The sequence below is a fragment of the Gossypium hirsutum genome, chromosome A06, assembly GCF_007990345.1.
Source record: "Gossypium hirsutum isolate 1008001.06 chromosome A06, Gossypium_hirsutum_v2.1, whole genome shotgun sequence".
Lineage (NCBI taxonomy): Eukaryota > Viridiplantae > Streptophyta > Magnoliopsida > Malvales > Malvaceae > Gossypium > Gossypium hirsutum.
The window spans coordinates 4,773,496-4,917,674 of record NC_053429.1 but is presented as its reverse complement, the minus strand read 5'-3'; the positions used below and the strand labels follow the sequence as shown (position 1 = coordinate 4,917,674).

The window sequence follows — 144,179 nt, the reverse complement described above, 5'->3', positions numbered from 1 at the left end:
TATGTTATGTGATTTTTTTCATGCGAAGTTGAAAATTTTGAGGAGCATCGACTGACAGATGTAAAGGCAAGGAGAAGGTCATATAGTCGACATTATGGTGAAAAAGGTGAGTATAATATATACTGCACTTGAAAACGAGATTGCACTCTATTGGAAGGAAGTAAGACGTGTGAACCCTATCATCATGTTGTGAATTGAACATGTGCATGTGCAAACCTCATCTATGCACTATGCGAAATCATTTATATGCGAACTGTTATATATGATTTGTTTGTACGTGGATTATTGATGTGTTTTCTAGTGTTGTATACATGTGTATACATTCAGCTTTCCCAAGCTCATCTCTTTATTTTTCTTTTCCAGATAAACAGCTTGCAGGATAGCGAGGAGGCTGGCAATTTAGTGATCCATCACACAAACTTTCTTTCTACAGTATGTGCGTTGAGCTTATAGAACCTTAAGAAGGCAATGTGGGACATTTCCAAGCTAGAGACTTAGAATGGGACTTAGATAATTTTAGACAATTTAAAAATATTTTTTAAAGGGTTGTAATTGGACTTTTTAGTTTGTTTAATTTTTGGGACCTTTTTATACTCCGTGCTTGCTTGTTTGGTTGAATTTGTTATTTGAATTTTATGATACTGCCTATATAAACTAACGAGACATTTTGCAACCAGTAGAGCCCACCGAAATTCAGGTACGTCTTATTTCACTTATTATACGACTTATTGTTTGATTTAGAAAAGCATGCTCTTAGGACTAAATGCTTGTATAAAATATTCTGCATATGTATAGTGAGTATGGATGGTCGGTGTGATTGGTGGTAGTTTTTTGGAGAGTCACCTCGATGACTAATATGTCGCTCGAAATTCGGGTTGAACTATCTTGGCCGGGTTTGGGGTGTCAAAATATATAGAAAATTTGAAATTGAAAAATGTGTCATAATTTACTTATATGTAAATGACATGCTCATATTTTGCACAAATTTGGAACAAATAGAAAACATAAAAAAAAAATCTTGTCAAACAATTTTGCTATAAAGGATATGGGTGTAGCAGATGTTATTCTTGGTGTTGAAACCATTTTTAAGTTTAGAAATGGGGATCGACTTTAAAAACAAATTATGGAGTTGCCACCAATCTTTTTGGTCTAGGTGTGATCGGATCACCTAAAAAATCATTTTATTAAAATATGGATTTTGGCCTACGAAAAATCAAGAAACGGGTTCGGGAGTCGGTTACGTACGGGGAAGGATTAGGACCCTCGTAACGCCCAAAATTGGTACCTAATTGATTAATTTATGTCCTAATGTTGAAAATTTTAAAAAAAACATTGAAATATGATCCCTTTAAAAGTGTGTGAACAACTCGAGTTGGATTTTAAGATTCACTCGTTCCAAAGGAATAAAATACCACATCCAGCACGTTAGGACACGATATTTTAAGCCTCCAAAAAAACTGAGATCACCTCATGATTTCCAAAACACACGAAGCAACTCCAGTTGGATTTTGAGATTCACTTGTTCCAAAGGAATAAAATACCACATCCAGCACGTTAGGACACGATATTTTAAGCCTCCAAAAACTGAGATCACCTCATGATTTCCAAAACACGCGACGAAAATTTTTAAAAGGGTATTCGGTTATTTGGTCCAACGATAAATCGAAGCTCAGTACGTTAGGGCACGATTCCTCGAATTTCCAAACACAAAACATTGCCTTGATTTGTGAAGTTTCAAATACAATTACAAAAACCGAGTCAAAATATACTTGTTTGATTTGTTTGGAAATAAAGGACAATCGATATTGAATGAATATGGGAAGTATAATCATGATGCAACAACAAGAAATAAAAATATAATTACATGTATAAAACAATAAAATATGAAAAAAAAACGATTCATAATACACAAGACTATGAAAACTAGGAACCATCACAAAATAATTCAAAAAACCCATATGAAAAAATATACAAAGGAATAACGCATATGAAAATTCGACATAACTTATATGTATATAAAAAACTGATAATATATAAACAATTATTAAAACATATAATATACAAGAAAAAATTCGAAATAAATAGTATATAACATAATTTCAAGTAAAACAAATTGATGTGATTAATGATGCATGTAAGAAAATGAAAAAAAATATTAATAATGCATATACAAAGATACTAAAGTATTCAAAATGAATAAAATATACAATTTAAAATAAGATCCTTAAAAGAAAGCCAAATTATACATAAATAAATTTTAAAGAAAATATATATACATAATAAATTTAAAAGAAAATATTTACATAAAATAATATGAAAACAATAATGTATATAGAATGGAGCTAATTTTATTAAAAAATATATATATATGCATAATAATAATATATAAAGGTATTTTAACTATATATTATACAAGAATTTAAAATGATAATACATAAAATAGAATTTTAAAATAACACTTTACAATTTAAACGAATAAAAAACAAGGTAAAATTATTAAAGTAGCATAAAATGTATGTTTAAATAATATTTTTTTTAAAAAAGTTGAATGCTAAATAAATTAAAGAAGTAATGAATTATACATATTGAAATGGAAACAAACTATTGAAATGGAAACAAACTTAACAGAAATAAAATTAAACTAAATGGGACAATTAATAAATAAAATAAACCGTTGAAACAAAAATCAGGACCCAAATGTAGCGCGCGTAAATTTGCAAGGACGGAAAAAGCAAATAAACCCTTCCCCAAAACAATTCATTTCAGCGCGGACTGAAATGAATAGACGCGTAAATTCCTGGGACAATTTAAAAAAACAAGGAAAATATAAACAAGCTTTAATTACAAGCCAGCGCAAGAGGGGAGGGACCAAACGTGAAAATTAACCATTTAAAGAGATTATGCGCATAGACCAAGTCAAAACGCGTTCTGCTCCTTCCCCCAATGTTCCTTCATTTTATTACTTTAATTTAAAACTTGTTTCAATAATTTTGCTTTAAAAAATATTTTTAGTCTTGTTTGTTTTCTTAAAACCTAAAGCTTTTGAGATATCCTCTCAACTCACACCTCCTCTTCTCCCTTTCGTCGAACGCCCCCTCCGTTAAAGATCCCACATGCTACAGCCGCCGTCGACACGAGCACAACTCCAGCAAGACCTTTCCTCTCTCTCTTATACTTTGTGCTTGTATTAGATCCGAATAAAGAAGGAAAAAAAGAAACAAAATAAAGCTGTAAATAATCACCTTTGAAAATATTCTTTGGTTGCTTTCTACTGATTTTTGTGTATTGTATACAATCTGTCTTTTGTTTCTCTTGAAAAGAAAGGGAAAAAAAAATCCCTTTGACAATCAAAAATTGAAGGCTTTATAGCCAAGTACAAACAGTTTCTGCTGTTTTCTTGCTTCAATATCACAGATTGTAGAGCTGTGGAGGAATGCATGATCATGGGGAGTGGACGCGCGAGCCAGGGATCGTGTGTGGGCGTGCTGACGTGTGTGGGGTGCTGATCATGGGAGGCTACGGCGTCAATTGTTTTCAGAACCCTTAGGGTTGCTGGAATTTTGTGTTATTGGCTTAGGCCATTTGGGCCAGTTAAGGAGTTGGGCCACTACAATTTGGTTTATTTGGGGTTTGTATTTTGGACCAATATTTTGGGCTGTTTTATGCTTTATTTTTGTATATATATGGGTCCAGGCTAAAAATTGGGTCTACACTTGGGATTAAAATAACTTGAGAGGAAAGCACTATAGCTTTATCATAAACACATTACATTGAAAAGGTGCTTGAAATGTTTGATCTTTGCAATTATATACCAGCATTTACATCCATGGATCCTCAAATAAAATAAGTATATAATGCTAGTAGGAAAATTGACCGATTGAAATATTCAAGTCTAACTGGTTGTGTTATGTACATAATGACTTGTACAATACCAGATATTACATATGATGTTGGGAAATTTAGTAGGTACATAAGTGAACCAAGTAGTTTGTATTGGAAAGCTTTGAATAGAGTACTTAGGTACTTAAAGATAACTATTAACTTGGGTTGTGCTATAATAGATATCATTTAATTTTAGAAGGGTATTCGAATGCTAGTTGGATGACAAGTTTAGAAGATCATGCTTTTACTAGTGGAAGGATCTTCATTCCCCTATCCAGTATCTGTCGCTGGAACAAGGTTACAGAGCATTACCGGAATAAACAGATCAAATACAGACATTTCATATTATTTAATATTCATGTCAGATATTATTCATAAAGTGTCTTATATGAGCCCTCGAAGCCTAAAACATACATTAGAAACAAGTTGGGACTAAATCGGGTACTTAGAAAATTTTTTGCGAAATTTTAAAAATTTTCCTATGTGTAGGTACACACGCCCGTGTGGTCAGGCAGTGTGGCTCACACAGCCAAGTGACACACCCATGTCCCAGGCCACGTGAGCACTTGAAATAGGGCACACAGTTGTGTCCCAGCCTGTGTTCATACCCGTGTAACTCTCTGACTTAGGTCACACGGCCAAGTCACACGCCCGTGTGCTAGGTCGTGTGTAGGTGCAGGGGTTACACAACCAAGCCATACGCTCGTGTGCCAAGTCGTGTGAAAAATATGAGTATTCTATTTTTAATTTTTAAGATACAGGGGACACACGACCAAGAAACACGCCCATGTGCTAGGCCGTGTGTCACACACGACTGAGACACACGCCCGTATGGATAAAAATAGGTCATTTTCAAGGCCACTTTTCTCACTCAATTTGTCTTCCACCTACATAAACATTTTAACATATTAGCAAAGTCAGTCCAAGACATTTAAACCAAGCCAAAAATCAAGTCTTATGCATAACATATAACTTCATAAATCTATATATCCAACTTACCGATTTGACCAAAAATGCATATAGACATATTTATGAAGTTTACTATCAATTTACCTTACTAAACACTCATATCATACATTAAAACACATTCATCACAAGCTATTCCAATGGCTATTTACAACCAAAACATGTGTTTGCCAACATTGGTCTAGTTATCCAATACATGCCATTATACCAAAATTAATTTACTAAATATACCGAGATAAGCCGATGGATAGTGTGATGATATCTCAGCCAAGCTTCCAATCCAATGAGCCTCCGAATTATTATAAAACAGGGAAAATAAACAAAGTAAGCTTTAAAGCTTAGTAAGTTTGTATAAAGGAAAATTAACTTACTAATCATTTACATTTAAAGTAAGCATGCAAAACTCATCCAAAGAAATTTGGCAATTTGCCTAAACACATATAATCTCAAGAAACATGTTAGTCATGTACTTCATGTGAATATCAAGAATCAAATCTAAGATCGTCATGTAAAATTTTCATAATTATATGCTTTCCACATCATATATCCATGTAACGTGTACATTTCCATAATAATTCATCTCAATTTCAAATTATTCCATGTCGAAATTTTGCCTGTTGAATTTATTAGAAATATCGATGGATACACAAGTAGTACACTTGAAATGTACAAACTGTAATCCTTCAATTCATATTCGGAAGTGCTCCTTGGAGCACATAATTGGGAAACTCTCTCTCGAGCCATATAACGGGAAGCTCATCCGGACTATACAACGGGAAGCTCATAAGAACACATAAACGAAAAGCTCATGTGAGCCAATAACGGGTAGCTCCGAAGAGCCATTAATCAAGAAGCTCAGGATAACCTTATATCGGGAAGTTCAAGTGAGCCATATCGAGAAGCTCCAAAGAATCATTAATCAGGAAGCTCACAAAAGCCTTTAATCGGGAAGCTCACGAAGAGCCATATATCGGGACGCTCATAAGAGCTACGGTGTGCCTACAACACATGCAGGATCACAACCGATTGGGATGCTCCAAAAAGCTATTAACGGGAAGCTCGCAAGAACCATATAACGGGAAGCTCGAGAGGGCCAAATATTGGGATGCTCATGAGAGCTAATAACGGGACGCTCTTTCGAGCTATGGTGTGTCTGCAATATATGCAGGACCACAACCAATTCAAGAACCCAGTATCCATCGAATCTCATTTATCCAAACAGGACTTATTATTTATTGGATATGTGACCAGTTTCTTACATATGGCATTTATACAATTCACATATACAACATTAATTTCAAACATATAAAATACACAATTTAGTTACACGAACTTACCTTGACAAGTGTTCGTGAATTGTAATCTACTAATCTAATACATTTTTTCCTCGATCCAATTCCATATTTGATCTATCCAGATCCAATTAAGCCAAATGCTTGAGTTCTCTTCTCCTAGCTAGGGTTTCCATAAAAAAAATTGGGAAAGATGATGAAAAAGGTGATATTTTCATCATTTAATTTCTTATCATATTTTATTATTTTTACCTTCCAATTTAGTCCTTTTATTTAATTAATTTTCCATGGATGAATCATCATATTTATTTACTAACTTCTCTTAATGGTCTATCTACCATATAAGGACCTCCAATTTTGAATTCCATAGCTATTTGATACTTATAGCTACTAGAACTCAACTTTTGCATTTTATGCAATTTAGTCATTTTATCAATTAAAGATGTAATCGGTAAAATTTTCTTAACGGAATTTTTATACAATATTCCTATCATAATGCAGACCATGCAATATTATTAAAATAATTTTCTTTTCGGACTCGAATATGTGGTCCCGAAACCACTATTTTGATTTCACTAAAAACAAGCTGTTACATTCATTCTTGGTAGATGAGTCATTTCTTGGGGTTCCAAGAAATAAACATGTATTATTGCTTCCACCATGGCAGCCAAATTTACTACATTAGCAGCTGTATCTAAAGAGCATAATTGTTAAGAAATTTGCTTTATGATGTACCTCTATGGTCTAAACCAATTTCACTTATTTCCATCCATTGTGATAGTGAAACTACTCTAACAAAGGCATATGGCCAAGTGTATAATGAAAGGTCTAGACACATTGGATTAAGACATAGCTATGTCCAACATTAACCTCTGATAGAGTGATCACTATTAATTATGTGAGGTCAAGTCAAAATTTGGAGGATCCTTTGACAATAAGTCTTGCTAGAGATGTAGTCAACAATACCTCAAAAGGGATGGGGTTCAAGCCTATTAATTAGAGTCACCCATGATGGAAACTCGACTCAGCGCTTGGTATAACATCAATTCTTGAGTTCAATGAGACAAAGTACATCATTAGTATATGCTTGTTAACACTATAAATAAATTCATCCTAAGATTAACGTGCTAGGTACCCGTAATGATAAAGGAATGATGATTAATATACTCTTAATAGACCCATAACATAAATATGTTAGAGTGTTATAATTATGGGAATACTCTTGATGGGATCTACCTATGTGATTAGAAGTGTGGCTGCTTCTAGTAGCTCAAGAGCCTAGCTCTGACATCACTCATGAAAAGAAGACACAGACACATGGCCATAATATTGTCCCTGGATACTATGCATTGAGCAATGTTGAAATCATTGTGTGAGATATGTTCAGTTAATCAAATGGAATAGTTGGTTCATAGCTTAGTCTACCATACAGTTTCGATTAACTTTAACATGTTTTCACTAAGTGAAGGTTCAATCGCAAGACGCCTTCATTTATGCAAATTGATATCCAAGAATATCAAAATCTAAAATATTTTGAAAATATGGGAAGATTGTTGAAACATTTTCAACAATAATTATAGTGTTCCAATAACTATAAATGAAATGGTGTAATTAACCAAAACTTATATCCTTTTGATTATTGACAAAGAAGTATAACTATTCAAAGTTTGAATCGTTATATTTAATTAAGATATATTAGATGAATAATTACGTCTCTTTTAAAGAATTTCATAGAAATTGATTTTCTTGTTGTACATTGCTCAGTGCTTAGTAGACTATTTTCGTCAATGCAAAATGCAAATAGTCATCGAGCTTTTCTCAAGGTTCATTTGCTGAAAACTCATTTGCACATCGAGTATAGGTGGGGACGAATAGAACCTTAAAGATAGTGGCTTGATACACGTATTGGAACCTTATCCTAATTCTTCATTTTTTGTTCAAGTTATTGTTCATGTCCCGTTCGTATCTTCAAAATTTTCCCCACCCAAATTTTGTACTAACATGTTCTTATATCCACGATCACATCATTAACAACATCAACATTCTCCAAAGTTTGTCACAAAAAGAAACTCCTTGTTGACTTGTGCCATTCAAATGTTGAGTATCAAGGTTTGCCACTATAATCTCTTTGTTTCTTTTACCTTCTTTGTAGTCATTTCCTCTTCAGACGGAAATGGTGAACGAAATTGTTCAAAGCGAGGCAAAGAGACAATTGTTGTTGCTTCATTTCTCCTTAATTCAGTCGATGATTACTCGTTATGGTACACTTGGACTTTAGTCCCTCTCAAATATTAATAGTTTAGTTTAATCACTTTTAACCTCTTTATTAAATAGAAAAAAGTAACATGTTTGGCCCCTCTCAAAAGTTAAAAATTCAATTAACCGGTTTAATACAATTCGGCTCCTTTCAAACAATTCTCGATGTCGCCCCTGCTCCTATCGTAGCATGAAAAATACAAGAAAAGGTTCCCCATTTTTGAAGGCTTTGAAGTCAGCCCGCTTTTGTTATTATTGAATGTGAGCCCAATCATTATGCCATTCCGTTGCTTTCCATCAACAAAACTACTGTTTTTGCCTACTTTTGTTTCATTACATTTTCTAACATTTTTTCCTTTCATGTTTGAATGAAATTATAACTTTCTTATTTTTTTATTTAATTACACCATACATTGTCCTATGATGTAAAATTTAATTTAATTTTAAATTTTTAAAATATTCTAATTGAGTTTCTAAAATTTCAATATTATATCAATAAAATCTTTCAATCAGTTTAATTGACATATTAAGTATTAAATATTAACTTAAATTTAACATCAATCATATTTAAATCACATGAAATAAATTTTAAACACGTCCAAGGGTATAGCTGAGGGAGTAGGCAGGGCTCGACCCCCTCAATTTCTCAAGTCTTTTCAAGAATATTTGTTTGAACAAAATGGAAAATTTTCATTATACCATTACATACAAATAATGTAAAATTATATTTAATATATTCTTAATTATACATTTATTATTACTTTTAGCTTAATTTTTCTCTATTTTTAATCAATAAAATAGACATTTTTACATTAATTAATTTGTTTGTAATATTTTTCATTCTATGCTTACAATAAAAATTAAATAAAATTACAATATTTAGTACAAAACTACAAATTGAATATTAGTTATTTTACTTCTAAGTCAATAGATTCTTATTTTTTTATTCTTAAAAAATCTAATAAAAATTTCAATAATCTAATTATATTATAATTTCTTAAAAATTAAAACCTTAATAATAATAGAATTTTTTAAATAATTAACCAAAAAAATAATTTTTTATATTTGAAATTTAAGAAAATATTATAAGTTTTTTTTTATATTTTTCTTAGTTAAAATTTTATATAATATTTAAATAAGATGTTTTGTTAATAGATTTGTCTACAAAATAAGTTAAAACATTTTCAAGTAGCAATTTTTTTTCTTGCTTAGCTCAATCTTAACTATTTGACATCTAAAGATATTTTTTAATTAAAATCAAATAAAATATTTTTAAATTAAAAATTATCCAAATTAAAAAAAAAAGAAAAAAAAAAGCCTTCTCCTCGAACCATCAAATTAGACAAATAACCTATATATCTTAATAAATTATTTTTTATTTAAATCATTATATATAATTGACATAAATATATATTTCAGTGTTACCATAATTTTAACTTAGCTCCTATTATACATATACATTCCTAGCTTTTTTCCTTGGAACATGTCTGCACAACTTAAATTTAACATTTTAGAAAAAGAAACATCCTTGTAAAATTTAATTACTATCTTTTATTAAAAAAATTTAATTAAAAATTATCCATGCAATAAATATACATGTATTTCAAAATCGATCAACGTGCTTTTAATTTGCTCCACATTAAATCCAAATTAACATGTGACGCCCATGCTGATGTTAGGTTGATGGGCAGACCTGGCTTATATGATATTATATTTAATACTTTGAGGATTCAATTGAACTTTTTTTTAAATTTGGAGATCAATTTAGAATTTGAACTATAGTTGGGGGACATATAGTGAAATTGACTTTTTTTCTAAATATTTATTTCTTAATAACGAATTGACCTTATTAAACAAATTATTATTTTTGTAATTTGGAGATAAATTTAGAATTTAACGTTTTTATATCATTTTTAAGAATTTTATATAAATTTTTTAATTTTATGAATTTTTTTAGATTATTTTGATTTTTTTTGTTTTTTTAAAGTGTTCAATTTGCTCAATGTTTTAAATTGAAAGGAATCCAAGAAGTATTTAGATCAATTTGTTCTTTAATTATTTTAATTATTTAAGATATTCAAAATGTAAAATTTGTTAACTCGATTTAGACTCAAAAAGTTAAATAACTTATTAACCTAAATTTAATTATTATTATTATTATTATTATTATTATTATTATTATTATTATTTCAAATGAATTGAATTTCACTCCCCCTAATTATCTTAGCTACCAAAGCCTCAATTGAAGTATGCCTTTCTTGTGTAGAGGAAATATATTTTAAAAGATGTTCTGATAATTTCTTTATCAAAATTATTTTAAATTTTAATTTAAAAAAGAAAATATTTTGATGAAATTAATATAGACCATCGGTTAAAGAAACAAGAATAAATCTGGGCAATTGATTTAATAAATAATAAAATAAAATAAAATAAAAAGATAATATATGTACATTAAAGAAAAATCTAGAGAAATTAAGGAAATCCTCTTTCTCTTTTATAGATAGAAGAAACGTGGGAGAGAAGGAGATGCTTTTACATATTTTCTCATCAATTTTACTAAATAAAATGGAGAAACTTCATGAAAATAATGTTAGATACATAAAAATAATTCAAGAACATTTTTCTACGTGATTTCTATGGATGTATGGAGATGAAAGATGAAGTGGAAGGAAAATTTAATTCCTTCTATACTTTTATTTTTTTCTTTTAACTCATCTCTCTTTTCTTTTTATAAAAAAATTTAATTTTTTCAAACTAATTTTTTATTTCGTAGTTGGTGGTGTCAACCTTCGAACTAGTTCTTGATTGTGGTTTCTTTAATATTTTCTTTTCTTCATAATTCTATTTTGTTTTAATTTCAATTAATATTATCGTGATTTTTTTCACAATTTCATGATTGTCCATGTTTTTCATGATTTTTGTTTTGTTCAATCTGTTTTCTTTGAAAGCAAATGTAAATTTGTTTTATTTTTAAATTTTAATCATGTTCTACTGTATATGTGAGATTTGACAATATAAAGGTGTCGCCATATCTATTAGGAATTGTTCTCGAAAGGCTTTATTATGATAGATCATAGTGGTGGTGATAGATTCGAGATAATGAGGAGGATAGACCATTTGAGACTTGACCTTTTGTGCATCACTGATGCGGTGGGTCTCTTAGGGCTTTCAGGAGTTTTTCTTGGTTGATGAGCATTCATCGTCAGGTTGACTTAATGATGGCAAGGTAAGGATGCAAATTTTAGAAATTTGATCAAATTGATGCATCTCTAGTTTGTTTCTGAATTATTTTAGTATTTTAGTTACTGTCAATTTGTCCTCTCTTTTTTCTGAGATTATTTTGCAGACATGACATTTGTGCATTAGTTTGTACTGTATGTCATGTCTTTATATTATTTTTGTTCATAGTTCCTATTAATAATAGTGTCTTGTTCAAAATAATAATAATTCATTCATTGTAGACCATACAATTGGGGGAAAAGAAAGAAACAAAAAACACTCATCATCAGTGGTGAATGACAAGTTCCACCAACATGACAAAGGCTTCGGCCTCAGTAATAATAGAACATTGTACATTGGCAACTGGATTTGTCACAACTCAAGTACAACATATCTAGGCTGATTGCAAGGACTTATCACGATAAGGGAACCAACCTCGAATGGTCCAAAGTAACGAGCAAAATCAACAAAAGAATTGAGCATCTACTAAATTAGAGATATGGCGATCAAGCATCTATAAGAACACTTGCAAAAGCAAAACTACATGAATAAGCAAGAAAAAAATTGTACAAGACAAGACAAAAAAATTTTAAAGAGAAGGGGAAGACTTATTCAATCATAGGAAGAAACAAAAAAAAAAACTTAAAACAACACGGTCCAAAACTCCAAATTGATTGGACTCTTGAAATAATTTATTATTTCGAAATATTCTTAAAAAATAAATTAAAAAGTTAAAGAAGAGTCATCATTTGATTATTTATCGACAATCAATTTTTTAAGAAAAATTATTAGTGGTCAGTAGAGAGCTAGCGACAACAAGTATTGTAATCTATCACAACCCGCAAAAATAGTAAAAATATCCATAAAATAAATTTGTAAACTAAATGGGGAGAAACTATGAAGAAAAAGAAAAAAAAAAGAATAAAAGATTAGTGGGAGAGGACGAGGAAAGTAGCTACCCCAAACGTCAGCACAGCTGCTGAGCAAAGCAATAGCGAAAAAGCAAATTATTCTGGACAAGGAAAAGAGAAACATTTTTATGGATAAGAGAAAGTTAATGGCAAAGGATGAATTAGGTAATAAATTTAATTATTATTGAATTATTTTATACATAGAAGTTTTTATTCATGTAAAAGTAATATTGAGTTATATATATTTGTTAAGAAGGTTCGTATATTATGTATATAGAAATACTAAATTATTGTTGAATAAATGATGATTGAATAATAGAGATAAAGTAAGTTGAAAAATAGAAAGGAAATATAAGAGAATTTGGTTAAAGAAGATTAAAGGTTATGAAATCAATGTCATTGAATCTTATTTTGATTGGTATCGATATTTTTGTCAATGCAAGAAAAGTAAGTTTGAGTGCACTGAATCTCATTATCTTCCTAATTGGGAAGGGATTATTGGTAATTTTAGATAATTTATCAAAAAGAACAGATATAATAATAACTTAAAATGATATTAATGTTAAAAAAATAAAGGTTATGAAATCAAGAATGATGACAAGGGAGTTATTATGTTATGTTAAAGAATAGATTGATATTATAAAATGATAATTGATAAATGGTGAAAATTAGGTGAAATTGAATTATAAGCTTCAATTTAAGAAATTATAGGTGAAATATTGTTAAATTGAATTTATGATGATTTGATTTGTGAAATTGAGTTAGTAATTATTTGTTAATGAAATATATATAGAATAGAAATAAAGAGAATTGTGAAGAGTGGTTTGATTTATAAAACATATAATTTTAGAAGTTATCTATAAGGTAAGGAGAGAATATTACTTTTTAAGCAGAACCTCGACATGTATATATAATTAATTTACTAGAGAGCACTGAAATTATATTTGTATTGATGATCATAGCAATAAGGCAGTACGTTAATTGGATTTGCTCCCGAGGATAAATGAATAGCATGATCAGTCGACCTTAACGGTGGCAACCCAGGTGGCTTGGTGAACACTTCTCGAAACTGTTAAAGCAGAGAAACTAAAGAGTAGCTGGACTTGAGTGGACTATGGCTGATTCAAGTTTAATTCTAAGCTGAAAAATTCAGCCACTACGTTAACTTCACATAACCTTCGGAAAGCATGCAATTGAAAAGTCGATTCGGCATAGTTGGTGATTATTGGCCCCGACATGGCCAACCATGCCACACCCAAAACTACATCAGATCCATGCAAGGGCAACACGTAGAAATCAGTTGTGTTAAGAGTACTAAGACTGTAAGTATAGAGTTGTTAATCTGTTAGTAGTCAGTTGCTTAAGTCTGGTATACAGTTAGTTAGGAGCAGTTACTCTCATTCTTGTATATAAGCATCAGCAGTGTATTGGTTCAGATAAGCAAAGATTAATAAGCAATTTCTCAGTAAAATTCATTCTGTTCTCTTAAAATACTACAGTGCCTAATAAGTTGAAATGTTAGTACCCTGAATTGCTAACGGAAAATCAGCTGTCTTACCCTCACTTGGAATAATGTCACCGCTCCCCACTAAAACTGGAAAAGTAGGCAATCGATCAATAGCCAAACCCAAATGAGAAGCTACACGACTCTGAATAAAATTATTGTGTTACCCCCGTCTAAAAGCCCTTGAATTGAGTGACCCTTAATTTGACCCACAAATCGAAGAGTAGTAAGTGAAGGATAAGTGGAGAGGGTGTGGTAAGAAATCACTGTTGGCGCAGTCGAATTAGTACAAGTATCAACTGCAGGAACTGATTCTCTATGTAAGAAAAAGACACAAACACAACTACCGTCATGTGAAAACACCTCCAGCGGTTATTTAAAGCTTAATGTGGATGGATCTTTTTCGATTAGCAATAATAGAGTGGGAATTGGTGGATTGCCAAGAAAAGAGAAGGGAAGGTGGTGTTGGTCTTTTCTACACACATTGACTGTGGCTGGGTTGCTGGCAGTGAAGGAAGCCGTCATCATTTTTACTGCCTCAAAATGGTATGATTCTTACAATCTAATTATTGCCACGGATAGAGTAATGTGGGGAGCTGGATTGAATCTATCAAAAATTGTAGCATTTGCAAATCCATTGTGAAGTTGATACATGTTAACCCTTAAATTTATTTTTTTAATAGAAGTTCAAAAAGAAACAACTACGTAGGAGAATTGATTAGAATATTTAAGAAGATTAAGACTACAAATGTTATAAAAAATGTAAAAATCCTTGTCTCCCAGCAAAGGCACAAGGGTGACTAAGAAAGAATGATGGATGTGTGTGTGTACCAATAAAATGGTGAAGACCAAAAATTTAATATTTGCGTGTACCAATGAAACTAGAAGACGTGAGACAGTCGGGATCCCTTTAGGTTTAGGGTTAGCATGGGATTTAATTGGGTAGGGCATGCCAATACCTATTTATTGTTTTTAAAAATTTGTCGATAATTTGTAGTGCAATACTAATTGACAAGACCTTGATGTCTCAATCCTTTTTCCTTTTCTTTTTCATAGGGAATTTCACAATTTTATTCTGTATTTAAGAAATTATCTTAGTTCAACATTTATATTCCTAAACTATTTAATATTTTTAATTAAGTTTGCTTCTCATGCAACTCAGCAAAAGTAAATAATAATAATAATAAGCTAGAAAACACTAAAACAAGGAAAGCATTGTCTGTTTTTAGGTCATTATTTATACACTTCTTTCCACTAATAACGTATAGAATAAATATCTGTGTTTTTATTTAAAAAATTTATTTACTTCTCAAAAGATTTATCTACTACTCTGAAAACTACCACGTAAAATTCTTTAATTAAATTTTTCATGCATACCTTTTGGAGATGAGCTTCACCTAAGATAGTATCATACTAGTAAATATATCATTTTTATTATGATATTTGGTGTATTTTAGTGTATCATTACGAGTTTAAAATATTTTTAAGTATTTTCATATATATCATTTATATATATATATATATCTCAATTACATACATATATATTTATATAAAAATATTTAAAGTTATTAATTACTATCAATAACTGAATTAAATTATTATTTTTAAAATTAATTATAAAAATAAAAATATTTAAAATAAAATATGTAAAATCAATTTAAAATATTAAAATCTTGTATAACTGGTACAAGTCAAAATACACTAGTAACGACCAAAACAAATCGAAATGCATTGGTACAACTGGTATCGATCGAAATTCACACCTAAATGGAAATTAAAATTGGTTTTTCTGGTTCATTGTTCTAGTTGGTACATACATAATTGACTTCCTTGGTTTCATCACCTTCACCTCGCCAATAAATCTATTCAAGGGCTAGTTACTCACCCAATCTCAAAGGCTCACCCAAAATTTGAGAAGGTTTGGACAAAAGTATTAGGCTCAAAAAATGGGTTTGGGTAAAAAAATTAAGCATATTTAAAATATGGGTTGGACTTGAGCTTGAACATAAAAAGTCAGCTTTGCCAGTTTTTTTAAATTTATAATATTTTATATTATGTTATTTTTTATATTATGTAATTTATAACACATAAAAATTAAATCTATATTAATATATAATAATACTATAATGTAACCATTAAAAAAGGTTAAGATGACTATAAATAAAATTTTAATAAAGAAAATATATAATTATTAATATTAAATTAAAAATAATATAAATATATATTTTTAAAATTTAGAAAAAGAATGGTAGGCTTAATATGGGCTTGGGTTAGCAATTTACAAATATGGGCAAGCTTAGACAAAATTTTAAACCGATATTTCAAGCCGAATTTGAACAAATATAAAATGTTTTAATATCATACTTAAGCCGGATTTGACCCATGAGCACTTCTACTCCTCAATTGCAACATCACCTATGAGTGGCACCTCACCAATTATGATTCTCTTTGGTACATGCATGTTCAACACATAGAATGCTTTCAACCTACTTTACTAAAACTCCTGCCTCACATGGAGTGCGGAAAGAGGGGTGCAAGAAGCATGGCCACTCTTCCCCCCCCCCCAATGGAAAATTCTATATATATTTTCTTTAATTTAGGAAATCACAAATTAGTATAATAATAAAATTACACTTTAACTCCCCAAAATTTTTATTCATTTTTGGTCCCTTAAAATGATTTTCTAATTTCACCCTTCTCACAAGAAGCACATGTAAAGCCTCATCAAGCTCACATCAATCTAATCATAATTAAATTGCTTATAAATACTCATAACCATGTTCTTTAAGAGGTTGACCACAACAAAATAAATGCGAACACTTGTCAAAACCTAATGACGAAGAGAATAATCAACCTTGTTTATAAAGAGCCCTTATTGACCTTAAGGGGATCTTTTTCAACCTCTTCACTTTATCCCCTTGTCTTGTTCAAGCTCTCTATCCAGTGGCTCCTAGCATTTCACCATCGAATGAATCGTCATCTTCTTTTTTCTCAACAAAATTGCTTATGCAAATAACTTCTCACTAAAAGAATTATCCATTTTATTACTTTTTAAAATATAAAAGCTTATTGGTAAAATAAGATCTTAAAATTTTTCAAAGAAACATCAATTAAGCCCCTCCAAACTCTTTGCATCCAATTGGCCCCCTAAATTAATAGAACTAGCCAAATCGGCCCTTTGACTAACGTTTTTCATTACTATTTAATGATAAAGCTGATGTGGGCGTTAATAGACACCACATCAGCAATTCGTGTTGTGGCAATGTCAGGTAAGAAAAAAAATAAATGAATAAAATTTAAATAAATGCATAATGAACATGGATACCAATTTGTCTAGATTCATTCTAGAATTATAAAAAACTAAAAAATTAGAAAAATCATTAAATTTTATTAAAATTAATAAAAATATTAGAATTAATTAAAAAACATAAAATTTATAAAAATAACAATTTATTAAAAACCATACAAATAATATATATTTTTTACTAATATAACTTGCACAAATTGAAAAATGATGGAAAAATATAACAAAAAAAAATTGTTAATCTTGATTTTATGATATAGGTTGTTGATTTTTTTTTTCTAATTTAAAATATAGTAAATCATTTTATCACTTTTAATTAATTTATAATAATTTTTTAATATTTTTATAATTTTAATGATTTTTAAATTTTTATAATTTTTTATAATTCCATAATGTACCTAGACAAAATGAGCTAGGACAATCATTTATTCATATTCATTGTGTATTTATTTTTAAAATATTTTTTATTTTTTTTTATTTTTTACTGATCACCACATCAGCGATGCCATTAAATACTAATGACTAACATCAATGAAAGGACTTATTTGACCAATGGGTTCAATTAGGTGCAAAAAATTTTAAAGGGACTAAATTGATTTTATATTTTTTTTAAAAAATTCAAGGGTTTATAATACTATTAAGCTAAATGTAAAAAATATATATTTTTTTCAAATATATAAAATTTATATATAAATTATTTTCACAAAAAATTTCTAGTCAAGTAATTATGTGGCAAACCTTTTGATTAAAGAATACAAACGACAATGGAAGCAAAAAGGTTTTTTATACAAAAGATATAAAAAAAGAGTTGATATTAGATCCTACTTGGTAAAATAATTGCATTAATTTAGAATCAAATAGTTGAGTTGCCAAAAGTAGTCCTTAGCAAACGTTGTATGTAGTTGGCCTAATTAAAGTGTTCACCAAATATTAGGCTCCCATTGTTAATGCTAATTGAAAGTAGAAGGAATTATAATAATGGGTTTTAATGTTTCTTTTGACATTGTAAAATTTCAATTAAATCACATTTAACATTTTGTTGGAGTCAGATTTTGGTAACATTTTGTTTCATCCTGTCTATTGATTTTTATTTTTTTATGTGTAGGTTTTTTCTCGTTATATAAAAGTTTTGTATTGGTTTAAGGCTGATAGAATTTTTTTTTTAAGTTTAATGGTATTATATGTCCTTGAATTCTTTTTAAAAAAAACAATTGAGTACCTCTAAACTTTTTTCATCCAATTGAGAGCAAAAAATTCGAAAGGGTTTAATTGAATTTTTAAAAAATATTTGAGGACTTATTTTACTAATAAGCCTAAATTTAACTAATGGATCTGAGGCAGGAGAACTTTAAAAACATAGTAAATTATAAGCATGGTTAAATATATTCTGAAATATTTAAACTTAATGGGTAATATATGTGATGATAACTCTTAATAATTATAAAGGTAAATTATACTCAACGTTACTGAAATTAATAAATATATATTTTGATCACTCAATTTTAAAAATTTATAAAATAGTTACTGAATTATTTTAATATTTTATTTAAATCGTTAGAGTTTTTAATCTCTAATGGACAACTAATGTGATTGTTAAATCACTGTTTATCATATATAATATAATATATATGTAGTTCCAATAGGGTCGGAAGCGTGTAAATTATTGTACTAAAAAATCACACAAAGTTCAATTCCCAGGGAAGAGAGGTGGATCACAAGGATCTCTTAAATACCAAGTCTTTCCTTAGTCAGAATATCCCTTTTTATAGTAATTTAATAGCACAATTAAATACTACTATTATACCCTCAAATATTGAAAGAAAAATAGGACAAGAAAGAACACAAGAATTTTAACGAGGTTCGGTAAATTATACCTACGTCTTCGAGCACTAACACCAGATGATAACTTTACTATCTCCAAAATATTACAAACAAATAGAATTCCTTAAGAATTCTCAAATGGGAGAAGAGAGAAAACTAAGAGAGAAAGATTGGTTGGGATGGTTGAAATGAGAAATGGTTAGGCCTATTTATAGTTGAGGTTCAGGGACTAACTTGCAAATGGCCTAAAAAATTAGGGACCAAAATTGCAATTATCCCATTCAATTTTAAACAACTTGCCTACCATTTTTCCTTTCGGTGCCACTTGCACCTCCTATTTTTGACTTTTCAACTCACCCTTTAATTGACTTTTCAACAATCTCCACATTGAAGATTTGATTAGGATAATCACATCTTCACATACTTCCTTCAACTCCCCAAATTCGATAAAGCTATCTTTTGTAGTGCCTCCAAATGCGCTCTCGAGCGCTATACACCTGAAGGTGCTCAAATTCTCAGGATGTTAATCAAGTTCAAACAATGATTAAACTTGATTGTTGTTACCACCTTGGTCATCATATCTGCGGGATTATCTGCGGTCGGAATCTTCTGAAGTAGAATTTTTCCTTTTTCAAAGACTTCCCGCACAAAGTGATATCTTATGTCGATATGCTTGGTTCTTGAATGATAGACTTGATTTTTCACTAAATGAATAGCGCTCTGACTGTTACAATATAGATTAATGTGACTTTGAACAACTCCCAAGTCTTTCAACAATCCATTAAGCCAAATAACTTCCTTAACAGCTTTTGTAACTGCCATATATTCCGCTTCTGTAGTAGACACAGCTACTGTAGACTGTAAGGTAGACTTCCAACTCACTGGGGCTTTCGCAAGAGTAAACAGATACCCCGTAGTTGAACAATGTTTATCTAAATCACCAGCAAAGTCGGAATCGACATATCCAACTACAAACTGACCAAGTGCTTCATCCTGCTCAAAAATTAAACCAACGTCTACGGTTTTTCGAAGATACCGTAGAATCCATTTCACAGCTTGCCAATGTCCTTTTCCAGGATCATGCATATACCTGCTCACAACTCCAACAGCTTGTGAAATGTCAGGCCTCGTACACACCATCGCATACATCAAACTCCCAACTGCATTAGCATATGGGACTTTCGTCATATATTCTCTTTCATCTTCAGTTTTCAGAGATAATTGAGCACTGAGTTTCAAATAAGAAGCAAGTGAGGTACTTACATGTTTTGTGTTTTCATTTACACCAAAACATTGTAATACCTTTTTCAAATATTGCTTCTGATTTAAACAAAGCTTGCCTCTCTGTCTATCTCTACTTATCTCCATACCGAGAATCTTCTTAGCCTCACGTAGATCTTTCATCTCGAACTCTTGATTCAATTGAGCCTTCAGCTTATCTATCTCTTTTTGGCTCTTCGAAGCGATTAACATATCATCAACATACAAGAGTAGATAAATGAAAGATTCGTCATGCAGCTTCTGCAAATACACACAATTGTCATATTTGCTTTTTGTGTACTTTTGCCTTCTCATAAAGCTATCAAATCGCTTGTACCGCTGCCTCGGGGATTGCTTCAATCCATATAGCGATTTGTTCAGCTTACAAACCCAATTTCTACCACCAGCATCTATGTATCCTTCGGGCTGAGTCATATAGATCTCCTATTCTAACTCACCATGCAAGAAAGTCGTCTTAACATCAAGTTGAGCTAGCTCCAAATTCAACTGTGCTACCAAGGCCAACAAAAATCTAATGGAGGAATGTTTCACAACAGGGGAAAATACATCATTGTAGTCAATTCCCTCCTTCTGAGCGTAGCCTTTAGCTACCAATCTTGCCTTGTAGCGAACATCTTTCTTGCTAGGAGATCCATCTTTCTTTGCGAATACCCACTTGCATCCGATTACCCTTTTACCTTACGGTAATTGCGCCAACTCCCAAGTATTGTTCTTCTGGAGAGACCATTTCTTCATTCATGGCGCTTTTCCATTTGTCACTTTCTAAGCTTTGCATTACTTCTTGATAAGTGATAGGAATATCATCATCAACAACGGGAAGGGCGTAGGCCACCATATCAGTAAATCGAGCAGGTCTACGAATTTCTCTCTGTGGCCTTGTAACTGCAACTGGTTCTGGTGTACTTAACGGTTCTTGGGTCAGAACCTCTTCAACCTCTAATTCCTCCATTGTGGCTGGAGAATTAGACTTATTAATTGGGCAAATCCCCATCTGCTCAAACTCCACCTGTTTTGGAGTACACTCCACCTGCTGTGGAGTATCGCTCGTCTAAATATCTTTATCTGCTACCTTTTTCAATGTGGCAGATTCATCAAAGGTAACATCTCTGCTACAGATCATTTTCTTTGTGTCTAAGCACCAAAGACGAAATCCAGAAGTGATTCCCATAAAGAGAGCTTTCTTTGCCCTTGGATCTAACTTTGACTCCTTCACATGGTAATATGCAGTGGATCCAAACACATGTAAGGAATCATAATCTATAGTCGGTTTTCCAGACCATACCTCCATAGGAGTTTTTCTTTCTAATGCAGATGATGGCAAACGATTAACAAGATGGCCAGCGTATGTCACAACCTCAGCCCAAAATTGCTTGCCCAACCCAGCATTGGACAACATACATCGAACTTTCTCTAGCAATGTTCGATTCATACGCTTTGCCACTCCATTCTGCTGTGGTGTATCCCTAACTGTGAAGTGTCGAACAATACCATACTCTTGGCACACATCGAAGAACGGATCACTTCTATATTCCCCTCCATTGTCCGTCCTAAGCCGGTTGATTTTCTTGCCAGTCTGGTTTTCGATCATAGTTTTCCATTTAAGAAAAACTCCAAGCACTTCATCCTTAGTTTTCATGGTATACACCCAAACTCTTCTGGAAAAGTCATCAACAAAAGTAACAAAGTAGTGTTTTCCTCCCAACGAATGTGTTTTAGAAGGCCCCCAGACATCTGAGTGAACATATTCCAAAATACCTTTTGTATTATGGATAGCAGTGCCGAATTTCACTCTCTTTTGCTTTCCCAGAACACAATGCTCGCAAAATTTTAATTTGCAAGCCTTTGCACCTTTCAACAATCCTTACTTTGCCAGAATTTGCAAGGATTTTTCGCTGGCATGTCACAACTTCATATGCCACAACTGCATTGAGTCCAATTCTTTGTTACCGGAAGCTGCAGCGACTGCTCCAATAACTGTACTACCTTGGTAGTAATACAAGTTATTTTTCCTGATGCCCTTCAATATCACAAGTGCGCCAGATGTCACTTTCAAAATCCCATCTCTCATAGTAACAACTGAACCATTGGATTCCAAGGCTCCCAATGAGATGAGATTTTTCTTCAAACTGGGTACGTACCGAACATCAGTCAGAACTCTGGTTGATCTATCTTGATTCTTTAATTGGATTGAACCTATCCCAACAGTTTTACAGGCTTTGTCATTGCCCATATAAACAACTCCTCCATTTAGTTCTACTAAATCAGAGAACCACTCCCGGTTAGGGGACATATGATAGGTACAACCCGAATCCAATATCCACTCATCTGAATGGAATGACGATGATGATGCAACCAGTGATAGTTCAGAGTCACTGGTATCATGCTTTGCAACACAAGCATCTACAGTAGCTTTTCCCTTATTCTTCAGCTTTGGACAATTTTTCTTCCAGTGGCCTTTCTCATGACAAAAGGCACATTCATCTTTCTCGAGTCTGGACTTTGACTTTGATCTCCCTTTCTGAGTTTTCTTCCGAGTGTACGAACGACCTCGGACTACTAAAGCTTCTGTATCTCTGATTAAGTTTTTCTATTTGTCCTTCTTTCTCTGTTCATAACTGTATAAGGCCGCACAGACTTCGCTCAGAGATATATCACTCCTGCCATGAAGTAGAGTAGTTTCTAGGAACTCAAACTCCTCAGGAAGTGACCCCAACAGCATCAAAACCAAATCTTCATCTTTGAATGTCTCATCCATATTTAGCAAATCAGTGACTAACTGATTAAATTTGGTGATGTGATCATTCATTGTGGTACTTGGGACGTAAGTGAAGCGAAACGGTCTTTTCTTCAAGTGGAGCTTATTTTGACTGTTTTTCTTCAAAAAATTTTCTTCAAGTGCCACCCACAACTTATTTGCAGAAGTTTCATTTGAAAAAGCATACCTCTGCTCTCGAGAAAGGCATGATCGAATTGTGTCACATGCCAACCGATTGATCGCCTTCCAATCTTTCTCCTGTACATCATCTGGTTTCTCTTCATCAATGGCAATGTCTAGACCCTGCTGAAAAAGGGCATCTAGAACCTCACTTTGCCACATACCAAAATGGCCCGTGCCATCAAAGATCTCCACGGCCAATCTTGCATTTGCAATTGTCGGTCTTGTCCACATGGACGATGTTGAAGCTCCTACACTGACCGTTTTCTCCATAATCTTTCAATATACCTAAGGAAATCTTTTCTGATATGGAAGATCAGTTTAAACTGCAACCACAGAGCATACTACGATTAACCTTCGGCTCTGATACCACTTGTAGTTTTAATAGGGTCGGAAGCGTGTAAATTATTGTACTAAAAAATCACACAAAGTTCAATTCTCAGGGAAGAGAGGTGGATCACAAGGATCTCTTAAATACCAAGTCTTTCCTTAGTCAGAATATCCCTTTTTATAGTAATTTAATAGCACAATTAAATACTACTATTATACCCTCAAATATTGAAAGAAAAATAGGACAAGAAAGAACACAAGAATTTTAACGAGGTTCGGTAAATTATACCTACGTCCTTGGGCACTAACACCAGATGATAACTTTACTATCTCCAAAATATTACAAACAAATAGAATTCCTTAAGAATTCTCAAATGGGAGAAGAGAGAAAACTAAGAGAGAAAGATTGGTTAGGATGGTTGAAATGAGAAATGGTTAGGCCTATTTATATTTGAGGTTCAGGGACTAACTTGCAAATGGCCTAAAAAATTAGGGACCAAAATTGCAATTATCCCATTCAATTTTAAACAACTTGCCTACCATTTTTCCTTTCGGTGCCACTTGCACCTCCCATTTTTGACTTTTTAACTCACCCTTTAATTGACTTTTCAACAATATATTAATCGCGTAATTTTCATTTTCCCTAAAAACCATTTTAGGTGCAGTTTTTAATCCTTTGATAAATTAATCTAACCTAAATTACTACGTTTTAGGTATTTTTTAGGAATGTCCTTGAGTTCAATTTAGTAATTTATTTTGGATTTGGGAGGAATTTTATCCTTTGATTATGAATGCAATCAACTTAGGGATTGTGGAAATTTTCTTCATTAAGGCAAAAATCGACTTAGGTTTTGCTATTGTTACAGATTGAGAGAAATTTCGTCGAAACAAACATTACTAGTTTTTTTTTTAAATAAAGGTAAACTCCAGCATGAAGTGTTGACCATAGACAAAGGTGGGCTTTTGAAGAACAAGGTAGCCAAACCCTTTGCTTCTCTGGTTCAGTGTGTGAGAAAGGGAGAAGAAATAAACTGAGAAACAAATTTAGGTTTCAATATTTTGAGTTTAATAAGTAGAAAAAAGGAGAGGAGAGAAATATTAATTAAAGATACAAAATAGTTTTTATATAATATGTATATATTACATGGAATTGAAAGTTTCAGTTCGGCCAACCGTTAAAAATTGGTGACTTAAATGAAAACTTTCAAATAGTTTAGTAATTATTTTGTAATTTTTTGAAATTGTATGATTAAAATATAAATTTACTAATAATCTACTAACCTTGGATATAGTTTACCCTAAATATGTAAGGATGAAGAAGAATTTTTTTGAAGGGAATAAGTCGTGAATGATAATATTGAGATTTTGAGAATTTTAAAATTTTAAATTCGAGACTTATCCTATGTGGGTTCTCAATTTAAATTTTTTTTAATTTTTTTTTGTGAGAAGAAATCTAATACAAACTAATTACATAGTGAGCTTTTGAGTTAGGCTAACACTAGCCTTATTAATAGAGGAGATTGCTAGCGCCTCCCTTAGGATTTATTCAAAATCTGTCAAGTTTTAACTTGTACCAAAAGTTAATTTACCCATGTAATTTGCAATTTCATTTAACTCCCTGGGAATGTGTTCCATGCTCCAATGTTCAATCTTCGCTAGAATTTGATGAATTCTTTTAATTTAGGTAGAGTTTGAATCAGTCGATGAAGATTCCTGAATAGCCTTAATCACCTCTAGTCTATTTACTTGTATCATGACATTCTCAAAACTTTTATATTGGATAAGTGACAACCCATCGAAAATGCGCTATAATTCAGCATCAAAGACATGACATTCACCTAAAAATTTGTTATATCCCATAATTCAATCCCCATTACCCTACCTTATTAAATATTATTTCTATAATTAATCTAATCCTACCCATCAAATAGACAATGTAGATCATTTCTAAAACCTACTTTTTATATTAATAATAAAACATAAAAAAAAAGAGTGGGGGAAATCAAAGATTATGAAAATGGGTAAAAGATTATATGATTTTGGTCAATTATGGCTTGGATTTTGTTTCTTAATTATAAGAATTGGTCAAATCCTAGGTTTGGTAATACATAAAAAAATTATCTATTAAGTGTTGCCTATTGTAGTATATATATATTACATTACCAACCCTATCATCCGTACACCAAACTAGCAAATTCATGAGAGCTCAACTCTAATTTCTTAATATTATAATTTCACCAAGCAAATACAATAATTTAAAAAAGAAAATAACTAAAAAAAATCTGAATTCTAGAAGGTTAGAATTTTAGTTTATAAAGAAAAAAACTATTCATGAAAAGTATATAATGATTGATAAAAAGAAAAAAAAAACAAATTAGAAGGAAAAGGAGTTTCAAAATTAATAATTTGAAATGTGAACATTAGTGGGAATTTTTAATAGTGATCCCTTACGGTGGAAGTAATGTTTTTTGTTCTCTTCATATTACTATACATACTTTATATTATACACTTTTTTATTTTATTTTATATATCTACATTTTTCCTTTTCCTTTTCCTTTTTCATATTCTCTTTAATTAATTAAACCCTCCAAATTCTAAATTTAATCAGAATCTAATGGGATTTTTATATTAGAATTTTTGAGGAAATTAAAATAATCTAAGATATCGTTTTCCTTGCTTTCACATTCATAACATGTTAAGCCAACCTCTCTCTTTCTCATTCACTTTGAGTTTGACCCGTCGCCAGCCACCGGCAACTACTCTTTTCTCTACTCCAATGGCTGTCCCACCCCGCACTCTCTAGAGAGGATCTTCTTAGTGGAAACATTTGTTAGATCATAAGAGATAGCCTGCCCCCCCCCCTTTCTTCTCTTTCTTCCTCCTTTTTAGAGCTAAAAGAAAAGCTTAAAATAACCCTTTCCTTTCTTTTCTTTTCCTTTCTCTCTTTTCCTCTTCCAAAAACAAAAACCCTAATTCAGATCATATAGGAGAAGAGGTACGAGCAAGATGAAGAACTTTCTTTTTTCATAGAAAGTAGTTCTCAAAGAGGATCGATCGATATCAAAGGAAGCTTTTAACTTTTAAAGATATGGTAACTTTTTAGAAGGATGTATATATCTTTTTTAATTTCCTTCCTTTCTTTGGGTCTTTTCCTTTTTGCAGTGTTTCATAATTGCTATTTTTGAGCTAAATGGTTAGATTATCGCTTTGTTTCTGTTATTTGGAACTGTGGAACTATCAACGATAGCTATTCTCTTCAACCCTTTGCAGGGTTTTCATTATACTTTTTGAAAGCTTTTGCTATGGATTCTGGTAATAGTAGTAGTTTACAATCTTCAAGTGGTGGTGATGATGAAGAATATGACTCACGGCCTGAGTCAGTCCCAGCTTTTTTGAACACTTCAGGCCATTTTAGTGCCTTATCAAATCCACATCCATCACTTGGCTCGCACCAGCAACATCACCCATCGCCCACTTTCTTTGATCCTTCACCTAATTATCTCAACCCTTTCTCTCAATCTCAATTGTTAAACTTTGATGGGATAAGGCCTCGAGGAAGTTTAAGATCCGGCCCCAACTGCACTGACCTTGGTACCCTACCGGGATCTTCTTCATCGAACCAGTCTATGCTGGGTTCACAGACACAAGAGCTCAACCGTGGCTCGTTCCCAAGCTCATCAGCTCATGGCAACAATGGTGTACGATCATCGAAACCTGATCAGCCGACAAGCGTTGCAAAGAATCCCAAGAAGCGAACAAGGGCATCAAGGAGAGCACCCACTACAGTTCTGACCACCGACACAACGAATTTTCGAGCAATGGTGCAAGAATTCACTGGAATCCCTGCACCACCATTTTCGGGTTCATCATCATATTCTCGAAGGCTCGACCTTTTTGGCTCTGGCTCAAGTATACGGTCCGGTCATTTGGAACCTTTAGGTTCTCTCTACCCTTTACGCCCTTCAGCTAAAAGAGTTCAGCCAACTCCATTTGTATCCTCCTCATCTTCTCCTTCATTGCTAAATGACCCTTTAGTTGATGCTTCTAATATTACCAATACAAGTACCAATACCACCATTGCTACAACCAATGCTTTCAACCCAAGTACCTATCAGAACATATTAAACTTGCAAAACCAGAGCCCGGTCCTACCTTTCCAGTCCTTCTTAGACCCTTCTCCTCTTAACCCATCACTTAATTTGCCTGGCTTCGGTGTAAAGTCCCATGGAAGTTCAGCCATGGATTCCCTTGATGAACTGGGGTTGAGCCATGGTCAAGTCAATGCCAACCTTGGTGGCTTACACAGTCATGATGTCGCACCAGATGGGGCACGCCATGGAAACTGGAGAGATGGGGTTGGACTAAACCAAGGGAACCAAGACCATTTGAGGGCATTAGATTGGAATTATGGGAATAATGATCATAACAATTCACATGAAAAAGGGTTGGAGAACGTTTCATCTAGAGCTGAAGGTACAGTTGATTCATGGCTTTGCCCCGCAGAGTAGAAACTTAATTACCTTACTACAAACTTATATATTTATTAATGTGCAGAAAATTATCATGCAGAACAACTATACAAAGTTTAATGTGGAGAGGGTTTTGCATCAGTAATCATATTCTCCCTTTCTCTTTCTCGTTTTCTTTTCTTTTCTTTTTAATTTATTATTTTTCTTTATGTTCATTTAGAAATAAATGAGAAATTTAATTAACCACATATATATATTACTTCCTTTATGCTGTGCTCATATATACATAGGTTGTCTTTTATTGGAATGAAATACTTGCAGTAGTACAACATTTTCATTTCATTTATGTATTGTTTAGAATACTTCTTATTACTGCGTTCTCAATAACTTTGGGTTGAGAAACTCAACTCTATGACAAGAAATTTTAGAAATTAGTAGGAATTTTGATCTTTAATTTTTATTAATGTTTTGTATATAAATTGTTCATTTGGATTAATTTTTTAATTTTATAAAATATGAGGATCAGATTATAAATATTTAATTAAATGAATAATTTTCTTTATTACTGTGTCGTCAATAATGTTGGGTTGAGGAAATCAAGTGCAAATGCACCTCTATGACAAGGAAACCGCAAGCAGCAAAGGTTTTCTTCCTCGTACCATTGTCTGGCCTCCATCTCTAGTGTGTAAAAATAAACAGGTCGGTGGGGGTTGTTAATAAAATGTCTGTTTAAAATAAATAAATAAATAAATAAGAAATTTCAATGTCTACCCTAATTGTCCTAAATCTCATTTCTCTGTCTTCTTATAACTAATAGGACCTTTCCTTTATTACACAAACTTAATACTACAAAAAAATTATTATAATTATTTAATTGTATGCACAATATCAATTAAAAATTCTGAAGGTGTATGAAATACAAATTCTATATTTAATTATTTTTCCCCCAAATAATAGTCTCTAGTTCCATGATGGATATCCTTTTGTTAAGTAACCATTTTAATTTTAAATTATAGAGATAATTAGGGGAATTTAAGAGGATATATGGATTTGGTGGGAAGCAATCGGTGGCAAAAAAAAGATCAAAAGAATCCTTACCTGCCGCAATCATAAACTACAAGTCAAAAGAAATAATGTGTTTTATATATTATTATTATCAATAATAATTGCCTTATTATTCCTCTTTTGATCTTTAATTTTTAATTAATATCTTAATTTTCGACTAAATCACATGTATTCTTACATTTTTCCTTATAAAAAAATACTAATTAAGCTGTTATTAGATTTAATGAATCATTCACGGGATTAAATTTGTTGTTAGTTTAGGTATTTGATTACAATAATTGATTTTTCAATCTATCAAGTATAAAATCCAGAAACTAAAAGTCCACTCTATTTCTATATCTATTAAAATCTCCAAGTAATTATGTCCACCAATAAAATTATGTGCCTAACTTTTTTTTTTAGACAAAAGAGATACTATTATAAGGCTATTCATTTAATTAAAAAATAATGATAATAACAAGCATAGCATATGAGAGCAATATAGACTCTGCCAATATCATTATTACAAAATCATATTATAGATATGAATGCACATATAATTGGACGTAATTACGGCTTTAGTCGAATCCCAAAGATCATGAGTCATGTGATTATGGAATAAGAATAATGTTAATAACTATCATTAACCAAATTTATATGGCTAAACAGAAGTGAATGGGATTCCATAACTATTGAAGTGTCATATGCATAGAGTGATTTGAACTCATCGACAGCTCTATGCTCATTTGCTCTTTACAGTTCATGGATTGAATATACCTAGATTACCTTTGTACCATGATACTTTAGCAAATTACATTGATTAACCGGTTGAGAAAATAAAGCCATAACAGGTGGGTTATAATAGATATCGGGCTAAAAGTCAATGATGATTAATTCTTTATCATGTGTTGATTGGTTGTCCTAGATTTTGCCTCACATGGTAGATCACTTTCTCATTGGAATATACACCCCAAAGCAAAAAAAATATTTCACATGGATGATGGCTATTACAATATGAATGAGAAGAAGAGTGTGTATCATTTTGAAAGCTTGAAAGAAGGATCTAAATATAACACTACATATATACACATGATACTAATGAACAAATAAAGAAAAAAGGAAAAATATGATAATGATGAAACATTTGGAAAACAAGTAAAACAAAGAGTGGGGGACGATAAACAAATATTAGAGGGAGGAGAGGGGGTGAAAGAGAAAGTGATGTTTCTGTTTTGGAATGATGTTAATGGTGGCCCATGCCAGAGAATAATCTGGTTTTTAGCAATCATCATTGTTTTCTCATCTCTATCTCTTTCCATCCATCTTTCACCTCTGACTCATATGATGTGAATGAGACTACACTGCCACCCTTTTTCTTTCCCTGCTTAATTTTCAGGATATATCACTTAAATTTGGACGAATTAAAAGGGACTAACTTTTTTTAATTTTTGAAAAAAGTATATTTATATTGACATTTTCTTAATTAATTAACACACCATACTCCATTCTCGAACCTGCTGCTTCAAAAGACAGAAACCTTTTTCATTTGATCACTGTCTTTTCTTCGAATAAACATACATATATTTAAATACAATATCTCATAGAAATATTATAATCTTGGGGGCAAAGCAAGATCAGTATTATATCAAGATATAAAGGCTATAAGAAGAATTAAGCAGGAACCTTCTCTGGTATATATAATAAAGGAATATATATTATTTATTTATGTGCAGAAAAGGGTCCTTTCAAGTTAAACAGTTTTTGATGAGGATGTTGAAGCATCTTTTCCCACTTAATAATAATAATAATAATCATCATCTAATTTGTTTACTTTACTTTGATTATTGTGTTTTAGTTCTCTAAGTTAAGTGTACGTAAGCAGTGATGAAAGTTGATTGCATTGTGACGCAATTTGGTCATCTTCCAAGTTTGGTTACAATATGTACACCAAACCACTCCTTGTGGATGCCATGCTAACCATTAATAACAATCTCCATTGATTCAGTCATACAATAAATTTTTCAAGAACCCAATTTTGAAATAAACTGAAATCAAAGCAAAACACTGTCTTCCAATTTCATAAACTCAAAATTGAGCGGAATTGATTAACGTTGTGCTAGCTACAGATTGATTTTGTACCCATCTATCCATTTCATTTGATATCTTCAAAACACAACATAAACGGCCAAAGAAAAGATCATCATCAAACAAGTTATCAAACACCCTACCAACCTATCAAACATAGGTTGGCAAACGAATGTAATAATCAAAAGTTGTATGGTTGCATGGTGACTTACGATGGAGGTATGTTGGTGAGCACGATGAAAGTCCACAGGATGATTCACTCACGGTGGCTGCAGGTGGTGGGAAAATCAAATGCAAGCAATGGTGATGTTGGCCGGCAGCTGCAGGACGGAGGGAGCTAGGTAGTAAGTGGTGGTGGCTAAAGGTTAGGGAGTTGAGATTTTGAAGGGAAAAAGAAGTGTGAGAGACTGAGTAGTGACTAAAGCAGAATAGTGGTGGCATCTCCAAAAGTCAAACAAAGAATCAACGATATTTGGATTGTTAGGGAATATGGGTGGCAAATTTTCATTTTTCCCCCATCAAAATATAAAATCATAATCTTGGGGTTTTGCATACATAAGCATGTGACGTTACAGTACTTAGGAAGGAGTGGAGTGGTACTTTATTTAACAGAATCCAAATCCAAAATATTGATAAATCTAAGAAGAGATGAGCAATGAGTGACCACACCAGGACCAAATTAAGATGGTAGGCTTGGCTAATGCCTAGTTTTGAAGAGGTTGGCGTCCTAACTAGGAATAGGTCTAGCTTTCTATCACTATCACTATCATATGGCATTAGAATATATAGCATACGGTGCAGTTAGGTAGCCTACTGGAGAACAACTCTACTACGCAAGCTCCGCAATTAAATTTCTTACACATGAAACATGCATTGCTTTGAGTTCCATAGAATTGGTTGAGTTAATTAAAACTAATATGTACCCTTGCTTGTAGATTAAGTTATTGTGGGTATTAGATATAGGAATAAGTTAGTTTATGCATGGTTAATTATGGCATCGAAGGATTTTTTTTTTTTGGGGGGGGGAGACGTTATGTTTGTCTACCTCAACAGATGTTAAGTGAATGTCATGCAACCCCACATGTTTCCCACTGAAATGGATGGTTCCCTTCCCCCTTCAGCATAGGAAATACAAATCTCTTCACATCAGCATCCACTTTGAATTCTCATGTTTTTCTATATCATTTTACTATGTTTAAACGATTATTATACAGCCAATGTTTGTGGGTTTGTCTTATTTATTTATCTTCGGATGACAATGCTCCCTGGAACACAAGAAAATAAAGCTGTGCCCTACACTATTTTAATATTCAGAAATTCATATTTGTCTTTGCACCATGTATAACAAATAATTAACCCAAAATATTAACAAATCCATAGTAAATTTAAAAAGCAATAAAATGACAAGAAACTGACGTCAGGGGAAGAAGAAAGAGCTCAGTACACGTGTCTGGTGGATGTTAAGTCCACGTGAGAGATAATAAAGAGAGAGAGAGATGAATGATGATGATGATGATGATGTAAAAATGAATAGGAACTTGAGTTTTTTTTATGGTCGGATTGGTGGGTGGGTGGGGCCCCGTTACCCAAGTTGGGGCGGTGCTCCTATTTTGTACAAGTTTGCAATCATTGTTCCGTTGTTCATTCTAATATATCGGAGCCCATTGAATTAAATCGAGACTAATTTAAAATTTTTAAAAAAATTTTAAATTAGGGATAAATTGATAGAAATTGATGATGTCTTATGTTTTATCATTGATTCTCCTTCATTTTAGTGTTGTTTGAATGGCACTACAATGTGTTTAATTTACTTTTTATTTTACATTACACTATTATTACAATATTTAATTAGAGGTAAATAAACTGGCTATCCAAACCCACCCTTGATTTTCAAATTCCCAATACATCTTAATAGTTTGGTAAAATTCTATTATTAGTTCATTTATTATGCTTTAAATGGTAATAATTAAATTTTTCAAGTGAAATTATGTCATTAGTCATATACTATATATAATTTATGAACTTGTGAATTTAGTTCATACTCTTCAATTTAATTAATTATTTTCCAATTTTCATACTTCGAATTTTAAATTTTGAATATTCAAAAAAGTATAGGATTAAAAATGGAAAAATTAAAGTACAAGATTAAATACATAACTTATGCAAAATATAGAGATTAATAGTAAATTTTGTTTTCCTTTACGCGTTTGGTTGACATTGACATCATATATATTCTTTTTTTTTAATAAGGTGTAAGAATTCACTAAAAATTAAACTCATAATTAGTGATAACTGAAGACTTAAACACAAGTCATTTGTCATTTTACTTATTTACTGTAGCACCCCTGACCTGTGTCTATCGTCGGAACAGGGTTTCAGGCATCACTAGGATTTACATATCATTTAACAAAAATTTCAATTAAATACTTACCGTTTCTTCATAATTATATATCGTTCATTTCATTATATCAATATTTCATGCACCATCATTTTCATATATTTTATGTATATTTATTCCGGTAATAGTTCATATAAAACTTAACATAAATTATATTCCATGTACCTATACTTATTTCGTTTATCTATCTTAATAATTATTTCATGCAACTATTTTGTACATATTTTTCCATATGACCAATTCTTGTAAACATTTCACACAACCATTTTGGACAACCAATTCATATAACTATTCATCATCTGATACATATAACCTAAATATCAATTGTTCAACAGATGTCATAACGTCTCCCATCCATGGTCTTATTTATCTTCGACATGATGCCATAGTATCTTTCAACTATGGTCTTACTCATTTTCTGTCATGTTGCCAGGGTATCTTTCAACCATAGTCTTATTCATTTCCTGTCATGTTGCCATGGTATCTTTCAACCATGATCTTATACATTTCCTATCATGTTGCCATGGTATCTTTCAACCATGGTCTTACACATTTGAATCGCAATGCCATAGCGTCTTTCAACTATGGTCTTACTCGTCTGAATCGTGATGCCATAGCATCTTTTAGCTATGGTCTTACTCATTTCTGGTATGATGCCATAGTCCAACTACGGTCTTACACGTGTATTGCCATGGCCCGGTCATGGTCTTACACTCGTGGTGCCATATCCTAGATATGGTCATATCATCAGGATGCCATAGCCTAGCTATGGTCCTACACATATAATGCCATGGCCCAGCCATGGTCTTATCCGTCAATTCATTACTGATCACTGAATGGTCATACTCAATTCAGCATTCTGCTCAATTTGAACTTTTGATCCCGATTTTCATAATTTAGCAATATTCATAATTCAATAGCAAACATATGAAATAATACATTATATCAGTCCTAATTTAGCAAATAATCATGAAAGTTCAATCATATGAACTTTACCTGGCTAAATTGTAAAAATACCAAAATTTAGGGGTATTTTAGAAATTTTCTATTTTTCTCTATTTTCCACCCGATAGTTATATAAATTGATAATTTCATTCAATTTATTAATTTAAATAATAAAAAAATTCATTTAATGCAATTTCGTTATTTTTGACATTTTTACAAAATTGCCCCTAAAGTTTTACTTTTATTCAATTTAATCCCTAAGCCTACAACATGCAAATTAGCCATTTTTAATGTAAACTCATTTAAGCTGAATATTCACATATATTTTTCTCCTCTTCCTCTCCATTCCACATCCTTGATATGTACATAATTCCACTATATGCTTATATATTCATATCAAGCTGTCCACTTGAGTCATTGTCACTAAATTATTTATATAAATTTAAGCCCCTAATTATTTTATATAAAATTTTTAATGATTTTTCCAATGTCAGAACAAGGGAACCCGAAATCATTCTGACCTTGTCTCACTAAATTTATTATATCTCACAATTTACGATTCCATTGCTTACACCGTTTCTTCTATGAAAAACTAGACTCAATAAAATTTAATTTCATATTTTATTCAGCCTCTAATTCAATTTTCACAATTTTTGGTGATTTTTCAAAGTTAGACCACTGCTGCTGTCTAAAACTGTTTTAGTACAAAATGTTGATTATCAAGTTTATAACACCCTTATTTCCTTTCTCTACAATATTTTCTATCACTTTCTCTTATTTTCCTTCACTAACATATCAAGAACATAAAACTCTATATAAGAAAACTCTACATTCACATCATTTCCTTGCTTTTTCAATAATATTACACTTAAAAATATATTGAAATCTTGATATTCTTACCCCTTTTCTATTGATTTAAATCTCTAACTTGATTTTCTCTCTCCTCTAACTTCTATTTCTTGAATCTAACTTGATATTCTAGCTCCCCATAGTCTTCTAAGTGAAAATGGTAGATTTTTGGTGAAAGGACCAAATTGTAAAGAAAAGAAAGTTGCTTTCTTTCTTTTCTCTTCATACGTTGGGTGCATGGGAAAAAAATGATTGCTCTTCATCTTTCTTTCCTTATATATACTAAATAAAATGATAAAATAATAAAATATCATTTAAAAATCAAATTAAAATATTAATAAACTAATATTTATTTATTTATTTAATCTAAAATATCTTCAACATCATCATTACCTTCTAGATTTCTCTCTCTTTCTAATTGACCATTTTTTCCTTTATGATCTTTTAAAATTTCATTCTTGAGTTATCATTTAAATTTGGTAAATTTGCAATTTAATCCATCATAATTTTTCACCTATTCAATTTGGTCCTAATTCATCCATTTTTCTTAGTTTCTAGATCATTCTACCCTTAAAATATTTACACTATTAGTCCTTCAAATCTTTCATATTTACATTTTAACCCCTCAAATTTTGAGTATTTACTCTTGTACAACAAAACATTTCTCACTTTTATAATTTAGTCATTTCTTGAATTAATATATCATAATATACTCCCCAATATTGACATAACTCAAAATTTTCCTTTTTGTCACTTTATTTCCTTATTTTACTATATCAAGAATAATATTTTACTGTAAAAATTTCCGGGGTATTACATTTACCAATTGACGATTTAATATTGGTATACCCCCTCAACGTATCATTCCATGTATTCTATAATGGGCAAACCTCCAATTGAACCATGAAAGAATAGCGAACCTAAATAAGATAACCTTCGCTATGTTGGTGCATGGGGATAAAAATAAACTTATGATAAATTAATGAAGATTTCAAGGCGTGTATCAATACCACTTTATTTAAGGTTCTATTCGTCTCACCTATATTTTGGTGTGCAAAAGAGTTACTATCAAATGAACCTCGAGGGTACAATGAAGCCTAATGGTTGTCTGTGTTTTTCATTGACGAAAACAATCCATTAAGTATTGAGTGGAGCATAGCAAGAATATCAATTTCTTTAAACAATTTTTGCATTAATTCTTTATAAAACAATTTAGGAATATTAGAAATAGAAGAGAATAGAAAGAATTTTTTTTTGTGTTTTTGGTGTGTCAAACAAATGACAATTGACTCCTATTTATAAGAGCTCTTATGTCTCTTTATAAGAATATAATTAACCAAATTAATAGTCACATCCTTTAGCAATAAACACAATTATTCAATAAATATATATTTGAATAATTATGACTCTTTGATAATAATTAAGTAACATAACTTTTAATAACAAGAGACATAACTTATCACTATAACAGGGGCAAAGCTAGAACAATTTTTTAGGGGGGTCGAATGAAATTTTAATTTTTTATAGTCTATATCTTTATAATTTTTAAAAAAGTAAATTAAATTTTTATAATTTTTGAGAGACAAAGTACAATTTTATCTTACTAATTTAAAATTTTTAAAATTTTTAAAGGGCCTAAATAATAATTTTTCATTTTAGAGTACCAGCCTCCCTAGCTTCACCTATGCATTATAAATAGTGACTACTTATGATTAATAACCAAATAGCATAACTTTTGATTACTTATAACTTTCCATTTGCAATTATTGTAACATTATATATACATTAAAAATGTTCTAACACACTGGACGTGCATGAGACGCATATAGGGATTCAAGCTCATTGATTACTCAACTATCCTAAAGAATCATATCTTAAAACATCATATCATCGTCACTGTAAGAGAACAAAATGTGATCTCACTATCAATAATCTTTAGACAAGACACGTAGACATATTAATTCCCAATATATAAACTCACCATAGCATCTAAAAGAGGCTAGGAGACCACATCCCACTTTCTCCTCCTTCATTCTCCTCTTACCCTCTAAAATACTTTACGAGAATCATCATCTAGTGGCTCTCCACCTTAATCAAGGATGAACCACCTCCTTATTAATCTCAATGGTTAACAAATATGATTGTATCATGAAAATTGGTTGGAAAAAATTTGTTGATAATTGATTAAGTAATCCATTAGTCTAATTAAGTTATGGCCCTCTCCAAACCACCCATTGTTTAGAAAGAAAAATAATTAAAACGGAAAACAATTAGAAATTCTTGTGACCTGTTGCTTCCTATGATGCAAGATTTTTCATAAACGAATGAATGAAAAGTTATGTATAAAAACAAATAAGCAGGATGGGTATTGACACGTGACCCCGTCATCTAAAAGTCAGTTGGGTTGGATTTGGGTTAAAATTTTGGTAAAAATATGCTTTGAAACTTTGTATTCTTCTGGCCTCGAAGCATTAAGTCCAATGGCCACACAAGCTCAATGTTTTGGGCCTATTGTATAAGTAGCTCCCATCTTTTAAATGTTTGTTAATATCATATTTATAGTCATTTTCCAGCATGATTAAAGGTTACTAAATATTGGTGTTTGACCGTTATTATTAAGTCCAATAGTCAATAGTTTATTAAGGAGTTCATGTTGGGGCTGTAATTGAGTATGATTGGATTTAAATATGAGACTGAAATATTTTTTATTTATTTAAGTTTAATTCGATGTAGAATATGTGTTTAAAATTTTATTTAATTTTGAATATTTTTTAAATTATTAATTAAGTTCATTTTAAGTTCGTTTATATTACTTTTATTTTTAAAAAAATTATATTTTTAATTTAATAGTTAATATGATATATTTTTTGTTTATTAAATTTTTATATATAGGTAATTTAATATTTTTTAGTCTATTTATATTATAATGTTATTTATTACTATAGATTTAATTTTAGTGTGTTAGAAATTATTTAATATATAAAAATAATATAATATAATGCAAACTTAGAAAATGGGCTGGGCTCAAGAATGCTTGAGGTAGAGCCCGATTCATATTTTAATCGGCCATTATTTTGTTGCCCAATCTTATTTTTCAAGTTTAATATTTTTTTCCCAAACCCTTCTAAAGCATTGAGCAGATAGTCTAAACCATGAACAAGTATAATTGATGTCATCATAAATAGCACTATCAAATATTCTTCGACACCCTATAATAGACCTGAATTATCGGATTCAGATATCGAATGTTACAAAACTAAAACACTTAGCAAAAATTTTATGACAGGCGTAAAGTCATTCTAAAACGTACTCCTTATTCCCTTATTTATTGTTCTTAAAACAAAAGATTAATAAAAAGGAATCTTTAATAATTTCATCAGATTTTCAAAAATAGCATATGACATTTCAACTTAAAACTTTGTTAAAGATAAAACTTATTTATGGCAAAAAATACTAAGTGTCATATTCTTATTGTGTCCTCAGTGTGCATAATATTGCAACTCAAACTACTACCTTGGCGCATCTTTGGCTTAGTCTCTCATGGCGTACCAACTCTTTAATCAGAATTTGCATCACAAGCAGTCGCTTGTAAGTTCAAAAGATCTTAGTGAATTTTAATCCAAGTTATCTTTGAACGTTTATTCTTAAATTCCTCAATCTGAAGATACTTGATTTTTTATTAGTCTTTGGCAGATATTTTTCTAATATCGGGTGTATACATATGCACCAATTCACTCATTAGATAGACTACAAATTTCACCACTCTAGATCTCTTTTCTTCTTCGGAAAACGAATGCATTACTCAGAAAAATATTCATACAAAATATACTTTTGGTGGATTCTCACACAGGAAGATGTTGAACACCTCACCCAAAATGGTGTATTCATATATATAATTCTTGATAGATACTTATCTTTTAAGATGAACTTTTCTTCATAAAAATTCTATAAAAATTGATAACTTTTCTTCATATTAAATACCCTTTAACGATGAACCATCAAGTTAGGGACTTAATTAATAAGAATTTAAGGCTGAGTTGGATGCTTTGTATTTGGACGTTCTTATATGGTTCAACTTAAGTTTACTATATTCTAAATCTAGTTATGAAGTTGTGTTTTACGAGTAAGATTTTTTATATAATTTTATTAATAAAATAATAAGTTCGTCAACGAAATAAATATATAATATATAGATTCTTTTATTAAAATGGTTGATTCTTTTTAACAAGTTTGGTTAACTTCAGCATTTAATAAAATGAAACCTGAGAAGTTTGTATTTATTAAAACTTATACCTAAAATCGCGACAACAAGCCCGTCTAGCTCAGTCGGTAGAGCGCAAGGCTCTTAACCTTGTGGTCGTGGGTTCGAGCCCCACGGTGGGCGACTTTTTTGCTTTTAGTTCCAAGCAACTGGAAACTATAAGTTTTGGTTTGTAAAAAATTTACACAATCAACATCAATTGGCCCGTCTAGCTCAGTCGGTAGAGCGCAAGGCTCTTAACCTTGTGGTCGTGGGTTCGAGCCCCACGGTGGGCGACATTTTACTTTTTCCGAGCAACTGTAACTATTAGTTTTGAATTTGTAAGAAAGTTACACATCTAAAATTAACTGGCCCGTCTAGTTCAGTCGGTAGAGCGCAAGGCTCTTTACCTTGTGGTCGTGGGTTCGAGCCCCACGGTGGGCGCATATTTGGTTTTTTTTTTTCCCAGCTGGAACAATTAGTTTTGGATTTATAACAGCTTTACACAATTAAGATCAATTTGGCTGTCTAGTTCAGTCGGGTACAGTGCAAGGGTCATAATGTCGTGTTTTGTTCAGCAAACAATGTCGACTGGCCTAGTCAATTTGTGTTCCGTTCCAACCGTAACAACTTTAAAGTCCTGTCTCTAATACTAATATGAGATGCCATGTAGTTGGATATTGAAGGAAGTTGAAAAGACTCGTGTCAAGAGAAATAAGTTGGAGGTATAGACTAAATCTTAAGAGAGTATAAAAGTGTTGGGATAAAAATGTAAAAATCAAAAATCAAAATATTAAAATGAAGTGAAGTAAGAAAGAGAAAGGACTAGAAGTGTAATTTTACCAAAAGTGAAGAATAAATCAAAAATGGAATTGTAGAGAAAGTTCAAGGGCATAATTAGATATTTATGAGAAAAATCTCATGAATTGGTGGTAAATTTTGAACCCTGAGAAAGTATGGTAACCGTTAGATGAAAATGATGTTGGGATTATTTTATTATTTTTAATATTTTAATTATTTAATCAATAGATTTTTATGATGGAAAATGGTAGAATTCTCCTTTTTTCTTACATCTCATGCCACTTTCATCCATTTATGAAGGAAACTTTACCATAATCTTCAAATTCAAGCTAGAAACCACCAAATTTCCATAGAAATGCTTAGTAAAACCAAGAATACTACATCATAGCAAGGTGATTTTTAAGTGAAGAAGATGTATGTTCATGTTGGAGAGAGAAAATCAAACTATATCAAGAAAAATAAGGTATGAATGCATAAAGACCAGTGATGAAATAAATAAATAAATAAATAAGCCACTTGCAATGGAAAAAAAGAAGAAGGAAATGAACCCAATACTTTGCTATTATAAAATTAAAAAAAAATGAATGCACATTTGTAAACAGAAAAATAAAAAAGAATGTACACATACCAACAGTTTATTCAGTCACAGAGAAAGAAGAATATCTCTAATCAGGAAATAAAGAAAATGGAAGTGAATTAAAAAATGAATATACATTTTTTAACAGTTTATTTAGTCATAGGGAAAAAGATTTCGCATTACTCAACACCCATAAAGCCAACAAAATCTCTAGACTAGGATCTTCATTTCAAATTCAATCCATTTTTTTTTGCTCTACTTAGATATTTTAGTTTCATCCAATTTGATTTTGTGCCTAAAAATTAACTATAAAACTTTGAAAATATCATAACACAAATTAATTTTAATTAAAATAACTCGAAACAATTTATTTGTAATTATTTAAGTCCGAGACGACTTAACTTGATATGATTATGCAATCCGAAATGATTTAAAAAAATAATTGGTGATCTGAATATACAGTAACTCAACCGTACTAAAAAATAAGACATACCCTAAATAAACATTAATCTAAAATAATCTAAACTTAAAACCGAATGATTTTAAAGTTTTTAAACTTAAATTAATTTATTCCAAAATCAACTCAACCCACGAAATGAGAAATGTTCCAAAATGCTTATCAAATCGAATTAACTCAAACTTAATCCAAATTGGAAAGCCTTCAATGTGGCGTAGGAAAGATTCTCTTGTGGCATGTTGCCTCCGGAAATTTAAAAATAAAAATAAAAATAATTTAAAAATAATTAATAAAATTCGAAACATTTAAATTCAAATTATTTTTATTAATATTTTTAATAATAATTTATATATAAAATTTGAATATATAAATTATTAATTCAAATTTTCAATTTGAACTTTTTTATGTTCGAATATATATAAAAATTCTGAATAAAAATTAAAATATTAAAAATTGATTTTTTCCATTTTTTATAATTTTTATTTTATAATTGCTAAACTTAAGACTATAATTAAATTTGAAATTAATAAAAATTAAATTGCTTTAATTTTTTTTTAAAGAACCCATTTTTTACCTAGTATTTTTAATATAACAAACTTTTTAGAAAGATGAATAAATAGATAAAGTGTGAGATATAATTCCTGTTATGGATAAATGTATTTAATTTTCTTATCAACCAAATAAATAAATAAATTATTGCTGTATCTATCTGGCAGTGCCACAGATTCGTACGGTGTGGATTTTACCCAAAAGCATGTAAACAGTGGTATGCAGTGACCACCATTGAAAATAATGACAAAAGCGTGGCAGAGATCATGCTCTCCTTAAATGCCAAATTCCATCCGCCTAACCGCGCGGTTTTTTTTTTTGGTCGGACAATGATATGGGCATTCATTATTATTGGTCCGTACTCTGTTCACCATTACCCTTTCGCCACCTCTTTTTTCGACACGAATGTATGAATATGTATACATACATTTGAAAAATACTATAACTTTTGCCCAGTGAAACAAGGACTCATTTGAAAAGGAGGTTCATATAGCGATAATAATCATATATAGCAGTAAAGCAATAAAATTGGACTTGAAAGAGCCCTAGACCGTGAACGAGACGGGACAGTAATGCACAAAATTATGAAACAAGTAATTAGCATATAGGTTCATAGGTCAAGTTGACATGTTAAACCTAAAACATAATTCCCAGAACCCATAATCACACACCCCCACTGAAGATAACAGAAAAACACGGTAATCGGAGACGGTGTTAGACCTATGAAGTTAAACCAAAGCAATGGTGCTTTCCCCACCAGGGGGTTTGCGTCCGCTACTGACTCGAGACTCTACCTTCCCTTCAGCAAAGATGTTGCTACCGCTCATCTCCCGCAGTTTCGCTACACTGAGTGGTTTTTCAGCAGAACCTGGAGGAACATCACCCTTAAATATGTCGTTTCCGGATAGCTCTGCGAATTTCTGGTTATGTATTTTCTTTGCTGTCTTAACCACGGTCTCCTCACTTGGCGTGCTACCTCCAGCAGGCTACAGCATAGCATCCAAGTTCATAAACAGTTAGATATTCAAATTTAATTAACTAGGCAAACTAAAGTACATAATGATCGCAATTCAGCAATCCCTAAGCAAAAGTGAAGCACAACAATGCAATTCATACTTCTTGCTCAGCCTGATATACGACCCCTAGCTACCTTAGGTGTCATTTGTTGCACAAGGAACAATTTGTTCAAGCAATGACAAGAATTTAGTAAGTTCGGAGTTTTAACATGTAATTACTTTATGTGTATCAGGTTCTCCCATGTCAAAATTGTCCTTCAAAGCCAAAGCGCGTACAGTAGTTGGCCTCGGCACAATTTCAGGTGGGGGTGCAAAGATGTCATGTCCACCAAGCTCCTTTGACTTGGCATCGGAGAGCTGCTTCTTCAACTTTGCCTCCTCACTTTGTAGTGTTCCACTCAATTCACGCTGCTTCGCCACCTCAGGAAGAGTAGTTGGCTTTTTGGGTGTAATTCTCTCTTCCTCGGCAAACGAGATGTGACTGATTCCAGCTAGAGATTGCTGACAATGGCAAACATAAACTTCTTTTTTAAACATGATACGAATATAATATGTTATTATGTTCTGAACATAACTGGAAAAATGAACAAATTGAAACCTGGTACATTCGTATTGCTGTTTTGTTGTTTGGAGTAGGATTTGCACTACCAGGTTCTGATTCGTCATTTTCTCCATCGGCTGCAAAAATACCACTACCGGTCATCTCCTTGATTTTATATCCAGAACAAGGTTTCCTGGAAATGGCAACAGATGACAGCAGCAGAGTGAATTAGAAAAACAGCAATAAAACAGCCTTACTGTACTTCTACTTACAATTCGAAACTAACAAACGAATCTTGAAAGAAAAATTAACGGACATTTCGGTGGAAATGAATATTTAATGTTTTAACTGATTGTAGATGTACATTAAATCATCAATCCTCACAAAGCATTAGAAATCCAACTCAGGAAAACAGGATTGTTGGATACGTTAGAGGAAGTTACAGCTGGAAAAATTAAGATCTCCTCCAACGGTTGGTACAATTGGAGCAGAACGGAGATCCAATGGATCCCTAATTAATGACAGATAAATAACATCTAATAAGGAAATCAATCACAGATAATAGAACAGATCAAACTAGAAAGTTTTAAATTACTTGCAGATTTGAGGCCTTTTTTTCTTTTCAAAACAGTATTTTAGATAATAAAGAGAGAGAAAATGGTAGAAACAATTTGTTTTAAAAAAAAAGAGAGAAAACTCTAGTAACAGCGTTTTTTTTTTTCGAAAATGCAGAACGTAGAACAAAAATTTTACAAATGACCAAAGAAATTAAAAAAAAACAAAGAAAATGAAGAATTTGTAGGAGAGGAAGAACGCGGAAGTAGATCTCACCGTTTGTTTAAGCTTTCAAATTCTTCATCGGTCACTTGACCTCCAAACACCACTTTTCTGATCCCATCCGACGGCTACCGTTAATAAACGAAATAAATCAATCAAGTACACTAACCCACCATCCAAACAAAATCATTTTTTCTTCTTTCGAAAGGAAAGAAAAAAAAGTACCTGGTGAGGGCGGGTGGAGCGTGCGGCGGAGGAGGTGGAATCCGGTTGAGGAGTCTCGGACCAAGTGAGTAGATCTGCAGTGGAAGTGTGTGGTTTCCTCACTGGAGTGCTCTTCTCCATTTTTTTCCCTAATTCCACTCTCAAAACCACCAAAACAAAAGGTAGCTTGTAATTGAATAAAACAACAATGGAGAAATGCCTTCAAATCCTTCTCTGCACCACCAATAAAAAAATTAAAAAGGAGGAGTGTGTTTTTTAGAGCTTAGAAAGGGTGAAGCGAATGAAGGAAGGAAAACGGGATCTGACAGAGAAATGACAAGCCTGTCCTGCCACTGACCCTCCCTGATCTGGAACTTTCTTTTTTTTTCTTTTTTCTTTAAGTCTTAATAATATATTTAAAAGAAGAATTTGGAAACTTAAATTTAGATTTAAATTTTAACAATTTTTGTTTGATTAAAATATATATATAATTATTGGGATTTTAAATTGAGAAAATTACTTTACAATATATTGAAATGTAGTGAGTAAAATTCTAAGAAAATTAATTTATACATTAAAATTCAGATGGATAAAAAAGAATCAAATAGTAATTTGGGTATAAATATTTTATTTTTAAAAATGATATTTCAACTTTTTCACAAATATCATTAAAGACTATATAAAATATAGTTTTTATTAAAATTATATTCAAAAATTAAATTATTTAAAGTTGAATCACACAGATATTCTAATTATGTACCCATAATAAATATATTTATAGTTTTTGAAATTAAACATCAATGTCTTAAAAACCTTATGACAAAAAGAAAATGTCATAAAAACCAATGATTAACTAAAATATTTGGAACCAACAAAGGGATGTCGGCAGGAATTTTGGATGATTTATACTTTGATGTTTAAGCTTACGACTCAGTTTTTTCTTTTTTAATGTAGAAAAAAATTCTCAAAGTTTTTTGGACAAAAACAACCGTTTTTTTTTGTCAATTAGATATTTCAACTATCAAAATATATTAAAAAATATATAAAATAGGAAATTTATTTATAAAATTAATAAATAAAAATAGAGAAATAATGAGAGTAGTGAAGCAGACATGAAAAGAGAAATTTAAATAAAATTCACCCATTAATGTAGTTAGTTGTGTGCAGTATGAAAAGATAAAAAATGATTGGTTATCTTATTCTTTTAAATTTCTAAGGAAAAAAAGAAAATGTTAGTATTGGAAAGGAGGTTGACACGTGGAATTGAAGCAAATGAATGGAGATAGGGGTACATCAAAGCTCAAATTGGCATGTACTAATTGCTCTTTGGCAGCTTGCGAAATAGATCTATATCTGGTTGATGTTGAAATTAGGAAGAACAAGAATTAATTTAGAAGATATTTTTCTAGTAAACACGCTACGCCATTCGGATTTCTTACCATCTTTGGATTATAAGAAAGAAAGCTAAGAAAAATAAATAATTAAAATTAGTAAATAAAAAGAAATTGATATAATATTAATTATTTTTGTTTAGCTAGGCAGTGAAAAAGGGGAGGAAAACATTAATTATAACTCTACAAGTAATTTATCTGTAATTATTGTCTTAAACTCAATTTACCCTTCTCATAAGAGACACCTACAACCTAATAATAAACCCATTTATTACAAAATTTATTTTAAGATCAAACTCAGTTTAAAATTTTAGTGTAGTATATTCATCAAGGTTTTCTTTAATTACAATTTATTTTAAGATTTTAGTTTACTTTTCTTCTTTTTTTTTTTTTACATTGGAAAATTTTCATAACTAATTTTTGACCCCTTTAGTCCAACCAATAATATTTAATTGGTTCAATTAAGATAGTCGATATTGTACCGACACATTTACCCTTTTTTTATTAGAATTGATACATATGCATATCAATATATTTTAGTGTACTATTTCAAGCTTTTCAATAATTTTTAAAAATATGTTTTTAATATATATGAAAAATATTAATTATTCTGTGCAAATTTTAAAAATAATTACTTAATTCCAATAAAATAAAATATAAAATAACTTTAATTTCTTAAAAATACATTTAAAAGCTCTGTTTTTCTTCTCCATCAGTCCAACATATTTGTTATAAAGACAAAAATAAACCTCCACGGCCCATTAATAAAAAACCGTAAAGCCCAAAGCCAACTTCTCCCAATAGTAATGTCATCACTTTCTATTAAGGTTTGGTTTATAATTAAACTTAAATTATAATTTCAAATAAAAAATTTAATAAATAAGTAATTTTTCAAACCAAATCTTCATTTTAAACTGAGATTTTAACTCGAGTTAAAAACTTGAATTTTTTAGCTTTTGTCATTAGAAAAGTGTTTTAATGAAATTACTTCTTTATTATTCATTAAATCTTTTACTTTACAATATGTCTAAAATGAACATTTCTTTTCTTCTCAAAATTACTTTTTGATAATAATGGTAAACACTATTAAAATGAGGATTCACCAAATAAATTCTCTAAGAAACCAAAATAAAGTGGAAGCAACTCAAAGACAAAGGAACTCGAATCAATTAGAAAAACCATAAGAAAACAATAACACACCAAGTGTTTGAGGAAATATTCTCAAAGTATAGTTACTAACTCTAAATGGAATAATTACAAATGAGATGAAAGAGTTCTATTTATAGCTAAGTTATCTCAGATCCAACGATATAATTTAAATTACATCAACGGTTAAGATTAAAACCTATTTACAAGATGAGAGTCCTAAGGAATTTAAACTCTATACAATCTTATCCCTTATGATTTACAATATTTACCATGGTAACTCTAATTTTACTAGAATATTTTACTAAGCAACCAAGGCTCTAAATAGATAACTTTTTCTATGTGTTATACAAATCATGTCAGTTCAAGTGGATCAAATGAGTCACATTAAATTAATTAATGTTCATGGGAAATTTTGTGTGCATTCATCACAAGCTTTAATATGCGACTTGTGACATAATAGTATCAAATTGATTTCTTTATAACTATTATTTTTTTGTCAGGCCGATGATTCTTACTTTTATTTAATTATTATAGTTATAAGGTTTAAATGTCAAAAAGGCCCTTAGTAAAAAATGAAAAAAAAAATCAATTGAGCCCTAAAAAAGTATACCCTATTTTGTCTTTAATGACAAAAAAAAAATCAACTAGGTTTAGTTGACCAATTTGACAATTAAAGACACTCATGTGGCTAACGGAAGCCAGAAGGAAATGACACGTAACATACCATATTAACTATTTTAAAAAAAATAAAAATAGTTTAAAATAATTATTAAAAATTACTTCTTGAATGAACCTAGACATATTATTGTCCAGATTTATTTAAATCTAGATAATCATTTATTCAAATTCATTAATGTTTTCTTCTAATTTTACATATTTTGATTATTAATAACAAATTCTGTTAAAATATTGATTGAATATATAAATATTGTGGTATATTGTATAAATTTGTTACCATACCATTAAAAAATGCAAAACTGACCAAAAAATAAAATAACATTGTGATTAACAATCGTTAGTGACTCTTTTTTGAAATTCAAAGGATGGAATTGCTTTGATTTTTTTTTTTAGATAAAATGTTCTTTTACCAAAATAATAAATAATTATAAGCTATATCATAATTTATTTATTTCAAAATAAAATTCAAATTTTTTAGTTTGTCTTTTTGACGTGATAGTTCAGGCAAATCCAATCTGGTAGTTGAAAGATAAATCCTTTTGTTAATCAAATAATCCATTTTTCTTTTTCTATTTTTTTAAAAAAATAAATATAAATTTCAGATTATTTAAGTTTAATTTTTGACTTGGCAAATGTGAGCAAGTACGGAAATAAATGAAGGTTGGTATCTATAAGATAGGAAAACTTGGTCATAGCTTTCAACACTGACATGGATTTGTTTATATATTTTTAGGCAATAACAATGCTTAAAGTAATATTTATTGTTATTAAAAATAAAATTTAGACCCTTATTTTCAGGTAGATATTTTTTATTTTTTTAAGGAAAAATATCAAAAAGTAAATTTTTATGATCAACAACAACATTTTAAAAAAAAATGAATAAAAATAATTTGGTCAATTAATAAAAACAAAAATCAAGCAGGTTTTTTCGCCAAAGAAGTTAGGATTTTTTTGTATTTGTCTATTTAGATTCAGTTAGCTAAAAAAAATCTTAAATCATTTGAAAAAACAATAAAAGAAAAAGCTTGTTTTTTTTTCGAAAAAGATCCTCTCTTTTTTTTCTCTGTAAATTTTTTTTTTGGTATTTCACAGTATAGTGCCGGCTCACCTCACTCCAATGGCGTGAGCTTAAAACGTCAATAATCCTTACCGTACACCATCCTTTTTTTTGTAACCGTTTCTCGCATACAAAAAAAACCCATCATTTTTCTCTTTAAAAGAAACCCAAAACCAAATCAACCAAAAAATCAATCTGAAAAGGAAACGTCTTTTTGTTTTTCTGGGTATTGGTGTTCTTCTCTTTTGTCAACTTTGTTATACGTAAAAAAAAAACCAAAAAAAAAAATCACATTTGGGTTTTTGCTTCTTTGTATCTGTAAAAATTTGGGTTCTTTTTCTTTTTTTTTTTTGAAGATGTATAAACTGGGTGAGAAGAAGGAGCAGAAGATGATGACAAGGGACATGAAGAGAAACAGTGAGCTGGGAACTTTATTTAGTAGTGAGATCTCTGAGGCTTCTCCTCCATTGCTCAATCTTCAACACCATTCAACAAAGGGTAGAGTTTCTCCTTCTCCTTCAAACTCTTTCACCAATGGGTTCCCTTCTTCACCCGAAGATACTCCACCATTTGAGGACCAACAACAACTCCACCATCACCACCACCCCAAGTTTCATCACTGTGGACTCTGGTTGGATTCTAAACGGTTACCCGATTCCCATTACAGAAACAAGAACGTCAATGAAAATAAGTTGGTCGATGATGGTTTTGGTTTGTGTGAGAATCTGTATCAAATGCATATTAGAGATGATGAAAGGGATGGGGATACTTCTGGTCAAATGAGGAAATTTGAAAGGGACCCAGATGGTTTCGCCTTCAATTTTGGTGATGTCTCGTCTTATCATGCTGAAAAATATGGTTCTTACGATGGTTTTAACAAAGGGTTTCAATCGTCTCCACAACAAGTTTCGATGTGTTTAGATGGTGGTGATGTCTTCAGGTCCACCTTTCTTGGGCTGCAAGGTACTGGATACGAAAAGGGTGATTCATTTGGGTCTTATAGTATTGGTTACAATCAGTCCAATGATTTGTCTTCAGTACCGAGTTGGCATGATAACCAAAGAAACTATCTTTTGGAGCAGAGAATGGAACAGGGTAGGGGATTGGATAATAGGGGGATGCTGCTGCAGGGTGCTTTTACCACTAGGCCATACATTGGTAACCCTTTTGTTTGTTCCCAGCAATGTGGAATTGATGGTAATGGACGAAGAGCTGCCATTGATTCATTGAGTTCTCCTGGGTTCTTGCACAGTAAGATTCCTCTTGAGGAGAATGTAATGGAGGATCATAGTGTTATCATTCAAGGAAGAGGTTTGAAATATGATATCGACAATAAGGGCTTTGATTCGTTCAAATGTTGTAAGAAAAAGACTCTCAAGGAGTTTGGCTTGCAAAATCTGCAAGAGAAAAACTCTAAACTTGATAAAAGACATGGAGAAAATGTGACACTGATGCCAAGTCCATATTCCTTAGTTGAGTTTCAAGGTTGTATATATTACATGGCTAAGGACCAGAAAGGTTGTCGCTTTCTACAAAGGATATTTGATGAAGGAGGCTGCTTGGATGTTCAAATTATATTCACTGAGGTTATTGATAACATTGTTGAACTAATGATGGATCCCTTCGGAAACTACCTTGTCCAAAAGTTGCTAGATGTGTGTAACGAAGACCAAAGGCTGCAGATTATTCTCACTGTGACCAAAGAAACCGGACAGCTAGTGAGGATTTCCTTGAACACATATGGGTATTTGCTTCATTTATCATTCATTTTCTTTTCTTTTTAATGATATTGTTTGTCAATATATATATGTTGCTAAGGGGATTCACTGTGCTATATTTCAGTACACGTGTGGTACAGAAGTTGATTGAGACTCTCAAATCCAGACAACAGATTTCTCTTATCAAATCTGCTCTTAAACCTGGAATTCTTGATCTCATCAAGGATCTTAATGGGAATCATGTGTTGCAGCGCTGCTTGCAATGTCTTAACAATGAAGATAATAAGGTATAAAGATGAGGGGTAAATTAACTTTTGAGGTTTAATATTTGTTCTCGTAAATTATCCTAATCATGCACATTTCTAAGTTCCTTTTGTTTTGGGCTAATTGTTACTTAGAATCATATTTTATCACTAAAATGAATCACTTTTCATGTGTGGTTCACTACTATTTGTTTAATATGTTGTGAAGGTCATGTTATGATACCATCATGAGTTTTCTTTTTGACGATGACTTATATTTTAAGTCTCAAAATGCACATTTTACATTGTTTAGTAACAGTTTATGCAACATGAATCTTTTGCATTGTATTAAATGATTTTTACTCATCCAACTTTCTTTGTTTCAGTAGCATGTTGTAGGTTCATTAATTAATAAATCAACAGGAACTGTATTAAAGAATCTGGCCTTCAACTACAGTCTCATTTCATCATGCTAACCTACTGCTTGGTCTATCTCTAGTTAATTATTTGAACATATGTCTTGTTCCCATGTATTTCATCTTGACAAAGGGTACTCAATTCTTCCAAAGAAAATTGTATGGCTATTTTGGGGGTCTTTATTCTATGGCCTATTACCTATGCACTTAATTTTGTCTCTGATGCCATTTGGAGGCATACCTTGGTTTTGATTCAATACAAAGTTTGAAGGTTAGAGATCACATCGATGTTCTGTTTGAACATGTAGCTCCTCTTCGTCGGTTTAGGGTATTCTTTGTATGTATACTCTTAGTATATTTTAACTCATTGTTTGTAGGAGTGTGTTGTAAACAGGCAAAAGCCTTTCTTCTACAGGCTTAATTATGGCTATTTGGTTATTTGCATATTGCCGATGCATGACAGTCAACTGACATGTGTCCAAGGAGCCTGTTAGAAGGAATCTGTTCAATCTTTTCAAATATTTATTAATGCGAATATTCTTTCCATGGGATGAACCAACATGTTACAGGTTATAATAGCAAGTGAGATAGATATTAAATAAAACACTTGAAGAGTTCTTAGTCCATTGGAAGAAACTCTTGTACCTTGCAACTTCTTATGATTGATCAAGCACTCCTGTGTTGAGTTGTAAACTTACAGAATTTTGTCCAAATTCATCATGAAGTATGCTTCGTTTCATACCGTAGTTGGCAGGCTTGGTGCATTTCTGTTTTAAGAATTCTATCTCTACTTTGATTTTATGCATTTTCGTATGACCTAACATTTTATATTTTTTCTAAATTTTGATTCTTAAACTTTTTTGGTTGATGCAGATTATTTTTGATGCTGCTGCAAAATTTTGCGTAGATATCGCCACTCATCGCCATGGCTGCTGTGTGTTGCAACGTTGCATTGCTCATTCCAATGGACCACATCGAGATAAGCTAATCACTCAAATTTCCAGAAATGGACTTCTTCTTGCTCAGGATCCTTTCGGGTAATAAGTGAAGCTCTGATTGTTTATTTCTTTGCTTCCTAGTTTTCTGACAAATTAGGTTTCCATTGCTGGTTCTGATTACTTGAGTAAACTTGAATCCAGCTTAATTAAAGAAGCAACCCACTTACATATTTATGTGGTTAGCATGCTAATGAATTGTATCATCATGTAAAATTCATGATAGGATAACAATCTTAATTCATAGAATAGGGTGATGACTGGCATCTTCCATTAGAGTTGAATGGATGCATCCTTAGGGATTGTCTACGGCCAATAGATCAGGTTTTTGAGAGTCATTAATCGTAGCCATTTCTCTTTTGGTATTTAATTCTTCAGCCACTTCTGTTCCTTCTACCAAATGTCAAATGAGTATGGTATGTACTCATTGGTATTGAGAATACATGACAAGCTAGCATCTTGATCTCAATGTGGTGCCAGACAAGCTTTCATGTGTCAAAAACCTGCTGGTAAGTACATAACATTTGCATCATATTTATCTAATATTGATGGGTATTTTACATCTAGAATGCTAACATGCTTATTAGTTATAATTAGTTGGCTATGAATCAAAATGCTGTCTGTGCTTTCTGGTTCAGCTTTTGTGTCATTAGCTGCAATATATGTTTTGGATTTTTTATTTTCTACAATTAGATTCTTCATAGCTTTAATTGTCTTTCTTGTTGGCATATCAGAGTACCTAAAAGGAAAAAAAAGGCCCTGTAACAACTTTCCTACATTAGAAATAGACTCATCCTTTGAACCATATATAATCATGAATGACAAGGATTTCATCAAGAAAATGGCGCTCTCTCTCTCATTTGTAGTAATGGCGCTCTCTCTCTCATTTGTAGTCTTCTTTTGTTGTCTGAAACAGGAACTATGTTGTTCAGTACATTATAGAGCTGAAGGTCAACTCTGGAAACTTACTATATCAGTTCAAAGGGCACTATGTTCATCTCTCAATGCAAAAATTTAGCAGCCATGTGGTTGAAAAATGCCTCAAGCATTTTGCAGAGAGTAGGTCCCAGATCATCCGTGAGTTAACCTCTGTTGTTCACTTTGAACAATTATTGCAAGACCCATTTGCCAACTATGTAATTCAATCTGCTTTAGTAGTAACCAAGGTAAGGGAACAACTTGTCATTTCTTCTGCCATTTTTTATGCTTTGATTCATAACTAGTTCAAATCCGCATGAAACCTCCCATAGGAATTCTCTTCATCACATAATCAATTTTGTCTTGAGTAGGGTCCTCTACATGCTTCTCTAGTCGATGCGGTTCGACCACACACGATCCTTCGTACCAGCCCATATTGCAAGAGAATTTTCTCAAGGAACCTCCTCAAGAAGTGATCGAAGTCACTTTGCCAAAGTGTTGTTGTTCGTCCAAAGTTTGCTAGCTTGTTCAGTACAAAATAAGTAAATGTCCTGGGATTACTAGATAGAGAATGTAACATGAAGCTACTGGTGCTGAAGTCTTTGATGAGAAGGCTTACAGCCTCAGATCAGCGGATCATCAGCTTTGGAAAGAGTCCTAAGGATGTAGAAGAAAAATTTTGCTTCTAGTTGTTTATTATGTAGTTGCAACTTGTATTATTCTGTTGTCTTGTTGTTGTCTTGTCGAGCCAAACTTTGGATGTATGATATTTTTATCACGTTCAAGGACTTCAATTTCTGCTTAGGAATGTTGCAAATCTTATGCCCCAATTTCCCTTTTTCTCACTTGGAATTTGAAAAATAATTGAACATCATGTCAAGTTCTTCAGAAAAATAAGTGAACTTTGCCAAAAACAGAAGTTAATTGTCTAAATCATAATTAAAATAGAGGGCATAAAAGTTTGAAAATATAAGGGTCAGGTAACACCCTTTTATTCCTTAGAATAGAACGTATGATGAACTGTTACAGACAGATCTGAACCAACTCCTATTGCACTACAAATTCTCAAGGAAAAGGTAATTAAGGGTATAAAAATGCTAACCCATTAACCCATGATAACTACACAAAAGCTAAACAAACAACATTAGAGCAAATACCAAACGTTTCTAAGGTGGTATCTTAGATGAAGATCAAAGAGTCATAGATGGGACTAGATGTGGTTGAACAGCAGCTGAGAAACAGTGTGCATGGTTGGCCTCGATTTTGAATTGATATTTAAACACGAAACAGCCAACTTCAGGATGAATATGAGTTTGTTCACAACTTCCGGCAGTGGAGGTGCAAGCCTTTGATCCAACACATTGTTTAGTGGAATGCTTTCAGCAGTGAAAATTGATAGACTAGAGAGAAATTCACCCGGATATGATCTGACTATCAATTCCAATGCCAGCACACCAAAACTAAGCACATCACATTTTTCAGTAACTTGCATGGTGTAGGAAAGCTCTGCAAAGAAAAAGAAATAATAGTTGATAACAAATATTATCCTCTATGCTATGTCATCTACGGAAGTAAAATGAAAAATCACCTGGTGCAATGTATCCGTATGTTCCAGCAATATTACTCCAATTGGATGAGTCTGGATTGAGAAGCTTAGCATGCCAAAGTCTGAAAGGTGAGCTTCATACTCCAAACCAAGCAGAATGTTGTTGCTTGTTATATCTCGATGAACAATGGACGGTGAACAGTCATGGTGCAAATAGGAGAGGGCATGAACAACACCTTTGACAATGTTCACTCTCTCATTCCAGTCCAATTTCTTACATTCTTCATCATTGCAGAGAACAGAAGCCAAGCTACCCCTTTCAAGGTACTTGTATACTAAGAAGGAACGACCCGCAGAGGAACAAAAACCGTAGAACTTCACAATATTTTTGTCTTGGTTCTACTAATGCCCTTACCCCATTCAGGAACTGTCTTTGATCTGCCATTTCACTGGTATGCAATGGATGGAATTTCTTCACAGCTACAACTTCACCAGATGACAGCCCTGCTTTGTACACGTTTCCATATCCTCCCTTCCCAATGCAATATTGAGCATCAAAATCTTTGGTGGCTCTAATGATCTCTTCATACAATATTCTTCCACTAAGGGAAGTGACAGAGAAAAATATTTCATCACTTGCATTGCTTCGTCTTTCTTCATCTGTATCTTTCTTCCTCTTCTTGAAGGCAAACAACAAAGCAATTGATGAAATCGAGAGACCAGAAACCAATAAAAGGGGGAACATAACTATGAAAAGGGTTTTGTTGTTGTTGTGACCCTTCTTAGAAAAAAGGTGTGCAAGGCGGTAACCCACTAGCATTGCCACATAATGCTTTGTTCCCTCTCAATTCTTGTACTGAAGCTTTTAGAAATGCTTGACAGTTGGGAATGGGACCCTGGAGCTCATTGTATGAAATGTCAACAGTGTACAAGCCCCGGAGATGCTTAAAAGAGGCTGGGATTTCACCAGAGAGATTATTGTGAGAAAGGTTTAGTGTCTCCAAGCTCTGCAAACTTTGAAGTTCCCCTGGAATCTTCCCTGAAAGCATGTTGTGACTCAAATCTAGATGAAACAGCCTAGTTAACTTGCCTACTTGAATTGGAATATTTTGGCTAAACTGATTGATGCTCAAATTCAAGTAGAATGACATGGACAGATTCCCTATAGTTTCAGGGATGGACTTGCTCAATTGGGTTGCAGACAAGTCTAGATACAAAAGCTTGGACATAAGTCCTAGTTCCAGGGGTATTGCACCACTGAGATTGTTCCTTGCAATAGATAGGCTCTCTAAACTTTTGCACAACCCCCAATTGGAAGACACTTCACCATAAAATTCATTGTCACTTAATTCAATGAATTTTAGATTTGGGTAAACACCTAAATCTTCAGATATATTTCCTCTGAGTCGGTTTCTTTCAAGGTAGACTCTCTTCAAGCTAGTGCAATTTTTCAACCCTTGAGGGTTGGTCCGGTAAGCTGGTTGTCATTTGCTGTGAAGTATTCAAGTGATCCACCACGGCAAATGCCTTGCGGCAAATTTCCTGTCAGATTGTTGTGGTCTAGTTCTAACATGGTCAACTTCATCAAGTTTCCAATTTCATTAGGAATGGAACCTGAAAGCCAGTTGTCTCGGAGGAACAGAATTTCCAAGTTGCTCAAATTGCCAAGTGAAGCAGGAATAGAGCCATTGAGTTGGTTTTCACTCAACTCTAGGTCAACAAGAGAATTCAAGTTTCCTATCTCCTCAGGAATTGGACCAGAGAGTTGATTTTCATAGAGGTGGGCAAGTGTAAGAAATCTCAAGTCACCAAATGAGGTTGGGATCAAGCCAGATAGATTGTTGTGATAAAGGCTTATTTCAGAAAGAGATTCCATATTCCCTAACTCGGAGGGGATGGGACCTGAAAGACTGTTGTTAAACATGTGAAGCACCCTCAGGTTTTTCAAGTTTCCAAATGTGGAAGGGATTGGACCAGTTAGACGGTTGGTGTCCAGGTAAACTTCAACCAAATTCCTAAGGTTTCCCAATTCTGGAGGAATGGGACCAGAAAGGGAATTATTATAGAGAAGCAAGGAAACAAGTCAACTTAGTTTACCGAGAGAAGCAGGAATGCAACCATTTAGCTTGTTGCTACACAAGGCAAGGTCAGTGAGAAATTTGAGCTGACCAATTTCTCGAGGAATTGAGCCGTTCAACTGATTTCCAGCAAGGTGGAGGGTCTGAAGATGTACAAGGTGGCTAATTTCAGGTGGGATTTGCCCAGAGAACTGGTTAAAGGATAAATCGAGGTAGGTGAGTTTGGAGAGCTGACTGATTTTAGGTGGGATTATGCCATAAAGTTCATTGGTGCTAAGGTCCAACTCTGCAAGATTAGGCAAAGACAAGAATGGAAATAAATGGAGCGTACCTTTTACACCATAGCCAGTGAGGTTAATCTTTATAACACTGTCAGCATGGTTGCAATGGATTCCAAACCAAGCACAAGGACTTGTTTTGGTATTTGGGTTGTTGGAAGTATTCCAGGAAAGCAAAACAGAATGGTTTTGGCTTTGAAGGCTGGCTTTCCATTTGAGGATTGCCAATGCTTCTGCTGCAGAATCAGAAGCAACATTAAGAGAAGAACATAGTAAAGTAACACAAAAGAGTAAAGGAGCAAGCAAGGTTAAACTCTTCATGATTAACAAATGCTCTGCATGCAAGTAACAACCGTGATATGATGGTTATATATAGGTTAATTGTAGTAGCCTGTACGATCAAACTAACTATTAAGTCTTTCAACCCTCGAATAAAAAAAAACTATAAGTCTTTCACCCATTTTTCACTCCATAGTTTTATGTCTTTGTATTATAATAATTTATGTTGGCCGATTTAGTGTCAAGAAGACAACTGTCATATAAGACTACAAAATGGAGATGTGGAAAAATGGATTCAGTGTAGTAACATAAATCCATCCCACTAAGTCTTCGCATTCTATTCGTTTATGTTATTCCGTTAATTTCGTTGGCAATTTTTTGTACTGTACTTTTGATAGACTCTCCCTCTTGACTTGGACATTCAAACAGGCAATAAGCTTTTATCTCCCTATATATAGGTTAATTGCAGTTGCCTGTACGATCAAAATAACTATTAAAAGTCTCTCACCCATGTTTCACGCCAAAGTTGAAGTCTTTGTATTATAGTAATTTATGTTAGCCCCATTCAAGGTCAAGAGACCTTTTCCCCTTTCAGTCTTGACGTATGATACACTGTCCCTTTTGATTCACACAGGCTAAAAGCGTCTCTCTTTCTGTTTTGGGTCCGAAGCAATCGCATTTCAGACAAACTTTGTGCTATTACAGAGTTAAAATTGTCACATGACACTTGAAACAGAAGATGCCGAAAAATGAATACAATGTAGTAACATAAGTCTCACCCATTTCTCAAACCAGTGTCGACTTGTATCTAAGTCTTTGTTAATGGTCGTTGGTATCTTTTATAGTTGGCTTATCATAGACTCTCCATCTTTATTTTGGGCACTCACACAGGCAATACGCTTTTCTCTTTTGTCTCCTTGGGTCCCAAGCAAAAGCATTTCAGAGTTTATACCAACCCCCCTGTAATTTAAACGAGTATAAAATATCATACGAGGCTCGAAGTGGGAGATGTGTACAAATGAATATTTCACTGTTCTAACTATAACTGAAACAAAAATTGATAATGTTTCAATGAATTCAGGGTTCCAAAACAAGAACTAAGATACCAGAACTAAAAATGAAAATTTCTAAGAGGACAAATGACGAACATATTGCGAGCAGAAAACGAAAGAACTCAAATCTTGACCACGCATTAAAAAAAAAAAAGAAGCACATTCAAGACGGGAAGTCGGAAGAGAAGTGAAGTGATGCGGTTAAAAACAACACTAACCCGAAGATTGAATGATGATAGTGTATCCAAAATCAAGCCAAAGTTTGACAAACAACTAACAATGTAAGACTGATGATTCCTTGATCATCTCTAACAATACCACCCTGTAAAGCCCTTTCACTTTCAACTCCGTATTTTTATTTAAGTAGTAATGCAGTAAAAAATACATGTAAGCTCCATCTATTATTGGAAATTTGATATCAATCCATCTACATTTTGTAGATGAAGATTACACCTAAATCATTTATAGTTTTTTTTTCCTTTTTTTTGGTAAATGAAACTAATCATTAGGTTTTAAGTGTTACGAAAATTCTAGTGTAAGTATCACTAAAAAAAGCTTAGGATTGAGTATAGTGACAAATCAATGTTGGCGAGTTCATGAGTTGATTGATTTAAGACAGGATTGTTACAAAAATTTCATCTAATTTATACCAAGGCCAAACTGTTCAAGCTTGGGCAAAGACAAGAATGGAACTGTAGCTTCTAGACATAGCTGCTAAAGGTTAATTCTTGAAATGCAGTTCGGCCTCACAAATGGGTGTCACCATAAGATTGGTTGCTTGTGCGTCCTCATCACAAATTAACAATGTCAGAATAGAGGTATCAAAGTGTGTAAATGAATATAAATTCAGATATCAATTATATAAAAAAAGAAAATACAAATTATATATTTTTGGATAAATTCAAGAGATAAATTACACATTCACCCAAAAATGAATTCAAAGATGTAGGGAGAAAATGAATCATTAACCAAAGCCAAAAGTGATTTTGAAACAAAAGTAAATGATATGTAAGTTAAATTTTATAATTTGAGCAAAAGAAAATGAATTTGCATACTTCAATTTCTAACTTTCTGGGCATCAAAAGCTTAATGACATACTTGAGACACAATTTATTTATTTTTTTGACAAAGATGAATTATGTTTTAAGGGGGTGTTTGAAAAGTTATTTAATAATTGTATTAGAGTATAATTGTTTGTAATTGCACAGTAATGTCATATTTGGGTAATCGCTATAATTTGTGAGTTCTACTTAATTGAGTGTCATTGGAGTACTCTAATCGAGTTTTCTAATTTTTAAGGGTAAAAATTAGAGTAATTATATAACTTATAAATAATTACACTTAGTCCAATTACCTTATGGCTTTCCGAATATGCTGATATATGATTTAAGCTTAAAAAGTCTTTTTTTTTACAATAATAATGTTTCAAATTTAGGACATATTTTATTTTTTAAAATATAGTAATATGCTAATTTACTATGTTGTTTAAATGATTTGAAATTTTTATTGATGAGAAATAATTAACCAACTAAATGATTGACTAAATTGCATAATATTTATTATGAATTGATTATATTAAAATTAACAAAACTACATTGTTACTTATTTATTTTAGGTTAATGACCAATTAACAAGGAGTATATGTCTAATGTTATAGAGAAAGAACCCGACAAATTTGGAATGGTAGAGTAATTAGACAAATTTACACAGGATATTTATTTTCTTTGTTAATTTTATTAGTAATTGAATTGTTGAAAACTTTCCTGGACTAACATGATATATACAATGATTTGATTTTAGGTTTTGTTACTTTTTTTAGAGAAATTTTTTTTCTCAAGTATTATTTATAATTTTTTATTATATTTAATATTTTTTTAGAATTTATAATTATGCAGTTGTGTAATTGCAATATCTACTACTAAAGATGACATAAGGAATTACAATATAATTACACTCTACCAATTAGACACGATTAGGATATTAAAATTCCTTGCAATTACTTTAGTATTTACACTTTCATCCAATCACGTTATAGTGTCCAAACGGCTTAAAGATTTTTAAAAAAGAAAACACAATTCAAAAACTTCTTTATCAATCAAAGTTATATTTATGATCCCTCACTTTCTTGTACCAATTGTCACAAACTAGATAATGAGAGGCAACTTTGTCCCTTAAGGATTATCACTTAAAGTGGTAAACTCACTAAGAGTGTATGGATTTTACATGTTGGGATATGATAGACAAATTTATCCCCTTGAGGATTGTCACTTGATGGGTTAAATTCACTAGGAGTGTATGGATTTCAAAGGAAATGAGCACTACTCAAAATATTAAAGTGAAATCCAGAAAGAACAAAATTTGTTGATAGTAGTTTCAAAGGATCTAAGAAAATTTGGGGATCAAAAATTAAGATTCGACTTTGTGTTTGTAAGAGGATGAGAGATTAACATGTCAAAGAAGGCATCATGTTACCTCGAGTGTATGCTTAAGGGACATGACAAAAGATGAGCTATTTCATGGAATTGATGCCGAAGGATGGAAGAGATGTAACATTTGGTGACAACTCCGAGAATATTAAAAACATTGGTTCTATTAGAAAAAATACTTTCACTCATATTGAAAATGTGTTTTTTTGTTAAATGTCTCAAGGAAAATATCCTTAAAACCTCATTCTAAAGTTGTAAATATAGAGTTTAATGGGATGATTTTTGTAGGTCATAGGTTACGTAATATGTGTGGTGCATCTAGATGTTTTACGTTCTTTTCATTCTTGTTTTATGACAAATAGTGAAGAGGCATATTGGTTATGGCATAGAAAATTAGAACATGTTAGCATGAATGTGTTGGGATCTAGTGTCTTTAGTGCAGTATTTTTGACTAGGTACTGGTAATTTTTTGAACATATTAATGGTTTGAATAAATATGCATCAATATTATTAATATCTTTTGTATATTCTCTTCAATGATTTTTGCACACAAAGTAAAATAAAAGCAAATATTAGTTTACTGATTATCTAACGTTTAATTAATATTAAGCGACATTGTGTGGTAGGATCGTAATGGGGAAAGATAGCTTATATTAGTAGATGATCTACACATATCATTAGTCTAATTGGAATTGAGTAAATCAATTAAAAGACTAATATAAAATTTATCAAGTCCAATTGATGAGATACATTGCCTTGGATATCGAAGCGAATTAAATCCCAAAAGATAGATACATGGATGTGACTGATTGGATTGGCAATAGATCAGATAGGACCCAAGTAAAATAAATCTTAGATCCGTCTATGAGTCTATTCACTTGTGGCTTTTATAGTGTGACATACCTCAATCTTGAGTGAATGATGAACTATGTATGCATGACTCATATAATTTTATGTAAGTGAAAGTTTGAGTTCAAATAGGTAAGGAACTGAAAGTTGATGCATTGAGTATACAACTTCTGCAGTATGTAGCATCATTTCACAACAGTAGAATTCATATCCCAATTAAATTGTAAATGATATGCTCTCATTGACATTACATGATAGATGAAAAGTAGTGCGGTCATGAGTTATTTGTATTTGTGATAAATAATTTAATTACTATTTGTTAGTAATTGACTTTTCATAAAAGATGTAATACTTACTATGAGATAAAATATATGATCATATTGGGAGAACTGATTTATCCCCAAGAGATTAAGAATATCCTATAAGCTTAACACACTTATAATAAAGTCATTGGACGAGCACTCAATGAGTGACTTTCGTAATGATATATAATACGGGAGAGCTTAATCATGATACTTTAGTGGAATGACTTCTTCACTGAATAATGTTATAATTAATATGAGAAAAATTAGAACTTAATTACAAATTATTTGATCCTAATTATATATGTTCAATTGGTCACTCTCTAGCTCGAGATAACTATAAACGAATTGTATGCAGAACCAATAATATGGAATGAATGAAAATGACGAAGTAATAAAAACAGATCACATGTATCACTATTCACGGTGAATGCATTTTTTTGCTAAGTACAAAAATGACATAGGAATTAATATGATTTCTTCAAGTTATTATTTATTTAATTACAATTAAATTAATAGAGTCTGAAGTATGGATTAAATTAATTAGTCACCATAGATTTATTGAATAGAACAATTAAATATATTTTCTAATAAATTATGATATGATAAAATTGAAATGACTTTAGCGGAATTATAATTGAGTTTATAAAATAATTTAATTGAAAAATTAATTAATTAATATTTTAGAAAATAGATTTTGGGTTGGGTAAATTACGAGTGTTGGATTAAAGTGCAAGAAACACATAAAATTAGACCCAATACAAGAAAAATCCAACTTGGCGTTATACCATGTAAGTGGCAGCAAACCCTAGTGTTTTACTAAGGGTGTCGCTAGAGCTGATCATGGGCCGGGCGGTCTGGCTCGGCCCGAAGGCCCGCCCGAAAAATGGGAGGGTTTGGATAAAAATATAGGCCCGAAAAATGGGCTTGGGCAAAAAAGAGGCCCGTTTAGAAAACGGGCCGGGCCTCGAGTAAGAGTTTTTTGGCCCGAGCCGGCCCAAATTATATATTAATATATTTTTATTTTATTTTTAATCATTTTAAAATTTTAATATAAATATTTTTTATTATATTGTCAATTTGTGTATTGTTTTAAGAATTGTTTTAGTATTATTTTTATTTGTTTTAATATTTATTTTTATTTTTTAAATATATTTGATTTATTATATTTTTAAATTTTTTTATTTAATAAAATAAGCAAAAAAAATTAATATGGGCCAGGCCGGGCCGAGCTCTGGCTTAGCAATTTTATTTTAGGCCGGGCTGGGCCCGAGCCTAGTAGATGGGTCTAAAATTTTGTCTGGGCCAGGCCCTAACCCGACCCGGCCCGGCCCATGATCACCTCTAGGTGTCACCACCCCCTGTACTATAGTTCTACTAGAGTATTGTATTTTTATTAAAATATTATTATTTAATTAGACATTATTCAAATAGAACTTTTATACATTTTCTCTAAAAATAAGAGCTACCAGTTAAACAATTTACACACATATCATACAATTTGGTTATTTTGTGAGAAAATAGTGAAAATTTATTTAACAAGAATAAATTTTATTTTCTAGAAAAAATGTATAGTTACTAGTGAAAGAGAGAAATTAACTTACCTATTGAAAGTTAATTAAAAATTTTCATTTAGAGATACGATTTGTGTTGCTCAAGCCTACATTCGAGGTAATTCATGGTTCAAGAATAGTGAAGAAGGTAGTTCGGTTGAAAGTTGGGATCGACTTAATCGCCTCATACAAAGCACATGTACTATTTCGGTCAATAAATTTATTGCTATAAATAAAAAAACTGCTCAATTTTTACAAAAAAAGTAAACTTTTGTTGTATCTAAAACAACAATTTTCTTAATCAAATTTTCCAATAGAATGTTATTTCTAAACTTGTTATGAAAGACTTAGTTGTTGGATTGCATAAGCTATCCTTTGAAAATGACAAAATATGTGAAGCTTATGTTAAAGGAAAATATAAGAGAGCTTCATTCAAACCTAAGAATGTACTTTTTGTTAGAAATTGTGCCCTAATTATTCACCGTAATTTACTTGTAATATTTTTAATTATTTTAGACTAATACTGTCGTAACCATTTTTTTTGGAAAACGGGGATCGACTTGATATTGAAAACGAAAATTAAAACGGGAGTCGCCACCAATCTTTTTAGGTGTGATTAGATCACCTTGTAAAAGTGGTTGTTTTTAATAAATGGTTTGATTTATTTGAACAACGATTTTAGTCTACGCAAATCAAGAAAATAGGTTCGGGAGTCGGTTACCCACGAGGAAGGATTAGCACCCTCGTAACGCCCAAAAATTGTTACCTAGTTGATTAATTAGTGTCTTAGTGTCGAAAATTGAAAACTTGAAAGACTTTGAAATATGATCTCTCTTTAAAAATGCTCAGATGTTAAAGACCTTCTCGTCTCAAAATATAAAATGTCACATCCAGTAAGTTAGGACACGACATCTTGAATTTTCGAGAACAAGCTTGCCTTTTATGAAATTTGTGGATTTTAATTTATAAAAGGGTATTCGATTATTTAGAATAAACGAGAGAAATCGAAACCCAGTAAGTTAGGGCACGTTTTCTCGAATTCTCAAACACCGAATGTTGCCTTTATTTAAAACAAATTCTTATTTCGAGGTGACAAGATATCATACCTGGTAAGTTAGGGCACAACACTTCGTGTCTCCGAGAATAAGCATTTTTTAAATCATACTGATTAAAAAGAATATTCCGTTATTTAGGTAAGATGAGAAGAAGTCGAAACCCAGTAAGTTAGGGCACGATTGTTTCGAATTACCAAATACGGAATATTACTTTTATGAAAGAAATTTTTTTAATGTATTGATTAAGAATATAGCGTGGTTTATAGTAAAACACGAAAGCAAATTATGGTGCTAATACGCAATAATAAGTGCGACAGTGTTAATAACAATGATATGAGCAATTATAAGAAGATAAAAGCAAAGTTTAGTAATATAAACAAATACATGAAGAAAATGCAATGGTCGAATGCATAAGTAAATAAAATAGAAATAAATAGAACATGGTAAAATGGAGCTGACAATGATAACTAATGATAATAATAATAACATGAATAATAATAGTATAATGTAAATATGACGTAATGGGGAACATATATATGTAAAAAGCGTAGTACTAGACTAAAAAATAATATTTATTGAAAACAGTGATATATATACAATAGTAACTAATAATAACAATACATAAATACATACATGCAAGTATTGAAATATATACATAATAATAGAAATAATAATAAAAATATACGTGGTATTAAAATATATGTACATGATATAGTTTTAAGAATATACACAACATGCATGGTATTAAAAAAACATAATACATACATATAAGTATTGATAAAAAAAATGCTAATACTAATAATGGTCATAGTAATTACAATAAGGATGATAATAATAATATTAAAGTAAAGTAAACAAAAGTAATCCCGTATATCAATATATATATATACATGTAATGAAAATACACACTACTATATAATAATAATGATAATAATTATAATAATAATATAGAAATACAAAGAGCAAATATAATAAAAATATTAAATAATGAAAAAGCAATGCCATATATAAAAATATATATATACGTGTATGTACATAAAAATATACACTAATATATAATAATAATAGTAATAATAATAATAATATTAAAAGCTATTAATAATACTATATAATATAATATATATATATAAGCATCAAATAAAATAATAATAATAGAACACTAATAAAAACATAATAATAACAGTAATAAATGTAATAGCATGACTAATATTAAAATTAAAATAGAATAATAAAAAAGGTAAAGAAAAGGGACAAAATTGAATTGAAAATAGAACTTTTGGGACAAATCTGAAATACATAAAAGAAGAGGGGATTAAATCGCATGCGCAATCAACCAGGAGGGACTAAAATGGGGAATAACCCCTTGTCTCAAAACGCGCAGCTTCAAAAGGACCGAATTGGAGAAGAAATAAAAATTCTGGGCATAAATTAAAAGCCAAGAGAATGAAATTTAAAAGCAGAAGAATGCGGAAGGGCCGATCGCGAATTAGACCATCAAAAGAAAACACGCGAATCCTCAGACGTCGAGTCGAGTCACACACGGGTCAAACAAAACGACGCCGTTTTGGCGTTCAGACCCTAGGCACAAAAACGGTGCCGTTTTACCATGTTATAAAAGTCAAGTTTTTTTTTTAAAATTTCATTTTCCTCATTCTTTTCCAGAAAAAGCTAAAAACTCTCCCCCAAATCCTCTCAAGCTTCTCCTCTCCGGTGGAGCCTCAGTTGCCGGACCACCTCCGTCCGCCGTCGTGCGGTGGCCGGAATCCCAAAAGGTTTATTTTTCTCCCTTTTTTTATTTTTTTATGTTTTTAATATATATATGTAAGTGAGAAGAAAAAAATGGCTCCGAAAACAAAACGAAAGTAAAGTAAAAATCACCTTAGATCTTGGTATTTTCGATTCTCCGATTTCTGATATTGGGTTATTTCTTGCTTTTTGATGTTACTAGGGTCTCTATTTTTTGCTTGTATGTTTGAAATCTAATATTGTTTTTATTTCACAAGTGCCGATCTTACAAATGGTAATGGATTCAGCCTTTTATAGGCGTTTTTTCTACAACTTGCTCTTTTTGACTAATCTGTCTCTTCTTCTTTTATTGTTGCAGGCAAACGGTGGTGGAGCAGAGGCCACTTGCAGGCGTCGGTGGTGGATGGGTGGGGAGCATGTGCTGACGGCTAGGGTTTTAAGTTTTCCTTTATTTTTCTTTAATGTATTAGGCTAGGTTATTTGGGTTTTGGGTAGGTTTAAGTTGGTTTGGGTTGTGGCTTAGTGGGTTTTGGGGTTTTGGGCCCAAAATTGGGCTTGTACAAATACAATTTTCACATCACTATTTAATATTTTTTATATTTTATTCTCAATAATTTTTGCATGAAAAATAAGATGAAAAAGCAAATATTTGATCACTGATTATCTAAGGTTTAATTAATATTAATTTACATTATAGAAATTTATTATAATACAAAAGAAACTTATATTATTAGTTCATCTAAATGATGCGTAGCCATCAGAAAGAGGAAATGACTAATATTAGTATTATTATGTCCTCTATAATGCTAATTGAAGAACTTGGCTATCAGAACTAGATTGACTTTTAGAAATAATGACATAGATTACAAAACATTGAACAAAACTTGAATTGAATTATTTCTAAATCCGTCTATGGATTAATTCAATTGTGACATTTATAATGAAATTTACCTAAATTTTGAGTAAGAGATTAATAATATTCAATAAAATAAGACGTTTAATAAAATAAGTTATATCTCTTAAAGGGAGACTCTCTCGAAAAAGAGCAAGACTATGAACTGGCATGGGAAAAGATGATATCATTAAATATGCTATTGATTTGTTGATAACTGCCTTTGCTGACCAGTTGTACTATGCATACTTGAAGCTAATTGTGGTTGTGTTTGATTTTGTTCTCAAACCTTATTACTTTATTGGATATTTATGCACTTTGCTGGATTGGTATAAAGAAGATCGTAGGGCGAGAAGAAGTCTCTTTGACATTTTTATCAAAAAAGGGAGTAAATTGTAACGACCTTTAATTTTATCGACACCAATAATTCAATTTTAGACAAGTTGCTAGAAATTAGTATAGAACATTTATGTGTGAATTACGAAATTGAAAAACTAGATATTTAGCGGAATTAACTTGAATCAATTGATAATTATAGTATATAGACTAAATTGAAAAGTGGTTTTAATTGGGGAATTAAAAATATATATTTAAGTGGCCTGCGTATAATTATGTCAAGGACTTTAGGAGTAATAAAATCATTGTTAATTCATGTTAATATTTAAGTAAAAGTCAAATGATTCCACTAACTAATATTATGGGTCGATTAAACATGGATTTGTGAAATAATTATGTCAAGCGTTATGCTAATTATGCATATAAATATGAAAGTAATCGGATGAAACAGAAAATTCAATTCTCTTCTTCCTTAATCGGCTGAGACAAACAAACAAAAGAAAGAAGAATACTTCATCAAGCCACCATTGCTGCACCATGCATCAAGCATTAGCGAGTTCTTTTCTTTGAATTTCAATAGGATTTTTGTTAATAGGGAATAATTGTTAAGAACCCATTAGTTAATCTAGTGAATTAGTGAGCTTTTATATGGTTTTCCATTGATGGAAAAACTTAAGAATATTTGAAGTTAAAAGATTTAATTTCATGCATGTTGATATTAATAAAGATAATAGTAGAATATGTTAAAATTTTAGTAAAAAGTGTAAATTAAACTTGAATCAAAACTTAGAAAATTGATAAATTATATGTTATTAATGACTTAATTGTAAGGGATGAAAACTTGAGGTTTGATAATAAAAAATGGTTGTAGGAAGCTTCTTGTATTATATTTGTTAGTCAGATTTAAATTCGATTAGGTGAATTGTGAGATACAATTGTTTCGAATATAAGGGCTTGTAAGGATTGAAATGAATTCATGTTTAACCATCATGTTTTTATGTCTGAAATGCATAACTAATAAATTCCTAATATTTGAATTTTTCGTACATAGCTATAGACGACATTGAGACGTCGAAAGGCAAAGGGAAAGCTAAGGGCATTAAGAATAGAAAATCTAATTTGTACTCTCATAATTTGAGTTCATTAAATAATTATATAAATATGTTTAACTCGTAAAATGTTCAAAAATGATAAACTATCAATGAGATGGTATTTTAAAGGTATGTATATACTCAACTATGTGTTTTGCGATCATTTGGTAAATTGATTATATATGTATATGCTTTCTTAATGATATGTGTTCTTTAAAAATGAAATTACTCTATTAACGTTGTCGAATAGAGTCAAGGTATAGTTGGCATGTCATAGGGTCTGTTGCGACGGTTCTTTAATTTCTTGAGGATCGATAACAAATTGTCATCGTCAGCTCAAATTCCTTGAGGGTATGAGAGTATCCTAGTGTAGTTGGCGGGATTGGTGCATTTATGCATGATCAACACTTCGTTGCATATACTGGTGTGTTGGTGGATTGATCTGAGTATCTGTTTTTAAGTTTGATTATGTTAATAGAGGCTAAAATATGAAATTATATGCCAAACATTTGTATCAGTAAAATTTGATAATAATGGAAATATAATATATGAAATTGATATAGTAAAAATAAATGCAAATACCTTAAGGCGCATCAAGATAAATGTGATTTGTAAGCAAGCGAGAATGTGGATATCAACATGTTGGAATGATAAATGATTATGAATCTTCTAAAGGAATAGTGGTTTATAGGTATATGCACATTAATGTTGATATTGAAATCACTAATGAATAACATATTCAATCTTTTTTTACTTATTTGTTTATTCGGTTTTATTATGTTTACAATTGAGTTCAAATTATGTTAGTATTATTGAGTATATATTATTCAGTGTATGATTATGTTTGTTTTCGGGTGCATGTCTCTGACGGAAGTTTTAGTAAACTTAAGTTTAAGCATTCATTTTCTTCAGCTCAACTCGAATCATTTCGTAGCTATTTTGTATATATATAAATGTTTCGAGTCTTATAGTATGTAACTAGGTTGATGGGCTTGTAACTTAAGAAAGCTCAGATAATTTCGATAGTTTAACTTTTTTTTTATTATTAACTATTTATGCTTGATTATATAGGTTTGAATGTGCAAATTAGTTTAGTAAGTATTGATGTGTTGGAAGCTATGATTAATCTACTGAACCTTCAATCTAATAAAAATCATACTTATATGTCTTAATAGATGATAAAATAAAACCTAATAATTTTACAAAGTCAATTCACTAAGAAATTTTCTTTCAAATAATTCCATCAAATTGTAGCAATCTAATAAATATTACTTTAAACAATCAAAACAGGGAATTTATGGCTAGAACTTCAATTTCCACCCTCCATTTTCCCCAAATTTTGTTCTCTTATGTTTTGTTCTCTTATCTTTCTTTTTAATCCACCTATTGCAATTTTATTTTTCATAATAGGCTTTAGTAAAAAAAGAAAAAAAATCCTAAAAAGATAATTAGATTTTATTTTGGGTTGGGTATTACAATTGAAGAAAGCGAGATAGGTTTTCAAAGAACATCCTCATCCATCCTTTGAGTTCTACATTTAAGTTAATTCAATGTAGGACTTAATGGAGGCCGGTCAAGTAGATTCAATTAAAAGAAAATCACTCCATGAAATACAAGTGAAGTTGATATAGGTATGGCCCTTTAGAGAAAAAGAATGGGGAAGACATTAAAATTTGAGAGCATTAATAAATGGATTAGCGAATCCTTTAATTGATGTAGGACTAATATGAGGCAATAGGACTTGGATTAATAGCAAAGGGAGGGTGTTGAAAGCTTCGAAAGGCTTAGCTCTTTGAAGGACCCAATCAATATTAGAGGGTGAAACCTTTGAAAAGATAATACTAGAATACAATTTATGATAAACTGTTACAGACAAAAATCGGAAACAACTCTTGTTGCACCACCAACAAGCTAGTAGCAATTCTCAAGGAAAAAGGTAATTAAGGGTACAAAAATGCTAATCCATTAACCCATTATAACTACACAAAACCTAAAGAAACAACATTAGAGTAAATACCAAACGTTTCTAAGGTGGTATCTTAGATGATGATCAAAGAGTCCTAGATGCGACTAGATGTGGTCGAACACCAGCTGAGAAACAGTGTGCATGGTTGGCCTAGATTTTGGATTGATATTTAAACATGAAATAGCCAGCTTCAGGATGAATACGAGTTTGTTCACAACTTCTGGCGATGGAGGCGAAAGAATTTGATCTAATACATTGTTTAGTGGAATGCTTTCTGCTGTTAAAATTGATAGATTAGAGAGATTCACCTGGATATGCCCCGACTATCAATTCCAATGCCAGTACACCAAAACTAAACACATCACATTTTTCAGTAACTTGCATGGTGTAGGAAAGCTCTGCAAAGAAAAAGAAATAATAGTTGACAACAAAGATTATCCTCTATGCTATCTCATCTATGGAAGTAAAATGAAAAATCACCTGGTGTGATGTATCCGTATGTTCCAGCAATATTACTCCAATTGGATGATTCTGGATTGAGAAGCTTAGCAGTGCCAAAGTCTGAAAGGTGAGCTTCATACTCCAAATCAAGCAAAATGTTGTTGCTTGTTATATCTCGATGAACAATGGGCGGTGAACAGTCATGGTGCAAATAGGAGAGGACATTAACAACACCTTTGACAATATTCACCCTCTTGTTCCAGTCCAATTTCTTAGATTCTTCATTCTTACTGAGAACTGAAGCCAAGCTACCCCTTTCAAGGTACTTGTATACTAAGAAGGAATGACCTGCAGAGGAACAAAAACCATAGAACTTCACGATATTTCTGTGTCTTGTTTCTACTAATGCCCTTACCTCATTTAGGAACTGTCTTTGATCTGCCATTTCACCGGTATGCAACGGATGAAATTTCTTCACAGCTACAACATCTCCTGATGACAGCTCTGCTTTGTATACATTTTCATATCCTCCCTTCCCAATGCAATATTGAGCATCAAAATCTTTGGTGGCTCTAATGATCTCTTCAAACAACTTTCTTCCATTAAAGGGAGTTACAGAGAAAAATATTTCATCACTTGCATTGTTTTGTCTTTCTTCATCTGTATCTTTCTTCCTCTTGAAGGCAAACAACAAAGCAATTGATGAAATCAAGAGACAAGAAACCGATAAAAGAGAGAACATAACTACTAAAAAGGTTTTGTTGTTGTTGTGACCCTTCTTAGAAAAAGGTGTACAAGGCGGTAATCCTCTAGCATTGCCACATAATCCTTTGTTCCCTCCCAATTCTTGTACTGAAGCATTTAGAAATGCTTGGCAGTTGGGAATGGGACCCTGGAGTTCATTATATGAAATGTCAACAGTGTGCAAGCCTCTGAGCTTCTCCAGAGAGGCTGGTATTTCACCAGAGAGATTATTGTGAGAAAGGTTTAGTGTCTCCAAGCTCTGCAAACTTTGAAATTCCCCTGGAATCTCCCCTGAAAGCATGTTGTGACGCAAATCTAGTTGAACCAGCTTAGTTAACTTGCCTACTTGAATTGGAATTCTTTGACTAAACTGATTGATACTCAAATTCAAGTAGAATGACATGGACAGATTCCCTATAGTTTCAGGGATGGACTTGCTCAATTGGTTTGCAGACAAATCTAGATAAAAAGCTTGGACATAAGTCCTAGTTCCAAGGGTACACTACCAGAAAGTTGATTCCCATTCAAACGAAGATCAAGCAAAGAAATCAACATTGCAATTTCCTTTGGAATCTCCCCGACTAAATGATTTGACGAAAGATCAAGCCTTTGTATCTGACGTGAGTTTCCAATCTCAGCTGGTATTGTACCACTGAGATTGTTCCTTGCAATAGATAGGCTCTCTAAACTTTTGCACAACCCCCAATTGGAAGACACTTCACCATAAAATTCATTGTCACTTAATTCAATGAATTTTAGATTTGGGTAAACACCTAAATCTTCAGATATATTTCCTCTGAGTCGGTTTCTTTCAAGGTAGACTCTCTTCAAGCTAGTGCAAATTTTCAACCCTTGAGGGATTGGTCCGGTAAGCTGGTTGTCATTTGCTGTGAAGTATTCAAGTGATCCACCACGGCAAATGCCTTGCGGCAAATTTCCTGTGAGATTGTTGTGGTCTAGTTCTAACATGGTCAACTTCATCAAGTTTCCAATTTCATTAGGAATGGAACCTGAAAGCCAGTTGTCTCGGAGGAACAGAATTTCCAAGTTGCTGTTAGATAAAATGGCAGCAACAACCAAACAATGAAACACTAAGAGCATAAGCTCTTCAAACAGCAAGCAGAAAAACACAAAGCATCAAGAGCATAAGCTCTCGGTTAACAAGCAAAAGGAAAAAAAATATGTTTGATTGAAACCGAATGATGATACCATTTTCATTTCATTTCAAAATATAGAGTTACAAAAGTGGAATGTTTACCTAACAATTTCCACTAAATTTGGCAACTTGCCAATTAATAATTAAAAAGATGAAAGCATTATAGCTATCATTATGAAAGCATATTAGCTATTATTATGAAACCAAGTTGCATATCAACTTGTTTCAATTATAGCTATCATTACAAATATTAAAAATAAACAAAATAAACAAAATAAACAAAATGCACCAAGTTGCTCCTTTGTTGCTTTACAGTTCATGTTCAACACTCCTCCTTGGACTGTAGGCAACAAACACCAATTGATTTCCTTAGAAATTCAAACCTGATTGTGCCAAGAGGCTTTGTCAAAATGTCAGCCAATTGATCTTGTGAGCTGCAATGTATTAGACTCACTTCTTTGGATTGGACAACTTCTCGAACAAAGTAAAACTTGAGCTTAAAATGTTTGGTTTTGCCATGAAAAACAGGATTTTTAGAGATGGCAACTGCTGACTGGTTATCCACCAAAATTTCAGTAGGCTCGAGCTGTTCTTCATTCAAATCACATAGCAACTTCCTAAGCCAAATGGCTTGATTCACTGCTGCAGCTGCTGCTATGTATTCGGCTTCAGCAGTAGACTGAGCAACAGTTTGTTGCTTCTTTGAACTCCAACTGAAAACTCCCGAACCAAGTGTAAAGAAGTAGCCTGAAGTACTTCTCATATCATCAACTGATCCACTCCAGTCACTATCTGAGTAGCCAGTTAATTTCAGCTCACTTCCTTTCTTGAACATTACACCAAACTTCAAAGTACCTTTGACATACCTGAGTATTCTCATTGCTGCTTTCAAATGAGTTGTATTGTAGCTGTGCATGAATCTAGACAGTAAACTAACTGAATGCATAAGGTCAGGTCTGGTTGCTGTCAAGTAAAGTAAACATCCAATCAGGCTTCTATACTCCTTTTCATCTACCTTTTCTTCATTTCCAAAGCTGCTTAGTTTCTCTCCCACAGCTAATGGTGTGCTCACTGGTTTGTTGTTTTCCATATGAAACTTAGTGAGAATTTTCAAGGTAAATGCATGCTGGCTGATAAAAATGCCTTGATCAGACTGGTCTACTTCCATACCAAGGAAGTAAGTCATGATTCCCAAGTCTGTCATGTCAAACATGTCTTGCATATTCTTCTTGAACTCCTGAATCAAATCGACCCTGCTTCCAGTCACTAATAGATCATCTACATATATTGAGACAATCAGCAAAGTCTCATCTTTGGACTTCTTTATAAACAAAGTTGGCTCACTCAAACTTTTCTCGAAATTGAGCTTAGACAGGTAAGCATCTATCCTGTCATACCAGGCTCGAGGAGTATGTTTTAGTCCATAGAGTGCCTTCTTCAGCTTGTAAACCTTGTCCTCCTTTCCTTAGACTTTAAATCCATCAGGCTGTTCAACATAAATCTCCTCTTTAAGGAAGCCATTCAGGAAAGCTAACTTGACATCAAGCTGATGGACCTTCCACTGTTTCTGTGCAGCCAAAGCAAACAGGAGCTTTATGGTGTCCAGCCTTGCTACTGGAGCAAATGTCTCCTCAAAATCAATGCCAAACTGTTGATTGTACCCTTTCACCACAAGCCTTGCCTTGTGCTTGTTCAAAGAGCCATCAACATTGAATTTGGTCCTGAAAACCCATTTGACACCTATGACCTTCTTCTGATCAGGTCTGTCTACCAGATCCCAAGTGTCATTCTTATGGATCATGTCGATTTCAGCCTCCATAGCCTTCTTCCAGCTCTTGCTTCTTGCAGCTTCTTCATAGCTTGAAGGCTCAATAATGGCCACATTGCATCTTTGGTAGATATCAGCAATAGACCTGGTCCCTCTCACAGGAGTATTATCTACATTGGCATTACTGACTTCATTTTCTGCCAATTCCAAATTGTTGTCAATCTGCTCTTCTTCAAACTGACTTGTGTTAGAGCCATCTAGACTCCAAAACCTTCCTTCATCGAATTTGACATCCCTGCTTACCAAAATCTTCTTGGTTGAAGGATCAAATACTCTGTAGCCCTTCTTGCAGCTACTGTAGCCAACAAATATACCAGGAACTGATCTCTTCTCAAGCTTGGTTCTTCTTTCTGCAGGGACAAGTACAAAACACATGCAACCAAACACTTTTAAATGGGAAACTGTTGGTTTAAGATCATACAATGCTTCAAAAGGAGTTTTATCATTTAAAGCATGTGTTGGCAGCCTATTGAGCAGGTACACTGAGGTGTTGACACCTTCAGCCCAAAAAATGTTTGGAAGCTTGCTTTGAAACAACAAACACCTGGTCATGTTCATCACTGTTCTGTTCTTCCTTTCACATACTCCATTTTGCTGAGGAGTATACACTGTGGTCAATTGATGATGAATCCCAGCCTGCTCACATAGCTTCTGAAATCTTTCAGACAAGTATTCAGAACCATTGTCTGTCCTCAAGGCCTTAATCCTGCAGCCTTTTTGATTTTCTGCCAATGCCTTGAACTTTCCAAAAACTTCAAACACTTCTGACTTTTGTTTCATGAAATAAACCCAGCAAAATCTGGTCAGATCATCAATAAACAGTATAAAATACTTACTTCCATTCAGTGAAGGAGTCTTCATTGGTCCACAGACATCTGAGTGCACCAATTCAAGTCTTTCTCGAGCCCTCCATGCTTGGTTTACTGGAAAAGGCAACCTGGCCTGTTTACCAAGCTAACATACTTCACAAACAGACTCATTTGCATCAACCTTAATCATGTCCTCTGTCAAACTCATCTTGTGCAGCAAATTGAGTGACCAGAAATTGACATGGCCAAATCTTCTATGCCACAGATCAGCATTGTCAACTGAACTTGTATAGGCTCTTCTCTCAAGTTGGCTCACATCCAACATAAAACACCTATCTGCCATGGGTGCTGAAACAACTTCTCTACCAAGAATATCATTAATAACACAAGAATCATTCTTGAAAACTAGAGAGTAGCCTTTCTTAACCAGCTGACCTACACTAAGTAGATTTTGATCTATTTCAGGTACATAAAGCACATCTGAAATAACCTTGTTACCTGAACTAGTGTTGATCACAACATCACCTCTGCCTTTAGCTTCAATCAGATTCCCATTGCCTATTCTGACATTTGAAGCAAAACTCCTGTCAAGATCCTTGAACAGGCTCTCATTTGATGCCATGTGATGTGAGCAGCCACTATCCACAAGCCAACTGCATTTGGATTTGCTTGTGGTTGTAGAACATGAGGCAGTGAAGACATGCTCCTCCTGAGCTTGAAGATCTTCAGCAGTCTTGGCTTGTACTGGCAGAGTTTGTGACTTTTCTTGATTTCTACAAATCTTTTCATGATGACCATACTGCTTGCAGCTCTTGCATTGGATGTCTGGTTTGTTCCAGCAATACTTCTCCAAATGGTTAGTCTTCTTGCAGTGAACGCATGGTGGAAACCTCCTTCTACCGACATCTTTCTTTGATCTTTCCCTCTTTTCAAACCAAGGCTTCTTAGCTTTCTGACTTGAGCTGGAGCCTTCTCTGATCTTTGCTTGAAAAGCACCTTCAGGACTTTCCTCCTGCCTACTTGCTCTTCTCTGCTCAAGTGCATAAAGTGAGTTAACCAACTCAGACAAAGAAATGGTTGTGAGATCTCTCGAGTCCTCCAATGAGGAGATTTTTGACTCAAACCTTTCAGGTAAGGTGGTAATAACCTTCTCAACAACCCTGCTGTCACTGAAATCTTCTCCAAGGAGTCTAATATTATTGACAGTAGCCATAATCCTATCAGAATATTGCTTGATAGTTTCTGACTCCTTCATCTTCAAATTTTCAAACTCCCTTCTAAGATTAATTACTTGTTGCTGCCTTGTCTTGTCTGATCCCATGAACTCCTCTTTTAGCTTGTCCCAAGCTTGTTTGGGTGAGTCACAGGCCATGATGCGAGTAAAAATTACATCAGACACTCCATTCTGTAGGCAGGCCATGGCTTTATGCTTCTTGGCTCGCTCCTCACCATGTTGCTTGATCTGAGCAATGGTTGGATTTGCTCTCAATGGTAGTGGCTCGGCATCATTTTCAACTGCACTCCACAGATCAAGTGCTTGGAGGTAAGTTTTCATTTTAACTATCCAAATGTGGTAGTTTTCTCCAGCAAAAATTGGTGGTGGAGGAGGTGCAAAGCTCATGTTGCTGAAACTGATTTTGCAGAAGCAAAACTGACTTTGTTTTGAAAACTAAAACAAAACCACAAAGGTCCTCAAAGATAGGATGCTCTGATTACCATTTGTTAGATAAAATGGCAGCAACAACCAAACAATGAAACACGAAGAGCATAAGCTCTTCAAACAGCAAGCAGAAAAACACAAAGCATCAAGAGCATAAGCTCTCGGTTAACAAGCAAAAGGAAAAAAAATATGTTTGATTGAAACCGAATGATGATACCATTTTCATTTCATTTCAAAATATAGAGTTACAAAAGTGGAATGTTTACCTAACAATTTCCACTAAATTTGGCAACTTGCCAATTAATAATTAAAAAGATGAAAGCATTATAGCTATCATTATGAAAGCATATTAGCTATTATTATGAAACCAAGTTGCATATCAACTTGTTTCAATTATAGCTATCATTACAAATATTAAAAATAAACAAAATAAACAAAATGCACCAAGTTGCTCCTTTGTTGCTTTACAGTTCATGTTCAACAGTTGCTCAAATTGCCAAGTGAAGCAGGAATAGAGCCATTGAGTTGGTTTTCACTCAACTCTATGTGACAGCCCTAAATTGACCCTAGTCGGGAAGTGGTTTCGGGACCACAAAACCGAGTTAAGAAAATAATTAATTGTTATATTCTATGCTTATTATGTGTGTACATGCATATGTGGAAATTTCATTCCCTAATTTTGCCAATTGTATGAGGAATTATTAATTAGGGATCAACATGAGACATGGTGAAATATGATAGGCTAATTTTAAAGGGCTTATTAGTGCATGTCAACACAAAGGTGGACTTGCATGTCAAATTTGCCCAATTCCCTTATAGTGGCCGGCCAAGATGGATTGATGATGGGCAATTTATTTGTGAATTAGATTTTATAATAGGAAATTGGGGTATTGGAGACATAAGGAATAATAGAAAGAATGGGAAGAAAACAAAGTCTTAACTTTGTTCTTCTTAGCCGAACCAAGAGGGAGAGAAGGGGGAGCAAACATCCGGCCATTGAAACCTAAGGAAGGTTAGTGAATCAAGTTAGATTTTTTTTTGAAATTCTAGTTTGTTTTAGGTTACTCATCATGCTACTTACTTAGCCCATGCCAAAACTTTGAATTTGGATGGTTGAATTGAACATTCGGTTATGGTAGATAAGGAAGGAATTTGATTTTTATCTTTAAGTTTTGATGAAGAAATTGTTGATGAAAGAAGTTGATCTTGTTAAAAACTATAATTTCTAATACTCATGTGTGTAATAGCCGAACCTAGACCTTGCTTAATGCCTTGAGCAAATGCCGATTTGGTGTTTTGAAATGGATGAATTAGGTGCTTGATTTCCTAAAGGTTCGGCATAGTACATGATATTTTGTTAGTATGCTTTCGAAGAATTTGAGTAGTGTTATGTATAAGTAAGATTATTACGTACGGTCTTGGCGGTATATATGTACAATCGATCAATAGGCATTAAAAGGCTAAATGTGTGAATTTAAGGTATAAGAACCTATAGGTAATTACATAGATAATGTTGGAAATTAATGTAGTGTATTCGGCCATGTAGAGTATATCCTAGAGATATTATGTTTAATTCTCTATAATCGGCTAAATGAGTGATAATGGGTTATAATGTTGAATGGAATTATATGTATAAGTGGTTAGTAAAGTGATTAAACTACCGAATTTAATTAGTAAATGTGTTCTAAGCTTGATGAATTTTGAGATGCGATTGGGAGTAAATTTGTCATGAGCATACTTTGTTAATAATAAATATGATAAATGTATATATATATAGCTGAATGTGATATGTGTGAATTATATGTTAAATCAAGGCTTGGTAAGCTAGCTATTAAGGTGAAATGCTAATGTTAGTATTTGATTTGGTAATAATCTGTTTGGGGACAGCAGCAGTAAGGTGATTTTGGAAAATCGCCATAAATTGTAGGAGTTGAATTAGAAGCTGAGTGAATTATGTCATTAAAGCTTGAAGAGTCTATTTTCTTACAAAAGAAACTATAAAAACAAAAGAGTTACCGATCTTGAGATATTTGAAGTATTGTGGGGCTGAGTCATAATGACTGCTGGATTCCCTGTTCTGTTTTTAGAAAATCATTATAAATTGTACAAAAATTATTATAAGATAAAATTTATATGCTTAGACTCCTTAATGAGTCTAGTTTCTAATGAGATCAAATACAACACATTTTGAATTCTGTAGAGTGAGAAATTGGATTCGTAGTGAAGAGTGGTCAGAATAGTCAAACAGTGAACAGGGGAAACTTTAAGAAAAATCTGGTATTGATTGGCCAAGCCTAAAATTCTGAAAATTTTATGGATGGAAGATATACGAGTCTATATTCAGGGAAAATTAACGGCAAGTGATTTGGAGTTTAGTAGCTCCAGTTATAAGTAATTTAGTAACTACTGCTCAGGAAAACAGCTCGTAGTGAATATGTGATTTTGTTGTAAACATTAATGAAAGTTTGCCGATGAATTATTTATTGATTAATATAAAGCTTGCTATAATCTATGTGTGTGAAAGTCGGATCAATATATATAATATTATTCTGAAAGTAATACTTGAATAGTCGATTAATGACTATTTTAAATTTTGTTGAACTTAAGCTCAAGAGCAAAGGGGAACTAGATCCGATAAAGGGAAGGAAAAAGTAATTGAATAGCCGTTGAAGTCGTTCGACGACATTTGAGGTAAGTCTTCGAGTAATGACCCTACTTGAATTATATTGAAATGAATAGTCATACTATGACGGATAGTCGAATGTGCTTAGAGACTATGTTATAAAGCCAATTGAAATTATGCTCTTTGTGTGCGGCTACTGAGCCGAAATTTGAAAGGTTTAATAAATGTTTTGTGTTTGAGCCTTAGTAACGAAGAAATGAAATGGATGTGTTATGATTATTGATATATGTGTGCATGAGCATTGGAATATATCCGGGCTAAGACCCGAAGGCAATTATGCGAGTTGATATATCCGGGCTAAGACCCGAAGGCAATTATGCGAGTTAATATATCCGGGCTAAGACCCGAAGGCAATTATGCGAGTTGATATATCCGGGCTAAGACCCGAAGGCAATTATGCGAGTTAATATGTCCGGGCTATGACCCGAAGGCAATTATGCGAGATGATATATCCGGGCTAAGACCCGAAGGCAATTATGCAAGTTGATATGTCCGGGTTAAGACCCGAAGGCAAAGGTGTTTGCGGTTGTATTCGGTTAAATACCGAAGAAACTTGGGTTTGAATGTGAGCGTTTTGTGCTGTAACTAATTCAATAAATATGCTCGACCAACCCGAACGATAAGGTGTGTTGCATGTGCATTGGAAAAGTCGATTCGTTTTAAATAGTATTCGTGCGATCGGCTAACGAATTTTCGGCTTTTAGAAAGGTTGATACTTTGTGTATATATGTTGATGGAGTGTGAAGTAAGTATGATTATGAGAATGTGTGTTAATAAAGTGACTTAGTTAGTTATGTGAATGTAATACTGTAGTCAAAGCCGATTTCATTACTTGAGACTTACTAAGCTTAAAATGCTTACCCGGTTGCTTTGGCTCTCTGTTTTATAGATTTTGTTCGTTAGCTATCGGATTTGGGATCAGCGAAGTCGAAGTCATCTACACTATCAAGCTCTTTTGGTACTCTTTTAGTTGAACTCTGGATATGGCATGTATAGGACTACCCCCTGTTGTTTAAGTTCTTTTGTGATGTATGTGTGTAAAGCCATGCGAAAATGGCTTGTAGATGTGGAGTATGGCATTAGACCATTTGTGTTTATGTATGTATATATATGGTTTCACGATGTGACTATGGATTGAAATGGAAGTGTTGGGCTAATGATCAGCCATTGGAATGGCTAAATATGATCACATGTGGACCTATGTATGGCAAAACCCTAGTTGGTCCATGGTAACCACAAAATAGGTAAAGTTTATCTTGAAAACAGATTTTGACAGCAACAGTGGTGTAGAATTGAAAAATCACATAAATTCGTAGGAGTGGAATTAAATAGTGAATAAATTATGTAATCGAACCTTGATGAATCTACTTTCATATGGAAGTAACGAAACAATTATAGGAACAGTACAGAAAGAGATATTCGGGTTCTTGTGGAACAGGGCCAGAACAGTTTCTGGATTCACTGTTCCGCCTTTGGAAATTCACTATAAATTGACCAGAGATAATTAGGGGTCATACCATATATGTATGGATTCCTCACTGAGTCTAGTTTCCATAGAAACAAACGGCATTAGTATTGAAGCCCCGTGCAGAGAGATATCCCAGTCGTAATGGGAAAAGGTCAGTGTAGTCGACCCCTGTAACATGAGAGACTTTGACTAATAAACTGTACTAATTGGCCTGACCAAAAATTCTAGAAAAAAATATATAGGTGGGGACATGAGTCTAGTTTCAGGGAAAAATCACAAAACTGATTTTCGAGTTGTGAAACTCAAGATATGATTTTTGAAGCGACTAGTACTCAGACTGGGCAGTGTCTGGAAAAATTTTTAAAAGTCTGTCAACACCTCGTATTCGACTCCGGTGACGGTCTCGGGTTCGGGGTGTTACACTCTAGGTCAATAAGAGAATTCAAGTTTCCTATCTCCTCAGGAATTGGACCAGAGAGTTGACTTTCATAGAGGTGGGCAAGTGTAAGAAGTCTCAAGTCACCAAATGAGGTTGGGATCAAGCCAGATAGATTGTTGTGATAAAGGTTTATTTCAGAAAGAGATTCCATATTCCCTAACTCGGAGGGGATGGGACCTGAAAGACTGTTGTTAAACATGTGAAGCACCCTCAGGTTTTTCAAGTTTCCAAATGTGGAAGGGATTGGACCAGTTAGACGGTTGGTGTCCAGGTAAACTTCAACCAAATTCCTAAGGTTTCCCAATTCTGGAGGAATGAGACCAGAAAGGGAATTATTATAGAGAAGCAAGGAAACAAGTCGACTTAGTTTACCGAGAGAAGCAGGAATGCAACCATTTAGCTTGTTGCTACACAAGGCAAGGTCAGTGAGAAATTTGAGCTGACCAATTTCTCGAGGAATTGAGCCATTCAACTGATTTCCAGCAAGGTGGAGGGTCTGAAGATGTACAAGGTGGCTAATTTCAGGTGGGATTTGCCCAGAGAACTGGTTAAAGGATAAATCGAGGTAGGTGAGTTTGGAGAGCTGACTGATTTTAGGTGGGATTATGCCATAAAGTTCATTGGTGCTAAGGTCCAACTCTGCAAGATTAGGCAAAGACAAGAATGGAAATAAATGGAGTGTACCTTTTACACCATAGCCAGTGAGGTTAATCTTTATAACACTGTCAGCATGGTTGCAATGGATTCCAAACCAACCACAAGGACTTGTTTTGGTATTTGGGTTGTTGGAAGTATTCCAGGAAAGCAAAACAGAATGGTTTTGACTTTGAAGGCTGGCTTTCCATTTGAGGATTGCCAATGCTTCTGCTGCAGAACCAGAAGCAACATTAAGAGAAGAACATAGTAAAGTAACACAAAAGAGTAAAGGAGCAAGCAAGGTTAAACTCTTCATGATTAACAAATGCTCTGCATGCAAGTAACAACCGTGATATGATGGTTATATATAGGTTAATTACAGTAGCCTGTACGATCAAACTAACTACTAAGTCTTTCAACCGTCAAAGAAAAACTATAAGGCTACAAACAGGAGATGTGGAAAAATGGATTCGGTGAAGTAACATAAGTCTATCCCTCTAAGTCTTTGCATTCTATTAGTTTACGTCATTCCATTAATTTCCTTGGAAACTTTTATATTGTACTTATGACAGGCTCTCCCTCTTGACTTGGACATTCACACAGGCAATAAGCTTTTATCTCCCTATATATAGGAACTAACTATTAAAAGTCTCACCCATTTTTCACTCCAAAGTTGAAGTCTTTGTATTATAGTAATTTATGTTAGCCCCAATGCCCCATTCAAGGTCAAGAGGCATTTGCCCCTTTCAGTCTTGACGTATGATACACTGTCCCTTTTGATTCATACAGGCTAAAAGCGCCTTTCTGTTTTGGGTCCAAAGCAATCGCATTTCAGACCAACCTTTCTGCTATTACAGAGTTAAAATTGTCATTTGAGACTTGAAACAGAAGATGTATAAAAATGAATACAAGCATAATAACATAAGTCTCTCCCCCATTTCTCAAACCATTGTTGACTTGCATCTAAGTCTTTGTGAATGGTCGTTGGTACTTTTTATACTTGACGTATGATAGACTCTCCCTCTCTATTCGGGCCTTCACGCAGGCAATAAGCTTTTCTCTTTTGTCTCTTTTAGTTCCGAAGCTATAGCATTTCAGAGTTTATACCAACTCTTGTGTAACTTAAACAAGTATAAAATATCATACAAGGCTCGAAGTGGGAGATGTGTACAAATGAATATCTCACTGTTCTAGCTATAATTGAAACAAAAATTGATTGTGTTTCAATGAATTCAGTGTTCCAAAACAAGAACTGCGATACCAGAACTAAAAATGAAAATTTCTAAGAGGACAAATGGCGAACATATTGCGAGCATAAAAAGAAAGAACTCACATCATGACTATGTATTAAAAGAATGAGCACATACAAGAAGTGAAGTGATGCGGTTAAAAAAAACACTATCCCAAAGATTGAAAGATGATTGTGTATCTAAAATCAAGCGAAAGTTTGGCAAACAACTAACAATGTAAGACTGACGATTCCTTGATCATCTCTAACAATACCACCTTGTAAAGAAAGCTCTTTCACTTTCAACTCTGTATTTTTATTTAAATAGTAATGCACAGACAAATGGTTGTGCAGAGGCATTTGAATCTAGATAACTCACTGTCTAAGCTCATTTTGATGTAAAAACTTTTTTTTAATTTATATTTTTTTAAATTTTATATATTTTTAATTTCAAAATAATAATATAAATAAGTTGATATTTTTATAAAAAATAAAAAAAATACATATGAAATTACTTAAAAAATACATATAGAATTAATCCAGACATGTCCAGATTTAAATGTATTTGAACAACAATTTGTCCATGTTCATTTTTTATGTGAAAAAAATTTATACTTTTTCTTATTAATTTATATATTTTAAAATTTTTCTAATTAAGAGGTTGTAATCTAGCACTATCGAATTGATTATTGGTGTCAGGTTTACATAAGCTAATGGTGTTATTGCGGAGGTACCAACCTAGGTCCTATAATACAAATTTAAGTACCAAGTAATTTTAGACAATTTTAGGTAACATACTATTATTAAACCTATTTTGATATATACAATTTAGATTTTAAACTTTCTTTTATGTAATTAATGCTAACTGTTTGTAAAATTTAATATAAATGTACAAACCCTATTTTATAATCATTACAAATTCAAATATATAATATTATATATTTAAAACAAATTTTAAAAGGGAAATGATTATATATATCTCATATAAATATTACATAAAATACTTCAGATTATAAATGAAGGTTAAAAATGTTATTTGACTCAAAATCACTTTTTTTTTCAAAAGAAAAAGAATTAAAAATTTTAATTTTGTGTTTGGATTCAAGTACTTTTGACTTTAAAATTTTTAATTCATTGTTACTTATGATCTCAAAAATATTTTTAAGAATCAATGCTAAATAAAAAATTATATATTATATCGGTTATATGTTGTGAACATTTGTTATAATTAACTTTATCAATATAAGAGAATATAAGTTTAGACATATTGAATATGTTTATCCTTCTTTATAAAAAATGGATTAGGAAGGGATTATGGGAAATCTATGCGGGAAATAAAAATTTTGAATATCAAAGTTAAAAATTCAATTGAATAATAATTTCATACAGTATCTCAAACAATATAAGGGTATATGTATAAAGAGGTGTAATCAATCATGCAACATGTAATGATATTAAATTTTTTTAATTTAGTATTTAAATTTCTTTTATCTAATTTGTTATCAAAATTTGATATATTTTTTTAATTTGGTATTCAAGTTTTTTTCCAAATTTGGTACCCTAACTTGTCAATTGTTTACAAATACTCCAATATACTAACATGAAATTTATTTTTGTATTTTGAATGTTTCATTACTTTTAGTTTAAATTATTTTAATTTAACATAATCAATTTATTAAAACTATTGTTTTCTTCAATTTTCCTTTCATTCAACTAATTTTGAACATAAGGAAACTTCAAATAAATGTAACCATTATTGTCATTAAATTTCATGTCTTCTATCACATGTTCATACACTAGATATTTTTGTCACCTTATAAAAAAACTAACACTATTAGTGTTCTAGGGTAATTTGTATATAATCTGACAAATATAAGTACCAAATTGGACAAAAAAATACTTAGGTACCAAATTAAGAATATGTACTGAAATGAACCTAAAAAACTTAGCTACTAAATTAAAAAAAAATTAAATTCAAATACCAAATATGATGTTTAGTATAATTTTACTTGATCTAGATTTTCATTTCACGTGTAAGCAAAATAAGCATAAGGTAAGTGTCGCATGTAACTAGGTTGATGGGCTTGCAACTTAAGAAAGTTTAGATAGTTTCGATATTTTATCTTATAATTTTAATATGGTTGAATTTTATTTTTTTATTGTTAACTATTTATGCTTTGATTATATATTCTTGAATGTGCAAATAAGTATCGATGTGTTAGAAGCTATGATTAATCTGCTAACCCTTCAATCTAATAAAAATCATACTTATATCTCTTAAGAGATGATAAAATAAAACCTAATAATTTTACAAAGTTAATTCACTAAGAAATTTTCTTTCAAATAATTCCATCAAATTGTAGCAATCTAATAAATATTTCTTTAAACAATCAAAACAGGTAATTTATGGCTAGAATTCAATTTCCATCCTCCATTTTCCCCAAATTTTATTCTCTTATGTTTTATTCTCTTATCTTTCTTTATAATCCACCTATTGCAATTTTATTTTTCATAATAGGCTTTAGTAAAAAAAAGAAATCCTAAAAAGATAATTAGATTTTATTTTGGGTTGGGTATTACAATTGAAGAAAGCGAGGTAGGTTTTCAAAGAACATCCTCATCCATCCTTTGAGTTCTACATTTAAGTTAATTCAAGGTAGGAGTTAATGGAGGCTGGTCAAGTAGATTCAATTAAAAGAAAATCACTCCATTAAATACAAGTGATAGTTGATATAGGTATGGCCCTTTAGAGAAAAAGAATGGGGAAGACATTAAAATTTGAGAGCATTAATAAATGGATTAGCGAATCCTTTAATTGATGTAGGACTAATATGAGACAATAGGACTTGGATTAATAGCAATAGGGTGGGTGTTGAAAGCTTCGAAAGGCTTAGCTCTTTGAAGGACCCAATCAATATTAGAGGGTGAAACCTTTGAAAAGATAATACTAGAATACAATTTATGATAAACTGTTACAGACAAAAATCGGAAACAACTCTTGTTGCACCACCAACAAGCTAGTAGCAATTCTCAAGGAAAAAGGTAATTAAGGGTACAAAAATGCTAATCCATTAACCCATTATAACTACACAAAAGCTAAAGAAACAACATTAGAGCAAATACCAAACGTTTCTAAGGTGGTATCTTAGATGAAGATCAAAGAGTCCTAGATGTGACTAGATGTGGTCGAACACCAGCTGAGAAACAGTGTGCATGGTTGGCCTAGATTTTGGATTGATATTTAAACATGAAACAGCCAGCTTCAGGATGAATCCGAGTTTGTTCACAACTTCTGGCGGTGGAGGTGAAAGCCTTTGATCCAACACATTGTTTAGTGGAATGCTTTCTGCTGTTAAAATCGATAGATTTGAGAGAAATTCACCTGGATATTCCCCGGATATCAATTCCAATGCCAGCACACCAAAACTATACACATCACATTTTTCAGTAACTTGCATGGTGTAGGAAAGCTCTGCAAAGAAAAAGATAAATAGTTGATGACAAATATTATCCTATATGCCATGTCATCTATGGAAGTACAATGAAAATCACCTGGTGCAATGTATCCGTATGTTCCAGCAATATTACTCCAATTGGATGAGTCTGGATTGAGAAGCTTAGCAGTGCCAAAGTCTGAAAGGTGAGCTTCATACTCCAAATCAAGCAAAATGTTGTTGCTTGTTATATCTCGATGAACAATGGGTGGTGAACAGTCGTGGTGCAAATAGGAGAGGGCATTAACAGCACCTTTGACAATATTCACCCTCTTGTTCCAAGTCCAATTTCTTAGATTCTTCATTCTTACTGAGAACTGAAGCCAAGCTACCCCTTTCAAGGTACTTGTAAATTAAGAAGGAATGACCTGCAGAGGAACAAAAACCGTAGAACTTCACGATATTTCTGTGTCTTGTTTCTACTAATGCCCTTACCTCATTTAGGAACTGTCTTTGATCTGCCATTTCACCGGTATGCAACGGATGGAATTTCTTCACAGCTACAACATCTCCTGATGACAGCTCTGCTTTGTATACGTTTCCATATCCTCCCTTCCCAATGCAATATTGAGCATCAAAATCTTTGGTGGCTCTAATGATCTCTTCATACAATATTCTTCCATTAAAGGGAGTTACGGAGAAAAATATTTCATCACTTTCATTGCTTTGTCTTTCTTCATCTGTATCTTTCTTCCTCTTGAAGGCAAACAACAAAGCAATTGATGCAATCAAGAGACAATAAACCGATAAAAGAGAGAACATAACTACTAAAAGGGCTTTGTTGTTGTTGTGACCCTTCTTACAAAAAGGTGTGCAAGGCAGTAATCCTCTAGCATTGCCACATAATCCTTTGTTCCCTCCCAATTCTTGTACTGAAGCATTTAGAAATGCTTGGCAGTTGGGAATGGGACCCTGGAGGTCATTATATGAAATGTCAACAGTGTACAAGCCTCGGAGCTTCTCCAAAGAGGCTGGTATTTCACCAGAGAGATTATTGTGAGAAAGGTTTAGTGTCTCCAAGCTCTGCAAACTTTGAAATTCCACTGGAATCTCCCCTGAAAGCATGTTGTGACTCAAATCTAGATGAACCAGACGAGTTAACTTGCCTACTTGAATTGGAATATTTTGGCTAAACTGATTGATGCTCAAATTCAAGTAGAATGACATGGACAGATTCCCTATAGTTTCAGGGATGGACTTGCTCAATCGGTTTGCAGACAAATCTAGATACAAAAGCTTGGACATAAGTCCTAGTTCCAAGGGTACACTACCAGAAAGTTTATTCCCATTCAAATAAAGATAAAGCAAAGATGTCAACTTTGAAATTTTCTTTGGAATCTCCCCAACTAAATGATTTGAAGAAAGATCAAGCCTGTGTATCTGACGTGAGTTTCCAATCTCAGCTGGTATTGTACCACTGAGATTGTTCCTTGCAATAGATAGGCTCTGTAAGCTTCTACACAATCCCCAATTGGAAGACACTTCACCATAAAGTTCATTGTCACTTAATGCAATGAATGTTAGGTTTGGGTAAACGCCTAAATCTTCAGATATATTTCCTCTGAGTCGGTTTCTTTCAAGGTAGACTCTCTTCAAGCTAGTGCAATTTTTCAACCCTTGAGGGATTGGCCCGGTAAGCTGGTTATCATTTGCTGTGAAGTATTCAAGTGATCCACCACGGCAAATGCCTTGCGGCAAATTTCCTGTCAGATTGTTGTGGTCTAGTTCTAACACAATCAACTTCATCAAGTTTCCGATTTCATTAGGAATGGAATCTGAGAGTCGGTTGTCTCGGAGGAACAGAATTTCCAAGTTGCTCAAATTGCCAAGTGAAGCAGGAATAGAGCCATTGAGTTGGTTTTCACTCAACTCTAGGTCAACAAGAGAATTCAAGTTTCCTATCTCCTCAGGAATAGGACCAGAGAGTTGATTTTCATAAAGGTGGGCAAGTGTAAGAAGTCTCAAGTCACCAAATGAGGTTGGGATCAAGCCAGATAGATTGTTGTGATAAAGGCTTATTTCAGAAAGAGATTCCATATTCCCTAACTCAGAGGGGATGGAACCTGAAAGACTATTGTTAAACATGTTAAGCACGCTCAGTTTTCTCAAGTTTCCAAATGTGGAAGGGATGGGACCAGTTAGACGGTTGGTGTCCAGGTAAACTTCAACCAAATTCCTAAGGTTTCCCAATTCTGGAGGAATGGGACCAGAAAGGGAATTATTATAGAGAAGCAAGGAAACAAGTCGACTTAGTTTACCGAGAGAAGCAGGAATCCAACCATTCAGCTTATTGCTACACAAGGCAAGGTCAGTGAGAAATTTGAGCTGACCAATTTCTCGAGGAATTGAGCCATTCAACTGATTTCCAGCAAGGTGGAGGGTCTGAAGATGTAAAAGGTGGCTAATTTCAGGTGGGATTTGCCCAGAGAACTGGTTAAAGGATAAATCGAGGTAGGTGAGTTTGGAAAGCTGACTGATTTTAGGTGGGATTATTCCATAAAGTTCATTGGTGCTAAGGTCCAACTCTGCAAGATTAGGCAAAGACGAGAATGGAAATGAATGGAGCGTACCTTTTACACCATAGCCAGTGAGGTTAATCTTTGTAACACTGTCAACATGGTTGCAATGGATTCCAAACCAAGCACAAGGACTTGTTTTGGTATTTGGGTTGTTGGAAGTATTCCAGGAAAGCAAAACAGAATGGTTTTGGCTTTGAAGGCTGGCTTTCCATTTGAGGATTGCCAATGCTTCTGCTACAGAATCAGAAGCAACATTAAGAGAAGAACATAGTAAAGTAACACACAAGAGTAAGGGAGCAAGCAAGGTTAAACTCTTCATGATTAACAAATGCTCTGCATGCAAGTAACAGACATAATATGACTGTTATATATAGGTTAATTGCAGTAGCCTGTACGATCAAACTAACTATTAAGTCTTTCAACCCTCAAATAGAAAAACTATAAGACTACAAACAGGAGATGTGGAAAAATGGATTCAGTGGAGATGTGGAAAAATGGATTCAGTGATGTAACATAAATCTATCCCTCTAAGTCTTTGCATTCTATTAGTTTATGTTATTCCATTAATTTCCTTGGCAACTTTTATACTGTACTTACGATAGGCTCTCCTCTTGACTTGGACATTCACACAGGCAATAATCTTTTATCTCCCTATATATAGGAACTAACTATTAAAAGTCTCACCCATTTTTCACTCCAAAGTTGAAGTCTTTGTATTATAGTAATTTATGTTAGCCCCAGTGCCCCATTCAAGGTCAAGAGACCTTTGCCCCTTTCAGTCTTGACGTATGATACACTGTCCCTTTTGATTCACACAGGCTAAAAGCGCCTTTCTGTTTTGGGTCCAAAGCAATCGCATTTCAGACCAACCTTTCTGCTATTACAGAGTTAAAATTGTCATTTGAGACTTGAAACAGAAGACGTGGAAAAATGAATACAAGCATAATAACATAAGTCTCTCACCCATTTCTCAAACCATTGTTGACTTGCATCTAAGTCTTTGTGAATGGTCGTTGGTACTTTTTATATTTGACGTATGATAGACTCTCCCTCTCTATTTGGGCATTCACGCAGGCAATAAGCTTTTCTCTTTTGTCTCTTTTGGGTCCCAAGCTATAGCATTTCAGAGTTTATACCAACCCTTCTGTAATTTAAACAAGTACAAAATATCATACGAGGCTCGAAGAGGGAGATGCGTACAAATGAATATCTCACTTTTCTAACTATATCTGAAACAAAAATTGATTGTGTTTCAATGAATTCAGTGTTCCAAAACAAGAACTGCGATACCAGAACTAAAAATGAAAATTTCTAAGAGGACAAATGGCGAACATATTGCGAGCATAAAAAGAAAGAACTCACATCATGACCATGTATTGAAAAAAATGAGCACATACAAGAAGTGAAGTCATGCGGTTAAAAAAGACACTATCCCAAAGATTGAAAGATGATAGTGTATCCAAAATCAAGCGAAAGTTTGGCAAACAACTAACAATGTAAGACTGACGATTCATTGATCATTTCTAACAATACCACCTTGTAAAGAAAGCTCTTCCACTTTCAACTCTGTATTTTTATTTAAATAGTAATGCAGTAAAAAACAACTATAACACAGACAAATGGTTGTCGACAGGCATTTGAATCTAGATAACTAACTGTCTAAATTCATTTTGATGTAAAAAAAAATTATTATTTATATTTTTAATTTTAAAATAATAAAATAAATAACTTGATATTTTTATAAAAAAAATAAAAAAATACATATGAAATTGCTAAAAAAATGCATATAGAATTAATCTAGATGTGTCCATATTCAAATGTATTCAACAATTTGTCTAGATTCATTTTTTTATGTGAAAAAAATATACTTTTTTAATATTTCTAATTTATGTATATCACGTGCCATACTAAGAGATTGTAATATGGCACTATCGAATTGGTTATTAGTGTCACGTTCGCATAAACTAATAATGTTAATGCGGACGTAACAACATAAGTGCTATAATACAAATTTAAGTATCAAGTAGTTTTAGACAATTTTAGAAGATAAACTATTATTAACCCTATTTTGATGTATACAATTTAAATTTTAAACTTTTTTTTATTTAATTAATGCTAACTGTTTGTAAAATTTAATTTGGATATACAAACTCTATTTTAAATAATAAAATATAATCATTACAAATTCAAAGAAAAAAATTTTAAAAGGGAAATGATTATATATTTCTCATATAAATATTACATAAAATACTTCGGATTATAAATGAGGGTGAAAAACATTATTTGACTCAAAATCACTTTTCTTTCAAAAGAAAAAAAAATAAAAATTCCAGTTTTATGTTTGGATTTAAGTACTTTTGACTTTAGAATTTTTTTATTTATAGTTACTTATGATTTCAAAAATATTTTTAAGAATCAATGCTAAATAAAAGTCTATATATTATATCGGTTATAAGTTGTGAACATTTACTATAATCAACTTTATTAATATAAGAGGACGTAAGTTTAGACATATTTAAATATGTTTATCTTCCTTTATAAAGAATGAATTAGGAAGAGATTATGGAAATCTATTGCAGGAAATAAAAATTTTGAATATCAACTTAAAAATTCAATTGAATGATAATTTCATACAGTATCTCAGACAATATAAGGGTATATGTATAAAGAGGTGTAATCAATCATGCAACACGTAATGATATTAATTTTTTTTAATTTGGTATTTAAATTTCTTTTATCTAATTTGTTATCAAAATTTGATTTTTTTAATTTAGAATTTAAGTTTTTTTTTAATTTGGTACCCAAACTTGTCAAATGTATACAAATACTCCAATATACTAACATGAATTTTATTTTTGTATTTTAAATGTTTCATTACTTTTAGTTTAATTTAATATAATGAATTTATTAAAACTATTGTTTTCTTCAATTTTCCTTTCATTAAGCAAATTTTGAACATAAGGAGACTTCAAATAAATGTAACCATTATTGTCATTAAATTTAATGTTTTCTACCACATGTTCATACACTAGATATTTTTGTCACCTTATAAAAAAACTAAAGCCGTTAATGTTCTAAGGTAATTTGTATAGCACCAGACAAATATAAGTGCCAAATTGGACAAAAGAAATGTTTAGGTATCAAATTAAGAATATGTACTACAATAAATCCAAAAGACTTAAATACTAAATTAAAAAATTAAATACCAAATAGAAAAAATTTTAATACTAAATTAAAAAAAATTAAATTCAAATACCAAATATAATATTAAGTATAATTTTACTTGATCTAAATTTTCATTTCACTTGTAAGCAAAATAAGCAAAATAAGCACAAGTTAAATGAAGCTCATTGTGTCACTTGTTAATTCTTTACACCCTTATTGGCAAATGGCAATGGTTATAACTCCACCATATCCTTGATTTTTTATTTTTTATTTGTTCCATCTCATTTTGTTGACAGATTAAGTTTTGGGACAACCCCAGCACTCTCCTACCCAATTTAAACTATTGGGACTGAATCCAAAAACTTCATAAAATACAGGGACTAATAGAAAATTTTAGCCGATTATTTTAACCTAAAAGTTTTAACATACCCCTTGGCCTGATTCCCCTACCCACCCTCGCCTACCCTCCCCGATCCTCTAATTCTCTTTCCCTTTCCCCTTCACCTTCCCCTTCCCCTTCCCTTAAGTGCCGCTCACCAACTCCGGTGAGATCTGAGGGACAACATCGTGCTTTTTGCTTCTCTTCCTTCTGCAAATTCTGCAACCTCAGTTCCCCCACCCACCCATTCACACATTTACAGAGACGACACCCCCCACCTCGCTCAGTGACCTCCAGTGCCGCTGCCCGTCAGTCTCCCGCTTCCTCTGTCAGTTTCTCAGCTCCAGCCTTCAGTCGGCTCCGTCGCTGTCCCACTGGTTTGCTCGTTATGTATGTACCATACTTCCAATGTACTTGTTTAATATTCTTCGGCTACGAGTTCGTTTCAGTGCTTAATGCTAGAACATCGCTAAATAGATTACTCGAGTCTATTAAACTGTTGAGTTGGTTAGTTATTGTTAATTCATTGATTCAGATACAGTTACTGTTAGCAGTATTCATTATGTATAGTTCTAATAAAAAACAAATATGTAACTTAAGAGGATGTGATTTAGGTGGTTGATGGTAGGTGTTCCAAACATTGACCTAAATTTTATATAGTTCTAATAAAAAAAAAAACAATTAATCAGGTGAAGTCAAGGTGGTATGTAACTTAAATGTATGTATATATTCTAAATATTTTTGCTTTTAAGCTCTGTCTATAGTCTTTCAACACGATCGGATTATACTGCATCTTTTCAACTCTAATGTTTAGCATGTTATTGGTTATATGATTTAGTCTAATATATATTTTTGGTTTACAATAACTATGGGGAAATCGGATTGTAATATCAAACTACTGGATATGGAGTATTAAAGATTTCAAGCATTAACTCTACATTTTTGGCTTATAAAGATAAAATAGAAAGCTTTAAAAGTGTACAAACATTTATTTGAACATTATTACGATTACATATTGTGCCGCCATTATCTTGTATACTATCAAAGATAAATTGTTGCTTGCGGTAAAATGTTCTAAAAATGTTTTACTTATTTAAGAGAAAAGATGGAGAAATGGGAAAATAATTATTCAAATAGAAATGAGCATACGTAGTTCAGTTATAGTAGTAAAGATTTTGGTAAAATCATTCAGGATGTTGCTTGCATATGAGCAAAAAAAGGTAATCAAAGTATTTACACGCAATATTTGGAAAAGTCTATGTTCATTACTAATTTTCATGCTCGAGTAAAATTTTTACTCGATTTAGATGCATGTAACAGACAAATGAGAGTTGTTATTGATGAGTTCAAATATTTGATAAACTACATCATCAATTTGTTGTTTGGATCTGTTATTCGAAATTATAAGAATTTCAATATGACGTCTGAATCGTTATCTTTTTTTACTCAGCTCGATTTTCAAATCTTGTAAGTTGATATCATCTTTCATATATTTATTTTAAAGTTCGATAATTCAAAAGTTCTATTTCATTAATTTCATAAATTTTTTGTTGACTTATTTGCCTATGTCCAAATGGATAGAAACACGTGAGTCACGAGTTTATATTGGATGCTCCTTTAGTTTGGAGATAAGTTCCGTTTTATTGTAAATCTAGATCATCTCTTGAAGCGTAAAGCAATTAAACAGAAACGGTTTGAAGGTTACCTACATAAGATGTTTTCTATGGGTGAATTAGTTGAGTATTGCTCTAATATTTATCGTCATTACAACGAAAAATAGGAGTAAGATTTCAATATTTTGTGTTATAATATTCTATTTACTTTTGTTATTAATTTTTACTTAAATTGTTTATTTTATAGATGGACATCATTAACATAGAGAGTGAGATGAGTAGGGTATTGCCATTTTTGTGTGTTCAATTATTTGAAGCTTTAATCATATAGTCAAAATCGACTAAAACTAGGTAAGGAATATGTAAAAATTATATAATCAGTGTAAATTTGTTTTTGTAATTCGTATTAAATACAGTAAAAAGTAATGTCAATTTTGTTATATATTCTCAATATTTTTACTTTTAGACTCTATTTATATTTTCCAACTATGGTCTTTAAATGTGTTCAGACTATGCTGCATCTTTTCAATTTCAATGTTTAGCATGTTCTTAATTATATGATCTTGTTTAATTTTTATTTTTGGTTTGCAACAACTATAGTGGAATCAGATTGAGATATCAAGGTACAGGATACGTGTACATATTGGAGTGTTGAAGATTTCAATTAAAGAAATTAGCTTTACTTTCTTACCTTATAAAGACAAAGAGGGAGCTTTGGAAACGTACAAATAGCTAGTTGAGCAGTATGACGATCGCATGTTGTGTTGCTATCATATTGTATACCACCAAGATAAATGGTTGCTTGTGGTAGAATGTTTTAAAAACGTTACAACTTATTTTAGAGAAAAATTAAAGTGAGAAAATAGTTATTCAAACTGAAGTAAGCATATGTGCTTCAGTTATATTAGAGAAAATTTTTGTAAGATCTGTTAGAATGTTGTTTGTATATGAATCAAGAAAGTATTTACTCGGTATATTCGAGAAAGTCAATATTCATTACTAATTTTAATGTGTGGGTAAATTTTTTACCCGATTTAGATGCATTTAACAGACAAATGAAAGTTGCTATTAATGATGTCAATCTATAAAAAAAAAACATTTTAAGTAGGAAGCCTTTACACTATATTTGTTCAATTATTTGTTACTTGCCAAAATGCATATAACAATATTCTATTTACTTTTTTACTTAAATTGTTTATTTTATAAATTGGCATCATTAACATCGTTATAAGTTGAGTAGGATAAAAATTTTACCTGCCCATCGAAATTAGTAATGAATATACTTTTTTTGGATATTGTGTGTAAATACTTTCTTAGTCAATATACAAACGACATCCTGGAAGATCTTAAAGAAATGTTCTTTAATGTAATTGAACCACTTATTCCCAATTTGGTTTAAATAACTATTTTCCTACTTCATCCTTTCTCTAAAATAAGTTAGAACGCTTTTAGAATATTCTACTGGAAGTAACCATTCATCTTGATAGCATACAAGATGATGGTAGCACAATATGTGATCGTCATGATACTCAACTAGTTGTTTGTACGTTTTCAAAGCTTTCTCTTTGTCTTTATAAGGTAAGAAAGTGGAGCTAATTTCTTTACTTAAAATCTTTAACACTTCATAATACGTATGCATATCCTGTATCTTGATATCACAATCCGGTTCTATCATTGCTGTTACACGCCAAAAATAAAAATTAGACTATATCATATAACCGAGAACATGCTAAACATTGGAATTGAAAATATGCAGCATAGTCTGACCAAATTTAAAAACCATAGTTGGAAAAGATAAATAGTGCCTAAAAGCAAAAACACTGAGAATATATAACAAAATTAACAGTACATTTTACAGTTGAATTGTTGTAACAAAAATGAATAAACTATTCATATATTTTCAGAAATAATTTATTCCAAAACAAGTGGGACCCTATATCAAAACATTAAAATAACAGTATGAATTATAAAAACAAATTTACAGTGATCATATAATTTTTATATAATCGGTTTTAGCCAATTTTGCATATCTAATTAAAGCTTCAAATAATTAAACATACAAAAGTGGCAGTTGATATAGGTATGACCCTTAAGAGAAAAAGAATGGGGAAGACATTAAAATTTGAGAGCATTAATAAATGGATTAGCGAATCCTTTAATTGATGTAGGTCTAATATGAGACAATAGGACATGGATTAATAGCAAAGGGAGGGTGTTGAAAGCTTTGAAAGGCTTAGCTCTTTGAACGACCAAATTCATATTAGAGGGTGAAACCTTTGAAAAGATAATACTAGAATATAATTTATGATAAACTGTTACAGACAAATATCGGAAACAACTCTTGTTGCACTACCAACAAGCTAGTATTAATTTTCATGGAAAAGGAAATTACGGGTATAAAAATGCTAATCCATTCACCCATGATTACTACACAAAAGCTAAAAGGAACAACATTAGAGCAATACCAAACATTTCCAAGGTGGTATCTTAGATGAAGATCAAAGGGACCTACAAGGGACTAGATGTGGTCGAACACGAGCTGAGAAACAGTGTGCATGGTTGGCCTAGATTTTGGATTGTTATCTAAACATGAAACGGCCAACTTCAGGATGAATACGAGTTTGTTCATAACTTCTGGCGGAGGAGGCGAAAGCCTTTGATCCAACACATTGTTTAGTGGAATGCTTTCTGCTGTTACAATTGATAGATTAGAGAGAAATTCACCCGGATATGCCCCAACTATCAATTCCAATGCCAGCACACCAAAACTATACACATCACATTTTTCAGTAACTTGCATGGTGTAGGAAAGCTCTGCAAAGAAAAAGATAAATAGTTGATGACAAATATTATCCTATATGCCATTTCATCTATGGAAGTACAATGAAAATTACCTGGTGCAATGTATCCGTATGTTCCAGCAATATTACTCCAATTGGATGAGTCTGGATTGAGAAGTTTAGCAGTGCCAAAGTCTGAAAGGTGCGCTTCATACTCCAAATCAAGCAAAATGTTGTTGCTTGTTATATCTCGATGAACAATGGGTGGTGAACAGTCGTGGTGCAAATAGGAGAGGGCATTAACAACACCTTTGACAATATTCACCCTCTTGTTCCAGTCCAATTTCTTAGATTCTTCATTCTTACTGAGAACAGAAGCCAAGCTACCTCTTTCAAGGTACTTATATACTAAAAAGGAATGACCTGCAGAGGAGCAAAAACCATAGAACTTCACAATATTTCTGTGTCTTGTTTCTACTAATGCCATAACCTCATTTAGAAACTGTCTTTGATCTGCCATTTCACTGGTATGCAACAGATGGAATTTCTTCACAGCTACAACATCTCCTGATGACAGCTCTGCTTTGTATACGTTTCCATATCCTCCCTTCCCAATGCAATATTGAGCATCAAAATCTTTGGTAGCTCTAATGATCTCTTCAAACAACTTTCTTCCATTAAAGGGAGATAATGAGAAAAATATCTCATCACTTGCATTGCTTTGTCTTCCTTCATCTGCATCTTTCTTCCTCTTCTTGAAGGCAAACAACAAAGCAATTGATGAAATCAAGAGACAAGAAACCGATAGAATAGAGAACATAACTACTAAAAAGGTTTTGTTGTTGTTGTGACCCTTCTTAGAAAAAGGTGTGCAAGGCGGTAATCCTCTAGCATTGCCACATAATCCTTTGTTCCCTCCCAATTCTTGTACTGAAGCATTTAGAAATGCTTGGCAGTTGGGAATGGGACCCTGGAGTTCATTATATGAAATGTCAACAGTGTACAAGCCTCTGAGCTTCTCCAAAGAGGTTGGTATTTCACCAGAGAGATTATTGTGAGAAAGGTTTAGTGCCTCCAAGCTCTGCAAACTTTGAAATTCCACTGGAATCTCCCCTGAAAGCATGTTGTGACTCAAATCTAGTTGAATCAGCCTAGTTAACTTGCCTACATGAATTGGAATTCTTTGGCTAAACTGATTGATGCTCAAATTCAAGTAGAATGACATGGAAAGATTCCCTATAGTTTCAGGGATGGAGTTGCTCAATTGGTTTGCAGACAAGTCTAGATACAAAATCTTGGACATAAGTCCTAGTTCCAGGGGTACACTACCAGAAAGTTGATTCCCATTCAAATCAAGATAAAGCAAAGACGTCAACTTTGAAATTTCCTTAAGAATGACCCCGACTAAATGATTTGAAGAAAGATTAAGCCTTTGTATCTGACGTGAGTTTCCAATCTCAGCTGGTATTATACCACTGAGATTGTTCCTTGCAACAGACAGGCTCTCTAAGCTTTTGCACAATCCCCAATTGGAAGACACTTCACCATAAAATTCATTGTCACTTAAATCAATGAAATTTAGGTTTGGGTAAACGCCTAAATCTTCAGATATATTCCCTCCGAGTCGGTTTCTTTCAAGGCGGAGTCTCTTCAAGCTAGTGCAATTTTTCAACCCATCAGGGATTGGCCCAGTAAGCTGGTTGTTAGCTGCTGTGAAGTTTTCAAGTGATCCACCACGGCAAATGCCTTGCGGCAAATTTCCTGTCAGATTGTTGTGGTCTAGTTCTAACATGGTCAACTTCGTCAAGTTTCCGATTTCATTAGGAATGGAACCTGAGAGTTGGTTGTCTCGGAGATGCAGAATTCCTAAGTTGCTCAAATTGCCAAGTGAAGTAGGAATAGAGCCATTGAGTTGGTTGTCACTCAACTGTAGGTCAACAAGAGAATTCAAGTTTCCTATCTCCTCAGGAATGGGACCAGAGAGTTGATTTCCATAAAGGTGGGCAAGTGTAAGATGTCTCAGGTCACCAAATGAGGTTGGGATCAAGCCAGATAGATTGTTGTGATAAAGGCTTATTTGAGAAAGAGATTCCATATTCCCTAACTCAGAGGGGATGGAACCTGAAAGACTATTGTTAAACATGTTAAGCACGCTCAGTTTTCTCAAGTTTCCAAATGTGGAAGGGATGGGACCAGTTAGACGGTTGGTGTCCAGGTAAACTTCAACCAAATTCCTAAGGTTTCCCAATTCTGGAGGAATGGGTCCAGAAAGGGAATTATCAAAGAGAATTAAGGAAACAAGTCGACTTAGTTTACCGAGAGAAGCAGGAATGGAACCATTTAGCTTGTTGCTATACAAGGCAAGGTCAGTGACAAATTTGAGCTGACCAATTTCTTGTGGAATTGAGCCGTTCAACTGATTTTCACCAAGGTGGAGGGTCTGAAGATGTATAAGGTGGCCAATTTCAGGTGGGATTCGCCCAGCGAATTGGTTAGAGGATAAATCAAGGTAGGTGAGTTTGGAGAGCTGGCTGATTTGAGGTGGGATTATGCCATAAAGTTCATTGGTGCTAAGGTCCAACTCTGCAAGATTAGGCAAAGATGAGAATGGAAATGAATGGAGCATACCTTTTACACCGTAGCCAGTGAGGTTAATTTTTGTAACACTGTCAGCGTGGTTGCAATGGATTCCAAACCAAGCACAAGGACTTGTTTTGGTATCCGGGTTGTTGGAAATATTCCAGGAAAGCAAAACAGAATGGTTTTGGCTTTGAAGGCTGGCTTTCCATTTGAGGATTGCCAATGCTTCTGCTGCAGAATCAGAAGCAACATTAAGAGAAGAAAATAGTAAAGTAACACACAAGAGTAAGGGAGCAAGCACAGTTAAACTCTTCATCATTAACAAATGTTCTGCATGCAAGTAACAGCCATGATATGACGGTTATATATAGGTTAATTGAAGTAGCCTGTACGATCAAACTAACTATTAAGTCTTTCAACCCTCAAATAAAAAAAACTACAAGTCTTTCACCAATTTTTCACTCCAGAGTTTTTAGTCTTTGTATTATAGTAATATACGTTGGCCCACTGAGTGCCAAGAAGACAAATGTCATATAAGACTACAAACTGGAGATGTGGAAAAATGGATTCAGTGTAGTTACATAAATTTATCCCTCTCAAGTCTTTTCATTCTATTAGTTTATGTTATTCCGTTAATTTCGTTTGGCAACTTTTGTTCTGTACTTATGGTAGACTCCTTCTGACTTGGACATTCACACAGGCAATAAGCTTTTATCTCCCTATCTTTTGGCTCCACAGCAATAGCATCTCAGAGTTCAGACCAAACCCTTCTGTACGCAGATTGAAATAGAGCATATGTGAAACTGACTATATTATTCTAACTATAATTGAAACAAAATCTATGTTACTTCCAAGAACCATGTTTTATTTTCAAGATTTTAGCCCTATTTCCTCCTTTGAAGCAGCTGATTTTTTGTTAAAAAAGAAAGGCAAAATTTATTATGTTTCAAAGAATTCAGTGTTCTTAAAGAGTTCATCTAAATAAGTAACTCAAATAAGGAGAACTAAGATAACCAGTACTAAAAGTTATTCTAAGAGGACAAATGACGAACATATTGTGGACGCCAAAATCAAGCCAAAATTCGCATCCAACTAACAATGCAACAGTGATGAATACCTTCATCATCTCTAACAATCCCACCGTGTAAAAGCCCTTGTACTTTCAACACTGAAATTGAGATTTGAGATGTATCCATCAACTTGTTGCAGATGAAGATTATACCTAAAGCAGTCAAAGGCTTTTTCCCCTAATTTTGGTGAATGAAATCATTCATTAGTTTTAAGTGTTTAATCATTTCTTCATGAAACCAATCATTACGTATCTTGAAATGTATAATTTCATGTGTGATTTTGTTCTGACAACCCATTGAGTGAAGAATGAGTTGATTGATTTGGGATAGGATTGTACCAAAGAAGTTCAAACATCATGGAAGGGTTTGGACAAACCCTATAATTTGGGCAAAACAATAACTGCTAAAACTCAAATCCATGTCCAAATCTTAATCTGGAGAAAAACAAAATACAAAGTTTCGAATTTTAACAAAATTAAAAGCAACCCATTGAAGGAAAAAAAGTTAATCTGAAATTGTCTAAAGCTTAAACAAAAAAGTGAAAAGAACCCAAATGAAATTCAAAAAGAATAAAAAGAAAAAGGTAAGACAAGCGACTCTTGACGCGGAGCGCGTGTAATGTGCTGGGCTAACTGAAGTCTTGTGTCCGCATGGAGGAGTCAATTTTTTTTAGGAAAAAAATGGATTTGGGCAAAAACATGATACTCATCTAGAAAGCAGGTTGAGCCTCGAGTAAGCTTGGCCCGAATTTATAAAAAAATATTATTATTTTATTATTATTTTGTTATTATTTTATTGTTATTTCATTATTATATTACTATTATTTTATTATTATCGTTTAGATATTGTATAAGTCTTGTTTTATAGTTAATTTTATTATTATATTAGAGACATTTGCTTCTTAAGTTTCATCTATCATAGTGTTTTTTAAATATAAAATATTTTTTAGTTTATTTTCAATTTATTTGAAAATATTTATTTTAATTTTTTAGTGTATTTGATGTATTATATTTTTTAAAATTTATTTATATATAAAAAATAAAATAAAAAATTTAATACAGGCAGGCCAAGCCGGATTTGAAAAAAAATTTAAGCCCATTTTTCAAGTCAGACCGGGCTCAAACCTATAAAACGGGACTAGAATTTTATTACAGCCCGACCTATAATCACCTCTATTACGAATCAAGTCAAACTCAAATTCTTTCGAACTTATTTAAGTTAGATTTGGGTAGAAGTGTAACATTACGCTTTGGGTAAAGCCTAGTTTAGACAAATAAAATGATATATGCCTAATAAAATTAAATTTGTTAGTTTGGTATAATATAGATCTCAACAGAGACTCCAATTGGAATTACTTTTAAAAGAAAGGTTTTAAATTTGTTGAGGCACTTATAAGAGCAACGACACCAAGCAATTACAACTATGTTGATAACTGCTCAAAGTTTCATAATTGATTATATTTGGAGTTAGTAACTTTTTTGAAACAATACAATTGGGCCATGAATTAGTTGATGTTATGGACATGTATTGGTCCATATTTGAATATTGATCTTATGAAGCAAAAAAATCTTTAAAGATTGGATTAATTCAAATTAAGCAAATCGGATCTTCTGTTTCATGGAGATTGATTTGAATGACTTGAAGACATATCTTAGAGATTTTTACTTTATCCTAGGTTTTATTAGGAAATTCTTAGGTATTGTTTAAGGGCTACTTTGGAAGGGGTTACGATTGTAATTAATTTGTATGCTAGCAAGTAAAAAAATGCCTATATATTTGAGACTTCATAGGTTAATACTAAGGGCACGTTTGGTTCGCTGTATTGGATTAGAGGCGTATTGGATTAGAGGTGTATTGGGATTAGAGGTGTATTGGATTAGAGGTGTAATAGCTAATCCACTGTTTGGTTGAATGTAATGGAATAGAGGCGTAATAGTAATCTTGTGTTTGGTTGAATGGAATAGAGGTGTAATAGCATAATAGAAAAAACTAAAATGACTAGAATACCCTTAGCATAAATTTGTTTTGGTAAATGATTATTGTTATTGTTATTTAAATTATAACAAGATTTTTATTATCAATAATAAATAATTTAATCATATTTAAACATAATTATTATTAAATATATTTTAATTAAAATATATAATTTAATAAAATTCTTAATAATTAATATTCTTATATTAATTTACTGAAATCATAATATATGATACTGTAAAATATAAATTAACATAATTATTATTAAATATATTTTAATTAAAATATATAATTTAATAAAATTCTTAATAATTAATATTCTTATATTAATTTACTGAAATCATAATATATGATACTGTAAAATATAAATTAACATAATTATTATTAAATATATTTTAATTAAAATATATAATTTAATAAAATTCTTAATAATTAAAATTCTTATATTAATTTACTGAAATCATAATATATGATACTGTAAAATATAAATTAACATAATTATTATTAAATATATTTTAATTAAACTATATAATTTAATAAAATTCTTAATAATTAATATTCTTATATTAATTTACTGAAATCATAATATATGATACTGTAAAATATAAATTAACATAATTATTATTAAATATATTTTAATTAAACTATATAATTTAATAAAATTCTTAATAATTAATATTCTTATATTAATTTACTGAAATCATAATATATGATACTGTAAAATATAAATTAACATAATTATTATTAAATATATTTTAATTAAAATATATAATTTAATAAAATTCTTAATAATCAATATTCTTATATGAATTTACTAAAATTATAATATATGATACTATAAAATATAATTTGAAATAATTATTATTAAATATATTTTAATTAAGATATATGATTTAATAAAATTCTTAATAATCAATATTCTTATATGAATTTACTAAAATTATAATATATGATACTATAAAATATAATTTGAAATAATTATTATTAAATATATTTTAATTAAAATATATGATTTAATAAAATTCTTAATATTCAATATTCTTATATGAATTTACTAAAATCATAATATATAATACTATAAAATATAATTTAAAATAATTATTATTAAATATAATTTAATATTTTTTCTAAATATTTTGTAAAAAGAAATAAATTTACTGGCAGCTTACTTTGTTAAAAGTCAAATTAAGCCGCAAAGAAGAGTAATTTGTGTTAGTGAAAATTACGTTTCTCTAAGATCCTATAAACTGTGGCAGCATATACTCATTGAAACATTTATAAATTCCAACTTTAAATATGAACTTATGGAAATCAAAGGCATTTATGCAGCAAGTATATTATGGGAATCTAATATAAATTTGCTGCTTTATAGTGAGCTTGTTAATTTTGAATAACTTTAACACTTCCACACTCCTCAAAGTTTTACAAAACCTATGGCATTCCATAAACCAACAGCATCTCTCTAATGCTTCAAACAAACAACATCAAGTAACCCGTCCTGGAGCATGCGACGAACCAAAACCGTTTCCCGATCGCTTTTCTCATGAGTCATCATATTCTGGATCTGCTGTACAATCTGCCAACAAACTGAAAATTAGTACCATGGCAACAAATTCACCATAATCGATTCTTCCATTCTGTAGAAGCAGAAAATCTTGAACATAGCAAACCTACATCAACAAAGAGTACAAGTTAAGCAAAGATTCAAAATCTTGAACATCTAATCCCGAAAGTAAGTCTTCAGCATCATTTACAATCTCACCTTTTTAAGTGATGCCTCTGACATTCCTATAGGTTGATAAAGATCATCTCCACCACCAAACGCACAAATAGAAACCGCAACTTTGCAACTTTGCATATAACTTTTGTCTTCATCAGATATTTTAAAACCACCATTTTCATTATAAAAACCGCAATGAACCATAAATATGACAGACCATGGAGAAGTTAGAGGAAAACAAAAAGGGTGGTGCGCACTTCAGGGCCAAACAGCACCAACCACCAGTTAGGGTGCTGAGTTTGGCTGACTTGGCTGAAGTTGAAAGGATCAAAGGTCCCCAGGAGTGGCAAAGAGAGTGAGACAGCCAATTCTATGGGGAAAAGAACACAGAAGCTAATATTAACTAATTGGAATTCTTTCCCCTGTAAATTTATCTATTTTTCAAAACTAAGACTAGTCAGCATTTACTTAGAAATAAGTTCTTTAATCTCTTCTCAAAACACAAGCGTGATCACATAACCAGCAAAAGGGGATTGTTGTTTACTCACCTGTAGCTTGTGGTTATCGCCAACAATAAGGGGACGCTGATTCACTCCCAAAAAGAATACACACTCACGACAATTGGCAATGCAGACCCGTTTTGCAGCTATAATCACATGAACTCTTTCACAGTGCTCGACTCGTACTGCCTACAATTAAAAAATCATATAATATTCATCCATGAATCAAAATTATAATTACTGGAACAGGAAATGGATTGATATTTTAGGGGTCCAAACATCAGGTTGATTATCTATCAAGAAATTACTATAAAATCTGGAAAGACAGGCAGTGGGTGGAGCAAAAAAGAGTGTTCCCGTAAGAGAAAAATAACTGAAAACAAGAATACCAAAGGGAAAACCATAAAATTTAACCAGCATCAACATTTAATGACTTCATACAAAGATCAAATGAGCTTATACCAGGCAAGGCAAGAAAATATCTTTTATTGATCTAACAATCTTAGCAATAGAAAGTGATTGCATGCATTTGCATGGCCATATTTTATTTTGTGCAAATTCCCTTTAGTTCAAATAGCAATGAAATTCAGCAGGGATGAAGAGAGACTATTATTCTACAAGTCTGGATCTGAATTAGCAAAAATGGGAGCTGCTCGGCTTAAGAAAACTCCATCAGATCCCTTATCTTCAAATTGAATCAGAAACCCAAGGTGCTCAAACCCTTCCATAGATATAACCTGAAGAAACAGTACTTATGTGAATAAACCAAGACAAAATAAAAGCTAATAACAAGTAAAAAATGGAAATAGAGTAAGATATGTAAATACAAGAAAGACTTATCAAGAATACATGGTAATAGAGTTACAGCAGAGAGGCTGATAACAAGGAGGAAGTAAAATAAAGAATACAACCAATCAGAACATAATAGAAAATGGGGCACAAAGCCATACATGTTAAGAAAGGAACAGAGAATAGGAACGTAAAGAATAAAAAAAGCACCAAATTTATATTCCGAAATGTTACAAGGAAAAATTCAGCTCAAATCTGTGATTGATTGCTTAAAAGCTGGCAAGGTCTTTTGTCCTGTTTTGGTTGAAACTGCCTACATTCTTATTTTGGCCATGCGAATAAGGCTCCCAACTTCCTCTTGCAACATAAAATCAGGTTTAACACCAAAACAAACCAATTTTAGGTTGCAAACCAACCCTAAAGCAAGGCAACTAATGCATAAAGAGAAAAAAAGAGCACAATAATGATTGCATTGTTTCATAACAAATAAAAATGCTGTTCTGCCACTTGCCAAGCTATATCATAACACAAACCAGGATATGCCTTCAAAGACTAGAACATAAATTGCTACAAAGTAAAGACTATAGCCTACAGCTATAACTTCGAACAGCGAATAGATATATAATTACTGCAAAATTTTGCAGACAAGGTGAAATCCGTATTAATGAGATGCTCTTTTTTTCTGATAAGACATAATGAGATACTTAGCTGGATAGAAAATGGGACAAACAAAAATTATAGCAAATCCTACTGCCTTAGGTACTAAATTCAAATGAAACCATAAAATTTATCATCGCAAGTCATAGAGTGCCAACTGCATTAATCGTATTTTACAGCAATCCTAAAACAGCAGGCAGATGGAAGCAATAAAACATGAACAATCAAACCAAGCAATTTAAGACATTGGCTCTCAATTAATTTCATTACATTTGCTAGCAGCACCCATCAAAATTTCTTACTTAAATGCAGCAATGCATTGGATATAGAATTAAAAAGAAAAAGACAACAAATATTACAAACAACTCATAATGAAGACCAACTTCAAAGCCATCAAAATGCAGCAATGAATGAGGTGGAAGGCCAAACATCAGCAACCGCAGCTGCATCCTTATGCGAGCGCGGCAAAAGCCTTTTATACGATTGAATGTACAAAAACAGGATCAGATCAAGCAAATCAGCACCAACGGAATCAACATCGTCGAAGCGCGAGGTGACGAGAAGGTCGGATTCGGAGTGAAGCACCGAGGCGAGAGTGTCGAGGACGAGACGTGCATGGTCCAAAGAGATCTCGAGGGCGTCAGCGAGGGCCGCCGAGTCGACTCGTTGAGTGGAGGAAGATACGAGCTTTTGCTTCAGAGAGGTTAGGGCCTGGAGTGGGTCAGTGAATATGAGCTTCTGGATTGGTAGGAGGCCGTTCTCGAAAGGCTCGCGTCGCGGGTGGAGAAGAGTGGTCGGACTTGGATTCAGAATCGAAACAAGGGTCAGTAAAGAAGGTCGACTGGTTGAGAAAGCAATCGAAAGAGTGGCAGAGCGAAAAAGAAAAGAATGGAAACGGAGGGAACAAATCGGCAGCAAAGAGGCGTAATGGACTGGGAGGAAATCGGCAGAAAACAAAAGCAAAAAAATAAGGAAGGAAATCGGATGAAGGAACAGAAGAGAAACAAGGGGATGGGGGGAGGGCAAATCAGGGAGGTGATGTTCAATCGGTAGCTAATCTGGGCAAAGAGGGGGGAATAGAAATCGGTGGTTTTCACCGATTAAGAAGGTAATGGATTAGGTGCGTATTATCAATACATCAAACCAAACGACGTGTTACACCCGGATTAGGTGGGGCCCACCGATTAGGGGTGTATTGGCTATGCCAATACACCAAACCAAACAAGCTGTAAGAGTTTAACATGTAACCTATTTAACTAGAATTGCTTTAGTGCATGTACTTTTTAAGTAAAACAAGTGAGTCACTTGATTTTACAAATTAAGTAAGGGAGAATTTAATAGAGAGAGATTTAGATTTTGGGTACAAAAGTGAGGTACCTACATTGTTGAGTGATAAGACTTAAATCATTGTTTAAACGAGAATAAATATAATGGATTGTGTAACACCCCCTAACCTTTATTCGCCACCGGAACAGTGTTATGAAGTATTACCGTATATTTCAGATCAAATACGTACATTACACAACCAACTAACACGTACATCACAAATAACCACATTTTCTCTTTCATGAGCCCTCGAGGCCCAAAATACATATTAGAAACAAATCGGGACTAATTTGAACACTTAAGGAAATTTTTCGTGAAATTTTTAATTTTTTCCTAGAAACAGGGCGCACACGCCCGTGTGAATCTGGGACACGCCCATGTGGTCTTGGGACACACTCGTGTAACTCGCTAACTTGTGTCACACGACCGGCCACACGCCCTTGTGCTAGGCCGTGTGCCTCACACGGCTGAGACACACGTCCATGTCTCTGACAGTGTGTAAATTCCTGGCATTCTTTTTTGAAAATTTTAAGTAGCAGGGGACACACATCAATTCACATGCCCATGTGTTAGCCGTGTGTCTCACATGGTCTAGTCACACGCCCGTGTGTCTGGCTGTGTGGACTCAATATGAGCCTTAAACATTAAGGTTACCATTCCCTGCAATCTTACCATCAAGCAACTTAAAACCATTTATTCAACCAATTAAAACTCAGTTAAACACACTCTAAACATGTCAAAATAGATATTCTAATTACCTAATGTAACAGCCCATTTTCAGATAAATCGGAACAATGGTTTCGGGACCACAAATTCGAGCTAGAAAGAAAATTTATTTTTATATTATTGCATGATTTGCATTATGATAGGAATGTCATATGAAAATTTTGATAAGAAAATTTTATTGATTTTGTGCTTAATTACGGAAAGGATCAAATTGGATAAAATGCAAAAGTTGGTTTCTACTAGCTAGAAGGAACAAATAGCTACGAAATTCAACACTTGAGGTCCTTATATGGTAATTAGACCATTAAAGAAAAGTTAGTAGATATTTTTGATGATTCATCCATGGAAAAATAAGAATTGGCCAAGGACTAAATTAGAAATAGAAATAATTAAAAGATGATAAATAATTAAAATAGAATTAAAATCATTATATATCATCTTCTTCCCCAAATATTCCATGAAAACCCTAGGAAAGAGAAAACAAGCTTTCTTAGCTTAATTGGGTAAGTATTCAAGCTCCGTTTTTAGTAATTTTTATATTTTTGAAACTGGGATAGTCTAATGTATCTATTTAGGGGATTAGTTTGAAAATTTATCAAAGTATAGAAATTATGCCATGGATGAATATGCTGAAAATTTAAAATTTATGGTAGAATATGAAAGGTTGTTGATAAATAAACAACTTTTACAAAGTGAGTTTTGATGAAAACATGATTAGGGGACTAAATTGTAAAATTGTGTAAATTGAAGAAAAATTCGAATTTTATACAATGTATGTGCTGTAAATTTTATATTGAAATTTTGGTTAGGCTTGGAATAAGGAGTAAATTGTATGAATTTTATTTTGCAAGCCTAGGGACGAAATTGGAATTTATGGAAAGTTTAGGGGCAAAATGGTAATTTTACCTAAGATGTAAATTGAGTCCAAATGAGTGTGAAATGTGAGAAATTGATGATTAAATTCATTTATATATATCCGGATAACTCAAATTCGAAGCTAGATCGAGGAAAAGAGAGTTTCGGATTAGTAGATTTTCTTATACGAACTATTATCGAGGTAAGTTCGTGTAACTAAATTGTGAACATTTATATGCTTGATTTGAATATTGTATATGAGTGAATTATATAAATGTCAATGTATAAAATTATTTACATGCTTGGTTTAACTATATTGTTGATAATTGACAAATTCCGTTTGAATATTGAATTTCGATGGGTTTATATGATTTCCTATATTAAATGAGGTCCTGCATTTGTTGTTGATGGGACTTAGCTCGGACAAGTAATTCTATTGACCTCATTACGGACGGGATTTAGCTCAGACAAGTAATCCCTATTATAGCACTCTCGAGCATCTTGTTATATAGTTCAGCGACCATCCTGATTGGTAGTGAGATTGCATGTGTTGCACACTACCGTAACTCTTTGTGAGCGTCCTGATGTACAATCGGTTGTGATCTTGCATATAATGTGGACACAAACACAGCTCTACATGAGCGTCCTGTTAAGCTCGCTTGAACTCTCTGTTACATTATCCGAAGCTCCCTGATATTATCTCTTCGGAGATATCTGATAAGCTCTATGAGCTTCCTGAGTAAACACTCTTATGAGTTTCCTGATTAGCTCAAATAAGTGTCATGTTACATGATTACATGGCTCATTTGAGCATCCTGATATGTGGCTCGAGAGTATGCTCCCTGAATAAGAATTGACGGTTCATAGATATGTACACCTAGAGTGTACTACTTGAGTATCCATTGATATTTCAATAAATTCAACAGAATAAATTCCTGACATGAGAAATTATGAGACTAAGAGAATTATATCTTGAATGCTTCTGAAATACTTGAAATTTTATAATATGATGAGCTCATCCATGTTTATTTGATGTACATGTAAACTATATGATTAACTTGTTTGATTGGGTTTATGTGTTTAGGAAATTTGTCAAGTTGATGAAAAAAATGTTATTGTATGCTAAATTTTAATAAATGAGATTAGTAAGTTTAATTCTCATTATACGAACTTACAAAGCATATAATGCTTACTAGGTTTTATTTTCTTTGTTTTATAATGCTCGGAAGCTCGCGAAAGTTGGTGATCGGTTGGAGCATCATCACACTATCCACTAGTTGGTTTTGGTATAATTAGTAAGCTTTTTTTGGTATAATGGCATGTTTAGGTAGCTTGACCATTGTTGGCATATAAATGTGGCTTGTAAACTACCCATTGAAATGGCTAGTAATGGTTTGTTTTGGTGAATTTATAAGGTTTTATTATGATGAATACATATGTGTAAATATGGTTGATCAAATTATGTTTAAAATATAATCTAAACCAAGATAAGATTATAAACATAAATGCATGTAATGACATACCATGTTAAATGATAAAATTAGCTTGGTCATAATGCTTGGATTGGCTGGTATATGAATGCAAGTTTTGGTGTAGGTACATGGCAAAGTTATGGGTGAGAAATGAAGCTAGAAATGACTTTATTTTGTCCATAAGGGTAGACACACAAGTGTGTGTCTTGACCGTGTGTGACACATGGCCTGGAACGTGGGCTTGTGGTTAGGCCGTGTGTCCCTTGCATCTTAAATCTGAGAAACAGAACGCCCAGAATTGAGCACATAGGTAGAGACACGGGCATATGTCTTAGTAGTGTGTGCAACACGGCCTAGAACACGGGTGTATGTCTTGGCCATGTGAAACCTGCACTTAATTTTGAAAATTTTAATTAACCACATGACCTAGCACGCGGGCGTGTGCCTGGCCGTGTGGCACAAGTTAGAGAGTTACACTGGGTTGGACACGGTTTGTAACACGGGTGTGTCCTATGGTCACACGGGCATGTGCCCTGACCACAAGGGCATGTGTGCCCTGTATCTAGAAAAAATTTTGAAATTTCGCGAAAAATTCTTTGAATTCCCGATTTAGTCTCGACTCGATCTAATACTCATGTTAGGCTTCGAGGGTTCATTTAAGGGATGTTATGAATAATCTCGGAAAATGACTAGTAATTGACATGAATTATCTGTAAATGTTCTGAAAACTCTAGTAATGCTTCGTAACCCTGTTCTAGCGACGGACACGGGTTAGGGGTGTTACACTTAACCAATGTACCTTCATAGGCACTCTACCTAATTTATTCAAACACGTATGTGCAAATTTTTAATAAATAATCTTCTTGAAACCAATGATCATTATACCTATATGTTCACACATAACTAATATGATTTTATGCACTTTTTGTGTTTATTCGACTACTACTTTACCTCTCATCATTCAATCATATTAACATTTTAAGGCAATCATGCAAACACCACAATACCAAACACAAGCCAAATACATGATTAATTTTAACAATACATTTATAGACTGACCTTTAGTCAAAATAACCTATACATGCCATTATAACCAGAATCAAGTCATCAATAATTACCAATAAAACCAATGGATAGTGTGATATAGCTCCAATAAGCTTCCAACCTGTTCGAGCTTCAAATAATCTATAAAATAAATAAATTAAACAAATACATAAGCAATGATTGCTTAGTAAGCTCATATAGTCTTTAATCATACTAATTTGTTTCAATTATAAAACTTTACATATAAAAAATAATCTAATATTGTTACCGTAATACTCATAAACTATTCTCACTAATTCACAAGGTGAACTAATCCATAGTATCACACATAAACTTATATCCTCAAGCTTAGTAAAATTTTATATAACTTTAATTCTTCCACACTTATTCCATATGCATATCATACAAGTCATATGCATATCATTCAGCCACTGTTACAAATTAATGCATTTAACCAAGCCTTATTCTAATTGGACACATAATAAATCGTTCCATAAGAAATTGCATAATCTAAACCTTACCATTCCTTCATGAACACTAACTTATTTTCATTTAAATACTTACCATTTCAATGCATCAAATAAATAAACAAATTACTATTCAGCTAATAGCTTCGCACTTGCCTAAACATCAAGCAACAACAATAGTTAGTGTACTTGCACATCTTACATATAAATTTAATATTGATAAACTTATTTTCTCGACATGTTACCATATACATGCTTTCCTTGTATCAAAGATAATCACATATTTACATGTCACTTTTTAATATATTAAGTAAATACCATTTCCATGTCACGTTTCAATATATCATGTAAATATCATTTCCAAGTATTTCAAGTATATACCAGTAATAATCATAAGTCTTTCAATATTAATTCATAAATATTTACAGATCAATCATAGTACATCCGATTCTTATTAATTTGTTATCTTAAATGGCTTTTCACAATTTGTTTCTCAATTCATTACACAATTGCAATATCCATTCCATAGTCATTACTTGAGTATATAACTCATATATTCCATATATTTGCAATATATTTCACATTCTATTTTCAATTTACTATTTCACTTCCATTTCTCATACCATACTATTTCAATATCAATTATAAAACTTTATTATTCATTTACCCCTATTAACATGACTCGAACTCGGACGGATACACGAATCCAACCAAAACACACCAGTTTGGCACCTAATGCCTCATCGGATAATTCGAAGTAATAATTTGACACCTAGTGTCTTATCGGCCATGCCGAAGTAAATTGGTACCCAGTACCTCATCGAATTTATCCAAAGTAATAGTTTGATACCCAATGTCTCATCGACTCGAAGTCGAAGTAATCCCTGAACACTTCCAATCCTATGGCATGCCAACTATATCCGACTCAGCCCGATATAGTTAATAGGGTTTCAATTCACTTTTCAATCGCTACAACTATTCAAATATCACAATTCCACATACATTCAATTTAATAACAATCAATATTCCATGTACCATTATTTTCATGAATTTCGTGTTTATTTATTTCAATAACAATTCATAATCATGAATATACATAATTATCAGACAAGTTTCATATACATGAATTTTCCATGTCACTAACCAAGTCTTTCCAAATCGGAGAACGACTTATGGATATTAGTACATCGTTTTCTTTGTGCCAAAACCCAGTTATGGTCTTTTCCTTAAAATGCCATAGCCTAGCTATGGTCTTACATTTAGACATTTCCGTGGTCCAACCATGGTCTTATCCGTCAATTCATCCTTTGCCACAAACGATGGTACTCAATTTCTGCGTTCCATTTAACCCGAACATTCATTTTAATTTCATTATATAATAATATTCGATGTTTTTAACAACTAAAATAAATAAATACATAATATCATCCATCAATTCAATATAAATATCAAGGTTCAACCATACGAACTTACCTGAGGTAGATTGTGGAAGTTGTAGTAATTTAGGAACTATTCGACTAATTTCTCTTTTTCACATTTATCTTCAGATTCTTTATCTTTAATATAATTTTTTTCATTCATTATCATCTAATTCAATTCTAATTCACTTTACAACTTATACCCTTCAATTTTCAAAATTACATATTTACCTCAAATTTTATAATTTTTACAATTTAGTCTCTTATCAATTATCCTATCAATTGAGCTAATTTTCTCAATTGACAATTTACCTAATTGTTTTAGGTTACCATACAGCCATTGATATTCAGAATTTCAATACCAAATCCCAATTCTTAACCTTTTCACAATTTGGTCCTAAAATCAATATCTATCAAAATTACTTAACAAAATCATCAAATAACAAAATTAAAGCTTCAAATCCATGTTAATTCATCATAAATATCCAGCACTCATTAATGGTAACCTCCAAAGTTACCCATAAAATCAAAAACTAATAAATTAGATAGTTGGATCTAATTGCAAAAGTCTCAAAAACATAAAAATTACAAGAAAAGGACAAGAATTGAACTCACATGAAGAAAAATTGAAGAACCAGCTCAAGGAGCTCTCCCATGACCGTTTTGAACCGAAATTCACATTGATAATAACAATAATCATCATGGGCATTTCTATAATACTAATATAAATAATAAATAAATTAATAATAATAACAAAAAAATGCATCATAACAAAAAGGTAATATAAATTCCATAAACTTTGAGTGTAAAGATAAAAGAAATAGTAAATAAAGAGGCAAAATTAAATAAAATGAGGGATTGAATTAAAATTTAAACAAAATTTAAAACATGAATTGTGAAATAAATAAAAAGAGGAAATAGAGAACTAAATTGAAAATGTAACAAAATTTAACGCCTAAATTGTAAGAAAATAAAATATAAAGGATTAAATTAAAATGCGATACAAAAGTTTAGGGACTCCAGGGATAATTATCCCAACACAGCACACGCGTCACTCCCTAAAGGGTCAGCAGTATGAGGACCAAACTGAAAGCGAATCAAAATCAAATGGTAAAATTTATAAAAAGAGAAAAAAAAACATTAGGACCAGATTGAAAAAAGACTTAAAGGCGGAAGACTAGGGCCATAAATAAACCCTTCCCACGAAAACACGCGGATCCTAGGGGATCCGAAGCAGGTCGGTGGGTCAGGCCTGAAACGACACTGTTTTAGGACCTCTGAATCCTAGCCAAAACAACGCCGTTTAGTAACACCTATATAAGCCGATTTTTTTTTAAAAAAACTCATTTCAGATTTGTTTTTTTTTAACTTTAAGCCTTCTTTTTTTTTCTCTCAACCCTTCCATCAGTCCAACCATTGGGCCATCGCAAGTCTGCCGTGGCCACCAATCATCAGTGACCACCGCCTCCGGTGGCCAGAGTTGCAAAAATTGTGCCATTTTTAGCCCTTTTGACTCCCTAAAACCCAGATTTGAAAGCAATGCCTTCTAGACTTAAAATAATAAACAAAAACTTTTGGTCGTTCCTTTTGTTTGAATGCACACCCCTCATGCCCATTTTTCTAACAGAGCCCAAGCAAGTTTAAAGGAACCCAAGGACTTTTTGCGTCAAAAAGTGGTCGCTCTTCCTCGGGGACGGTGGTCTTACCCACCTACGGCGACGACATAGTGAATCAGGTAAAAGATTTCAACTTTCTATTTTTATTATATTTCTTTTATAATTTTTTGGAGAAAAGAAAATAAATAACAAACAAAATGAACTACCTTTTTGAATTTATTATTATTTTTTGTATTTTGTTTTTGGTTGCTTCGTTGTAAAAATAATACATGTGGTTATTATGGCTTTTATAGAAAAATATATTACATAATATTCATTTTTGTATTCTTTTTTTTATGTTCATGTTGTTTCTGTCTCTTTCTTCTTGCAGGTTGTGATGGTGGTCAACGACGATAGGGAGCTGCACCCTTGCCATTTCGGTGAAACGAAGGCATGGGAGGCAGTCATTGGGCGACGCATCCGCTGACATGGCCAACAGCAGCGGTGCTTAGGGGATCTTAGGTTTTTTTATCAGTTTAGGTTTTTTTGGGGGCTTGGGCTTAGATGTATTGGGTATTTAGGGTTTTGTAAATGGACTTTAGCTAATAGACTCTATTATTTTTATTTATTTTTTTTTCTATTTGTCTGGGCCGGATAGAATTGGGCCATTACAATATGAATAAATGTTTTGAGTACATAATATTTTATATGTAGTGCAACGAGCAGGGAGGGATTCATGCTACTACAGAGCATCAATCTTCCATCGTTGTTCTATATCGATCCGAAGATATTCATGATATAATATTGTTCTGAATGAAGCTTAGAGCCCCATTCATATCATTACTACATCATAATTATTCATTTGCTAATGCTGCTTGCCATTCTATTTGGTTTGCTCTAAATGAATATTAGTGCCCCTTCACATCACTACCACATCTTAATTATTCTTATCCTTGTAAATTGACTGATTTTTCATTTGCCAATACTACTTGTCATTGCATTTTGTTTGCACTTGTTGTCACTAAGAAGTTGATAATAAGCCTTTTCATCTTAATTAATCTATATTCTATTTATTTTCTTTTGAAAATTTTTGTTTACATGATGAGTTGTTGATAGCACCAAAAATATTCTATCCCTATAAAATAATGAAAAGAATAGTATAAGGGAAGTAGGGTCAAATCCTCAGGGACTAGATTTGCACAAGTTCTTGTTCCTCGAGATACCGGGCAGAGTCATGCCCAAAAAAAATGGTGTACCTGGAAAAATAAATAAATAACAAAATCAAAAGTATGGATGAATTGAGATTGCGTAAATTGAAATTGAAATTGTAAAATTAAACAAAGTTGAGAAAAGAGAGTCTTTGATGGAGAGATTCCAGCCTCCGGTTATATCGATCCTCCTTGGGTTCAATCCTAGACTTTTAGATGATCCTTCTCATGACAAAATAAGCCAGTTATAAAGGAAGAGGACACCTACGACCACCAACTCCACGTAGATTTAGATTTACGATATAGAGGAACCTGACTCTAGCCAACCATCACTTTTGTGGGACCGTTTTACACTAGATTATCACTTCTCAATGATGAATACCAAGCCATATTTGTCTCTTGGGCTCGACAATCACTGACGTAGTAAGCTAACAAACTGACTGTGCAACCTTCCCAAAACATACAAAGCAGCCGCCTTTGCACAAGATGAAAATATCACTTTTGAAAGGACATGGACTGAAGAGTCAATCCTGTAGTACAGAGAAACGATGAATATTCATTGAGAAGGCTAAGTGCGGATTCTAAGCCTCATGAACCCTTTTTGGGGAATCTCGACAACCTTTGGCTAGGTGAGCTTTAGTGGCTCTTGCTTTTTGGTAAAAAAGAAATAAACTTAATAAAAATAAATTTTTATTTAATCAATGAAAGGAACAAAGGCTAGAGCTTTTTGGGAGAGGGCGCTTTCACAGAAAAGATGAGTCCAATTTGTGACACTTCATCCCCTATTTATAGTACGTAGAAAACCTAGTTTGTTGCCATTTAAATTCTAAAAGCTAAATAAAGATAAAACCTGAAATTAAATCTAAATAATAATCTTAACAATAGTCCTAATAAAATTCAAATTTAAATAGCGTCTTATGTTTATAAAATCTCTTCTTTGAACTTTTGCCTCCAAGTCTTCTACACTTTGTATTTCCAGCACCACTTCTTTCCTATTTCGCATGCTGGCCCATTTTGGCTTCAAATTCACGTGCTTTGCCCCCAAATTTTCTTTTTCCTTCAATTTAATCCCTACCAGATAAAAACCATAAATAGCTCAAATTAGTAAGATCATACTCAAAATAAATATGTAATTAATATATAAAAATATGTCATCTTAGAGTATTATCATTATAACTACTCACCACTAAAAAGTAATGCCAATTTTGTTATATATTCTAAATATTTTTGCTTTTAAGCTCTGTCGATGTTCTTTAAATGTGATCGGAATATGCTGCACCTTTTCAATTCCAATGTTTAACATGTTCTCTGTTATATGATCTAGTCTAATTTTTATTTTTTGTTTACAACAGCTATGGTGAAATCGGATTGTTATATCAAGGTACGGGATGTGGAGTGTTAAAGATTTCAAGTAAAGGTATTAACTCCACTTTCTTGACTTATAAAGACAAAGAGAAAGCTTTGGAAGTGTACAAATATCTAGTTAAACATCATTACGATCATGTATTTTCCTGCCATCATCTTGTATACTATCAAGATGAATTGTTGCTTGTGGTAAAATGTCCTTAAAACGTTCTTACTTATTTAAGAGAAAAATGGAGAAATGGGAAAATAATTATTCAAACTGAAGCGAGAATACGTGGTTCAGTTACATTAGTAAAGATTTTAATCTTTTAGGATGTTGCTTGCATTTGAGCCCAAAAAAAGTAATCAAAGCATTTATATGCAATATTTGGGAAAGTCTTTGTTCATTATTAATTTTGATGCTCGGGTAAAATCTTTACCTAATTTAGATGCATGTAACAGACAAATTGGAGTTGCTATTGATAAGCTAAAATATTTAATGAACTACATCATTAATTTGTTATTCATCTGTTATTCGAAATTATAAGAATTTCAATATGACGTCTAAACTATTATCTTTTCTTACGAAGCTCGATTTTCAAATCTTGTAAGTTAATTACATCTTTCATATATTTATTTTAAAATTCGATAATTCAAATGTTCTACTTCATTAATTTCATAATTTTTTTGTTGACTTATTTGCCTATATCCTAACGGATAGGAAACCCGTGAGTCACAAGTTTTTACTGGATGCTCCTTTAGTTTGGAGATAAGTTTCGTTTTATTGTAAATCTGGACCACCTCCTGAAGCGTAAAGCAATTAAACAAAAGCGGTTTGAGGGTTACCTACATAAGATGTTTTTGACGGGTAAATTGGTTTAAGTATTGCTCTAATGTTCACCGCCATTACAACGAAAAAATTGCTTGCAAAAAATCACAAGATTTCAATATTTTTTATTATGATATTCTATTTACTTTTACTTAAATTGTTTATTTTATAGATGGACATCATTAACATCGAGAGTGAGTTGAGTAGGGTATTGCCACTTTTGTATGTTCAATTATTTGAAGCTTTAATCAGATATGCAAAATTGGCTAAAACCAGATAAGGAATATGTAAAAATTATATAATCATTGTAAATTTGTTTTGTAATTCGTATTAAATGAATACTATTATTTTAATGTTTTGATATAGATTCCCACTTTTTTTAAATCAATTAATTCTAAGAATATATGAATAGTTTATTATTTTTTGTTACAACGAATCAATAGTAAAAAGTAATGTCAATTTTGTTATATATTCTCAATATTTTTGCTTTTAGACTTTGTTTATCTTTTCCACGTTGGTTTTTAAATGTGTTCAAACTATGCTGCATCTTTTCAATTCCAATATTTAGTATGTTCATAATTATATGATCTAGTTTAATTTTTATTTTTGGTTTGCAACAATTATAGTGGAATCAGATTGAGATGTCAAGGTATGGGATACATATACGTATTATGGAGTGTTAAAGATTTCAATTAAAAAAATTAGCTCCACTTTCTTGCTTTATAAAGACAAAGAGGAAGTTTTGGAAACGTACAAATAGCTAGTTGAGCATCATGACGATCACATATTGTGCTGCCATCATCTTGTATACCATCAAGATGAATGATTGTTTGTGGTAGAATGTTTAAAAAAAGTTCCAACTTCTTTTAGAGAAAAGATGAAGTGGGAAAATAGTTATTTAAACTGAGGTGAGCATATGTTGTTAAGTTACAGTAGAAAAGATTTTTGTAAGATCTTTTAGGATGTTATTTGTATATAGGTCAATAAAGTATTTAAACGCTATATCCGGGAAAGTCAATATTCATTACTAATTTTAATGAGCAAGTAAATTTTTTACTCGATTTAGATACATGTAACAAACAAATGAGAGTTGCTATTAATGATGCCAATCTATAAAAAAAATAAAAAAAATTTAAATAGCAAGTCTTTACACTATATTTGTTCAATTATTTGTTACATTCCAAGATGCATGTAGCAATATTCTATTTACATTTGTTATTAACTTTTACTTAAATTGTTTATTTTATAGATTGATATCATTAACATTGATATGAGTTGAGTAGGATAAAGATTTTACCCGCCCATCAAAATTAGTAATGAATATAGACTTTTTTGGATATTGCGTGTAAATACTTTTTTAGCCCATATACAAGCAACACCCTGGAAAATCTTAAAGAAATCTTCTTTAATGTAACTGAACAACGTTTGCTTACTTTGGTTTAAATAATTATTTTCCCATTTCTTCATCTTTTCTCTAAAATAAGTTAGAACGTTTTCAAAACATTCTGCTGCAAGCAACCATTTATCTTAATAGTATACAAGATGATGGCAGCACAATATGTGATTGTCATGATGCTCAACTAGCTATTTGTACGTTTTCAAAGCTTCCTCTTTGTCTTTATAAGGCAGGAAAGTGGAGCTAATTTCTTTGCTTAAAATCTTTAACACTACATAATATGTATATGTATCCTGTACCTTGATATCACAATCCGGTTCCATCATAGTTGTTGCAAACCAAAAATAAAAATTAGGCTAGACCATATAACCGAGAACATGCTAAACATTGGAATTGAAAAGATACAGCAGAATCAGATCACATTTAAAGACCATCGTTGGAAATGATAAATAGTGCCTAAAAGCAAAAACATTGAGAATATATAACAAAATTGACATTACTTTTTACTTTTGAATCGTTGTCACAAAAAATGAATAAAATGTTCATATAATTTTAGAAATAATTTATTCCAAAAGAAGTGGGACCCTATATCAAAACATTAAAATAAAAATATGAATTATAAAAATAAAATTACAATGATTATATGATTTTTATATATTCCTTACTTGGTTTTAGCCGATTTTGCATATCTGACTAAAGTTTCAAATAATTGAAGATACAAAAGTGGTAGTAACCTATTCAACTCACTCTCGATGTTAATGATGCCCATCTATAAAATAAATAATTTAAGTAAAAGTAAATAGAATATCATAATAAAAAATATTGAAATCTTACTTGTGATTTTTTGCAAGCAATTGTTTCGTTGTAATGACGATAAACATTAGAGCAATACTTAACCAATTCATCCGTAAAAAAACATCATATGTAGGTAATCCTGAAGTCGTTTTTGTTTTATCACTTTACGCTTCAGGAGATGATCCAAATTTACAATAAAATAGAATTTATCTCCGACTAAGGGAAGTATCCAGTAAAAACTCGTGACTCACGGGTTTCCTATCCATTTGGACATAGGCAAATAAGTTAACAAAAAAATTAAGAATCGAACTTCAAAATAAATATATGAAAGATGCAATCAACTTACAAGATTTAAGAATCAAGTTAGGTAAGAAAAGATAACAGTTTAGACGTCATATTGAAATTCTTATAATTTTGGATAACAGATCCGAATGACAAATTGATGATGTAGTTCATCAAATATTTTAGCTCATCAATAGCAGTTCCAATTTGTCTGTTACATGCATCTAAATCAGGTAAAAATTTTACCTGCCCATCAAAATTAGTAATGAATATAGACTTTTTCGGATATTGATTGTAAATGCTTTGATTACTTTTTTTTGCCCATATACAAGCAACATCTTGGAAGATCTTACCAAAATCTACACTAATGTAACTGAACCATGTTCACTTCGGTTTGAATAACTATTTTTCCTTTTCTCTTAAATAAGTTAAAACGTTTTTAAAATATTTTACCACAAGCAACCATTCATCTTGATAGCATACAAGATGATGGCAGCATAATATGTGATCATCATGATAGTCAACTAGATGTTTGTACAGTTCCATAGTTTTCTATTTGTCTTTATAAGCCAGGAAAATGGAGTTAATATCTTTGCTTGAAATCTTTAACACTCGGTAATACTTATATATATTCTGTAGCTTGATATCACAATCTTGTTCCATCATAGCTATTTAGCATATTCTAGGTTATATGAAGGCATTTTTGACAGATTTTAGATCATGAGTTATTATCCGCAGTTATCCATTGCCATGTAGGGAACTTTATTGTTCTTTTGCAGTCCCTATAAATCTTGTAATCATCAGTTCAAAACTTCTTCCAAAAAAATAAGTTATATGGATGGTGGACATTGGTGTAGTTTAACCATTGTATTGTGTTTAATTGATCCCTTTGTGATAAGATCCTTATAGTGATTGCTTAAGGCAAGATACTTGATTGCTGAAATAAAATGAGTCTCTTTTTGGAATTATTTTGTTTGTGTTTTCTGTTTAATTTACTTAAGAACTTTTAGGAAGTTCAGAATAGACTTTGAATTTAAGCACTCAAGCTACTATTGCTTGAAGTTTGCTGGAAAAAAAGTATTTTGTTACTTTTGAGAAGCTTAAATCCTTATTGAAAAGGTCTGTTGGATCTTATAGACTATTTTAGTATTGGATCATCTGAATTTGGTTTATGTTGTTAACTATATATCTCTAGCAGAAGACATTTATGATAGAGCCTATTATTACTATACACTCTTACTTGTAAATATTTGATATTGTTTCCTTTTTGTCCTATGATTCCAGTTTTAGTTGCATCCATTTGGCATTCTTTGTTTTCATTGGAACACATCTGGGAAGACTGTGGTGAATAGATAGTCTATGTAATGTTGTGATCGCAATTGGAATTGCCTACTTTTGACAAGCTAAAGTGCCAAACTGTTCTCTTTACTTTATGTTAGCTGTTACATGAACTATGTGCTCTATAGAAGATTAAATGGTAGTGGCACATCTATGCTTTATTCTCATTGAAAAATTTAAGACTTGCTAAAAACCTGATTGATGAGGATCGTGTTGTAAAATGCTCAACTTGAAAACAAGATAAGCAATTTGGTGGAAGAAAGAAGGGAAAAGATGAATGTGAAGAGAGAAGATGGATTAATTGTCAAGTCTTGAAATAGTTATAAAGCCACCAACTATTGTCTAGCATAATACAACGCTGTTGAGTTATAACCAGACCAAATCATATTAGTTGCATTTCATAATAACAAGTCCAAGTCAAATACATAGTTTGATTTGGTATATGTAGTTTTAAAAAAATGTGTCGAGCCTAAGTTTAACATATATAATCTAGACCGAATTTGGGAAAAAAATTAATTTTATTTTTTCAGACGGGGTTTGAGCCTACCAATGGGGCCTGATATTTGGTCAGGTCTGACTCGAGTTTAGCCCGATCTATGGACACCTCTACCAGGGAAGGATTAAACTCATTTAGCTAAATGAGCAAATTTTGTTTTTAGTCTTCTTACTCTCATTGGTTAGGGTATGCCATATACCCTTTCCAGAAACGGACATTATTAACCAAAACTTAATGTAATAACCCAAATTTACCCGGGCTTGCAAGAATTAAATTAATTAAAAAATAAAATTAAAAAGTCCATTTATAGTCCATTTACAATAGCCCGTAGGCCCAAAATTAGAACTACCCACCAGACCCATTTACACCCTACCCCTGATACTCTAAACCCAAGATTTAATAGGCCCAATTGGCCCAATCTGTCTTCAGCTTCAGGGAACCCTAGTTAGGGTTTGCGCCGCAAGCATTCCAAGCGATGTGACCCTTCAACTCGTGACGCTCCAAGTGGCCTTCTATCAGCGCCGTAACTTCAGCTCCACATCGCGCCATCATCGGCGCATCTTCTGTCGGGATTTCTTCACTCACCTGCAAAATGAAACAAAAAGGAACAGTACCAACAGCATATGGCAAGAAATCAAGCAAATAGGAACATACCAAAGATCTATGTTGTAAACAGTGGCTATAAAAGCCTGAATCAGAACAGTGTAAAAGGACAGTTTTTTTGATAGATACAAAATATATAAAAAAGGGAAATCAAAGAGTTAACAGAAGAACAGAGGTGATACTCTTTATCTTCTTTTCATTATATATTTTTTTGATACAGCATATAGTGAAAATACATTATAAAGATGGTAAAGAAATTACCTTTTCGATTCGTTGTTAAAAAACGGAGCTGTAAAAACTCTAATCGCCGGGCACAGTGGCTCAGATGGTGGCGCGTGAAGCGCGTGTGGCCAAAGGCGGTGGTGCTCCGGAACGAGCCAAGACGGCCACTGGCCAGAGCTCTGAGAGAGTTTTAGAGCTCTCTCTCTTTTTTTTCTGAAATGGTTTCTAAAATGATTTTTGAAACAAAAAATGATTTATATAGTGCAATGGATATGGCGTCGTTTTGGTTTAGTTCAATAAGCATTTAAACGGCGTCGTTTCAACAGAGGATCCGCGCGTTGACCCGATGACCCGAGGAGGATCCGCTCGTTTTCGATAAATGGGCAAATTGCCCAATTGATCCTTCCGGTTTATTAAATTTTATAATTTCATTTTATTTTATTTTTAATTCGGCCCTAATATTTTATATTTGTTTTAATTTAATCCTAACGGCCTTTAAAATCCATTCTGGAAACGGTGTCGTTTTGGGATTAGGGTTTAATTACCCAATAAGTCCCTCGGCTTTTAGCTTGAGTTTTAATTAGGCCCAGTTATTTTATTATTTTGACATTTAGCCCCAAATTCTTTAATTAAATTCAATTTTAATCCCTTTTTATTTTTTAAATTTATTTTAAATACTTTTTATATTATTTATTTTTATAAATATTAGCTATTATTTTTATTTATATATATTATCCATTATATTATATTATTGTATATTTTATCTATAAATTATATTTTATTATATATTTCATTATATATATATTTTGTGCATATAATCCCTTTTTTAATATCATCTATTATATTTCTATTGTCTTAAAAATCTTAATGTTTTATATTATTTATTTAAAATATTTAACATGTATAATATTTCTAATTGTTTTAATAATAAAGTTTTTTTTAAAAAAATATTTTCCTATGTATATTAAATTGTTATATATTATTATATCCTTTTCTTTTATTTTTTTACTTACTTAAATATGTTAATTATTTTATATATATATGTTTTTTAAATATTATCATTTTTTTCTCCTCTTCATAAATATTGATTTGGTGTTTTAACTATTCGTATTTATTTTTTTTAAGTGTTATTTTGTCACTCCTTATTATTATAAATTTTGATTTCCACTTCTACTTTTATATTCTTTAATTTATTATGAATTATTTTTGTATTTCTATTTACTAATATTGTATAGGTTTATATTTTAGCATAATCATCTTATGATGTGTGTATTTCATTATTTTAGGTTATTTCTTATTTGCCTATATTATTATGAGTTATAACATGTTATAATTTATTACCTTTGGTATATTTGTCTTGTGATATATATTAACACCATTCTTCTGCATGAGTAAACGTTAAATAAAGAAATTCATTTTTGCCAAATTACTCAAAAGTTTTCAAAAATAAAAAGGAAATGCTTGGTATTTGGAAGCCTTGAGAAAGGTAGTGCCCTAACTTACTGGGTTGCGACTTTTCTTGTTGAGTTCGAATAGTCAAGCACCCTTCTAAGTTTTTAAGGTTTTCAAAATACGAGCAACTGTCTTGGAATTTCAAAGTGTTATGTCCTAACTTACTGGATATAGCGTTTTATCGTTTTGAGATAGGGATTTTCAAAAGGGCTATCTTAGCTCCGAATGTCTGAAAAATATTGCTTCCTAACTTGTTGGATGTAATATTTTGATTCATTTGATACAAGTGAACACCCTAATTTTCAAAATTAAAATATTCTGAAGAGGATTGATCTTAAAAATTTTAAACTTCTGACATTAAAGACATTTGATAGTCCATTAGGTACCAATTTTTGGGCGTTACAAGGATGCTAACCCTTCCTCGTCCGTAACTGACTCCCGAATCCGTTTTCTCGACTTTCGTAGACCAAAATTAATATTTTAAAAACAAAGCATTTTATAAGGTGATCCAATCACACCTAAAAGATTGGTGGCGACTCCCGTTTTCGTTTTTTTTTTAAAAGTCGATCCCCGTTTTTCAAACATTCCTTTTAAAAATGGTTTCGACACTTAATAATCCAAAGTTCCATTTCCATCATGTTCTCCTAAGTTAATTTCCTATACGCCATGCAATGCTTTATATATACACAAGATTATGGCACTCAGCGAATTAAAAAAGTGTAACAAATACATTTATAAAAAAATAATTTAAAGATCATATTAGAGCAACAGATTTAAAAGGAAGTCGGCAGGGACAACATATCTCAAAAACATAGCATTCGAACAGTGAACACAATCATACAACAACAGGCTACGATATGGCCACATGACCTCAAACTTGGCAAAATACATCAATTCCTTTTTAAAAGGAACGCATCATTTGCTGATAACCGCGGTTGTGAAAGGGACATACTTCCGTTTGGCGGAAGTGTTCCCAAGGCGAGCGGCAAGTTATGCTGGGCAATTGCAGGGAGGCCATGTACAGTGTCCGACAGTAGTGGAAGAAATTAATAATGGTAAGGCACGAGCCAACTGCATGCACACAGTTTGTCACTTGTGTGATAACCTATAGTTTCGGGTGACTGGGTATTACCAGGAGGTGTACCGGGTGCACCTAAGAAATAGGATAATTTTAGTTGATAAGTCAGCTTATTCATGTGTGCAAGATAAGTTACGCAATTTTCAATGTAATTAGTGGGAGTAGTTATGTATTAGGTATCTGCTTTGTAATTTATATTTTTTGCCTTAATGAAAACTAGTGAGGTAGATCAATTTTAGATCATCTTCTTCAGTTTCTTTTTCTTTCAAGATTTCTCTCTTTGTTGCTGGTAACCTCAACAATACATTATTCTAACTATAATTGAAACAAAATCTATGTTACTTCCTATAACCATGTTTTATTTTAGAGATTTTAGCCCCATTTCCTCCTTTGGAGTAGTTTATATTTTGTTAAAAAGGAAAGGCAAAATTAATTATGTTTCAAAGAGTTCAATGTTCTTAAAGAGTTCATCTAAATAAACAACTCAAATAAGGAGAACTAACATGAGCAAAACTAAAAATTATTCTAAGAGGACAAATGATGAACATATTATGGCAATCAGGCCAAAATTTACAACCAACTAACAATGTAATAGTGATGAATACCTTCATCATCTCTAACAATCCCACCCTGTAAAAGCCCTTATTAAATTGAATAAGTGGGGATTAGAACTGATATGGGTTGGGACTTCTTGAAAAGTGAAGAGGATTGAGTGAAAATTTAAACTCAAAAAATGGGGTTAGGTAAAAAATAAAACCCATTTAAAAAATGGACTGAACCTCAAGTAAGCTCTTTTTTTTTTCTTGGACCCGATCCGACCTGAATTTACAAAGAAAAAATTATTGTTTTGTCACTGTTTTACTATCATTTCACTATTATAATACTAGTATTTTAATATTATTGTTTGGACATTGTATTAGTCTTGTTTTATTGTTAATTTTATTACTATTTTAGAAGTATTTGTTTGTTAAGTTGCATTTATCTTAGTGTTATTTAAGTATAAATATTTTTTAAAATTTATTTTCAATTTGTTGAGAAATATTTATTTTAATATTTTTAGTGTATTTGATTTGTTATATTTTTTTAAGTCTATTTATAAATAAAAAAATTAATATGGCATAGCCGGACTCGGGTTTTAACTTTTTTTCCAGACCGAATTTAGACAAAAAGTTAGGCCCATTTTTCAGGTCGTGCCAGGCCTGGGTTTATAAAACAAGCCTGAAATTTTGTTATAGCCTGACCCATAGTCACCTCTAGTGCGGATCAAGTCAAATTTTGTAATAACCCAAATTTGCCCGGGCCCATAAAATAAATAAATAAAAGCAGAAAAAATTAAATAAATTAATAAAAGTTTTACAGTCCATTTACAAAACCCAAAATTGTTAGCCCATTTACATAGCCCAAAGGACCCATTAACCCTATTCCCAGTTACACCTAAAACCCAACAGCCCAAATACCCAAACCAGATCCAAACTAGCGAGGCCCAATGCCTAAACCGAATCTGGAAACCCTAGGGTTTCCAGAAACATCACGCCGCAAGTACCCCAAGCGTCACACCCTTTCGTCTCGCGCCGTTCCAGTGGGCTTCATCAGCGCCGTGACTCCGGCTCCATATCACGCCATAATCGGCTCACGAATCGACGCCAGCACATTCACCGTCGGATTTCTCGCTGTTACCTGCAAAAAGGGAAAGAAACAGCAGAGACGAAACAAATATAGCAAGAAATAAAATCAAGATTGTAAATATATTTTTTCAGTGGCTATAAAAGCCCGAATCAAGAACGATGTAAGACTACGGTTTTTTTATATACACATATATATAATAAAAGACCAGCAGTGGATTAAAGAAACAGAGGTGATTATTTCATTTTTTTTCTCTTTATAAACACATACAAATATCGTAAAATAAAACGAAAAAGACTTACCGCCAGATTCGTGTCAAAAAATGAAGCTTTCCAGCTTCCGGTCGCCGTATGTGGCGGAGTTGATGGCGGCGCGTAGGTGCGTGGGAGCCCAGGGACGGAGGCTCGAGCTCCGAGAGGGTTGGCCCTCAATCCTCTTTCAGAGGTTTTTTGGTTTTTTTTAAAGACGGGTTTAAAATGATTTTTAGGCTGAAAGTTGGCTTTTATAGCCTCATAGAAACGACGTCGTTTTGCTTAAAACATTAAGCTTCAAAACGGCGTCGTTTCAAAGCTAGGATCCGTGCGTTGACCCGTAACCCGGATAGGATTCGCGCGTTTTTGTTTAAAAGGCAAATTGCCCAATTAATCCTTCCGCATTTTTAATTTCATTTTATTTTATTTTAATTTGGCCCTGACCTTTTATTTTTGTTGCAATTTGGTCCTAGCTGCAATTATAAAACTTATTTTGGGAAACGACACAGTTTTGGGACTAGGGTCAAATTACCCAGTGAGTCCCTCAAGCTTTATAGCATATTTCAATTAGGATTTTTTTATTTTTTTTAAATTTTACCCTAGAGCTTTGTTTCCATTTAATTTTTGTCCTTTCTATTTTTTTCATATATAATTTATTTTAAATATTTTATATATTATTTATTTTACTATAAATATTATGTATATATATGAATGATTTATTATATATATTATTTTTACTTATGCACTGTTTATTATTATTATTTATCTAAGTTTTATTTATATATTTTATAATATATTATATCATTTTACTATATATATTATTCATTATATTATTTTTATTATATTTTATATTACTTCAGTATTTATTATTATGTATAATTTTAAAAATCTGCATACTATTATTAAATAATATATATATCATTGTTAATTATTTAGCATATTATGAAAAATTCTAAAATTTATTATAAAGTTTTGCACATATTTAATATAGTATTATTTATATAAATATATATTAAGCTATTATATCATATAATATATTTGTATTTTTTAAATTTACTCTTTTATTAATTATATATTGCTTTAAATTTTTTTCCCTCATTTATTTTTCAAATTGTTTTTTTAATTTGTTTGTTTTTATCCTTTTTGTATTTATTTGGTATTGTTTTAATATGTTAATTTTATCTCATGGGATTTTTGTTATTTTTATGTTATTTTGTTATTGTTATATATTCGTATGAAAATTGATTATTTATGTCGTTATTTTAAGATTATATTCGCATGAAATACTATTATACATGTGTAATTTGTATTGTTATATTCATTATTTTTGCTATTTTGTATTTTGCATGAAATAATAATGTGTGTATATTTATGTTATTATATATGCATGAAATGTTAATGTATATTGTGTAATTTATGTCGTATCTATCATTTTCTATATTATATTTGCATGAAATGTTAAAGTATGTAGTTTAATTAGTTTAATATTGATCTGTTTAATAGGTTAAACGTATCATCGCTTTTAAAGTTTTATATTTCATTTAATCCAAAGGAATTTTAAAAAATGAGGCAATATCTTTTGTATTTAGGAATTCGGGAAGTAGTGCCCTAACATGCTGTGTTGCGATTTCCCGTTTGTCTAAATGTCTAAAGTACCCTTTTAAATAGATTTTGTAAATCACTAGATGATTTTAGTTACTAAAGTTTAAGAATATCGTGTCCAATCATACTGGATGTGATGTTTGCATTCTTTTGAAACGAAAGAATCTCGATTTTCAGCTCAAATTATTCCAGTTTTTTTTAAATGATCCTTTTGTTAAATTCTTTCAAACTTTTGACATTAAGACAGAAAACTATTCAATTTGGTACCAATATTGGGCGTTGCGAGGGTGTTAATCCTTATTCGTGCTTAACAGACTCCCGAACCTGTTTTCTCGCATTTTTCGTAGACCAAAATGTTTTATAAAGGTGATCCAACCACACCTAAAAAGGTTGGTGGCGACTCCCGTTTTTTAAAGAAAACCTCCCTTTTAAAAAAGAGGTTTCGACAAACTTGATTTTTTTTGTCGAAACCATTTTTTGAAAAAGTGTCGACTTTTATTTAAAAATGAAAACGGAATCGCCACCAATCCTTTTTTTATGAGGTGTGATCGGATCACTTCGTAATTTGATTATTTAATAAAATGGTTTGATTTACTAAAACAAAGATTTTGGTCTACGAAATTCGAGAAAACGGGTTCGGGAGTCAGTTACGTACGAGGAAGGGTTAGCACCCTCGTAACGCCCACAATTGGTACTTAATTGATTAATTAATGTCTTAATATCAAATGTTAAAAATTTAGAAAGAATTGAAAATACGATCCTCCTTTTTACTAAAGTTATTTTTCTTAAAAATGATTTTTTTAAAAAAATTGAAACGAGCATTAAAAGCTCTCTCGTCCCACGATAACAAAATGTCACATCGCGTAAGTTAGGATGCAACATTTGAACCCTCGAGAATAAGCTTGCCTTTAAATTTTTTATTTAAGACTTAGGTATTTTAAATTTAGAAGGATGTTCGGTTGCTTAGATTTAACGAGAAAAACAAAACCCCGTAAGTTAGGGTACGACTTCTCGAATTTTCAAGAACGAAACATTGCCTTATTTTGAAAAATCTTCTTTTTGAATAATAGCGAGTACAACACCTAACAATGTGCATTTATTTGTTTGGAGTACAATAAAACGATCTATATTGGATAAATACATTGGAGCCTAATCCACAACATGATTTAAATGAAATAGCTAAAAAGGTAATGTGAAACACGGAGGAATGAAATATGAATGCTAATGAATGATAATAATATGAAAGTATGAAGAAGCGAATTATAGTACACACCATGTCAATAATCACACAACATACATCATTTAAATACCAACATTAATAATCAAAGAAAAATGAAATAAATAATATAAAACAATTTAAAATAAATAATAAGAAAATTTTAAATAAATAATATATAAAAAGGTTTAAAATAGATACTATAAAAAGTAATTTGAAGTAAATAGTATAAAACAATTTAAAATCATTAATATACAAAACAATAAAATAATATATAGAGCAATGTAAAATAAATAATTTATAAAACAATTTCAACTAACATAAAAAGTTCAAAAATAAATAATATGCGAAAAATAAATTTAAAATAAAGAATATATATAAATATACATATAAAATGGTTTAATAAAAATAATATATATGAAATCTAAAAATAAATAATAATAAAAAGGTTTACAATGAATAATAAAAAGAATTTAAAACAATTAACATATAAAACAATATAAACTAAATAACATATAAAAAAATTAAAATAGATAATATATAAAATAGTTTAAAATATATGAAAAATATTTAAAATAATTAATATGTAAAGCAGTTTTAAATAAATAATATATAAAAAATTAAAAATAGATAATATATAGGACAATTTAATATAATTTATAATTAAACAGTTTAAGGTAAAAGGTCAAGGATTGAATTAAAAATGAAATAAAATTAAAGGGGCAAATTTAAAAAAAGAAAGTAAATAGGGCCCAAATGGAACAATCGCATAGAAAGAGGGACTGATTGGGAGAATATTCTCAGCCCTTATGCGCACTGTTTCACGCAGGACCAAAATGAGACAAGCGCAAAAATCATGGGGTCAAATTAAAAACTCAAAATTAAGAACAAAAGGGTCGCATTGAAAACGAGTAGTAAAGCGGAATGACCCACAGCACAAATAGCCCATTTGGCTTTAAAAACGCGCGGATCCTCCACCAATCGGGTCAAGTCGCACAGGTCGGAGGCTAAAACGACGTCGTTTTGGCCTCTGAACCTAAACTTCAAGACGGCGTCGTTTTGCCTTCATTATTTAAACTCAAATTTTTTTTTTAACTTTCATTTCCAGCCCTCACACCCAAAAAAATCTAATAAAAAACTCTAAGTCTCTCATCCACTCAAAACTCCCCCCACATCCTGCCTATCGGGCCTCGTTCATCCGCCATGGCCGCCGGCGATGGTGACCACCGTATACGGCGGTTGGATTCCAAAAAAAGGCCCTTAGGGCCGTTTTAATCTACCTAAGCCTGATTTGGGGTTGGTTTTCGTCAAAACTTGACCACAAATGGTAAAATCCAAAGGAAACCCTTTTGTTTCTCGGTTGCCTCGCCGAATTTAAACCGTCCATCATCGGGGATGACACCCTCCTTCATCCACGACGGTGAGATCCCGAAGAGGTAAGGAAGATTTTTAAAATTTTTACTTTATGTTTAGTTTCATTTACAAACAAAAAAAAATAACAAAAAAAAAAGCAAAACAGTTACAGATAAAAATATATCACCTCTTTGTAATTTTGTTTTCTTTTTTATTCTCTAATGCGTGTAAAAAAATTGTAAAGAAGAAGTTCGGGCTTTTATGGCCGATTTAAACAACTCTTGGTTTCTATTTTTTGTTTCTTTCTGCTTGTTTCTTCTGTGTTGTTTTCTGTTGTTGCATTCAATTGTTGCAGGTGTTAGACGCGCAGGCGTGCGTGGAGGGGCGGCACGCGAGGTGGCCTGCTGACGTGCGGTTCTGGTCAAAGGGGAGGCCTAGGGTGCTAGGGTTTGCTGTTTTGTTTAGGTGTTTGGGCTGACTTGGGCTTTAGGGTTTTTTATTGTTTGGGTAATTTGGGTTTAGGTTTGGGCCATTCAATATGGAAAATAGTCTTGCTGTTTGTTTTGTAAAATGGACTATTTTGTTTTTTTCTTTTTGGTTTTATATTTGGGTCTTGGGCCCAGGCCAAAATTGGCCTATTACATCTTTTAAACTTATTTAAGTTAAATTTGGGTAGAATAGTAATGTTACGATTTGAGTAAACTCAAGTTTAGGCAAATAACAAGTTATATTTTATTTAAACTTGGCCCACGAATAAATCTAACTTTTCAATATTGGAATGCAATGGTTGAATGTAGGGGGAGCAAAATTCGATTCGATTCGAAAAACTAGATAAAATTTTTAAAATTTGAGTTAAATGGTTCGAATTATTCGAGTTATTCGGATAAAATAGAATAAAAAATCAAAATTTTTGGTTTAACTCGAATATGATTTACACAAATCGAGTTCTTCAGAATTCCGAATAAGAAAATGCGAAACTATGTCGATTTGATAAATGTTTTTCTTTTCTAAAGTTAAAAATCAAAACCATTAAATTAAAAGGCAAAACTATTTCGTTTTGATAAATGTTTACCTATTAAGTTAAAAGGCGAAACCATTATATTGTTTATGTAGTTAAATAATCTTGTACTTAGTCTACTAGTTAAATAATCGGTCCATGTAAATGCAAGATTGAGTATAAATAACAGGATTCGTTAACTCGACTCAACTTGACTCAAAATTTTTTTACTTGATTTGTTTTTATTCGAAAAATTTTCAAATTGAGTTTAGTTGCTAAAATAGGATTCGTCAACTCGACTAATTCAAAATTTTTTGACTTTATTCGACTCAACTCGACCGAATACTCACCCTAGTTTAATGAACTATAATAAAATGCAATAGAAGTTTATGCCTAAAAAAATTAAATTTGTTAGTTTGGTATCCTATAGATCCCACTAAAGACTCCAATTGAAATTACATTTAAAGGAAAGGTTTTAAATTTGTTAAGTCACTTATAAGAGCAACGACACAAAGCAATTACAACGATGTCGATAATTGCTCAATGTTTCATAATTTGTCGAATTTGAAGTCAGCAATTTTTTGAAACAATATAGTTGGGCCATGAATTAGTTGATATTATGGACATGTATTGGTCCATATTTGAAGATTGATCTTATGAAACAACAAATCTTTAAAATTGGATCGATTTAAATCAAGCAAATCGAATCTTCTATTTCATGGAGATTAGTTGGAATGACTTGAAGACATATCTGAGAAATTGTTTATTTATCCTAGGCTTTACCAGGAAATTGTTAAATCTTATTTAAGGGCTACTTTGGAAGGAGTTATGATTGCAAGTAATTTGTATCCTAGCAAGTAAAAAAAATGTTTATATACTTGAGACTTCATAGGTTAGTACTAAGAGCTTAACATTTAATCTATTCAATTGGAATTGATTTAGTGAATGTACTTTTGTAAGTAAAACAAGTGAGTCACTTGGTTTTACAAACTAAGTAGAAGAGAATTTAATAAAGAGATCTAGATTTTAGGTACAAAAGTGATAGGACTTAAATAATTATTTAAACAAGAATAAATATAATGCATTGCCTCTATGGATAAAGCCTCACAAATGTAGGCGATTACTGAATTGTGTAATCAATTGTTTATATGTTATATTCTTTAATTGTGACACCTAACAGTTATAACTACTCCATATAACTGTTCAATTTTTTCTTGCAAAAATTGATTGTTTTCTTCAATTTGGTATCGAAGCTTAACACTTATATTCAGTGGTGTTCCTAGTGCTGATTCTTGCTTGCAATGGAAGGATCATTTGTCTCAATCCACTTATGCTGGTGGTTCCAACTATGCGTACAGAAAAGTTACTATGAAAGTCTTTATAAAACCTATGGATGAAAAGGATTGGCATGCAATCCTCATTAGATAGGAGGCTCCTTCATCACTCCTAAATCTGAGCTCACTTGAACAATTAAGGAGAAAAAGTTGGTCAATGCAAACTCTAAAGCTTTGTATGTCATTTTTTTTGGTAAAGTTAATGATCAAGAGTACAAGAAAACATTCAAGCGCATTATATCAAAAAAGGCATGAGATATTCTGGATATTGCCCATGAAGGTGCAAACACTGTGAAGCAGTCAAAATTAAAGGTGCTGACAACAAATTTTGAGACTCCTAGTGTAGAAGGCCCAAACTACTTGGGCCCATTTTACATCCTCAAAACCCAACCAATTAAACCCATTTACAACTAAACCCAAACCTAAATCAACAACCCTAGCCCAACCCAAAAACAAAACAAAAAAAAACCTAAATTAACCTAGCTAGCAGTCGCCCTAGGTCTTCGGCCAACTACCCTCTGACCCACCTGCCTCACCGCCATTGTCGCATCAGCACTGCCACTGTGTAGTCGCCCACTTGCACTTGCAAAATAGGAGAAGAAATGACAGCAAGAATTAAAGGCAGAAATGACAATCAAATAGAAAAATACTTTGTAAATGGTTATATAAGCCTTGCAATATTTTGTATTTTGTCTCTCTGGACACTTTTGAATACAAAAGAAACAGATTCAAATACATCAAATACCAAAAGAAACAGCAAGCAGTGGAAACAAAGTCTTTATTTTCTTTTTTTAGTTTATTTCTTTTTATTTTCCTCCTTCGAATATATAAAAGTACATATTTCTTTATTTTTTAAAAAAACAGCATATATATATAGATATATATAAAATATAAAATATAAATAAAAAAACATACTTTTTTTATTTTTAAGCCACCATGCGCGGTGGCCGATGCGGCGGCGACTGGTCGGAACCCTCGCCGGAGTATGGGCCTCTGCAGAGAAAAAAAGGAGAAAGAAGAATTTAAAAAAAACAAAGAAAGAATGAAGTTTTTAAAAAAAAATCTGATTTATATAGGCCACCAAAATGACGTCGTTTTGGGACTGGCCTTAAATGCCCAAAACGATGTCGTTTTGATATGACCTGTGCGCCGACCCGACCCGCCTCAGGGGATCCACGTGTTTTTGATAAAAGGGCTATTTGTGCATTTGGTCCTTCTGCTTTTTTATAATTTTATAATTAAATCTTTCGTTATTTTTAATTTTTCCCAGAAATTTTGTTTTTATTTCATTTTGGTCCCGCGCAAAACGCTGCACTTAGAGGGACGGGGATATTTACTTTTTTCGTCCCTTCACATTGTGCGTGTGTTGCAATTTAATCCTCCCCCTTTCTTTTTATTTTGGATTTGCGCTAAACTTCCTGTTTTGAATTCAATTTAATCTTTTTTTTAATTATTTGGTTACTTTACTAAAAAATTAGTTATTTTTATTATTTTTACTATTATTATTATAAATATATTATTGTTATTATTGTTATTATTATTTACATGTTATTATTTCTTTTTCTTTTATTATGGTATTATTATTATTGCCATTATTACTATTTTTATTTTTATTTTTATTTTTATTTTTATTTTTATTTTTATTATCATCTTATTTTATTGTCATTTTTGTACTATTATTATTGTTTTCTATATCTTTTTATTTTTTACTACTATTATTTTAGTATTATTATTATCTATTATCAATATTATTATTACTATTATTTTTTTACTATTATTATTTCACATACTATTATTACTATTTTTGTTTTTATTATTATCACTTTTTCTTTCGTTTCATTCAATATTTTTTTTCTTCTTTATTGTTTTTTCCTATTTCATTTCTTATTTTCATTTTATTTTTTTTATTTATTTTTTAAACTTTTTAATAGTTTTATTTATTTATTTACTTATGGTTTTAGTTAGCCTTTTATTTATTTTTTATTTATGTATCTTATTTTTTATTCTTGCCCATATTACTATTATTTGTACTATCGCATCTGTAATTTTTACGTATTAGTACCGTAATTTGCTTTTATATTTCACTACAAATCACGTCATATTTTTTCCTCGATACATTAAAACAATTCTTTCATAAAAGCAATATTTCATATTTAGAAATTCGAGAAAATCGTGCCCTAACTTACTGGGTTTCGATTTTTCTTATTTAATCTAAATAATGGAATATTCTTTTAAAATCGCAACACTAGTTTTGAATAAAATGCTTAGTCTCGGAGATACGAGATGTTGTGTCCTAACTCACTGGATATGATATCTTGATACCTCGAGATAAGATTTTTGCAAACAAAGGCAATATTCGGTATTCAGAAATTCAAGATATCGTGCCCTAACTTACTGGGTTTCGATTTTTCTCGTTTACTCTAAATAATTGAATTACTTTTTAATAGGTTAAAATATACAAATTTTAAATAAAAGGCATGCTCGTTCTCGAAAATTCAAGATGTTGTGTCCTAACTTACTGGATGTGACATTTTATTATTTCAAGACGAGAAGGTCTTTAACATTCAAGTGTTTCTACAAAAAGAGGGATCGTATTTTAAAGTCTTTCAAGTTTTCAAAGTTTCGACACTAAGACACTAATTAATCAACCAGGTACCAATTTTTGGGCGTCACGAAGGTGCTAATCCTTCCTCGTACATAATTGACTCCCGAACTCATTTTCTGATTCTCGTAGACCAAAAAATTATTGTTTTAGTAAATATTAACTTTTATTAAAATGATTAATTTAGGGTGACCCGATCACACCTCATCAAAAAGGATTGGTGGTGACTCCCATTGTTTGTTTTCATTTTCAAAACCAAAGTTGACCTCGTTTTTCAAAAAAATGGTTTCGACAGCTTGGCGACTCCACCGGGGACTAAAAAAGAGAGTCAAGCCGCAAGTTGATTAACTTTTGTCTTTTTGTCGAAAATTAAAATTTGGTTTTGATATACGATCCTTTCATTGCATTTCATCTATTTTGTGTTACGATCTTCATCATTTTATTCATGTTTTCTTCATTTGCTTCGAGATTTTTTGTATATTCCTGCATATTGCATTGCATGACCGTACGGTTAAACCCTTTTAAGTGGGAGTGAGAAACTATTCCTTCGTGAGGTCTTCACCTCCGTGCAGGATAGTGGTTCGCTTTCGGGACACCTGTACCTATGTCTTCATGAGACTTTCATTTTCGTGCAGCCATAGGGAAATGTATTCCCCTGAACTGAACTCGGTCTATATGAGCCTATAATAGGTGAAGATCGAGGAATCTGCTGGTTCAGGTACCTTTACTTTAGAACCGAGCCCCATATAGCAAGCCTTAAGAGCCCACCCTAGGTAGAGCCACTCCGAACCCCTAGTGGTCACCCGGATTGGTACTCTATTTTGTTTATTTCTCCTGTGCTAACATGCTTTCTCTTGTTTTGATTGCATTGCATTTTCATCATAGAAAGGAGGAGTTGATTCATATTTGATTGCTAAATAGAATAGCTTGTCATGGAAAAAGGATTTCTTGATAAAATGGATTATAATACAGTTGTTCGAATAGGATCCGAGTAAACAACAAGAGAAGGCTGATAGTCCATGAAAGAATACGCGACTTTGATACGTAAAAATAACAGATGCGATAGTACAAATAACAGTAATATGGGCAAGAATAAAAAATAAGATACATAAATAAAAAAATAAAAAAAAAGGCTAACTAAAAACCATAAGTTAATAAATAAATAAATAAAGCTATTAAAAAGTTTAAATAAATAAATAAATAAAATAAATAAAAATAAGAAATGAAATAGGCAAAAACAATAAAGGAGAAAAAAAATATTGAATGAAACAAAAGAAGAAGTGATAATAATAATAAAAAAATAGTAATAATAGTATGTGAAATAATAATAGTAAAAAAATAGTAATAATAATATTGATAATAGATAATAATAATACTAATAATAATCGTAGTAAAAAAATAAAAAAAATAATAACAATAGTACAAAAATGACAATAAAATAAGATGATAATAAAAATAATAAAAATAATAAAAATAATAATAATGGCAATAATAATACCATAATAAAAGAAAAATAAATAATAACATGTAAATAATAACAATAATAACAATAATAACAATAATATATTTATAATAATAATAGTAAAAATAATAAAAATAACTAATTTTTTAGTAAAGTAACCAAATAATTAAAAAAAAGATTAAATTGAATTCAAAACAGGAAGTTTAGGGCAAATCCAAAATAAAAAGAAAGGGGGAGGATCAAATTGCAACACGCGCACAACATGAAGGGACGAAAAAAGTAAATATCCCTGTCCCTCTAAGTGCAGCGTTTTGCGCAGGACCAAAATGAAATAAAAACAAAATTTCTGGGCAAAATTAAAAATAACGAAAGATTTAATTATAAAACTATAAAAAAGCAGAAGGACCAAATGCACAAATAGCCCTTTTATAAAAAACGTCGGCGCGCGGGTCATATCAAAATGACCTCGTTTTGGGCGTTTAAGGCTAGTCCCAAAACGAAGTCGTTTTGGTGGCCTATATAAATCAGATTTTTTTTAAAAACTTCATTCTTTCTCTGTTTTTTTTAAATTCTTCTTTCTCCTTTTTTTCTCTGCAGAGGCCCCTACTCTGGCGAGGGTTTCGACTAGTCGTCGCCGCGCCAGCCGCCGTCGCTGGCCACCGCACACGGTGGCTAAAAAATAAAAAGTATGTTTTATTTTTATTTTATATTTTTATATATATCTATATATATGCTGTTTTTTAAAAAAATAAAGAAAATATGTACTTTTATATATTCAAAGGACGAAAATAAAAAGAAATAAACTAAAAAAAGAAAATAAAGACCTTAGTACGTTTTTTTCCACTGCTTGCTGTTTCTTTTGGTATTTGATGTATTTGAATCTGTTTTTTTTTTTTGTATTCAAAAGTGTCCAGAGAGACAAAATACAAAATATTGCAAGGCTTATATAGCCATTTACAAAGTATTTTTCTATTTGATTTTCATTTCTACCTTTAATTCTTGCTGTCATTTCTTCTCTAGTTTTGCAGGTGCAAGTGGGCGACTACACAGTGGCGGTGCTGATGCGACAATGGCGGTGGGGCAGGTGGGTCAGAGGGCAGTTGTGCCGAAGACCTAGGGCTGCGGCTAGCTAGGTTAATTTAGGGTTTTTTTTGTTTTGTTTTGTTTTTGGGTTGCGCTAGGGTTGTTGATTTAGGTTTGTGTTTAGTTGTAAATGGGTTTAATTGGTTAGGTTTTGAGGATGTAAAATGGGCCCGGGCAATTTGGGCCTTCTACAGCTGCCCCTCTTTGCTCGTTGTCGTGTAATGAGAATAGAGCAATAACATAAAAAAGGGCCAATTTTGCCCGGTCTTGTCGAGTCTCGACTTCTCTGGTGCTTTTCTTCTTTAGGTAGCCTCGTTCAGTCCACTGCATCTTATTGCTTTAATCCGCTCCACTACAACTTTGGGGTGATAAAGTTTGTTTTGATCTGCTCTACTGCAACTTCAGAGAGATAAAATATGTTTATTCATAGCTTCAATCTGTTTCACTTCAACTTCATGGGAATAAGATTCGCTATCTTCAATCTGCTCCGCTGTAACTTCAGGGAGATAAAATCTGTGAATTTCCAGCCTGTTACCTACTTCTTAGGGGGTTAAGGCTCATCGTATTCGATCTGTTCCCCTACTGCTTAGGGTTATAAGATCTGCAATCTTCAGCCTGTTACCCTATTGCTTAGGGCGTTAAGGCTCATCGTCTTCGATATGCTCCACTACTAGTTAGGGAGACAAGATCTATAATTTTTAGCCTGTTACCCTACTGTTTAGGGGGTTAAGGCCCTTCGTCTTCGATCTGCTCCACTACTGCTTAGGGAGACAAGATCTATAATTTTCAGCCTGTTGCCCTACTGCTTAGGGGGTTAAGGCCCTTCGTCTTCGATCTGCTCCACTACTGCTTAGGGAGACAAGATCTATAATTTTCAGCCTGTTGCCCTACTGCTTAGGGGGTTAAGGCCTTTCGTCTTCGATCTGCTCCACTACTACTTAGGGAGACAAGATCTGTAATTTTCAGCCTGTTACCCTACTGCTTAGGGGGTTAAGGCTCATCATCTTTGATTTGCTCCGTTATTGCTTAGGGAGACAAGATCTATAATTTTTAGCCTGTTACCCTACTGCTTAGGGGGTTAAAGCTCACTGTCTTCGATCTACTCCACTACTGCTTAGGGAGACAAGATCTGTAATTTAGCCTGTTACCCTACTCCTTAGGGGGTTAAGGCTCACCACCTTCGATCTGCTCTACTACTGCTTAGGGAGACAAGATCTGTAATTCGTCGTGTTACCCTACTGCTTAGAGGGTTAAGGCTCACCGTCTTCGATCTGCTCCACTACTGCTTCAGGGAGACAAGATCTATGAATTTACCGATGTTGCTACACCATCCTCTAGGGACATGATCTGTAGAATCGGTTTCATGTATCTATGCTTATGTCAAATAACTAAGATGCTATGATCGAAATGAATCAAATGCTCCTAACTAGATGTGATGCTTGTGAATGCAGAAATGTCATGAGAATGATTCCTTGTTGAGTGCTTAAGGCATCATCACTCATAGTTCATTAAGGCTTTATCACTGACGTATTATGCTTCCCTCTTGTTTGGCTAGCATTTTTGACAGAACCCGAAGAAATAATTATATCTTGCTCAATAGGTTTGCCCCACTGAAATTTCAGAGTCTTTTCCGCTGTATCTTCTGGGACATAGAGTTTGTACCTCCCACTACAACTTCAGGGGAGTAACATTTGGTTTCTTCATCCATCCTGCTATAACTCAGAGGTATAGGATTTGTATCATCTTCAATCAATTGATTTGTTACACCATTCCCTGGGTGTAATGACCAGATATATATATGTCTAATATCTGTATGAATGTAGAGTATCATTTTTCTTTTCCTGAGAATGATCCCCTTTTACACTTGGGTTGACATTGCTCATTATTTGTCGAGGTTGTATCGTCGACGAAACATCTTGTCTTTTTGTTTAACCAATAAAAAGTCCAAAGAGATAATCATCTTTCTCCAATATTTCCAACCCTTAGGCTTGGTGAGTTCTAAACAACAATTCTGTTTCAGGTTCCTGTACCATTTAGAAACTTCTAGAGTAATACGCAGAACCCCTTTTGTGAAGGTATTATTAGTCCATTAATCATTATTTCAATGCAAAATGCTTGAAAAAGTTCATAACAATGGATAAGAGAGAAAATAATTGGGAGCATAGCTCGAAACAAATATGTTAATCAAAAGATAGCAAACGTAATAAGAAGGAAATTTATTGAGACGTATCTTGAAAAGTATAGGGTAATCAAAGATAGCAAATTCAAAATGGGTAAAATAGAAAACTAGGTGCCCCAGATATCGCAACTTGAGCTTCTCTGCACCCACTTCTTGAAGACTATTTTGAGCTCAATCTGTGTTTAGGGGATCCGGAGTACTTTGTTAATGCCCCAAGACGTAGCATACTCATTCATTGTTAATTCAAGCATAGCAAGACTACTGAATGCCCCACTTTGATCAAAATTTGAGCAGCCATTTTTGGGTTTTCAACTCAAATCCCCTTTGGTCTCAAGGCGCCCTTTGCGGGTTTTCACATTGGCCTCTCATTTTCTTCTTCTTTCTTTTTCCTTTTTTCTTTTCTCCTTTTTTCTTTTTTGTTTTTTTGTTTTTTTTTTGGTGAAGTATTTTTTGATTGAATCTGAATTCACCAGATTAGGTAGGTTATTGCCATTACCTTAGTCAGCATCGATGCTCTTCTAGAAGCCTTCTTTACCACATAAGGTCCTTTCCAGTTTAGCGTATACTTTCATTTGAAGTTCCTTTTGTATAGGAAATATCTTTTCCAATACTAGGTCTCCCTCATGGAATTCTCTAGGACGAACCTTTCTGTCGTACGCTCGCATCATTCGTTTTTGGTGTATTGGACCACGACAGATAGCTTTCAACCTCCTTTCTTCAAATTCGACTGATCATATCAGAATTGGATCAATTAGGCTTTATTTAACTTCAGCTTTGACAAGACTCGGAGAAAAGGAATCTCATCTTCAAAACCGATTCTATCCCATAAACCAATGAGCAATGTGTTGCCCCAGCTAAGGTCCTGGCAGACGTTTGATAAGGATAGAGGGTAAATAGTAACTTCTTTATGCCAATCTTTACAAGTCTCGGTTATCTTCCACTATCATTTTTGTTATTTTTTACTCTTTTTTTATTTTTTTTATTTTTTCTTTTTTTATGTGTGTTTTTTTGAATTTGAATTTGATAACTATCGACCTTGTAATATTGGCATATGAAGCTACCTTCACCTTCTTAGTGAAGTAACCGACGACCACAATGATGAATCAGTGTAGGCCTGAAACTTTTGATGAGATCAATCCCTTAAAATCCATGCCCCACATATATGTAAAAAAAAACTGTGAAGAAATAGAGGAGGCACATAAGTCTTGTCTTCCTCAATCCAACATTTATGGTATAACTGATGCAATCCTCTTCCATGGAGGACCAGCAGTACCCGAACCTCATGATTAGCCTGACCATTGTAAAACCATTAGCATATGCTGTTCAAACACCTTGCAGCATCCTCACGTCTTAGTAGCCCAGGTATATCTTAATTCAATCATGCGAAAACATCTTTGAATTGGGAATGAAGTCTCGCTTTGTCTTTGTGGTGAGCTAGGCTTTGATCTTCACTTCTTTCCTTGTCTTAGGCTTACTGTCCACTGACTTTTCGTAAGGTAGGATCTGTTTTCATTGTAACGCCCCAATTTTCGG

The 144,179-nt window shown here is 32.3% G+C and overlaps 8 protein-coding genes, 4 long non-coding RNA genes, 3 other non-coding genes and 2 pseudogenes across 16 annotated transcripts; 7 read left to right on the top strand and 10 right to left on the bottom strand.

Annotated features, from left to right (window-relative positions):
* The first annotated feature begins 26,381 nt into the window (after positions 1–26,381).
* On the top strand, positions 26,382–28,418 carry LOC107962448 (uncharacterized). 2 transcript variants are annotated; one of them, XM_016898846.2, is made up of 3 exons: positions 26,419–26,792; positions 26,972–28,174; positions 28,256–28,418. In XM_016898846.2, exons 2-3 carry the CDS (start codon positions 27,004–27,006, stop codon positions 28,288–28,290), a joined length of 1,206 nt encoding a protein of 401 aa, XP_016754335.1. In that variant the 5' UTR covers positions 26,419–26,792; positions 26,972–27,003; the 3' UTR covers positions 28,291–28,418. The 2 variants fall into 2 exon arrangements, with proteins under 2 accessions (XP_016754333.1, XP_016754335.1); XM_016898844.2 differs by having other exon boundaries at positions 26,382–26,792; positions 26,972–28,418.
* A 2,678-nt stretch (positions 28,419–31,096) lies between these two features.
* LOC107963517 (uncharacterized) lies at positions 31,097–32,109 on the bottom strand. Its single transcript, XR_001701957.2, has 2 exons — positions 31,512–32,109; positions 31,097–31,377 (listed from the first exon to the last, which is right to left on the bottom strand). It is a non-coding gene; the product is annotated as an uncharacterized lncRNA (long non-coding RNA).
* Positions 32,110–39,802: 7,693 nt separating this feature from the next.
* On the top strand, positions 39,803–39,875 carry TRNAK-CUU (transfer RNA lysine (anticodon CUU)). The gene has a single exon. It is a non-coding gene; the product is annotated as a tRNA-Lys (tRNA).
* A 79-nt stretch (positions 39,876–39,954) lies between these two features.
* On the top strand, positions 39,955–40,027 carry TRNAK-CUU (transfer RNA lysine (anticodon CUU)). The gene has a single exon. It is a non-coding gene; the product is annotated as a tRNA-Lys (tRNA).
* Positions 40,028–40,102: 75 nt separating this feature from the next.
* Positions 40,103–40,175, top strand: TRNAK-CUU (transfer RNA lysine (anticodon CUU)). The gene has a single exon. It is a non-coding gene; the product is annotated as a tRNA-Lys (tRNA).
* Positions 40,176–42,697: 2,522 nt separating this feature from the next.
* Positions 42,698–45,390, bottom strand: LOC107962449 (uncharacterized). Its single transcript, XM_016898847.2, has 5 exons — positions 44,675–45,390; positions 44,504–44,577; positions 43,730–43,865; positions 43,351–43,632; positions 42,698–43,101 (listed from the first exon to the last, which is right to left on the bottom strand). The coding sequence occupies exons 1-5, from the start codon at positions 44,792–44,794 to the stop codon at positions 42,844–42,846; spliced, it is 870 nt and encodes a 289-aa protein (XP_016754336.1). The 5' UTR covers positions 44,795–45,390; the 3' UTR covers positions 42,698–42,843.
* A 3,503-nt stretch (positions 45,391–48,893) lies between these two features.
* Positions 48,894–54,021, top strand: LOC107962450 (putative pumilio homolog 7, chloroplastic). Its single transcript, XM_016898848.2, has 5 exons — positions 48,894–50,672; positions 50,771–50,933; positions 52,178–52,341; positions 53,216–53,465; positions 53,589–54,021. Exons 1-5 carry the CDS (start codon positions 49,285–49,287, stop codon positions 53,691–53,693), a joined length of 2,070 nt encoding a protein of 689 aa, XP_016754337.2. The 5' UTR covers positions 48,894–49,284; the 3' UTR covers positions 53,694–54,021.
* Positions 54,022–54,427: 406 nt separating this feature from the next.
* On the bottom strand, positions 54,428–55,508 carry LOC107962451 (MDIS1-interacting receptor like kinase 2-like). Its single transcript, XM_041115916.1, has 3 exons — positions 55,214–55,508; positions 54,880–55,098; positions 54,428–54,723 (listed from the first exon to the last, which is right to left on the bottom strand). Exons 1-3 carry the CDS (start codon positions 55,506–55,508, stop codon positions 54,428–54,430), a joined length of 810 nt encoding a protein of 269 aa, XP_040971850.1.
* A 37-nt stretch (positions 55,509–55,545) lies between these two features.
* LOC121230697 (MDIS1-interacting receptor like kinase 2) lies at positions 55,546–57,440 on the bottom strand. The gene is made up of 3 exons (XM_041115915.1): positions 56,861–57,440; positions 56,219–56,794; positions 55,546–56,084 (listed from the first exon to the last, which is right to left on the bottom strand). Exons 1-3 carry the CDS (start codon positions 57,438–57,440, stop codon positions 55,546–55,548), a joined length of 1,695 nt encoding a protein of 564 aa, XP_040971849.1.
* Positions 57,441–70,524: 13,084 nt separating this feature from the next.
* LOC107962452 (MDIS1-interacting receptor like kinase 2-like) lies at positions 70,525–72,022 on the bottom strand (annotated as a pseudogene).
* A 9,789-nt stretch (positions 72,023–81,811) lies between these two features.
* On the bottom strand, positions 81,812–84,123 carry LOC121230351 (MDIS1-interacting receptor like kinase 2). The gene is made up of 2 exons (XM_041114956.1): positions 83,994–84,123; positions 81,812–82,761 (listed from the first exon to the last, which is right to left on the bottom strand). Exons 1-2 carry the CDS (start codon positions 84,019–84,021, stop codon positions 81,827–81,829), a joined length of 963 nt encoding a protein of 320 aa, XP_040970890.1. The 5' UTR covers positions 84,022–84,123; the 3' UTR covers positions 81,812–81,826.
* Positions 84,124–86,686: 2,563 nt separating this feature from the next.
* Positions 86,687–91,341, bottom strand: LOC107962454 (MDIS1-interacting receptor like kinase 2-like; annotated as a pseudogene).
* Positions 91,342–93,143: 1,802 nt separating this feature from the next.
* Positions 93,144–95,931, top strand: LOC107962455 (uncharacterized). Its single transcript, XR_001701622.2, has 2 exons — positions 93,144–93,705; positions 95,529–95,931. It is a non-coding gene; the product is annotated as an uncharacterized lncRNA (long non-coding RNA).
* A 955-nt stretch (positions 95,932–96,886) lies between these two features.
* On the bottom strand, positions 96,887–102,004 carry LOC107962453 (MDIS1-interacting receptor like kinase 2). Its single transcript, XM_041114955.1, has 2 exons — positions 97,823–102,004; positions 96,887–97,742 (listed from the first exon to the last, which is right to left on the bottom strand). The coding sequence occupies exons 1-2, from the start codon at positions 100,605–100,607 to the stop codon at positions 97,447–97,449; spliced, it is 3,081 nt and encodes a 1,026-aa protein (XP_040970889.1). The 5' UTR covers positions 100,608–102,004; the 3' UTR covers positions 96,887–97,446.
* A 2,665-nt stretch (positions 102,005–104,669) lies between these two features.
* LOC107963223 (uncharacterized) lies at positions 104,670–106,353 on the bottom strand. The gene is made up of 4 exons (XR_005928284.1): positions 106,160–106,353; positions 105,601–105,741; positions 105,095–105,422; positions 104,670–104,908 (listed from the first exon to the last, which is right to left on the bottom strand). It is a non-coding gene; the product is annotated as an uncharacterized lncRNA (long non-coding RNA).
* An 862-nt stretch (positions 106,354–107,215) lies between these two features.
* Positions 107,216–114,962, bottom strand: LOC121203233 (uncharacterized). The gene is made up of 2 exons (XM_041115914.1): positions 114,942–114,962; positions 107,216–108,051 (listed from the first exon to the last, which is right to left on the bottom strand). Exons 1-2 carry the CDS (start codon positions 114,960–114,962, stop codon positions 107,392–107,394), a joined length of 681 nt encoding a protein of 226 aa, XP_040971848.1. The 3' UTR covers positions 107,216–107,391.
* Positions 114,963–132,614: 17,652 nt separating this feature from the next.
* Positions 132,615–133,760, top strand: LOC121230350 (uncharacterized). Its single transcript, XR_005928283.1, has 2 exons — positions 132,615–133,072; positions 133,345–133,760. It is a non-coding gene; the product is annotated as an uncharacterized lncRNA (long non-coding RNA).
* Positions 133,761–144,179: the final 10,419 nt, after the last annotated feature.

Excerpts from the sequence above, each read along its gene's own strand:
- LOC107962448 (XM_016898844.2), top strand. The coding sequence starts at position 27,004 with ATGGATTCTGGTAATAGTAGTAGTTTACAATCTTCAAGTGGTGGTGAT.
- LOC121230351 (XM_041114956.1), bottom strand. The coding sequence starts at position 84,021 with ATGATCAAGGAATCGTCAGTCTTACATT. Across the intron at positions 82,762-83,993 it reads GGAATCGTCAGTCTTACATT|CAGAAGCATTGGCAATCCTC; the intron begins GTTAGTTGTTTG and ends CTGGTTCTGCAG.
- LOC107962453 (XM_041114955.1), bottom strand. The coding sequence starts at position 100,607 with ATGATGAAGAGTTTAACTGTGCTTGCTCCCTTACTCTTGTGTGTTACT. Across the intron at positions 97,743-97,822 it reads ATACGGATACATTGCACCAG|AGCTTTCCTACACCATGCAA; the intron begins GTAATTTTCATT and ends TTTTCTTTGCAG.
- LOC121230697 (XM_041115915.1), bottom strand. The coding sequence starts at position 57,440 with ATGAAGAGTTTAACCTTGCTTGCTCCTTTACTCTTTTGTGTTACTTTA. Across the intron at positions 56,795-56,860 it reads TTGCATTCCTGCTTCTCTCG|AATTGGGAAACCTTAGGAAT; the intron begins GTAAACTAAGTT and ends CCATTCCTCCAG. Across the intron at positions 56,085-56,218 it reads TACCGGACCAACCCTCAAGG|TGTCTTCCAATTGGGGGTTG; the intron begins GTTGAAAAATTG and ends TTTATGGTGAAG.
- LOC107962449 (XM_016898847.2), bottom strand. The coding sequence starts at position 44,794 with ATGGAGAAGAGCACTCCAGTGAGGAAACCACACACTTCCACTGCAGAT. Across the intron at positions 44,578-44,674 it reads GCTCCACCCGCCCTCACCAG|CCGTCGGATGGGATCAGAAA; the intron begins GTACTTTTTTTT and ends TATTAACGGTAG. Across the intron at positions 43,633-43,729 it reads CAGCAATACGAATGTACCAG|CAATCTCTAGCTGGAATCAG; the intron begins GTTTCAATTTGT and ends TGCCATTGTCAG.
- LOC107962450 (XM_016898848.2), top strand. The coding sequence starts at position 49,285 with ATGTATAAACTGGGTGAGAAGAAGGAGCAGAAGATGATGACAAGGGAC. Across the intron at positions 50,934-52,177 it reads TTAACAATGAAGATAATAAG|ATTATTTTTGATGCTGCTGC; the intron begins GTATAAAGATGA and ends TGGTTGATGCAG. Across the intron at positions 52,342-53,215 it reads CTTGCTCAGGATCCTTTCGG|GAACTATGTTGTTCAGTACA; the intron begins GTAATAAGTGAA and ends TGTCTGAAACAG.
- LOC121203233 (XM_041115914.1), bottom strand. The coding sequence starts at position 114,962 with ATGGGAGAGCTCCTTGAGCTG. Across the intron at positions 108,052-114,941 it reads TGGGAGAGCTCCTTGAGCTG|CTACCGATTGAACATCACCT; the intron begins GTTCTTCAATTT and ends TGCCCAGATTAG.
- LOC107962451 (XM_041115916.1), bottom strand. The coding sequence starts at position 55,508 with ATGTTCCCCCTTTTATTGGTTTCTGGTCTCTCGATTTCATCAATTGCT. Across the intron at positions 55,099-55,213 it reads ATTCCATCCATTGCATACCA|TATACAAGTACCTTGAAAGG; the intron begins GTGAAATGGCAG and ends GTTCCTTCTTAG. Across the intron at positions 54,724-54,879 it reads AGCTCACCTTTCAGACTTTG|AGCTTTCCTACACCATGCAA; the intron begins GCATGCTAAGCT and ends TTTTCTTTGCAG.